Below are 144,179 nucleotides of genomic sequence, written 5' to 3' on the forward strand. Positions count from 1 at the left end.
TGCAGATGATATTATCCTTGCCTGCTAATTTAATTGGGTCCTAGACTAGTAACCTATCTCTGTATTTATTCATTTGTTTGCAGGCAAAACAATACATGGACCCACATACATTTATGTATTTACTTATTAATTTATCTGTGTAATTAATTTATTTCCTCTTGTTTTTCTGGAGAAACACTTTATATTGATAATGACAGAATACTCTGAACATTGGAAGAAAGGATTAGCCAGTAAGGCTGCTATAACATCAGTAAATATTAACTATAAACGATCAAATATAAATATATTGGCCAGGCGTGGTTGCTCATGACTGTAATCGCAGCACTTTGGGGAGGCCGAGGCAGGCTGATCACTTGAGGCCAGGAGTTTGAGACCAGCCTGGCCAGCATGGGGAAACTCCATCTCTACTAAAAAATACAAAAATTAGCTAGGTGTGGTGGTGCACATCTGTAATCCTAGCTACTCGAGAGGCTGAGGCATGAGAATTACTTGAATCCGGAAGGTGGAGGTGGCAGTTAGCCAAGATTGCACCACTGCACTCCAGCCTATGCAACAGAGTGATACTCTGTCTTGAAGAGAAAAGGAAAGAAAGGAAGAGGAGATGAGAGGAGAGGAGAGGAGAGGAGAGGAGAGGAGAGAAAAGAACAAGAACAAATATATATATATACCTTCTCAAAATTCAAATTTTACAGAAGCATGCAATTTAAAAAATGATGTAAGAATATTTTAAGCAGAAGTAATATATTTAAAAAATAATATTAATTGAACTATAATATTAGAAAGTTTGGTATATAAACAAACAAGTTTTGGAACACTTTTAGTATTGAATTTAGTGAAGTAAAAAAATGAATGGAATGCTAGCAGGATCAATTCAGTGCTTAATAAGTATTTTTCTATTAATAAAAAAATGGTACCTCAGAAGTAAAAAAGAGTGTATAACATTGACAAATTTGAGTCTACGAAAATTGAAATTGTCTACATGGCAAAAGATACCATAAAACATTAAAATATACAAAATCATTTGTGAGACAATATTTGCAAGTCATATGTACAGTAAATGTAATCAACCCTAAAAACCAAAAGCTCTTGTAAGTTAAGAAGACAATACAAGGAAAAACTATTCAGTACAAGATTGAACAAAAGACAAAGCAAGCCACTGACAAAAGCAGAAATGCAAATAGAAAATAAATGTACAAAAAAGTATTAATCTGAAAGAACTACATATTGAAAGATCAATGATATTTCATTTCCACCTATTAGATAGTTAAAACTTAGAAGACTGAAAACATTCAGTTATTTAGAGGGTGAAAGAATGGATATTTTCATGCATTGTTCTTAGAAGTTAAATTGCCACAGTTTTTGGAATATAATCCAACAATATCTACTAAAATTAAGAGTATTTGTTCCCTTTGACATCACAGTATATTTTGGGAAATCTATCTTAAGGACATAAACCATAAATATGTGAGAGTATATATGAAGCGATATGTGAATCAGCATTGTATTCTATGACAAAACTTGCAAACAAACTAAAATATTTATTGAGAAATGTTAAAGAAATTATAGTATAGTTACTATTCAATCTAAGGAATATCATGCATCTGGTAATCATATCGATATGCACAAGATATTAGTAAGAGGAAAATAAAAGCAAGACAAAGACTAATTTGTATAGCCAAAAAAACCACTCTAATTCTCAGGAATTTATTTTTCTTTCTGTTTGTATTAATACAGGAAAAAGTTAGAAAAAACATGTGCCTAGCTATAAATATTGGGTATTTTAAAGGGAAGAAAGGAAGGCTAGGAGAAGATAAGATTTGTTATTTTTTTCCTTACCATACTTATGTGATTCTATGTTAAAATTAGCATGTATTGCTTTTGTAATTTGAAAGTAAGTTCTAATAGAGCATAAAAAATAAACACAACAAATGTGAAAGCAAAAATTTCCTACTAATAAAAGATTTTGTAACGGTAGTTTTCTCTTATATAGATAAGATTATTCAAATTGTCAGCTATATTTGTTCATTAATTATAGTTGACATTCATTATTATGTAATATAATTCAAATTATTTTTCTAAAAAACAAGCACTTTTATTTTTATCATGCGTCAAAAAGAATTATCATTTTATTTCTGGCTTTCAAAGGCTTGCAAATATATCAGACTAATCTTAATCCTGTTCCTTAGAATCTTCAGTAAAAACATCATTTTATTAACCTTTCCATGAAAATTTATTAGAATCCTCTCAAATCACTCCATCTGATTTGGTTGTACAACTTTTATTTTTATTGTACCACTCTTTTATGTTTAAAAATAAAATATTAGTGTCTAAACTTATACTGTAAGTACTATGAGAATAACTGGGCAGAGAGAAATCAAGAAATATTGAGTGAATAATTAGGATAACTAACTAAAAGGATACAGATCAGTTTTCTTCTTAAATGTATGATAGATGACTAGAGGTATAAAATAAATAATTGTTCCAAAGAATGGAGGATGTGGTAAAGGTAAAATAACGTTAAACAAGTTGCATGTTCTGTGGATACAATATCACTTCTCTCGTACTGTTTCAGAAGCTGAATTTGTTGATTTACTTTTGGGATGTGTGGCACGAAATTTCTGAGAAGTTAATTCCCAAATTCAATTACTTTTTCTCAATTCCAATTTATTTAATACTGTTGGCAAACTTGGATGATTTTATATTCCCATGTCTGGTGTGTTAGTTATCTGTGGTTCCTGTAACAAATTCTCACACTTGGTAGCTTAACACAACATAATTTGATCATTTTACAGTTGTAGAGGTCAGAAGTCCGAAACAGTCCCACTGGACTAAAGTCAAAGTGTTGGCAGGGCTATATTCTTTTCTGGAGGCTCTAGGAGAGAATGCATTTTCTTTCCTTTTCCAGATTCTAAAGGCTGCCCATGCTCCTTGGCTCTTGGCTTCCTTCCATCTTCAAAGCCAGCAATGGCCATTCAAGTCTGTTTCACATTGTATCATTCCGACACTGAGTTTTGCCTTCATTTTCCACATTTAAGGACTCTTGTGGTTAATTGGGCCTATTTAGGTAATCCAGGAAAATCTCCATATTTTAAAGTCAGCTAATTATCTAACTGGCAACCCTAATTCCATGTGTACACCTGATTCCCCTATGCCAAGTAATCTAACATACTCACAGGTTCTAAGGATTAAGCTGCAGAAACTGTTTGGGGTCATTACTCCATCTACCACATTGTTTTGTTGCATAACAATGAAATAGATTAGGAAGAATCAGAAATAATAAATCTTTTAAGAAAAATTTTATATATTACTGTTTTTAATTTCACCTTCAAGGAAGAAAAATGTGTAGGTATACTTTGAGATAGAGTATTTTAAAATTTTTTCTTTGAAATTTGGATATCCCAAAATTCACGTAGTCCCAAACTCTGGAATTGTTCATTTTACTAATTATTCCTGAATTACTGCACCTTCTAAAATAATTTGTATTTTAAAAATAGATCAATTTCTTTTACTGTTTATACTTTAAAAGTAGATATGTTCTTCATTTAAATGAAAGAATTATTTAATTCCAAATTAATAATTACTTTTGCTGAAGTACATTTTGCTGGCAAAAAAAATTGTTACAGACTCATGTCTCTGAGACCAGTGTATCGTTTATCTTCTCATCTGATCACTGGTTACTTTTGCAGCAAGATTATTGAGTTAGCTAAGGCATGGCTCCTTAGGCAACAACAGAAGCATGATTTAGAGGTCATCATTTCTAAAAACGACTGTGTATGTGCAAAGAAGGAAATGTCAAGCCCCCCAAATTTCTCTCTTGCAAGAAATAAATAGATAAAAACCTTCATTCCATTCTATTTATTTAATTTAGTAATGAAAATATTGTGCTTATATACCACTTACACTCTCCAGAGTTCTTAGAAATCTTGTTTATGCTAACTTTGGGGACGAAAGAAGAACAATGGGAAGTGTACACTAGACTAGTCGATATTAAATGCATTATTGCTATTCTTAAATTAATGCATCTTTGTTTCACTTTCCTAATTTGCAAAATAGAGAGAGAACGACATTTGCTTCAAGTTACTTTCTAGCTCCAAACTTTAATAATTTAAAAACCTCTTTTCTTGAAGACTGAATTCTACTTAGCATCAAGAAATTGACAGTTATAGTTATCTAGATAGTTCTTCTCACTATTAACTATATCATATTTAATAATTATCAATGAGAGTAACCATCATTTTCTCAAAAATGAGTTTTACAAGGTATTCTTTGCTAACTAAGAAAATTGTAAGTACACAGGATACCACTTAACACCTGTCTCGAGGGATGATCTTCTTGCAATTTCATGGAAAGCAACAAGATTTTGCACTAGAGCTTTTCTTTGCACTGGCATTTTTCAAATGTGGAGTCGTGGGGGAGGAATCTCTGCTCCATCAGTTTTCTTGGCACATCAAGAAAAGTGTGTCTCTCTCACCGTTTGTTACTTCCTGGGCCTTTGGACCACAGAGCTCCACGTCCACTGACATACATGTTGTTTTCCCCCAATATTTCAAATGCTATCCTTTCTGTAGGTCTTAGAAATTCATTTTGCTTTCTTTCCTCTATAAAATTGCCATGACTCACTGTGTACCTAGAGAATCCTTCCTTCACAACTCTGTCTAATAGGTGGAATGCAATCATTCTTCAGAGTAATCATTTATTTATTCACTCATTTACTTTCCTGTTCAACTTACAACTTACCTCTTTAAATTCTTTTGAGTGACTTGCTCTCTCACTATGCTCTAGTTAAACTGACTTCTGTTCGGTATTTCAGACATGCCAAGATTTTTTTCACCTTGAAATGATCGCATGCACTGTCCCATCAGTCTGGACTGCTCTTCTCTTCTGCCATCCACTGTTCAAGGCTGGCTCCTTCTCATCTTAAATGCTGCATTCTCAGAGGGGGCTTCTCTAAGCATCTTATGCAGACCAGTTTGTCTCTTTGCCTGCCACAAGTTAGGTTTTCTGTATATTTTTAACTTTCTGCTAGAATCCTCTCAGTTCATGAGCAGAAGACCTATCAAGTTGGTATCGAATACTTAAGCACTCATTCAAGGAAACAGGGTCAGTCTGTCTGATTTACTCCCAAGCCTCTGAAGTCATCACATGAACAATGTTCCAAGAAGTCATCATCTGTTCCCTTAAAGCCCTGGCAGGGATCTTTGTGATTGTACATAGTTTAGTCTTTTCTCTTTCTCTCTTCAGTGACTTTGACCTCTCTATCCTTCTTTTCCAAAATTAACTTCATTAGCTTTAGGAGAATGGTAGATGTCTTAATCAGCTTGTGCTTCCATAACAAAATACTACAGACAGGGTAGCTTAAACAACACATTTATTTCTCATAGTTCTGTAGGCTAGAGAGTCCAAGATCAAGGTGCTGGCAGATTTGGTCCTTGTATAGGGCCTTCTTCCTCGCTTGCAGATGGCTACCTTCTTACTATGTCCTCATGCAATTAAAACAGGAAACTTTGGTGTCTCTTTCTCTTCTTATGAGGATACTAATATCACAGGGCTCCATCCTCATGACCTCATCTAATTCTGATTACCTCCCAAAGGCCTCATCTTCTTATGCCATTACATTGGGCATTAAGACTTCAACATATGAATTTTGGGGAGACACAAACTATATTAGTCCATTTTGTGCTGCTAGAGCAGAATACCACAGACTGGGTAATTTATAATGAGCAGAAATGTATTGCCTCACAGTTCCAAAGGTTGAGAAGTCCCAGATCAAGGGGCTGGCATCTGGAAAAGGCCTTCTTGCTGCATCATCTCATGGTAGATGGTGAGAATGTAAGAAAGGATGAGAGAGAACGAGAGCTAGAAAGAGAGAGAGAGAAGGGGACTGAACTCCCCTTTTTATAACATATCCACTCTTGCAATAACAACATTAATTCATTCATGAGGACACCAGCCTTATGGCCCAATTATCTCTCAGTAGGCCTCACCTCATTGTTGCATTGGGGATTAAGTTTCCAATACACTTTTGGAAGATATATTCAAGCCATAGCATGGACATTTAGTTTATAATGGTAGGCTTCCTTTGTTTTTCCTGCAGCTTGTGCCTGCCTTCAAAGATGTTACCTATGGCCACAACAACAACTTTTGTCAATTGAACCTGGTTACCATTTCTGCTATCTTCAATCACTTTTTGGACATTGTTTTAGAGCAAAGTTTATAACCATGACATATATGTGGAGAATTTATTTTCCTTTCCTGCTGATACATCTTTAAACATTTTATTCCTACAGCTCTTTCATGATATTTCTTATATCTTTTCACGTAGAGGCATTTTTGGCACATCGCAGTCCCTAGGACAGAGAGGAAAAGATGCTTTCTTTTTCATATCAGCTATCAGTCTTCTAAGCATTTCAACGACCTCTTCTAATCAAGGCTGAAAAGTGTCTCCCTGGAACAGGTCCAGAATTCCCTGTATTTTTGTGCCTTCTGAGTTTCCCCAAGTAGCTGGATAGCATACATTGTTCTACCCATTCTATTAGATGAGCCTGCTTCTTTTACGGCATGCCCAAACACTTTAGGGAGGGATGTCAAAATGTAAGACTTCGGCCACTTTTATACATTTTTTTCTACTTATTTCTATAGGTAGAGGCTCAATTTTTTTAAAGAAAAATCAGTATCTGAGTTTGTGTTTAAATGTCACTTTCTAGACATCCCTCTTTCACAAGAGCTCCCTGGAAACTGCAGAGGAATCACCATCTTCAGCAAGCTTTATCAAGAATGCATTCATGAGATTCCCACTTTAAACATCCAGCCAAGCACTTTTATGTCTGTCACAGGGGCTTTAAAGGAGAGGCTGAAGGGTTCTCATTTTCAGCACCATCTCGGCTGTCGGTATTTCCCAAACCTGCACTGATGTCTGAGAATCCACATCAAAACTATTGCATCTGTCCTCAAAGAATGTCACAACTATTATTCTAAAATGTTCATTGCATCTATTTCTAGGGATGGTAATGATGACTCTGTACAACTAAGATAGGATTCATAACAATGCAGAGTTGAACTCAATTATCAAGCTCTGGATATTTAATTGTCTTATTGAGAAAATCTGAAATTGGAGGGGCATAAAAACATGAAACTGTTTTACTTTTTTTCTCCTTGTCACCTTTAATGAGAGTTATGGGAGACTTAAAACTTTCGTGTCACTTTTGTATTGAAAAAAGTCCAGTCTGGCCTAGATTAGTTTAGAATTTCAGTTTCATTTTTTATCTAAAACTAACACTCCTTTTTTTTTATTATTATACTTTAGGTTTTAGGGTACATGTGCACAATGTGCAGGTTTGTTGCATATGTATCCATGTGCCATGTTGTTTTGCTGCACCCATTAACTCGTCATTTAGCATTAGGTATATCTCCTAATGCTGTCCCTCCCCCCTCCCCTCACCCCACAACAGTCCCCAGAGTGTGATGTTCCCCTTCCTGTGTCCATGAGTTCTCATTGTTCAATTCCCACCCATGAGTGAGAACATGCGGTGTTTGGTATTTTGTCCTTGCAATAGTTTACTGAGAATGATGTTTTCCAGTCTCATCCATGTCCCTACAAAGGACATGAACTCATCATTTTCTATGGCTGCATAGTATTCCATGGTGTATATATGCCACATTTTCTTAATCCAGTCTATCGTTGTTGGACATTTGGGTTGGTTCCAACTCTTTGCTATTGTGAATAGTGCCGCAATAAACATACGTGTGCATGTGTCTTTATAGCAGCATGATTTATAATCCTTTGGGTATATACCCAGTAATGGGATGGCTGGGTCAAATGGTATTTCTAGTTCTAGATCCCTGAGGAATCGCCACACTGACTTCCACAATGGTTGAACTAGTTTACAGTCCCACCAACAGTGTAAAAGTGTTCCTATTTCTCCACATCCTCTCCAGCACCTGTTGTTTCCTGACTTTTTAATGATGGCCATTCTAACTGGTGTGAGATAGTATCTCACTGTGGTTTTGATTTGCATTTCTCTGATGGCCAGTGATGATGAGCATTTTTTCATGTGTTTTTTGGCTGCATAAATGTCTTCTTTTGAGAAGTGTCTGTTCATGTCCTTCACCCACTTTTTGATGGGGTTGTTCATTTTTTTCTTGTAAATTTGTTTGCGTTCATTGTAGATTCTGGATATTAGCCCTTTGTCAGATGAGTAGGTTGTAAAAATTTTCTCCCATTTTGTAGGTTGCCTGTTCACTCTGATGGTAGTTTCTTTTGCTGTGCAGAAGCTCTTTAGTTTGATGAGATCCCATTTGTCAATTTTGGCTTTTGTTGCCATTGCTTTTGGTGTTTTAGACATGAAGTCCTTGCCCATGCCTATGTCCTGAATGGTATTGCCTAGGTTTTCTTGTAGGAGTTTAATGGTTTTAGGTCTAACATGTAAGTCTTTAATCCATCTTGAATTAATTTTTGTATAAGGTGTAAGGAAGGGATCCAGTTTCAGCTTTCTACATATGGCTAGCCAGTTTTCCCAGCACCATTTATTAAATAGGGAATCCTTTCCCCATTTCTTGTTTTTGTCAGGTTTGTCAAAGATCAGATAGTTGTAGGTATGCGGCATTATTTCTGAGGGCTCTGTTCTGTTCCATTGATCTATGTCTCTGTTGTGGTACCAGTACCATGCTGTTTTGGTTACTGTAGCCTTGTAGTAGAGTTTGAAGTCAGGTAGCGTGATGCCTCTGGCTTTGTTCTTTTGGCTTAGGATTGACTTGGTGATGCGGGCTCTTTTTTGGTTCCATATGAACTTTAAAGTAGTTTTTTCCAATTCTGTGAAGAAAGTCATTGGTAGCTTGATGGGGATGGCATTGAATCTATAAATTACCTTGGGCAGTATGGCCATTTGCACGATACTGATTCTTCCAACCCATGAGCATGGAATGTTCTTCCATTTGTTTGTATCCTCTTTTATTTCACTGAGCAGTGGTTTGTAGTTCTCCTTGAAGAGGTCCTTCACATCCCTTGTAAGTTGGATTCCTAGGTATTTCATTCTCTTGAAGCAATTGTGAATGGGAGTTCACTCATGATTTGGCTCTCTGTTTGTCTGTGATTGGTGTACAAGAATGCTTGTGATCTTTGTACATTGATTTTGTATCCTGAGACTTTGCTGAAGTTGCTAATCAGCTTAAGGAGGTTTTGGGCTGAGACGATGGGGTTTTCTAGATATACAGTCATGTCATCTGCAAACAGGGACAATTTGACTTCCTGTTTTCCTAATTGAATACCCTTTATTTCCTTCTCCTGCCTGATTGCCCTGGCCAGAACTTCCAGCAGTATGTTGAATAGGAGCGGTGAGAGAGGGCATCCCTGTCTTGTGCCAGTTTTCAAAGGGAATGCTTCCAGTTTTTGCCCATTCAGTATGATATTGGCTGTGGGTTTGTCATAGATAGCTCTTATTATTTCGAGATATGTCCCATCGATACCTAATTTCTTGAGAGTTTGTAGCATGAAGGGTTGTTGAATTTTGTCAAAGGCCTTTTCTGCATCTATTGAGATAATCAGGTGGTTTTTGCCTTTGGTTCTGTTTATATGCTGGATTACATTTATAGATTTGCGTATGTTGAACCAGCCTTGCATCCCAGGGATGAAGCCCACTTGATCATGGTGGATAAGCTTTTTGATGTGCTGCTGGATTCGGTTTGCCAGTATTTTATTGAGGATTTTTGCATGAATGTTCATCAAGGGTATTGGTCTGAAATTCTCTTTTTTTGGTTATGTCTCTGCCAGGCTTTGGTATCAGGACGATGCTGGCCTCATAAAATGTGTTAGGGAGGATTCCCTCTTTTTCTATCAATTGGAATAGTTTCAGAAGGAATGGTACCAGTTCCTCCTTGTAGCTCTGGTAGAATTCGGCTGTGAATCCATCAGGTCCTGGACTCTTTTTGGTTGGTAAGCTATTGATTATTGCCACAATTTCAGAGCCTGTTATTGGTCTATTCAGAGATTCAACTTCTTCCTGGTTTAGTCTTGGGAGGGTGTATTTGCCGAGGAATGTATCCATTTCTTCTAGATTTTCTAGTTTATTTGCACAGAGGTGTTTGTAGTATTCTCTGATGGTAGATTGTATTTCTGTGGGATCGGTGGTGATATCCCCTTTTTCATTTTTTATTGCATCTATTTGATTCTTCTCTCTTTTCTTCTTTATTAGTCTTGCTAGCGGTCTATCAATTTTGTTGATCTTTTCAAAAAACCAGCTCCTGGATTCATTAATTTTTTTGAAGGGTTTTTTGTGTCTCTATTTCCTTCAGTTCTGCTCTGATTTTAGTTATTTCTAGCCTTCTGCTAGCTTTTGAATGTGTTTGCTCTTGCTTTTCTAGTTCTTTTAATTGTGATGTTAGGGTGTCAATTTTGGATCTTTCCTGCTTTCTCTTGTGGGCATATAGTGCTATAAATTTCCCTCTACACACTGCTTTGAATGTGTCCCAGAGATTCTGATATGTTGTGTCTTTGTTCTCGTTGGTTTCAAAGAACATCTTTATTTCTGCCTTCATTTCATTATGTACCCAATAGTCATTCAGGAGCAGGTTGATGAGTTTCCATGTAGTTGAGCAGTTTTGAGTGAGTTTCTTAATCCTGAGTTCTAGTTTGATTGCACTGTGGTCTGAGAGACAGTTTGTTATAATTTCTGTTCTTTTACATTTGCTGAGGAGAGCTTTACTTCCAACTATGTGGTCCGTTTTGGAATAGGTGTGGTGTGGTGCTGAAAAAAATGTAATGTATATTCTGTTGATTTGGGGTGGAGAGTTCTGTAGATGTCTATTAGGTCCACTTTGTGCAGAGCTGAGTTCAATTCCTGGATATCCTTGTTAACTTTCTGTCTCGTTGATCTGTCTAATGTTGACAGTGGGGTGTTAAAATCTCCCATTATTATTGTGTGGGAGTTTAAGTCCCTTTGTAGGTCACTCAGGAGTTGCTTTATGAATTTGGCTGCTCCTGTGTTGGGTGCATATATATTTAGGATAGTTAGCTCTTCTTGTTGAATTGATTCCTTTACCATTATGTAATGGCCATCTTTGTCTCTTTTGATCTTTGTTGGTTTAAAGTCTATTTTATCAGAGACTAGGTTTGCAACCCCTGCCTTTTTTTGTTTTCCATTTGCTTGATAGATCTTCCTCCATCCCTTTATTTTGAGTCTATGTGTGTCTCTGCACGTGAGATGGGTTTCCTGAATACAGCACACTGATGGGTCTTGACTCCTTATCCAGTTTGCCAGCCTGTGTCTTTTAATTGGAGCATTTAGCCCATTTACATTTAAAGTTAATATTGTTATGTGTGAATCTGATCCTGTCATTATGATGTTAGCTGGTTATTTTGCTCGTTAGTTGATGCAGTTTCTTCCTAGCCTCGATGATCTTTACAATTTGGCATGTTTTTGCAGTGGCTGCTACCGGTTGTTCCTTTCCATATTTAGTTCTTCCTTCAGGAGCTCTTTTAGGGCAGGCCTGGTGCTGACAAAATTACTCAGCATTTGCTTGTCTGTAAAGTGTTTTATGTCTCCTTCACTTATGAAGCTTAGTTTGGCTGGATATGAAATTCTGGGTTGAAAATTCTTTTCTTTAAGAGTGTTGAATATCTGCCCCCACTCTCTCCTGGCTTGTAGAGTTTCTGCCAAGAGATCAGCTGTTAGTCTGATGGGCTTCCCTTTGTGGGTAACCCGACCTTTCTCTCTGGTTGCCCTTAACATTTTTTCCTTCATTTCAACTTTGGTGAATCTGACAATTATGTGTCTTGGAGTTGCTCTTCTCGAGGAGTATCTTTGTGGCGTTCTCTGTATTTCCTGAATCTGAATGTTGGCCTGCCTTGCTAGATTGGGGAAGTTCTCCTGGATAATATCTTGCAGAGTGTTTTCCAACTTGGTTCCATTCTCCCCATCATTTTCAGGTACACCAATCAGACGTAAGTTTGGTCTTTTCACATAGTCCCAAATTTCTTGGAGGCTTTGTTGGTTTCTTTTTATTCTTTTTTCTCTAAACTTCCATTCTCGCTTCATTTCATTCATTTCATCTTCCATCAGTGATACCCTCTCTTCCAGTTGATCGCATCGGCTACCGAGGCTTCTGCAATCTTCGCGTAGTTCTCGAAACTTGGCTTTCAGCTCCATCAGCTCCTTGAAGCCCTTCTCTCCATTGGTTATTCTAGTTATCCATTCTTCTAATTTTTTTTCAAAGTTTTTAACTTCTTTGCTATTGTTTTGAATTTCCTCCTGTAGCTTGGAGTAGTTTGATTGTCTGAAGCCTTCTTCTCTCAACTCATCAAAGTCATTCTCCGTCCAGCTTTGTTCCATTGCTGGTGAGGAACTGTGTTCCTTTGGAGGAGGAGAGGTGCTCTGCTTTTTAGAGTTTCCAGTTTTTCTGCTCTGTTTTTTCCCCATCTTTGTGGTTTTATCTACTTTTGGTCTTTGATGATGGTGATGTACAGATGGGTTTTTGGTGTGGATGTCCTTTCTGTTTGTTAGTTTTCCTTTTACCAGAGAGGACCCTCAGCTGCAGGTCTGTTGGAGTTTGCTGGAGGTCCACTCCAGACCCTGTTTGGCTGGGTGTCAGCAGCAGTGGCTGCAGAACAGCAGATTTTTGTGAGACCACAAATTCAGCTGTCTGATAGTTCCTCTGGAAGTTTTGTCTCAGAGGAGTACCCAGCCGAGTGAGGTGTCAGTCTGTCCCTACTGGGGTATGCCTCCCAGTTAGGCTGCTCGGGGGTCAGGGACCCACTTTAGGAGGCAGTCTGTCCGTTCTCAGATCTCCAGCTGCGTGCTGGGAGAACCACTACTCTCTTCAAAGCTGTCAGTCAGACAGAGACATTTAAGCCTGCAGAGATTCCTGCTGAATTCTTGTTTGTCTGTGCCCTGCCCCCAGAGGTGGAGCCTACAGAGGCAGGCAGGCCTCCTTGAGCTGTGGTGGGCTCCACCCAGTTCGAGCTTCCTGGCTGCTTTGTTTACCTAAGCGAGCTTGGGCAATGGTGGGCGCCCCTCCCCCAGCCTTGCAGCCGCCTTGCAGTTTGTTCTCAGACTGCTGTGCTAGCAATCAGCGAGACTCCGTGGGCATAGGACCCTCCGAGCCAGGTGCGGGACACAATCTCCTGGTGTGCCGTTTTCCAAGCCTGTTGGAAAAGCGCAGTATTAGGGTGGGACTGACCCGATTTTCCAGATGCCGTCTGTTACCCCTTTCTTTGACTAGGAAAGGGAACTCCCTGACCCCTTGCGCTTTCCGAGTGAGGCAATGCCTCGCCCTGCTTCGGCTTGTGCACAGTGCGCTGCACCGATTGTCCTGCACCCACTGTTTGGCACTCCCTAGTGAGATGAACCCAGTACCTCAAACGGAAATGCAGAAATCACCCGTCTTCTGTGTCACTCAGGCTGGGAGCTGTAGATCGCAGCTGTTCCTATTCGGCCATCTTGGCTCCACAGACTTTTTTTTTAAGATGGGGTCTTGCTCTGCCACCTAGGCCACAGTGCAGTGGTGCAATCATGGCTCACTGCAGCCTCAACCTCCTGGGCTCAAGCAATCTTCCTGCTTCAGCCTCCCAAGTAGCTGGAACTACAGGCATTTGCCACCATAAACAGCTAATTTGGTTTTTTGTAGAGATGGTGTCTTGCTATATTCCCCATGCTGGTCTCAAACTCCTGGTCTTAAGCAATTTTCCCACCTCAGCCTCCCAAAGTGCTGGGACTACAGGCATGAGCCACCATGCCTAGCATCTTGTCTAAAACTCTTATCCTTCCCTCACTGATCAGCCTTGAATTCTGTGTGGAGGTAAAGATGTTCCTAGATTTATCAAAATAACAAAACAAAAACAAAAATAAAAGTTGCCCAGTTACATTTGAATTTCAGATAAACACCTTTTTTTTTTAGTATAAGTATACTCCAAATAGTGCTTGTAGCATACTTTAAATTTTTTTGTTTGTGTATCTGAAATTCAAATTTAATGGGTAGTCTTGTATTTCCTTTGGTAACCTATTCTATTATTATAGCCTCTGGATCCTCTGGGGTCTTTGGTGCATGATGGTGAAAAGAAATGAGTATCTTTTGTGTAACTGAGCACAAGATTATAAGCAATTCCTTCTTCATTGTTTCTCAGGGTTCTGCTGTGTTGCCCTGAGTCACCGATTTGCTACAAATATTTGAGCCCCAGGCTTCTGTTGGCCTGGAAACTTAAATACTTGATGAATCAGAGGAAACTTCAGGATAACTGGGACCAGGATTTCTGGGACAGTCTCTTTTCTTACGTGAAAACCTTCAGAGATGTTCTTTAAAATAATATTGGCCAATATTGTTAAGAAAACTACACATTTGCATGTTAATATTAATTTTATTTTTAATCATGTGATGAATAATTAAATCCTGAAATCACTTTTGGACTACTGACAATTTTATTATGAAAACACTTGAATGAGCTGATGATGCTTGTAATTTTAAATGAAGCCAGCACCTGAAGGCCTCAGATAAAATTTGTATTTCTTCACTCTGTCAAATGATGGGTAGTATACCAAAGTCACAAAGACATTTTTCTGAGTCCAGAAATAAAATATTCTTCATCATATTGATTTCTGGTGCTGCTTATTTTGCACTTTTAAACTTGTACTTTAAACAGTTATCACATGTGCAGATATATACAGAGGTATGCTATATATATAAAATGCGTTTAAAGTATTCCTATTTTTTGAGGCATTTTAACAAACACAAACAAAGACAAAGACAATATCATCTCTCTACGAACAGTGAATGGGCTTTCCCTGTAACTGGACATACTGGTGTTCAGATATTTAAAATAGGGATTAATGTTAGATTGTTAATACTTCAACTGGGATTTGAAATACAGATGCATATGAGATGGATTCTTTATGACCTACCTACCAGGTTGAGCTCAGATGGTTTGTTATTGTTGTTGTTGCCATGGGAAGGGTACAAAAGACAATGGTAGGATGAAATCAGGGAGATAAATTGATATACAGATGAAGCTTAGGCCATGTAATAATAACTAAGTACCTATGATATAGAGTTGTTTCAACTAAATAAGTTTGAATATATTAAAACACTTTTGAGAATGTTAAGTATTATAGCCAAACATAATTATTTCATGTTTTACAATTCTGTTTCTCTCTATTTGAATATAAATATTGACCTAATAATCTGTGCATGGCAGGAATTCTTATTTTAAAAATTTGCAAAGATTTAAGGGGACTTTCTGAAAAGTTCTTGGAAGCCTTATGGTTCTAATTATGCCCACTGAATAGAGTGCAATTTTCTAAAAATTTTCTTTGGAGCAATGCAGATTTTAGTGAATAATATGATTTAGTGAAAAGTTTGAAGACTTTTTTATTGAGAAACAATATTACAAAGGTAAATAAAGACATATTCCTGGGCACCCTTAAATAAATATAGTGGAATAAAGTGCAAGATAAAAATCTACTTAAACACGTAATTAGCTTGGCTATTCTTTCTTCTCCCTATTCTTTCCTTCCTAATTGTTATAATACTGACAATGTTATTTTTTCATAAATTTCTATTAAAGCTTTTTTTTCCCATATCATAGAGATAATGGTCACAGATGTTAGTAGTTCCTGATTCCTTATCTCTCCAAACTTTACCTTGATATTGTGAATAAATTTCACAGAATTAATTTCAGAATAAAAAGGGAAAAACCATAATTTCTGGTCATGTTTATGCCTGTTTGTGGTTTATAACCCCCTAAGTGGTCAAACTTTGTGTTCAGTTTACAGATTTTGAATACAAATAAAAAATTACACATACTGTATGATTTTTAGTTCTGTGACTTATAATTGATACACATTCAAGTGTTGGTGGATATATATATAAGTATATAATAATTAAATATATATGTGTGTGTATATGTAAATTTTAAAAACATAGAACCATAAGACTAGATTTCTATTTTACTCATGATGTCATATCTCAGTGGTAACAGTAAGATGTAGTTTATAGACAAGGTATTTTATATATTAGATTATTGGAATTGTGAAGAAATAATCCCTTTGTTGAAAAAAATTGAGGTCTCACATCTGTGAATACTTTGTAAACCACAAAAAACATAACATCCAAAGTTGGTCTGACAGCTGAAGATCAAGGGCACATATCAAACTAAAAAACAGACACAACATCTGATTTTTCATTCTAGCAAGACATAGCTCATATTACAGTTTATGTCTTTTCTAATTGATTCAGCAGGCCTGACATTGAACTGCACATAATATAACCAGTTTGATGAGGTGCAACCTATCCTAAGGTTACCAGGTAACTTAAAAAAATTACACATATGTTCCTAAGTCTAGGGCTTCAAAATTGGACACAGTTAGTTGCAAATATATTTGAAAATAAAGTTTTCAATTGCTGTGCAATTTTAAGAATTACTCTGCTGAAAAGGATGAATAGACAGCATACCAGAGACAGAATCAAAATATGTTCATATTAGGAAATACTGTATTATCATAGTACAGAAATGATTTTTGCATTTCATTAATGAAACAAAAACTTGTTTACTTTAAAATAGGGAAGTGAACTAGATGATTGTGTCATTTCCTTTCTAGCTTTAAAAGTCTGTAAGTAAATAACAAAGGTCAATATCACAAAAAAATAAAACAGTAAAGCCAAATGGAGATTTTCTTCTTATACTCTACTACTTGAATCTTTGCTCTGCCTTTTCCTTTCAAATGATGTTTTCCTTTCAAATGATGTTTTCCTTAATATATCCTAACATGAATAATCAAGCTTTTGTGAAGCAAAGAACTGAGTGATGAGATAAATAAGGACAAATCCAGAAAGGTAGCTGATGTATTTATAGTCAAACCATCTTTGTTCATTTTACTTTGAAAATGGATTTATTTGTATGTTGCTAGCAAATTTCTTAGCAAGGCAACCTCTGAATCTACTTTAAAGTTGTTGGAAGAGAGGAGCAAAAAATAATCTGATTCCCATTCTCTCTGATATTTTCCTTTCCGTTACAAAAAGCCATTTGAAAAAAAAAGTTTAGAAGCTGTTACTTTTGACAGCCACTGCAGAAAGTAGCTACCATTTCTGTACCTCACACAGCTGTCAGGCATGAGAACCCAGGAGCATCTACTTGAAAAATCCCTGGTGTTATCTAAAATGAATTATTTCTAATAAGTCATTATTTGCCTCTGGCATCCTGGTCTTCAGTGTTGAATGTCTCTCCTGTCTGAATATGTTTTCTACAACTATTGATAATCAGAGCTGATGTGGACAGAGATCACTATAAAGAAATATACTCTTCAGAAAAACTGTGCCAATGTTCATACTTGGAAAATGGGTGTGATTTACTAAGATGATATATTTGTGTTTGCTTTTTGATATGTCTCCTAGTTCTCTTTGCATTTATAAGCTGAGAGTAGAAAAACAGAGGTTCAGAAGCAAAGGAGAGAGGGAGAAGCTGGCAAGAATATTTACGTCCTAATAATGTAACAAACTACCCTAAAATACCACCATCCTTACCTCTCCCTCTCTGAAAACATATTTAATTTTTATAATTACTTTAGTGAATTATTTTTTAAAAGCATGCAGTTGAAAATTTATGTGCAATATTTGTATTTTATCAGTTTTTCTCTGAAAGCTTTCTTGAGAAATTATTTTCCTATAATGATCAAGACAATATTCATTACAGAAGCATTCTAAGTAGAATAAATTATAAAACTGCTTAGAGTAGCACAGTTTATAATATAATTCCATCAGCAGTGTAGCACTATAGTATGGATTTTCAATAGTGAAGTATGAATGCCATAGATATTTAATACAGAATATGATGACTAAATGAATTATTTTTCTGAATAATTTCTAATCAAAATAATTGTATGAAATATTTAGAAATTTTTGGTAGAATTTAGAAACAAGTCAGGATTGTGTCAATCCATCCATTTTGCAGATGAGAAAATTGAGACCTAGATAAGATAAATCATTTGTTTATTGTCCCATTAATACCTGGTACAGAATAGACATGCAGGACCATTCTTAATTTATCAGACTCATTCCCAAGTGTAAGAATGCTTTTAGAATACAAGACTGTCATATGTAATTTATCAGACTCACTCCCAAGCCTAAGAATGCTTTTAGAATACAAGACTGTCATATTAATATGTATCATGTGTAAATCTCATATCAGAAAAATTTTACATGACTTCATACTGAAAAACCTGTGTAACATTTCATAGTCACTCTGATGTAACATAAGTAAAATATCTTATGATTCTTTTTTTTTTTTTTTTTTGAGACGGAGTCTCGCTCTGTCACCCAGGCTGGAGTGCAGTGGCGCAATCTCGGCTCACTGCAAGCTCCGCCTCCCGGGTTCACGCCATTCTCCTGCCTCAGCCTCTCCGAGTAGCTGGGACTACAGGCGCCCGCCACCACTCCTGGCTAATTTTTTGTGTTTTTAGTAGAGACGGGGTTTCACCGTGATCTTGATCTCCTGACCTCGTGATCCGCCCGCCTCGGCCTCCCAAAGTGCTGGGATTACAAGCGTGAGCCACCGCGCCCGGCCTTATGATTCTAATAAAGGTTTTGATTCATGGCACAATACTTTCTAAATACCAAGGTGATTTATTATTTGAACATTGTGGGTTCTTTGTGTAATTGTATACTCCAGTTCTTAGACATACAGCATACAATTTATTAATGGATAGAAGGTTTTGCTTTGGAACTTCAGACCTGTTAAATGGAGGAAAAGCAGTAGTTTGAATCTTTGGAATATACATCACAATAGTGCAATATTTAGTATATTAAAAATTTGAATTTCATAATCAAATTTTTCTTATAGTTTTGTTTGATCGTTGATGATGTATTATCATTCTTTGGGACATGTTAGCAAAGATGCAGTCTTCTTCATGTAGACGTCCTTAGAAGGTTACAATTTATAATACATTGGAACTTTGTATGGAACAACAACAGAGACTTCAGATAAAGTTGCTACTTCCTAAAAATACAGAATCCACAAGAGAGAATAACAGATGTGTTCCTAAGCATACTTCTCTATACAAAGAAAAGAAATGAAGAATATTAAGAGGTCAGGGTATACACAGTTAAGTTAGAAGTTGAAAAGAGATGGAGTCAACCTGAAAAAGCTTCAGAAAATAGGTATACCTGAAACAAACATTTAGACATAAGATACAATATGCTTTCCTGGAAATTGGTCCAGAAGTAAGAAATAGCCCTGGGATTTAAAGGTCACTCTGAAGCAAGGAAAGCATATTGCTAGAGAGAGTATAAAGCAGAGGCTAGTGAGACATGAGATTGACGGTGTAGAACTGTATAGGAAGAGAATTAGACATTAAAGAGACGTGTATGCACATGATTTCTAACTGTATACAGTCCACACTGTATGAAACACAGAATTGTGGGCAAGAGCATGACCCTGGAAGCTCAGCTCTGTATTTAAAACTTCTCTCTAATTGTAAAATGTGGAAAATAATTCTACTTGCCAAATGTTTAGCACTTATTAAATTCATATTTTTTGCCAGGAACAAAGCACTTTACATATATAAATTCATTAGACATCAGGATAACCCATTGGAGTAAGTTTTAATGCTTTTGTTATGAGGATTAAATGGAGAAATAAATGCCAAGAACTTAAGTGAACTTCAAAAGTTAGCAATTAAGATGATCATAATGAAATGCTCTTCAAATGAAAATAAAAGTTTAATCACGATCTAGTTATACCATTGTTGGTAGTGATATCACCAATGTCAAGAGAGTAAATGAACCATTACAGCTGAAGCTATTTGTGAATTCAAGCTTCATTTTAGTATCTGGAGATCAGAATAAATCATCTTGTAAGTGTTCTGATGCTTCACATTTGTAGATCAACTATTTTTATTTGTTCATTGTCTTTCAGGAAGTGCCTATTTTCACTGCACATAGATATGCCTTGAAAATGGATTTTTAATAAACACATATTTGGTTTTGGCTGCCTGTTTCTGTTTAAAATAAATGTAATATAACAAAATCCATTGAGTGCAGCAAAATTTCAGATTCCAGTTGAATTTAGTTAAATTTCCATCCCTTGTCTACATCAGTTTTGAGTGTTTTTCTCACGTGCCAAGGGTTACCCAAAATTGCAGCCTTCTTAACAGAGCTTTGTAGAAATAGTTGGGCCCAAGTTTCTTCAACATGTTGGAGCAGGCACTGCTTCTAAGAGACTAGAAGCTAATGACTTTAGCCAAAGCTGAAACTTGCCTTCATGTCTCCCTCCCTGATCTGTGACATAGACCAATTAGAGTTAAATAAGGTTGCTATATTGACGCCTATAACATGCAAAACTGGTGCCTGTATCAATTGCAATGAAAGAAAAGAGCAAAAGACTGATGCCTCCTGATTATTCACCCTGGGTAATGAGGAAACAGAACTGTATTTTTTTTTAGATTTTGTGGGTTTTGATTTAAATATAGTGTAACCTTAAAAGTTTTAGCTTTTCCTAGTTTTCAAGTATTTTATTTGTATATTTTAATTTAGTCATTTAAAATAATTTTTAATCACTAAAGCAATATGAAGTACGTGATGAAGTCATATGTCAACTAGATACATGATCACGATTCTTAAGAACCTACGGTTGGGCAAACATTAAGGATATATTTTCAATGTATTTTTTTAAAAGAATAGAATGACATAAGTCCTCAACTATAAAATATTCTTGAATATCATTAGGAATTATTTATGCAATACATTCACCTCAACATGGTGGTATTTTGTCTGTTACAATTAGGTTGCAATTTTTAGACATAATTGTTAAAGATAATATGCTAAACTGAAGAGCATATTGCAAAAGTGGAGAGTTGAGCTCTGATGCTTTTCAGATAGGCTAAAAAATAAAAAGGGAATAAATTTTGAAAAATACCTGTGAGAGTAAAATGATGATTGCAATAAAAATGCAGGAATAAAATATAGACTGTGTTCCTATAAACTGGTAAACCTCTTTGGCTGAGCTCCAGGTAATGTCCTTTCTGTGTGAGCATTTGTTGTTCAGGAAGATGCAATATGCACATTGAGATGTCAGGAAAACGATCCCCTCTAGAATCTGTTGACAGCAATTCAACTCTAACTCCGAGAGCATATGTGTGATCTGATATTACTCATCCAGAAGACTTTCTTTTTTCATACTCAGGATGTTTTCTCCATTTTTATTTTTAATTTATTTCTTACTACAGATAATTTGTATTGACTCATTTTTTCCCTCCATTCTCCTTTTGTTTTCAGTGTTTATTTCTTTTGAGCATGGCTCTCTGCTTTATTACTTAATCAACTTTATAAATCAGATTCTTCTCTGGTCTGACTTAAATCTCATGTGAATATCCTGATTATTATTATACCATCCTTTATCAGCAGAAGTGATGACTGCCTTCTACAACAACACAGAGGATGTTTTTTTGCAAAGGTACATCTGGAATTCACACATACTTAAGAAACATAAAAAGAAACCATTTCTCTTTATTGGAATTTGTATGGAGTAGAAATACATTGATATATATTTCAACTACTAATTTTTCTCTGGGGATGCCAGAAAATAATGCGGTTTTGGGTTTCAAGACTTTAAAAATGGTGTCAGATTTTCCACAGTTGAAGAGGCAATATAACAGAATGCTGAGAACATAGGCTTCGGAGAGAGACATCTTTAAGTCCAAGTCACTTCTCGTGGGACTTACCATCTTCAGATTTCCTTAAACTCCTTGAGACTCTGTTCCCTCATCTGTAAAATAGGGATTGTAGTATATACGTCACAGGATTACCATGCACATTAAGTGGAATCATGTGTGATTAGCAAAGTAAAACATCAACAGTGGAAGATGACTATTATAAAGAGGGTGGAAATTTTATCAAATGGCAATAAGGAGTTTGGAGCTGTTCCCATCGTATCATATATTCCAGTCATACTTGCCCTCGCCACATGAAATGTGAGGGGTAAAGTAAATGAGCCAGGGATGTGTAAAAATTATTAGACAGGAAGCCCCGTCAACAACCTGGTCCTGACAATGGAGAACAGTAGAGGGGAGTATGCTATTCAAAGGATGGTAGAAGGGGTTTACAGTGAATGAGGGGCCCTGGTCTGGCTCTCCCTCATTTGAAAGAAAATGAAAGCATCAGTTTAAACAAAGGCACCAGAATATCTTATATCTCCGTGGCATTGTTCTAGGCAAGGGGGATGCAGTAATGAACAAAGGAGACAACATTTTCTGATTTCTCAGAGTTTATAAATGTGTGGCAAACACAGGCAATAGATAAGAAAAACAGGTAATTTATAACATATGATAGAAAAGGAATAAGTGCTCTGAAGAAAAATCAACCAGAAAGTAATTGAGAATGTTGTGAGGAGCAAAGGGCTATTTTATCCTGGATGGGCAGGGAAGGCGTCAGTGTTCATGACTTGAAAGAGATAGGAAGCCAGCAGATTTCTGGGACTAAAATGTTCCAAACAGGAAGAAAAGCAAGGATAAATGCATTTAGGCAGGAAGAAAGATGGCATTCCCTCAAGAACAGCACAAAAGGCACTATGGGAAGTGGACTGAGGAGTGGGGGTGGAGCAGCTGCTGTCAAAGAACTGAAGGACCTTGCAGGCCATTGTAAGGACTTCTGCTTTCCCTTAGCCTGAGTTGGTAAGCCAGAGGAGAGACCTGATAAGACTTACTTTAGAGCAACATTCACTCTGGCTTCTCTGTTGCAAGTTCTCAGTGATCTGTAAAGGAGATTAGGAAGATAGTTTGTTTAAAATCTTAACATGTGAAATGGTAAAATAAATGGTAAGAATAGTAACACATATTTATTCAAACTTTTACTATATACCAAATATAGATCTATCTTGTATAGATTTAATATTATATAATCTCATTAAATTCCTCCAATAATATGATATATAGTACATATATTATCCTTATCTTATGGGTAGGAAAAACAGTTTACAGAGTTAAGCAACTTTTCTAAGATCACAGAGCTAGTGAGTTGAATTGAGAAGATCTGGTTCTAGAGTTCAGACTCTAATATGTCTTCCCCTACAGGACATTAAATGAGATCTAACTGTTTTATACCTATGTGTGTATATAAATTTTTTAAAATTCAGTTCTTTCCACTATGCAGTTTAATTATTAGTGTTTAATCAAATACATTGCCTTTTGTATTAATGACCATGAGTGAATGAAAATATCTCCACAGATCCACATACTGTATTTTGTAGCAGGGACTGAAGGTCACCAGTTTTCTGTAAATCATATCAAATATTACTTAAATTAGCAAATGGATTATCAGCTATGGTAGAGTATTTAAAACACTAATTCATAAATGTAGGCTCTGTATATTTTGACAGTGTTTAGTTGGTATAGATGAATGGTAAATATGCTTTTTAAATGTGCACTAGATTCCTTTTTTCATTTTGATTCATGATTTGGAATCTTGATTAAGTCTCTCCAGGAAAACAGCAGATTTTAAAGCAGATTAGAGTGAATAGATATTTGCTTTAAATGTAAGCCCTCTTTGAAATGTCTTCCGCTCGGGTTCCACTGATATGGTTAAAGTTCAAAGTGCAGTGATTGTTTTCAAAGCTAAACATTCTTCAAGAGCCCTAAAAAACTAGTTTAAAATGTTAGTGGACATATGCACATAGTAACAAACCATAGCTTTAAGTAAGTAGAAGACACATCTCACTTCGCATTTCATATAGAGAGGCTCAGCTTATTATAGACTCAATAATACCACCCTAAAGATGTCCATATCCTAATCCCGGAAACCTGTGAGCATGTTACCTTGTATTGCAAAAACAACTTTACAGATGTGGTCAAATTAAGAATATTGAGATGGAGAAATTATCCTGGATTATCTGGGTGGGCTCAATGTAATCATAAGCATCCTTTTAAGAGAGAGGCAGAAGACCAGAGAGGGAGAGAGAAATAGAAGATCTATGCTGCTGCCTTTTTTTTTTTTTTTTTTTTTTGAGGCAGAGTCTCGCTCTCTCTCCCAGGCTGGAGCGCAGTGGCGCGATCTCGGCTCACTGCAAGCTCTGCCTCCCGGGTTCACGCCATTCTCCTGCCTCAGCCTCCCGAGTAGCTGGGACTACAAGCGCCCGCCACCATGCCCAATTATTTTGTATTTTTAGTAGAGATGGGGTTTCACCATGTTAGCCAAGATGGTTTCGATCTTCTGACCTCGTGATCTGCCCGCCTCGGCCTCCCAAAGTGTTGGGATTACAGGCGTGAGCCACTGTGCCCGGCCTAGGAGATCTATGCTTCTGTTGTCTCTTTTTGCAAAAATAGTCAAAGCTATTTTACTCAACTTTTCCAGTTAGGCACTGGGCTGAGTAATTTATGTTCTTTACGTTATGTATTTCTCAGAGCCTTATGAAGATGTGTTAGCTCCATGTAACAGATAAGAAGACCTGGGCTGAGTGAGTGTGTGTGAGTGACTTGAGGTGGTAAAGGAGAATGTTTACGGGACCCTGGCTCCTGAGGGTGATGAAGGGTCCAGGTCTCACAAAAGAGATGCAGTCATGGTAGAGCTCTAGTCCCAGAAGAGAGAATGTGTGGAGAAATTGAGACAGAAACTTATTAACATGGACTAGGCTAGCATATGGTGGGCTTGGAACAGTAGTAACAGGCTGGGCATGTGGGTGAGCAGGGGTATCTGAGGACCTGACCACTGGGAAACTGTAAGAAGGCTTTCTAATCACAGCTGCTCACTGAATGAGGCTGATCATTCACTACCTGCTCTCATCATCACCCTGGGGTAGTGCTTGAGAGAAATAAACCCTCCAATGACAGTGAATCTAGAAATAGGGGGAGGAGTCAAGAAGATGCCACAAGGCTACAAACAAAAGGATAAGTTGTTAGTTTTTACCAAAGATCCCCAACTTATTAGAAAGGCTACTGATTAGTTACGTAATTATTCTAAAAATACATGGAATAAAAGGCTACTCTCTCAGAGGAAGCAAGGTATACTTTGAAGCCTTCCATGCCAAAACAAACAATTAAACCAAAACAAACAAAAAACCTTCCTACGTATACCTCTAATTGATTTTAATTAGAAAATAATCTCTTTGAGGTAAAGGCTTATAGCAACCATTCACACTTTGCATGAAGTTCACCAACAAAAATTTCTTTTTCTTTTTTGTTATAAGTAAAGAAAAATAAGTTATCAGTGAAGAAGGAATTATTTTGTGTCATGGGGCACTTTAGTGAAAATTGGATACAATTAGGGAAGTGGAATAGAGTAAGATATAACAAAAATATTCAGCTAAAAAGGGAGGGGGGAAGGATGATCAAAGGATACTAACAACAAATTTTTCCTAATTTTCCATTTTAAGTGTGCCACTGAAAATTTTCTCTTTGGAAGACTTTGTATGACACAGATTGCCTGTACGTTATCTTTTAAAACAGGAAAAATGTTTTGGTTCTGTCAAATCCGTAAAAGAGTTGGCTCCAATTTCTTTCTCTCTCATATTTGAAAATGTGTCATAGAAACATGAGTTATTGTAATTGGATGTTTTTCTCATGGCACTCTATCTTAGTCCATTTGGGCTGCTATAACAAAATGTCATAGACTGAGTAACTTATAAACAGCAGAAATTTATTTTTCACAGTTCTGGAGGCTGAGAAGTCCAAGATCAAGGTGCAGGCATTTTTGTGTCTGGTGAGAGTGCATTTCCTCATTCATAGATGGCACCTTCTTGCTGTGTCCTCACATGGTGGAAAGGGCAAGGCAGCTCCCTGGGGCCTCTTTTATAAGAACACAAATCTCACTGAGCCCTCATGATTTATTCACCTCTCTAAGGCCCAACCTCTTAATACCATCACATAGTGATTAGTCTTTCAACATATGGATTTTAGGAGGACATATACTTCAGACCATAGCATACTCTCGATTAAAATGACCATAAAACACTCAGCCATGCACATCTATTTTTTAATGGCTCCTTTCTATTGCTCCCTCCCTACCTATGTATCTTATTTTCTCCCTTCCTTCCTTCTCTGCCTCCTTACCTTCTGATCTGATTAGGCTTTGTGTCCCCACCCAAATCTTATCTTGAGTTGTAATCCCTAGGTGTTGAGGGAGAGACCTGGTGGGGGGAGATCAGATCATGGGGCAGTTTCCCCCTTGCTGTTCTGATGGTTTTATGAGTGTTTGCCAGTTCCTTTCTTGTTCGCTTCTTCTTCTCCTGCCACGCTGGGAAGAGGTACCTTCTGCCATGACTGTAAGTCTCCTGAGGCCTCCAAAGTCATGTGGAAGTGTGAGTCAATTAAATCTCTTTTCTTTATAAATTACCCCCTCTCGGGCAGTTCTTTATAGCAGTGTGAAAACGGGCTAATACACCTTCCTTCTTCCTTTTACTTAACTAGAGGACATTACCTTAAGTGAAGCAACTCAGAAACAGGAAGTCAAGTACTGCATGTTCTTACATATAAGTGGGGGCTAAATAATGTGTACACATGGACATAGAGTGTGGAATAATAGACATTGGAGACTTGGAAGGGCAGGGAAGGGAGAGGGGGTGAGAGATAAGAAATTACTCTAGGGATACATTGTACACTATTCGGGTGACAGTCAAGACTAAAAGCCCAGACTTCACCACTATATAATATATCCATGTAACAAAACTGTACCTGTATCCCTTACATTTATACCAGTTTTAAAAATGGAAAACAATGTTGTCTCAGTTTGCTAGGAAAAGATATGTGATACTAATAGGTACAAGATGAACCCTTATTCCATTGTTGAATATGAAGACTTCAAACAAAAACTGGTCCAATTTACTCTTATTCTTACCAAGAAATATAAGTCACAAAAATGTGGTCAAATAACTAGCTGTGATAAATGCACTGAATGTTGCAGCTGGGCATTCAACTGAAATGGCTGCACTCTGACTTGACACTAGTAGAAGGAAAAGGCCTCATTACCAAATTCAGAACTTGCTTTTAACATCCAGGTTTGAAAAATTAAGTTATTGCCTGTTGTGCTGTATTTGAGGGTGTAATCACCAAGCGTTGCATAACTACCTGCTGTACTTCAAAACTGTACCCATGTGCTCTCCTGAGTCAGCTTTACTTATCATCTTCCCCCTCCTTCTCAGCCTTCTCATGAACAACTGTCAAGTCTTTTTTTCTTTTCATTTCTTTTTCAAAAACAATGTTAGTTCCATATTCATTGACACTTTCCTACCACATGATATATGTTGTTGGCTAGCTCCAGCCTGGCTTTCCTTTTTGGTTCTTTCACAAGCTGTTGTGCATTTAATCATTGTAGGGCTGGATAGGACAGACGGCTAAGTTTCAGTTTGTTCATTTATTTGGCAGAATGATCAGTTCAAAGTTTTAGAAAAAGACAGAACAAATGCACCATATTGATGCATTTTGTCATTTGAGTGGCTGCTTTAGAGGTTCTCATCTTCACCAATCACATTCATTTTTCCTATTTCTGTCAACTCAGCCCCACTCCCCTCACCCTGACTCCCCACACAGACATGCACAATCGATTTGACTTTCAGGGGTCATAATTAGGCTTGCAGTTTTGAGGTTTCTGCTAATGGATTTTACCACTTAGCCAAAGTCTTAACATTCTTTTTCCTTCATCCTCACATTGCATTACACCATATATTTATATTTTTACTACAATTCTGGAAACTGATGGATACACACACATACATGCACATGCAAACTGAATAAAAGTTGCATTGTGCTATTTGCTGGAGAGAATTCCATTATGATGGTTTCAACAAAGCACTGTTACTGGAAGTCACTAGTCAGGACTTTAAAACCATTTATTCCATTTATTCTAGCATATTTTACCTTTCAATATTATTCCTTGTAGACTTTGTTCTGTTTGCTTGCCCTTTTTTTTTATGTTTACTTTTCTTTTACAACTCTGCTTTCAAATTGTAAGAAAGAAGAAAAAAATAACCTGTTAATTTAAGAACTGAGAAGGAATTCCTCTTAGGTGAAATGAATATGTTTCTTGAGACCAGCACCATGGTAAACCATCCATTTGGTTGAACAATGAATGATTCTCAGAATAGGAATAGGCTGGGTAAGAAGTGAGGCCAAGCGAAACATATTTCTATGAATGGTCACGTGAGAAGCATTCTGAGCTTCTCTAGGCAGCCTGAGAACAAGAAAGAAGATGAAAGTAGGTGGGGAACAACAGATCTAGAAACTCAGGCAATGGTTGACATTCTATATTAAAGAAGGGTGAAGCCTCCAATGTCAGAAATGGCTAAGAGGCTTTAAAATCGATACAACTAATTCTTAATTCCAAGTTGTTCCCTATGTTACTATAATATGGAAACACCCCTTCTCCAATTTGCTTTGCACCAAAACTTCACACTAGTCTGCTAGTCATAGACAAATATACAACTCCGAGTGGTTGCTATTCGGGGGTGTGAAATGATTGGGGGTGGTGTACAGTGGGTGAAGAGGTGAGGAAAATCAAAGGCATAAGCAAGAAGCAAAGGCAGGGTAGTGATATAAACTTCAGCAAAAGTAACATTTCAGCGCCAATGGTGGCTGGCAGAAATTTAAGTGCCACCGCTTCTCACTCTAAATCTGTAGCAAATATGAGAAGTGAGATTTGTCAGCTTTATTTAAAATGTCTTCAAGGCTTTGGAGTGCTTATTGCATCCAGGAGCTGATTTTTGCATTACAATATAAACTGCATTTAGAAAAGAGCTCTGAGTATATCCCATGATAGCAGTTTTAAATTGTGCATTTATGTGTATTGTTAGACAAAGGAGATAAGAAGAAACAGGAGGAGGGAGATAAAGAAGAGAAGAGGAAGAAGAAGGAAAAAGGAAGACAGGAAAAAGATGTGCCAAAGTTGTTTTCATGTGGAGAGCATGAACTTTCTGCTACTGCCCCTCTCTCCTCCTCCCTTCCTTCTAATCCTCTCTTCTTTTATTTTCTTTTTCCCTTCCAATATGGTTTGGATTTATGTCCCCATCCAAATCTCATGTTGAATTGGAGGAGGGGCCTGGTGAGAGTTGATTGGATTGTGGGGATGGATTTTCCCCATGCTGTTCTCACGAGAGTGAGTGAATTCTCATGAGACTTGATGGTTTAAAGGAGTGTGGCACATTCCTTCTTTGCACTCTGTCTCTTCTGCCACCATGTGAAGAAGGTTTGTGCTTCCCCTTCCCCTTCTGCCATGATGATAAGTTTCCTGAGGTCTCCCTGTCATGCTTCCTGTTAAGATTGCAGAACTGTAAGTCAATGAAGCCTCTTTTCTGCATCAATTACCCAGTCTCAGGTAGTTCTATGTAGCAGTGTGAAAACAGACGAATACACCTTCTTTTATTCCTCCCTTTTTTTCTGCCCTCCTGCTTTCATTGTCTTCCTGGCAATGAAAGAGAACAGATTGCAGTAGAAATGGTATGTAACAATTTTGAAGAAAGGCAGCTTTTAATCAGCAACACCTGTATTCTCTTTGGTTTTACTAACATCATGCGGGAAACTAATTGTGAATTAGTACTCATATGAGTCTCTGAATATTCAGTGGGATGAAGTATATTTACCTAAATATGGAGGGCAAGTATAGGTTTCTTAGTGAAGAACTCGTCAGACGTGGGAGAAAAGTGGGTAAGAATGAGGAAAGGGCTTAATAAAGTTTTTGGAAATACAGCATTGGTTTTCAGAGAAAAGCTGTATGGGGCAACTGGGGCAAAATAATAAGCAATTGGTGGAAACTGGTAGTATTCTTGTCCTTTCTCAAGGATACTAACCCTGCCTTTCAGACCATTTCCCTGTTATTTAGACTCCTATTCGTCTTCTTGTTGGCTCTTATTACAATTGAAATCAATTTATTAGTTGTGTCTTCTCTACTACATTGTAAATTTTATGATGGCAGGGACTGTAAATTGCTTATACAGTGATAGGCACTTACACACTCTTATTAGTATTATTATTAACCTCTATATATCCTCACCTAGTATAATGCCTGGAACATGGTAAATAGTCATTAAATGTTTACCTAAAGAAGGAATAAAATGACAGATGCAGAGGGGAGACACTTAAGCTGAAGAGGTCAATGAACTGACCCAGCATGTCCAAAGTGAACATTCTCACCTAAGGGCTAATTGTCAATCAGGTATATATGACTTTGTATATCATTTACATGCCTCCTAAGGATGTTCAAGTATAAGGAGAATTTGCTTAGTAAAATTAATTCAAATATTTATTAACATAAACAGATTTTAAAAACAATCTAATTTTAGCAAAATTATTTTACATTTTTTAAAACTTTAAAATGTATTTAGAGTTCTTTGTGACAACTCGTGGTGAGTTAGTCATTTTAATAGACATTATTTTAGTGAATTCTGGCCCTGAATTTCGTATTGAGATTTTCATATAACTCATAATTGAATTTAACTAGATTTGAACTAATTGCTTATTACTTGTTTTATTTAAGAGATTAAAATGTATGGATTTGTTTATGTTATGGACTAAGATTCCTGCCCCCACCCCCCAAACTTCAGTAATGTTTTTGTCTTTTTGTAACTATTTCCTGTGGCAAATTCCTTTAATAATCACTTTTCCCACTGCAAAGTGTGAAGTACAAGGTCTCTAACAAATTATTCAAGTGAATGTTGACATAAATTACACTGTAGATAGGCTGTCATTAATGACGACGGGTGTGTCCTTTTCAGAGATTATGATTTCCTGCTTCTTAAAAGAACAAGGAGTGGAAATCCAAGTGGAGACTTGCTTGTGGTTACATTCTGATGACTCAGTATCATGATTGAAATCAAGGACCACATTTTTTTGATAGGTTGAATTTTTGAAAAGGAAACAGCACCATAGTTATGGTATTTCAGATGTTCATATGACCTAAATTTATACATGTATTTAAAATTTTCTTACATTGGTTCTATATATTTTCTCTGGAGTTTACACATTTCTATAAAGGAAACATACTACAAAAAATTAAAGATTTTAATGACCTTATTTAAGGTGTTTTGAAATTGCTTATTTATGAATGATTTTAGTTTGTCTAGGTTTAGTATAACCTCAACAATCTGTTACAAAACAGCACTTTCAGCATTCTCTGATAATTGATAAAAATTTATATTACAGAAGGCTGAGTACTCTTCCCAAAATCTCTTTCCTTTCTCATGTTGGAATTTAGGCTTAGTTGAGTGAAATAATTACAGGCAAGACTGGACACATCAAACCATTCCAAGGATTCCAATGATTCTGTTGTGCTGTGGAATGAGTGGTGTTCTCTGGCATTTAAGGTAGTTTGAGATGGCAGACTATTTTGTTGCATAATTCAATAGAAATTAATTCGATTCAATTTTATTGATGAAATAATTAAAACCTACAGAAAAAAAGAAAGTAACAAACACACGATGCACGATTTAGGTTTAACAGAATCTATTTTGCCATGTTCCTTGAGTTCACAGCTTATTTTTACTTTAAAGAAATAATACATTCAGGATCTCAGCAAAGCTTTATCCCTGGAACCCTCCCTTCTCTTGCCTGATAGGCAAACTACTCGCTATTCAGGAATTGGTAATAACCTAATGTTCTTTTATTAAGTATTGAATGAATTCATAAACAATATGCAAAATTGTATTGTGTACTTTTAAACTTTACTTAAATAGTATCATACCCTATGTATCTGACTGCAATTTGCTTTTCTCACTTAACTTGGTTTTAAGTTGTTAATGCACTTTACCAGTAAGAATACACCACAGTTTGTTCATTTCTCTGTGATGTTTCTGCATTTTTGCTGTGATAAAAAATACTGCAATGAAGGATCCTTATACTTGTCTCCATTGAGCACTTGTAAAGAAATTTACTTAACGTAGATATATGGAAGTGTAATTCCTAAGTCATAGGGCAAGTGCGACTTTAACTTTTCTAGATATTTCTAAATTGCTCCCTAAAGTCATTGCATAAATTTACATTTGAAGGTCAATATTTAGGTTTCCTTTCCCCATATCTTCACCAACATGTGGATGCTAATCATCCTAAATATTTGCCAACTGGAGAGAGGTGAAACCTTAACTTTTATTTCCTTGTGTAAAGTAGCTGGTTAAGATTTGTTACTATGAGACCAGAAGATACAATTACTTCTTTTTCTTTTCCGTAAGACCTCTGGCATGAGGAATGACGTTCATTATATTCCTAGGTTTATGACACAACATTATTAGTCCAGGCATGGCCATATTTTTGCTTATCTGTTTGTTTATAAATAATGCCGTGGACACCCATGACCTCTTAAACCCCTCTCCCTTTGCATTCCTCAGCCCTAAAGTTTAGTTTGCCTTTTAGGAATTTGTGTGTGTGTGTGTGTGTGTGTGCGTGTGTGTGTGTGTGTGTGGTTTGCATTTGCTTGTTGCTAAACTTTATAAAGAGAGTATCATATTGAATTGCTTTGGGGGTTTTATTATGTTAAGATTTTCCCACGTTTTTGCAGGCAGTTGTAGTTTCTTCTTTTCCATGCTCCATTGTGTGAATAAAACACAATTCATTTAACATTCTCCAGTTAAAGGCAATTAGGGTTGTTTGTAATTTTTTGCTTTTTGATTGTTCTTGTCAAAATCTCTTGGTGCACATGGATAAAGTTTTCTCTTAGTTAAATTGCTATGAGTAGAATTGGTGGGTTTGGGGTATACAGATTTCTCCTATACTGATCTTTGAAAGGTTTTGTAAGATTGCCTGTAAACTCACCCAGATCTTGTGTTAATTCTGTGTAAGATTTTAGCAACACTTCAATTTCTTTACTAATGATAGTGCCATTTAGGTGTTCTATGTTCTCACAAGTTAGTTTTCTTAGGTTAACTTTTAACAAAAATATGTTCATTTCACCTAGGTTTTCAATCTAATTTGAACAAAATTATTGATAATATTTGTTTGTTCTCTTTATAATTTCAGTTGTATCATTAGTACTGTCTCCTTTGTCATTCATAATATTATATTTGCATTTTCTGTCTCTATCTTTTTATTCATCAGTATTACCAGAAGTTTACTTTTTTTCCTACTCTTAAAATAGCTAGAATTTGTTGAATTTTTCTATTTTATCTTCGTCTATTTTGTTATCTTAATTATCTCCTTTACTTAACTTCCTTTGGACCTATTGCTTGCTTTTAATTTTTTATGTTGGACAGTTACTCTTTAATTTTTAGTCTTTCTTCTTTTCTAATGTGAGCAGTTAAGGCTGTAAATCCCCCTCTCAATGTGGCCTAAGGTATTCCTCACACATTTAGATATACTATTATTATTATTATTCACCTCTAAGAATTGTAATATTTCTTACCGTTAATTTTTCTTTTAGACCAATGAGTTTTAATGCAGATTTTAATTTTCCTGTTTCTAACTTCTAACTTAATTGTGTTGCAGTCAAAGTACATGAATTGTATAATAGGTCTTATCTGAAATATTTTGAGATTTCTCAAATGTCATAGGATGTAGGCAACTGTGGTAACTCTTCCATATGTGTTTGAGAGGAATGTGTTTTTTCTACTAGTGTTTTCTTTGATGAGACTATATTAGCCTGGGAAAGTGGAAGGAAACAGATGAGGAGCTATGTTAATATCTAGGTATAATGCCATATAACTTGTAATTGAATTTGTGGATTGTACAATTTTGAGACTGATGAGGTAAACCTGACTCAGATGAGATACTGATACATGCCAGATTTGCTTACATGTAGATTGCTTTCAGATCTAGAAAGAGAAGGTCATGGTAACAGAAAGCCTGGGCCACCTCACTCAGCTTTCTTGTATGTTATGGTCTGCAAGTGGTGAAAGGAAAACACCATCTGTGCTGAAGAATGTAGCTAAGATCTCTGTGGTATACCTTGACTGCATTTGCTTTCTTCTCTCTGTGCTTTAGGTAAATAAACACTACTTGATTTTCACAAGCAGTGCCAGTCAATGTTTATTATTGACAAATGTCAACAAAGCGATTGTGTACCTGACACATAATTTTTTCAATGCTGCTTCACCAGCCGGAATTCTCCACAGCTGGTGGTGCCTCTGCCCAGGCTTCGCTGGGGCCACTGGGCCCTGGCATCTGGATGACAGGGAGACAGTGGCACCCCGAAACTCAGAGATGCCAGCAACCGTGGAGTCCCAAAGGGTGTTACAGCTTTTGCTCAGGGAGTCCTGAGGTCTGAGCCCCAAGGAAGTGTTACAGCTCTCTTTCGTTCCTGCTGCCTGAGCTTGGTGAAGGGGGGTTTGCCACACATCTCATTTGGTCCCACTGCCTGCAGCTTAATGAACGGGGGTGTGTGGTGCCCAGCGGTTTTTTCACTCCTGTAGCTTGACGAGCAGGAGTGTGTGTAAACAGCACCTTTTGCACCTGTTGTTCCACAGTTTCCGGGTTCTTGTCTTCATGACCAAGAGGAATGAGGTATGGTGGACATCAGAGGGCGAGCAAGGCAGAGAAGAATTTTATCGAGTGACAGAAAAGCTCTCAACAACAAGAGGGGACCCAAAGTGGGTAGCCCTAGGATGAGTCCAGGATTTTCATGGGCTCATAATGGGGAAGTGCATGCTGATTGGTCCATGGGCAGGCCTAGAAAAAGCAACATTCAATTGGCTAAAAGGCATGGAGGAAGTTTTCACTCCATTTGTGGGCTCCACCCAGAACTGGCAGCTCAGGTTCATCAGGCTTCAGGCTGTCTTTGGTTTGAAGGTTAGGCTTCATCTGGGAACCTTCCCTGTCTGCCTAGGGATGCATCTGTATCCTGTTGCTATCAAACCTAAGGTCACTTTTTCATGTGTTCTGCCATTTAAGCTTTCTCTTATTTGAATAATCTGATTAAATCCTTTGTCCTTTCTATCTTGAATTGTTTGCTTTTCCTATACATTTCCACACACACAAACATATTCTGGACTTTACAACTTTCTCTTAGATGCAAAACAAATATGGTCTCTTGGATATGGACTATTTCTATGTAGTAATTTTAATGTACAGAAAATTTTTAATTTAACGTCATACACTTACAGATACTTTCCTTTATAGTTTCACTTTCTTTTTTCATTTTCACAATTCTTTAAATATTCTATTCAGAGAATACTATGTGCCAGGTACTAGATCTAGGGGTACAGCAGCAAACACAATAGTCAAAGTGCCTATTCCCTTCTAAGCACCGATAATAATTGATATAAAGAAAAGTAAAACAGGGTAATGATACAGCAAATAGTAAGCATTAAGTGTGGAGTTTCGTGTTTTATATGGGATGGCCAAAAACAAGCCCTTTTGAGTAGAGCAGAGAACTTTTTAGGTGAGGGAGGGAGCAACCCATGTAGCTATTTGTCTTGTTTAAAATTTTTTCACTGCTCTGATGACATAACATTTACTCCTATACATTCTTGTAAAATATTTTAAAAATTAGCTTTTCATATTCAGGTCTTTAATCTGTTTAAAATATTTTTGTGTATACTTTGAGTTAAGAATCTAATCTGAACTTTTTCTATGCAGAAAGCCAACTATTTTAACACCATGGATTATGTAGGCCACTCTGTCTCCACTGTTTTGTAATGCTGCCTGTTGTACACCTTTGGCTTCATATATAATGAGCCTTTTAAAGTAAGCTTTCTATTCTGTTCTGTTGGTCTACTTATTTGTTTCTGTACCAGGATCACTAGTTTAATTACCGTGTTTTTGCAATAAGTCTTGATTTCCAGTTGACTCTTTCCTCCTCTTACTAGTTTTTATTTTATAATTTATGCTGATTATTCTTGGCCTTTCATCTTAAAATAGATATATTTGAGTATGAACTTATCTAGTTTTATAAAAATTTTTAAAAATATTTTATTTTCACATGTCAATTCATTTAATGAGGATTGCCATCTTCAAGCTATTGAGTTTTGTCATCCAGGAAAGGGCATATATCCCTATGAATTTAAGTCTGCTGATAAATCCTTCAGTGGAGATTTTAATATTTTATAAAGTTTTTATTTATTTCTAGGTAATCTACATTTTTCAGCTTTTAATACTTTTTAAAGGATATTTTATATATTTTTTGCTTTTGGAAATATAAGTTTTTTTGGTGTAATGATCTGATATTCAGCAACCTTACGGGGCATCCTCATTATTTTAAATATGTTTGTTGGTAGAGTCTCTTCTCTTCGACTTTCTATTTAGACAATAATACTATCTGTGAATAACAAAAACTCTTTATGTACTTTTTGTTACAATACTTAGCCATTTTATTTATTTTCTTTCTTGTCTGTTTTTGTTGGTTAAAATTCCTTTTTTTGTTTTGTTTTGTTTTGTTTTTTGTTTTTTTTGAGACAGAGTCTTGCTCTATCACCCAGGCTGGAGTGCAGTGGCGAGATCTTGGCTCACTGCAACCTCCACCTCCCGTGTTCAAGCAATTCTCCTGCCTCAGCCTCCTGAGTAGCTGGGATTACAGGAGTCTGCCACCATGCCCTGCTAATTTTTGTATTTTTAGTAGAGACAGGGTTTTACCATGTTGGCCAAGCTGCTCTTTAACTCCTGACCTCAGATGATTAGCCCACTTCAGCCTCTCAAAGTGCAGTGATTACAGGCGTGAGCCACCATGCCTGGCCAATTTCTAATAAAATATTTAATAGCATGAGTGAATATACATATTATTATATATGCATATATATCTTATTATTATATATGCATTATATATGCATATATATCTTATTATTACATATGCATTATATATGCATATATATCTTATTATTATATATGCATTATATATGCATATATATCTTATTATATATGCATTATATATCTTATTATATCTTATATATGCATATATAAAAATAATATAATATACGTAAAATATATTAAATTTATCATTTTACCATCTTTTAGTTATACAATTACACAATTAAAGGATTCTAAAAAATTGTGAATTCCATATTATGTACATTCCAGTATACGAATTGTAAATTCTATACCTATACAAATAAATTGCATATAAATAATACACAAAGGACTATGCTTATTTTCTATTGTTTAATTATCTTTCTAGTCTAAGATATCATATTAGATTATTATGAATTTTTAAATACATTATTAAATATGATTTGCTAATATTTTAAGTATTTTTGTTAACACTTTAGCATGCATTTACCTACATTTTAGGGAAGGCTGGACTTTCTTTTTCCATGTTTTTACTGTCTTTTTCTATTATTTGATATCAAAATTATAATAGCTTAAGAAAAAAGAATTACGAGTTTTTCTACTTTTACTACTTTGGCAATAGTTTGCAACAGTTAGGAATTATGTGTCCTTTAAATGTTTGTGGATGTTTCCTATAAAATACCTGTCTACTTTTTGTTGATTATTTTGTTAAACGTAGCTTTTTAACTGTTGATTAATTTCTAACTATTTAAAAATATATTCCAATTTTCTATTTATTTTTGAGTCATTTTGGTAGTATTGGTTTTTCTAGAAAATTGTCCATTTAATCTGGCTTTTAAAATAAATTGTTCTGAATTTGGGACCTTTATTAAGGTTTTTAAACCTGTATTTTGTTACTAGTTATTACCTGTATTTTTTTCTTAAGATTTACTTATGACTGTGTCTCTTTATCTTGAGGCATCTTGCCAAAAGCATGCTTAAATTTATTAGCTTTTCAGAAAAACAGTTGTCGCATTTGTTATTTCTCATCATTATGTTTAAATCTATTTCTGTTATCATGTTATCTACCTTTTCTCTACATTCTTGGCACTTGCCTCATTGTTTGTTACATTTTTGTGGTTATTAAAATCGGTATTCATTCACAAAGGTTAGATATCAGCGTTAAAGAGAGTATAAACTAAAAAGATTTCTCTTACTTTTACCCCCGACTGCTCAATTTCTATGCAGAGATTTTACGTAATTATCTTTACGCACACACACACACACACACAATTATTGCCCTTCTTTTGTTACTTAATATCAGATATGTTATATTTTAGAAATTTACCTATACCACTACATTACGAGATTAAAACAAATTTTTAAAGCTGGTTAGTATTTCATTGTATATTTGATAATTATTTAACTATTTCCTTTTGATGGATATTGATGTTTTTTCCAAACTTTTGCTATCATAAACTCTGATGCAACGGTAGTAGTTTGCTGCATCTGACTTATCTTTACATATATTTTTACTGAATCATTTGGCAACAAATTACATACACTATGACACCTTACCCATATATATTTCACATGCATCTCTGAAAGATAATGACATTCTCCTGTGCAGTCACAATTTGATTGTCACATCTAAGAAAATTAATAATTCCATATATAAATTAAAATACAATTCTTATTCATATTTTTTCAATTTTCCAAAATATATTGTATATATGTAAAAATCCGGGGTTCAATTAAGTTTGACAAACTGCATTAGGTTGTTGTATCCCTTTAGTTATTTTGAATCTAGAACACTCTCTCTCCCTTTTTATTTTTTATTACACTAAGTTTTTGAAAATTCCAGGCCAGGCCGGGCACAGAGGCTCATGCCTGTAAGCCCAGCACTTTGGGAGGCCAAGGCAGGCAGATCACCTGAGGTCAGGAGTTCGAGACCACCCTGAACAACATGGCAAAACTCCATCTCTACTAAAAATACAAAAATGAGTTGGGCATTGTGCCGGGCTCCTGTGATCCTAGCTACTCGAGAGGCGGAGGTTGAAGTGAGCAGAGATCATGCCAGCCTGGGTGACAGTGAGACTCTGTCTCAAACAGAAAGAAGGAAACAAGAAAGAAAGAGAGAGAGAGAGAGAGGAAAATTCCAGGCCAATTGTGGCACAGATTTTATCATATTCTGGATTTTTTGGATTGTTTTGTTTTCTCATCACTGGATTCCGGGTAAGCATTTTTGGCAAGAATTTTATGTAAAGTATATTGCATTATCAATATTGGTTATGTTAACTGGCATTATTGGTGATGTTTGCTTTGGTCATTTAATTAAGGCAGTGACAACCAGATCTCCCCTTTACAAAGGTACACTTTCCTTTGAAATGTATAGGTGATCTTTGGAAGAATAATCCAAAAGTATGTGAATATTTTCTATTTTAATAAGATTTCACTCAGAGGTTTCCACACTCATTATGATGCTTATCTGAATCAATTATTGAATAGAAATGCAAAATCATTGATTTTCTAATTCTTTCATTCCTTTTACATTTATTAGCTGTGATTCTTTAAAGAACATCCTTTTTCTTTTTTCCCTTCTCTCTTCTAATAAAACTATACTCATCATTTAAAAAAATGTATAATAATTCGTTGCAGTCATTATCTTTCTTAGTGCTCAAATTATTCCAAGTTTGGTTAGAATATGCTGCTTCAAGAAAGCTTCTCCTTTTGACCGACTCTTATTTGTTAATGAGAACATTCTTGATTTTTGAAATTGCATTTCAGTATGATTAAGATTGAGCATCTTTGCATATGTATAAAAGCCATATGTATTTTTTTCTGTGAAGAATTTATTAATATCCTTTGCCATTTTCAGTTAGGTTGCTCATCTTTTTGTTATCAATTTGTATGAATTTTGTTAAATTTAAAAGGACTAGCACTTTGGCTGTGGTTTTAAATATATCACATTTTTGTGACATTATGATTTTATGTTTCAACTTTATGATTTTTTCTTTTTGCCAGAAAGATTTCAACAATTTATCTTGTTAAAATGATCTTTTTTTTCCGTGGCTTCTGGAGTTTGTGTCAGTTAGATAAACCTTTTGCACTCTAGATTCTAAAGGAATTCTACCGTGTTTTATTGTAGGACTTTCTACCATGTTTTATTATAGGACTTTTGTGACTTTATTTTTACATTTATACCTTTGATCTATTATGATTTTATTTCTGTTGTATGGTATGAACAATTAATTCAACTTTATGTTTTTCTAACAGTTTATCTAGGTTTCCCCACTTCATTTATTAAAAAATAATTTTAGCTTTTGTTTTAGATTCAGGGGGCACATGTGCATATTTGCTACATGGGTAAATTATGGGTATATTGTGATGCTGGTGTTTGGGGTATTAATGATCCTGTCACCCAGGTAGTAATTGTCACGGATAGTAGCCAATGGTTACTTTTTCAGTCCCCACCTCCTCCATCCCTCTCCATTAAAGTAGTCCCCAGTACCTGTTGTTCCCATTTTTGTCTATGTGTACTCAGTGTTTAGCTTCCATTTATAAGTGAGAACATGTGGTATTTACTTTTCTGTTTCTGCATTAATTTGCTTAAGATAATGGCCTCCAGCTGCATCCATGTTTCTACCAAGGTCATGATTTTGTTCTTTTTTATACGGCTGCGTAGTAGTCCATGGTGTATAACCAAGCCTCACATCATTTTTAAATAGTTCATCTTTTTCCCTCTGGTTTGAGATGATACTTTTATCATTTGATAAAATTCCAAATTTATTTGGGCCAATTTCTGGTCTTTAGATTCTGTTTTTAATGTACCTGCACCACCAGGTTTTAATTATTGAAACATTGTAGTATATTTTGATGACCTTGTATTTTCTCAATCTTTGTTTTTTAGTCACGAAAAGTTAATATTTTCATATAATTGTAGAATTATTTTTCCTAGTTAAAAATGTTCTTGGCATTTTTATTTGTATTATGTTCCATTTATAAATTAACTTAAAAAATTGACAACTTATGTTATTAGTATTCCTATCGAAAAGCATGACATATCTTTCTATCTGGTCAAGCTGTTTTTAAAAAATATACAATTTACAGGCCAGGCACGGTGGCTCACGCCTGTAATCCCAGCACTTTGGGAGGCTGAGGCGGGCGGATCACGAGGTCAGGAGATCCAGACCATCCTGGCTAACATGGTGAAACCCCGTCTCTACTAAAAATGCAAAAAATTAGCTGGGCGTGGTGGCGGGCGTCTGTAGTCCCAGCTACTCAGGAGCCTGAGGCAGGAGAATGGCGTGAACCTGGGAGGCGGAGCTTGCAGTGAGCCGAGATTGCACCACTGCACTCCAGCCTGGGCGACAGAGCAAGACTCCTTCTCAAAAAAAAAAGAAAGAAAAGCATGACATATCTTTCTATCTGGTCAAGCTGTTTTTTAAAAATATACAATTTACAAATGTCTTGTTAATTTTATTCTTAGCTCTTAAATTCTTTGTTGCTATTGTAAATGGTATGATGCCTTTCATTATTTCATGTAACTTGTTTGTATATACAAAGTGTACTGATTTGGAAATTTATTTATTTGTAACCATTACCTTAAAATAGTTTAAATCATTGTAGGAGAGATTTTTGTTGTTGTTGATGAATGTTTTATTTTTTCCAGGTAATTAATCATAAAATAATGAGTTTTTGTGTTCTTTTTTTCGTTGTTTATGCCTTTTCTTGTCAGTTAATGCATAGAAAATGATAAATGATAGAGGTGACAATATATTTCTTTGTCTTATCTCTAAGATTAAGAAGAGTACTGTAATATTCCCAAGTACTAGAGGTTGCACAAAGCAGTTCATCCCTATTCAACTGTACCCTATCCCAGTTCATCCCAGGTGAAAGTCTTAGTAACTGCAATACAGCAGCCTGACTGGAGCTATCCATACTTGGGCTCGTTACTACCATTTGGCAGGTGAGTGAGTAAACCACAGATTTTTTTGAGTCTGCACTCTAGACTACGTTCAATATCAACTGTCTTAATTCAAGTTCTTTAGAAAAATACCACAAAATAAGGAAATGCTTCTATGAATACTGTGGAGGGAGTGCAGGAAGCAGAACACGGAGGGGAAAGACAAAGAAAGGTAAAATTTCAGGTAAACGCCTAGCCTGATCCTGCAGATTGGGAAAACAACTCTGGAGGGCAAAATATACTTTAGAGATTGTCTCAACTAAAGGCAAGTATGTTGGACTGTCATATTCTCAAATCAAGGAGTGATCGGTTAACATCCCTTAACATTCCATAAGGGATGCAAACACCCAGGCATCCCTACTCTCTGCCCACATGGGAAAAGTGGCTCTGTTAATCTAAGCGCCGTCCTCTGAGGAGAGTCACAGGTATGCCTTTTTAAGCAAAAACAGAAGCTAAGGAACAAATACCCAGAAATAAGAAAAGTGGTATGAGAAAATCTCTATAGAACATCAACTATCACCTACAATTGATAATATTTTTTCCTATTGATTTAATATTGAGAGAAGTGTGTTGAATTTTAAACATTCGCTTATCAAATTTTCTTTGTTATTTTATTGTATCTGCTTCACATATTTTGTGCTGTGTTCTTAGATGCATAAAGATATTTTATCTGTACAATGACTCTTCATAATAGTTTTTGCTTTACGGATTTTTTAGCTCCTATCTTGTAGGAATAGCAAGCACTGAATATGCAAGGAGAGTTGCTGTAAGAGAGAACATCAAAGTGGAAATAAATAGTCAATTCCTGTATCTTCTCTTAAGCCAGAGTCAGCGAACTTTTTCTGTAAAGAGGCAAATTATAAACATTTCTTATTTGGCAGGCCATTTAGTCTCTTTTGCAGTTACTCAACTCTACTGTTGTAATATGAAAGCAGCCATAGAAAATATATAAATGAGTGGGCATGGCTATGTTCCAATAAAACTTTATTTATAAAACTTCCTGTCATTAGCCCATTGCACTGACCTTGTAATGCCTTATTTGCAGTTAAGATATTGCTAAACAAAGAGTTGGCAAACTACACAGGAGCTAAGAAAAATGTTTATATTTTTAAAGGGCTGTAATACACACACACACACACACACACACACACACACACACATACACATACACGCAGATACACAGAACATGGACAGAGACAATGGGTAGCCTTAAAGCCTAAAATATTAACTAGTTGGCCTTTTACAGGAAGTAGGCCAATGTCTGCACTAAACTCACAAAAATGAGTCTGGCAGTTTTTCCTCCTGTTTTCACTTTCTGAAATAATTTCTTTAAGGAGTTTATTTATTTCATAAAAATTTGGTAGGCCTTACCTGTAACACAAGTAGAAGCTAGTTTTGTTTGGTTTTGTTTTTTTGAGCCAGGGATATCCTTGATTAGCACCATAAATAGTTGCCCTTCCATTCAGTTTTTCTGTTTTTTCTAATGACATAATAGAATTGATTTATTTTCCAGAAATGTATCCATTTTATTCTGAGTTTCATATTATTTTCCATATAGTAGATCACTGTACTCCTTTATTATTTAAAAATTCTCTTTAGCTCTCTAAGATATTTTCTCTTTTTTTAAATTCACATTTAATATATTTCCTAATTTTTTATTGCTTACATTTGCCAAACCTGTATCTAAATTATTATTCTTTCTAAATAATTAGATTTTCCAGTTGGGAATGTTTTCTATTCCCCTTTTGTTCTTAATTTTTTTATTTCTGTAATTATCTTTTTTTCTTCTTTGACTATATTCTTTTTACTTAAATTTTTCTGTTGAATATTGAGCTCATTTCCTCTTTTATTTTCTGATGAATGTATCTCGAAGCTTTAAGTTTTCTTTAATCTACTCTAACAAATTTGAACATATGGTTTTCATTGTTATTCAGTTTTAAGTATTTTGTGAATTTTTTCTCAGGGCCTATTTTCTAATTTAAAGACAAGTTGGTAGTATGATTTTTTTTTTTTTTTTTTTTTTTTTTGAGACAGAGTCCCCCTGTGTCACAATCTCAGCTCACTATAACCTCTGCTTCCCAGGCTCAAGCTATTCTCCTGCCTCAGCCTCATGGTGGGATTATAGGCATGAGCCACTGCACCCAGCTGGTAGTATGATTTTTAATTTCCAGACATATAAGATTTATTTTATTAGTTTTATAACTATTAATTTCTAATTTTGTTGCATGTTTATAGTAAGAGTGTGTAGTTTACACTATGTTGATTCTTTGGAACTTACTGGGGTTTCATTTTTGTCTTCAATACGGATAGTTTTGTTAATGTTTCATATATGCTTGAAAATAATCTTTATTTTGTATTTGGTGGATGGGAAATTCTCTATAAAGTAACTGTATTAAGTTGATTAATTATGCTCTCCAAATTTTCTACAGTTTTGCTTATTTGTCTGCTTGAGCAATCTGTTTCTGAAAGAATATCACAAATTTTCAACTATTGTGCTTTTTTTTAATAATTGAGTTATGACATAAATACAGAAAGGTATAACAATATAAATGTAGGCCAGGCACAGTGGCTCATGCCTGTAATCCCAGCACTTTGGGAGGCCATGGCGGGTGGATCAGTTGATGTCAGGAGTTCAAAACCAGCCTGACCAACATGACAAAATCTCATCTCTACTAAAAATACAAAAATTAGCTGGGCATGGTGGCGCATGCCTGTAATCCCAGCTACCCGGGAGTCTGAGGCAGGAGAATCGCTTGAACCCGGCAGGCAGAGGTTGCAGTGAACCGAGATTATACCACTGCACTCCAGCCTGGGCAACAGAGTGAGTGAGACTCTGTTTCAAAACAAAAATAATAAAATAAAATAAATGTAAAGTTCAGTGAATTTCAGAAAGTTAAAATATTCAGGTAATTACTACCCAGGTTATAAAATAGTACAATACCAGGACTCTAGAACTGTTTTTGTTCCCCCTTGCAATCACTAGAAATGCTTATCTCCAAAGATAACCAGAGAGTTCTCAGACTATAGAATCATTTCACCTGTTTTTAAACTTCATATAAATTGAACCATGCAGTATTTGGTTTTTTCTTCTGTCTTCTAACATTATGTGAGAGTCACCCATAATGTTTTTTTATATCACTACTGTTCGTCCTTTTTTTTTATGGCATTGCAGTATTTCACTGAATAAATACCATGATACATATATCCGTTGTACTGTTAATGGACATTTGGGTTATTTTCAAATGAATAAAGGTACTAGGAATGTTCTCATCCATGCTTTTTGGCATATAGATGCCCTGCATTTTTGCTGGGCATATTCTCAGGAGTGGGGTTTTCTTGTTCAAAGGGTATGTGTCTGTTTAACTTTAAAAGATACCACCAAACAGCTTTCCATAATGGATGCACCAATTTGTGTCCCCCTACCAGCAGTGTAAGAATGCTGGTTGCTCCATGCTGTCAGTACTCCTGGTATTGCCAGTCTGTCTCATGTGAGCCACTCTCAGTGGGAATGGATGGCTTATTGTGGTTTCGGTTTTAGTTGCCCCAATAACTAATACTGTTGAGCAGTTTTTCACAAATGAATTGACTATTTTATTGAGCGTCTGTTCAAATTTCTTGGCCATTTTTTTATTGGGTTGTCTGTCATTTTCCTATTGATTTATACAAACTTATTGTTTATTCTGGAAATGAGACCTTTGCAAATTGCAAATATTTGGTCTCATTTTAAGATTCACTTTTATAATCAAATAATATATTTCGATAAACTCAAAATCTTAATTTTAATGTATTACACTGTATTTTTCTCTTTTTTATATTAGGGCTTTATGTGTCCCTTTTAAGAAATCCCTGCTTACACAAAGTTTAGAAATATATTCTGCATTTTCCTCTAGATCAGCACTGTCCATTAGAATTATAATGTAAGCTACAACTTGGAACCACAGATATGATTTTAATTTTTAGTAGCCATAATAAAAAAATAAAATAGGTAAAACTAAATATGAATCATACAAATTATTAATAACTTTTTTGTTATTTTTCTTTAAGACTTCAAGTTCTAGTCAGATTTCAAGGGCTGATAACCACATGTGACTAATTACTATCATATCGGGTGACCCATTTCTAGAAGCGTTCATGATGCGCCATTCAAATTTAGCTCCATGATCCACATGCAATTGACTTTTGTGTGTATTATTAGGTAGTATACCTAGCAAGGAGACTAGGTAGCTTACAGAAGCAAATGAAGATCTTCAGGATCCTGAGCCAATCTGGGTCCCTTAGGAACTAAGATAGGGCATGATAGTACTAGGACTTTCTGAATATCTCTAATTTCTGCATACTCTCTCTTATTCCATGAGGATATTTGCAACACGTCAGGGAACATGGCCACCAGTTGTTCTCAGGTCACATCTTTACAATCTCCAACAACAGATGAAAAAAGCTAATTCTAATTCTGTTTAGAAATATCCCAACTCAGCTAATATTCCAATACTCTGCAGCCAGAGCAATGGATTATTTTTGGCCAGGCCTAGATTATATGCCTGTATTTATAACCATGGGACAGAAATTGTTACTAGAAAATGGTAGCTACCACTATACATTATTTCTATTTCTATTATGAGATGCTGTGAGGAAGCTAGGACTATTTCTTGTGCACAATAAGCAGTAAATAAGTATTTGCGAATAACACTAGGATAGTCTCATAATTTGACAGCTATGCTTAAAATAAGGCCTAATACAGGACGAAAAATATGTATTCATTTGCTTTGGACACATTTTTATGATACACAAATATTTGAGGACCATCCAAACTCTTAGTTTACAAGCTTAGAACTAGCAATTTTAAGAGTTCAAGGCAATTCAATATTTTCTTCATAAACTGCATTTTCTACAGATTTTGGGGTGCTTAGAAGAGGTACACTGGTGCCCTTAGTGGCAATGTGCAGCTTTGCAGACATTCTGAGTGGTGGCCTCTATCTTACATGAAAGTACAATCCTTTTGGTTTTCAGTCTAACATCAGCCATTTTTCTTCGCAATTTAAAAAAAATACTGTGAGGAGGAAAATGTTATTTAATATTGAAAGAATAATCGTCCTTTATAATTCATTCACTTTCCTATCTGACTGGGGTCTTTGGCTCAACTTATGAGTTCAGTTATTTATAACAAAATTTAAAATTAAAGTGTGACACTGTGTTAATTAGAGAAAGTTGCTGTTCCCTGAGATTCCTAGCGTCCTACTTTTACCTCATATTTCTTCAGAGCTAATATGTTTCTCTTATTGGGAAACAAAAGCTGCTCCCCCTTAGGTACATTAATCAGGAAAATTGTGTGAGTGAAAGGAGATGTAGGAGGAGGAAGAGAATTGGAAAGAAAAGAATCTCTATTTAGCTTCCTTCTTTGGGAATTTTAGCAAGATTGCATGAGGAAAATGATCCATTTTTGTTTTTTGAAAGACATAACAACTGAGAAAAAGTATTTATTTTGGCTTTATAAAAACTTTAACTTGGTGTAGCCGAAACCAATTATATAGAATTTAGATAGATAATTTAAAAAGGAGAAAATGTAGCCTCAATTATTTGGATGGCAAAGCATTGAGGTGGTGTCATTTTCCCGGGTGCCAACATAACAGAAAGTGGTTCTGACCTTTTCCATGCTACTTTCCTAATGGCGATTTCTCATTTCTTTCTTTGATCATCCTCACCATACTTGACTCCCTTCTTTCCCTGCCAACCTCTCGCACACAGGCCTTTTGTTTGTGGTTTTTGTTCAGAGATTCAGAAGCTTATTTAATGGTGCATATAAAGGTAGCTTCAGGGTAATGATAACATTCAGTTCTTCTCACTGAATCCAAAACCACATGTAACTATAGCCAAAAATGATATCTAGGATTTCTTTTCTTTTCATATTTGTTTTTTCTTGACACTTGGTTGAGAAAGTTAGAAGGGTTTAAAAATGTTTTGCCTTTTTGACCATTGCAAAGTAAATATTTTAATTTAGCTTACATTTTTAATGCATTTTAAATTTATAATCATAATATAACAATAGTTTATATAGTGTGGAAAAAAGTCATACATAATATCATTACTTTCTATAACTACTATTCTGTTTTCCTTTACAGGCTTTTGCTATATGCATATTTTTATGTAATTGTAATTGTGTAATTTTGAACTTAGAAATTTTTTTTGGTAATTCAAAGGAACAACATGACAATGAAGAATATGTAGCTTTTACATAGTTCAAAAAAATCACCTAGTGCTAATGAGAATAGGAAAATGACTATTTTCTGGAGTCATGGTGAATTTTATATTTGTCACACTCAGATGGTGATTTAAAATGCTGGTTTATTATGAGTAGTAAGAAATAATTTTATCTTTTAATGTTGAGGAAGGCTTATAGTTGTATGTATGTGACAGCAATATAAAGTGTAGAATCTTTTTAACTTTGTAAATATTGGATTTGACTGTATTGCCTTATAAAAAACTCAAAATAAAAAAATAAAAATAAGCATTACACAAATTATGAAATTCAAACTGTGTTGTTATAAACAATGCAGCTTTAGGATACATTCCACTCACAAAACAGTCGCGTGTAAAATGTTTTTATACATGCATTAAAGAAAAAGAAACTCCTTAAAATGAAGTAACTATTTCCTGTTTCATTTTGTTTGAACAGCTTTTGTTGCTCACTACGAGTTGCTTTAAATCTCTGGAAGGTCTGTTCCGAATTTACTACTTCTGGATTGGCTAAAATCTCTTTAAAGTGTGTGCTTTGTTCTCTAAAAAGCTTAGGTCAGTTGAGCAACAAGCTCCTCCTGTTTTTTTTTTTTTTTAAAAAAAGAGCTGAGTAATGCTGGAGCCTTCTCATGTGGCTGATGCAAACCTGGAGAATTTGCATCATCATTTAGCTGTAGTAAGTTGGTGTGACAGGCAGGCGCTTAAATACAAGCCCACGAGGAAGCTGAGCTGGTTTGTAATGATAGGGCGGCAGCAGCAGCAGCAGCAGCAGTGGTGGAACAAGGAGGTGGAGAATTGAGAGCACGATGCATACACAGGTGTTTCTGAGTAGTAATTAGATCGCTGTGAAGGAAAAAGCACACCTTTGAGTTTTCACCTGTGAACACGATAGCGCTGAGAGACAGTCTGAAAGCAAAGAGGAAGACATCGATCAGTAACACCAAGAGACACCAAAGTTGAAAGTTTTGTTTTCTTTCCCTCAGTTTTATTTTTCCCCCGTGTGTCCCTACTATGGTCAGAAAGCCTGTTGTGTCCACCATCTCCAAAGGAGGTTACCTGCAGGGAAATGTTAACGGGAGGCTGCCTTCTCTGGGCAACAAGGAGCCACCTGGGCAGGAGAAAGTGCAGCTGAAGAGGAAAGTCACTTTACTGAGGGGAGTCTCCATTATCATTGGCACCATCATTGGAGCAGGAATCTTCATCTCTCCTAAGGGCGTGCTCCAGAACACAGGCAGCGTGGGCATGTCTCTGACCATCTGGACGGTGTGTGGGGTCCTGTCACTGTTTGGTGAGTGCGACTTTTTCTCTGGGGGGGCGTGGCTGTGGGGCTAGAAAGCTTGCTTTCTGGGAAAGCAAATGGTAGTTTTTGAGGAGTGAATGGATGGCAAAGGCCACACCAAATTTTGAAAATTTTTGTTCAGGTACGTGAACTACCCAGACGCAGCATCCACTGTTGGTGTGATCTGGAACACCCTCAAATTGCTTCCTACAGGCTGTACTTTCTTTTCCTGACTAAGACAGGCTATTTTCTGACTTTTCTCTGCGGTGATGAGAGCAAAGGCTAACTTTCATGACCCAGTAAAAAACATGCACACTTTCTGTGCCGGGCGGTTGTACACTTAGCTTGGGCATTCTGGCAGCTGGCATGATGAATGAGACACCTGTGAAGTGGAACCTGGCATGGCCTATTTAGACATAGAACAGAGTGTTCAACAGAAGTCTTACTGACTTTTTATTAGCCAAACAAATGGGTGGCAGTCTTTATAAAAATATTTTTTAAGTTCATGTCCTTGTCACCTCTTAATATCCTTTCAAAAGTCCTTGACATGGGAGAGCTGTATGATGGCACATAACTCAATCCCTATCATAATGGGGTATATTGCAATGGCCTGAGAATATTTCAAATTACTTTTCAACCTTTCATCTCTTCTCAATACCCATACACTTTTGCAATGTAAGTTTTAAAACTTCGGTTGGGTGTTAGTTTTCTGTGCTTGCCCAGATCTGTTTTTTTCATTGTATTTCACTTGTTCTCCAGGGACACAGATGATTCGTCCACCTGTTCACTAAATTAATCTGAAGGGAACTGGCAGAAGTATAATTATGAATTTTTCTTCAAAATTTATGTCTCTTCTATTGATTTGACAATTAATAGTAAACAGGTAAATAAATGTCCCCTTATGAAGTAGGCAAATTACTAGAGAGCTACATGAGTTTGTTGTAAAGATGATAAAAACTGGTGAACTGTCAAACATTAAATTTGATTTATGCTATGAGGATTTATTTACTCTTCTTGGGAAAGATTCTGTTCTTTAAAGTTGCTCTTTGTCTTAACTCTAGGACTAACACTAACTAACAAGTACTAACGCTAACTCTAGGACTAATTAACAAGTACTAACTCCTGTTCCCATGTGTACCAATCCATTCATTCTTTCTACTCAGGCCTTGTGATGTTTTAAATCATTGATTTGAGACTCATCTAGAGAACTCAAATTCCTTTTTTTTTTTTTTTTTTTTTTTTTTTTTTGAGACAGAGTCTCGCTCTGTTGCCCAGGCTGGAGTGCAGTGGTGTGATCTCGGCTCACTGCAACCTCCGCCTCCCGGGTTCAAGCAATTCTCCTGTCTAAGCCTTCCGACTAGCTGGGACTACAGGTGTGTGCCACCACGTTTGGCTTATTTTTTGTATTTTTAGTAGAGATGGGGTTTCACCGTGTTAGCCAGGATGGTCTCGATCTCCTGACCTCGTGATCCACCCACCTCCGTCTCCCAAAGTGCTGGGATTACAGGCATGAGCCACCGCGCCCGGTCCTCAAATTCCATTTTTAGGAAGAAGTTATTTTAAATAAAACTTGTTAAAACAAGGTCATAGTATAGAAAGATTTATAGAGGAATTATTTGGGGTTTTTAGAGTTTGTGGTATTATTTATAACTAACGTGCTTTATTAAATATTCAGTAACAATTGTGTATCATTATTTCCCAGTATTACTTCCCATCTTTATAAAATAATTTGGAGTAATATCATTATGAAAAACTCTAATAGTACCCTTAGCCACTATTAATATTAAAATATCTCTGGTATATGCACTTATAGATAAAGAGAAACCTAATTGTTGATCATCTTAAATGATTTTGTGCACCCTCAGCCTTTAAATCTTCCTACAGCACTTTATATATTCAGAATAAATCAATATCTAATCAGAAAAACCACAACCAGTTTACTGGACTTTGCATACTTATGTGCATGCAGCTTCTACTATGTGATTCAATTTTTGCACCTAATAAAAGATTATTCAAATGTAATAAAATAGATCAGTATGAGTATTGCACCAGTTAAAGTGATGTTGACTTGCACTATGAAAATATGCTTATGCATAAGTATTACATATCATCTTAAGCAAAAGCTCAAAAAAAAATAAAAAGAGAGAAACAGCTAAGGAGACTAGCTAACATTACACTTGAGTTGGTATTCTTTGATTAGTAATTGCAAGGAGTGTGCTCTTGTATTAATCTACTTATCTTTATTTGCATTGCATTTGTCACTTGAGTTACCAGAAGCTTTTGGACAGGAGTGCCTCTCTTACAGTAAGCAAAGCAAAATGTGAAGAAAAAATAATCCTTCTTTTTGAAAAGAACCTAGAACTCTGGGACCAACTGTAAAGAATCTGTACATTTGGTTTAATGCATATATATATACTTTTTTTTTAATTGAAGGGTCAATACATAAATTTTTACATCTTGTTTTGAAGTTTTTTCATCTGGGCAAAATGGTTATGAAGCTTGAGACCTTTAAATGAAAATGATTCCCCCAGAACTCAGTTTAAACTTAGGGCAACCATCCTGGAGTTTCAGCAAAGCATACAGAGGTCTAGGTATTGATTCTCTGACAATAAATTCCGAGGTACTTAAGACTCTTTCCAATAACAGTTTATATTGGATCCTTTTCTGGACAGCCTACCAACATGGCGAATGTTTCCCCATGGAGAGTGAGTTGCAACTAGTTAAAATTAGTTATAGGTAGATGAAATACATCAGTGTTCCCCAAATATTAGTCTGCAGACTAGTTACTTTAGAATTATTTGTGCAAATTTTAAAATGATAGAGATTCTTGAATTTCTCTTGTGGACAATCTATACTCTCTTGATTAGAGTCTGTTTTTCATTTGCGTGTTTTCGAATTAAAAATTATTCCCAGACTGAGCACGGTGGCTCATGCCAATAATCTCAGCACTTTGGGAGGCTGAGGCAGACAGACCCCTTGAGCCCAGGAGTTCTAGACCAGCCTGGGCAACATGGTGAAACTCTATCTCTACAAAAAGTACGCAAAAATTTAGCTGGGCATGGTGGTGTGTACCTGTGGTCCCAGCTACTTGGGAGGCTGACGTGGAAGGATCACTTGAGCTCAGGAGGCGGACGCTGCAGTGAGGCGAGATTGTGCCACTGCACTCCAGCCTAGGTGCCAGAGCGATACCCTATCTCAAAAATTAAAAAAAAATAAAAATTATTCCTAGGTGACTTTGATGTCATGATAAGTTTAGAAATCAGATATCAAATATGTGACACTAAGATTTCACTGAATATCCAAATTATATTTATATTGGACAGTTCTGTCTAAATTATTACTAATCAGTAATACTTTTCTACACTTTTATTCTCAGAAGCAGATTGGAAAAAAATTGTGTTCTTACATTTGAGCACTTGGCAGTACAGATAGAACTTTTCACATACTGACAGGATGTTAATTACTCAAATTAATAAGTATAGCTATATTTCATGTGGTGCTTGCCATGTGTCAGGCCATGTACTGTCCTAGGTACCCACTGCCACATTTATACACACAACTCCTTTATAAGGTAGAAACTGAGATCTCCGTTTCACAGAGAGTGAAACTGAGGTTTTGGGGAGTTGCATATTTGTCCAATTTTATGTGAATTGTATTGTTAAATGTTAAAAATTTAGCTTATAGTTAATTTGATCTAAAGTACACAAATATAAATTATAGCACCTCATTTTAAAAAGTATATTCTGGGCCGGGCGCAGTGGCTTACGCCTGTAATCCCAACACTTTGGGTGGCCAAGGCGAGCAGATCACCTGAGGTCGGGAGTTCGAGACCAGCCCGACCAACATGGAGAAACCCTGTCTCTACTAAACATACAAAAAATTAGCTGGGCGTGCTGGCAGGCACCTGTAATCCCAACTACTTGGGAGGCTGAGGCAGGAGAATCGCTTGAACCCTGGAGGCAGAGGTTGCAGTGAGCAGAGATCGTGCCACTGCACTCCAGCCTGGGGGACAGAGTGAGACTCCGTCTCAAAAAATATATATATATATATATCCTGGCTGGGCGCAGTGGCTCACATCTGTAATCCCAGCACTTTGGGAGGCCGAGGTGGATGGATCTTCTAAGGTCAGGAGTTCAAGACCAGCTTGGCCAACATGGTGAAACCCCGTCTCTACTAAAAATACGAAAATTAGCCAGGCATGGTGGCAGCCACCTGTAATCCTAGCTATTCAGGACCCTGAGGCAGGAGAATTGCTTGAACCTAGGAGGCAGAGGTTGCAATGAGCTGACAGCGCCATTGCACTCCAGCCTGGGTGACCAGAAACTCCGTCTCAAAAAAAAAAAAAAAAAAAAACACCCTGAGTGTACACTTCAAAAAACATCCAAGATAGCCTTTTATAGAAACAGACTGAGTCAGAATTCATTTTATTGACAAAATATATCCTACAAATTAAATGAAATCTTGGCTGAGTGCGGTGGCTCACACCTGTAATCCCAGCACTTTGAGAGGCCGAGGCGGGCAGATCACGAGGTCAAGAGATTGAGACCATCCTGGCTAACACCGTGAAACCCCATCTCTACTAAATATACAAAAAAAATTAGCCAGGCGTGGTGGCGGGCACCTGTAGTCCCAGCTACTCGGGAGGCTGAGGCAGGACAATGGTGTGAACCCGGGAGGCGGAGCTTACAGTGAGCCGAGATTGCGCCACTGCACTCCAGCTTGGGCGACAGAGTGAGACTCTGTCTCAAAAAAAAAAAAAAAGAAATCTTGCAAGGCATAGAGTCCATAGTTTTCTAAAGAGTGGATACAGCTTGTTCATTTTGATTTTCCACAGAAACATAATTTATTAAAAGTGTTCTCAAAAAATAACTCAAAAAACTTAAAAGCTAACTCAAACATTTGGACTAATGCCTTGTCTTGGTGTGAGGTTGTTTTCTTCTAAAAATAGGTCAATATTATTGATATCTCTCTCCTCTTTTTCCCCTATTTCCAGGCTTTCAGCTCAAAATTCTGGAACACATGATATTGTTGTAGACATGTATCTTTGTCATTTCAAGTAAAATTACAGTGTTCAAATAGAATAAACTAAATCTCAACTGTGAGGATGTTAGAAAAGGAACTTGGCGGGTCTTAGCCATTAGATGATAGTTATTTGTCTTGAATAAGGATGCCATTCAGACCAAAGGAGGTAGTTACATCTCAGGCAACATATAAACATTATTGTATCTATTCTAATGCTGGGTGTCTTGAAAATGTATTAAATTGGTACCATTTTGTGACAAATATTTCACAGGAGCCTTGTCTTATGCTGAATTGGGAACAAGTATAAAGAAATCTGGAGGTCATTACACATATATTTTGGAAGTCTTTGGTCCATTACCAGCTTTTGTACGAGTCTGGGTGGAACTCCTCGTAATACGGTAAGAGCATAGTAGAAAGAATTAAGAAAAAATAAACCAATTCATTCTTATGAATCACCTTGATTATTTTTAACTGGTTAGACATATGCATGTCATGTGACTACATGATAAAAATGTCTACCTCAGGATATAAAGCCTGTGATAAAATACCTTTCTGAATTAAGACATTTTTAATGCAATTTTGTCACTGACAAGCAGTTCACCAGCAATGCCAAACTTTTAAAAGTATCTACCTTTCTTTAACTCTCAGCTATTCTCTTTGACACTTCTAGGAGAAAGATGCTTACTTGAAAGAATATGAACATGAAAATTCACCTGGATACCTTTTGACCAACTAGGCAAAATTAAATATTGAAGTTTTCTCTTATTGTAGATTATATCATTAAGGCATTTAACTTTACTTAGTCAACGTGACGAAGACACTTCTGTGCCTAACAACTTAGTTGGTCACCAAGTCTTATACTTCATAAAAAACAGAGTTTGCATGACAGAGTCAAATGACTCATTTCCTTATATTAAACAAATCAGGAACTACAGTTCCAAAAGTCTTTTTTGATTTTATTGTTGTAACAGTGTGTTTACATTCCTGCTTGTCTTGGTTTAAAATCACACTGAATAGTGCTAAGTCACTCTGAATAGCAAATTTCCTACAACTTTGTGGGAAGCTTATGATGTCATACGAGCATTTCAGAGTATCACAGTTCCTTAAGGCTAACTACTTCGATAAAATGTGAAGTGCACATTCTGATTACAGAATTTAATGGATATTACTAGGGAAACTTGCTCGTATCAAACTTACCAAACATATGTGATTGAGAGCTCATGTGAGCTTTTGTGGCTAAGTGCCAAATACAGTGCTAGTAAGTATTGACAACACTAATCATGAGTTTTACAGTGTTAGAAGTCTTTTTTTTTTTAAAACAAAAAAAAAAGATCTTCAAAGTAGTATATGCTTCATGAAGTCTTTTTCATTTTAAACAACTCTGCATTATTTAAAATTGTTATAATGAAATAATAATTTTTTCCCTTCCTGAAATTCCTGTATCGGGAATGTACTTTCTGTTCCTTTTGGTTGTCTCAATCTTATCTGCTCTTCAAGGGTCATCTTAAATCCTTTCTTTCCCACAATTAATTTCCTGTTTATTCTAATTTATGTTATTTCTTTCATCTCTAAGTTCTTCTGAAAATGCTTTCTCTACTTCACATTTGGCATTGAACATGATACCTTCTATTCTTCCTTAATATTTTAGGCGTCTATATTTTGTTTCCCTTTTAAAACTGCCAACATTTCAAGCATATAAAGATAAGATCTTTTTGTAACCCATATACTACTTAGGTCAGTGCCCTTTTTCTGGCAGATATTAAATTATTTTTGAATAAGTAATTGAAAGTTTAAAGTTACAATATATTGTGTACAACATACTCAGCATTCAAATGCATGTACTACTTATTTAGACTGCTGGCCTGTCAGGCTGGTGGGCTTTGGAGCTTAATACAGTTGGACTTGACTCCGTCTTCAGCCATGTATTAGTTGTGTAACTTTGGCTCATTGCTTGGCATTATGATGAACATGATCATTTCATATAAATATAGCTTATATCTTACAGTAGCACAGATAAAATATTCATATATTAATTTATTTATTCCACAAACTGCTACTGAATGGTAAATGGCAATAAAAAGAGATCTAAAATCAAATCAGCCACAATTTCTGCTCCCAGGTAGCTGATAATCAAATGTTACTTTAATTTAAAAAAAAAAAACAAACTACATTTCTCTGTGTGTGTGTGTGTCTGTTGACAGAGGAAAGTACTTTTGTATTCCAGAAGCTTTTAAAATATGTTCATATATCTCTTTGTCATAACATACTCATATTGCTGAGTTGGCCTTTTAAATAGGCAGAATAACAAATGACATGAGGAGGGACAAAATATCTAAGTATGTAAACATTTCTCTTCTTTTACTAATACCCATAGTTCCTAAGTACTTCCCATTAAAATTATACCTTTAGATTAAGTTAGTATTGCCAGAAATAATCTGTAACACACAGATTTCAAGGAGAGAAATATTATCTATCTGTACACAGCAGGGGTCATTAAACCAAATTTGCATGTTCACTATATATTCAATATATATTGGGTTTCCAGTATATGATAGACACTGTACTAAACACTGGAGATAAAATTGTGATTAAGATAGATATGATTTTGTACCCTTAGAGCTCAGAGTCAAGTGGGAGGAAATCATTATCAATCGAGAAATCACATAGGTAAATATAAAATTGCTACTGTGATAAGCACTGTAGAAGACAGGCCAAGGGCTTCAGTATGAATATACTCCAAGAGATCTGGCCCAGTCAGAGGTTGGAGAAGCTTTGCCTGGGAAAGGAAAATTGAACCAAGATCTGAAGTATAAAACATAGTCAATGAGTTGCAGAGGCTGCAGGCAGAGAAGATTCATATCCTTCTAGTGGGAGGAAGCTAACTGAAGAAGTAGGGAGAGCTTAGACCAGATGGAGCCTTGAATGCAATGTGAAGGCTTTTTGCATATCCTGAACATATTTTGAAAACACTAAAATGACATGATCAGATTTTAAATTATACATCAAAAATTGTATAAATGATGGAGAATAGGATAAACAGTTTTGTTTGGGGAAGATGGGAGGGTGTCTAGGAAAAGAAGAAAATGAAAAACCTTATGCCGCTCTCCAGTATCAGCCGGCCAAAGTTGGGAACATGTAATGGTGGTTGGTTTTCTGATAATCTATGGATCAGGCATGAATGTTGGGTAACCACGAGAAGAAAGAGAAGCTAAAAAGGAAGTTTGGCATAAGAAATTAGGTAATTGCCATCGGGCACGGTGGCTCATGCCTGTAATCCCAGCACTTTGGGAGGCCGAGGCAGGTGGATCATCAGGTCAGGAGTTCGAGACCAGCCTGACCAATATGATGAGACCCCGTCTCTACTAAAAGTACAAAAAATTAGTCAGGCATGGTGGCATGCGCCTGTAATCCCAGCTACTCAGGAGGCTGAGGCAGGAGAATCGCTTGAACACGGGAGGCGGAGGTTGCAGTGAGCTGAGATCGTGCCACTACACTCCAGCCTGGGGGACAGAGTGAGACTCCATTTCAAAAAAAAAAAAGAAATTAGATAATTACACAGACTTGCATGTTTATGGAAAAAAATATGCATTCATATATACATACATCTAAAATGAAAAGGTCAGTGTAATTTTCTCATAAAAATATTTGAAGAATTAAAATAGAAAGATGTATTACCTATATTTCTAAATACCTGAATTTATTTCATATTCTTGTCTCATTTATATTTTCTTAATTGTATAAGATTATAATAAATCTATTATTTTTAAATTTATATTTTATATCTGAATGTTACTATAGGATTAAGAATAATCACTTGACTTTGAGTTTTTGTCTGTACAGAAAAAATAAGAGTAAAACAAAGTCAAGTATTTAGGCATGTATTTGAAGGGAACACTTAATACTAATTTTTTAGGTTGAGTGTTGTGTTCATTCTTTTGACTATGCCCTGACACATTAGATCTGTACGGCATTAACTAATTCATAATATGGCTGAAGTTGACTTACTGACTTTTTGAGAAAGAAGATGGCTTCCTGTAAGCCTAGCTCTGTCAAGATCTCATGTAATAAACCAGATTTTTAAGGAAAAGTCAAATATGGGAGAGCAGGGGAAAAGTTGATAGTACTTGCCCTTGTTCCCAAGAATAGGTGAAGTTTAAAATCTAGCCACCAATGTTATAGGAAGTATTTCATTTGGAATGTCTATGGCAATCTAATCAAGTACGGAATTCTGAAAACTATAGACTTTCGTATTTAACATGTTCCATATGCTAAATACACTCAAGGTAGAAAAAATTAATGAAAATGCAATTTTTTCCCCTGTGGTTAACCTAAATATATACTTTTTTTTTTTTTTTTTTAGCCCTGCAGCTACTGCTGTGATATCCCTGGCATTTGGACGCTACATTCTGGAACCATTTTTTATTCAATGTGAAATCCCTGAACTTGCAATCAAGCTCATTACAGCTGTGGGCATAAGTGAGTATTATAGCTATACATGTAAAAAAGGAAAAACAACACAAAAATGATTGAAGACAAAGTGTCTTTAGACTTTTTGCATTGCGGGATTGCCTCTCACATCATGTTCTTTTTGCTTACAGTTCCAAATTTCTACTGGAAGGATTTGGAGTGGAATCCAATATTGTATTCCATGCCAGTTTTGTATTTGGTCAATAGAAATGATGGCTAATCTTTTTAAATAGTAAAAATCACCTTGCTAGTAAAATATTAAGTCTATTATACATGAACAAGACTTCTAAAGAGGAAATCCCAATTATTTTAGAGATTATCTGAATTGGAAATTAGCTATATATTGAATTATATCTCATGTGTAATCATGGAGTTACCTTTATGTAGTGGGTGTGTAAGTTGTGTTTATACATTTTATAGTGTTAGCAGCTGTCACTCCCAGTGTTATAATGTTAGCTGCCTGTTGTTGGTCATGAAAAGAGTTTTCTTTCAAGATTGATTATTAGTAGTATTTTCCAACTAGGTTTCTTTATGGTCTCCAAATTGAGAAGTTGTTCATCTTTTATCAATGGGCACAAATATTCATTGATTAAAAAAAGAAACAGAAGCATATGTACAAAATTACATGAGTGATATGAAGCCATCTATGACTCTAATTTCCCAAAAGATGCCAGGTACCAAACCCTTAAATATGGGAAAGGATAACTTAATTCTAGGTGCCATTTGAATCACTGTCTTAAGAATCAATATGATCATATTTAACCGAGTTTTAGCTACTCATAAAGAGAAAGCTACACAGGAATAACTGAACTACATAATCATGGAAGAATTTTTAGTTTGTATGGCTAAGGTGTTTCAATGGGACAATGCCTGGGGTATTGCCTGTAATTTACTTATTGCCTGTAATTCATTTATTTATTTTTAATTAAAACTTAAAAAATAGATTTAGGGGGTACAATGCAGTTGTGTTACGTGGATATATTGTGTAGTGGTGGAGTCTGGGCTTTTAGTGTAACCATCACCCAAATAGTGTACATCGTAGATATTAGGTAATTTTCATCCCTCATCCTCCTCCTACCCTCTCATCTCTCTGAGTCTCCAATGCCTATTATTTCACACTCTATGTCTATGTGTATACATTATTTAGCTCCCACTTATAAGGAGAACCTATGGTATTTGACTTTCTTTTTCTTTAATTCCACTTAAAATAGTGACTTCCAGTTCCATCCGTGTTACTTGCAGCAAAGACATTATTTTATTCAATTTATTAAGAACACAATAAAAAATGGTAGTTATTTATACTTTTGGAAAAACATCATTTGAAGTTCCATGAGACTAGAGACCTATTTATTGCTGTATTTCCAGCCCCTCACTTAGCTCCTAGCATGTTGTTGGTGCTCAGAAAGTATTTGTTGACTTGATTTTCTGAGAAGTCTAAGAATGTTTTCTCCAGCAGAAAAGTCTATAGTCTGTTTACCTGTTAAACTTGGAGGATTAGATATCTTCAATATGTTTCCAGGCAGTGGGAAAATGATAAAAATGAAATAGAGTTTGCTTCATATTATGTTCAGATCTAGCAGTCTTAAGTTTTTGTGGGTTGAACCATTTTAGCATAGTGGTTACAGTTTAGGCTTTGGAGGCAAACAACCTGGAATTGAAACTTGGTGTTACAAGTCTTAGTTTTGTGATCTTGTGCTAATTTTTAAACCTATTTAAGCCCCAGTTTTATTTATTAGGAAAATGCCTATGGAAAGATTATTAATATCTTGAATGGCTGAAGGAAGATGAAATTAAGCCAGATTTTTTGTTTAGGTCATATTCTTTTTCATTATTTTTTCTTTTTTTTTTTTAGCTTTTATTTTGAGTTCAGGGGTACATGTGCAGTTTGTTACATAGGTAAACTCGTGTCATTGGGGGTTTGGTGTACAGATTGTCTCATCACCCAGGTACTAAACCTAGTACACAAGCTATGTTTTTCTGATTCTCTCTCTCCTTCCAAACACCCTCAAGTAGGCCCAGTGTCTGTTCCCCTTTGTGTTAATGAGTTGTCATCATTTAGCTCCCACTTATACGTGAAAACGTACAGTATTTGGTTTTCTGTTCCTGTGTTAGTTTGCTAAAGATAATGGCCTCTAGCTCCATCCATGTTCCCGAAAAAGACATGATCAAAGTCAGATTTTTAAGACCTTTAACAGAGTGCCTTGCCTATAGAAAGTTCTTGATAAGTCCGCTGTTCCACTAAAGGACTGGACTAACAGCCATTGTTATATTCACCATTTTCTTGTCCCTTGAATGACTGAGGCAGAATCACATCACAATTATTATATTTAAAAAAGAGAAGAGCAGGGGTGGCATTTTTGAGAGCTCTGTAAATTGACAATAATAGTTATTAACTAAAAGCCATAACCAGAAGACTAAGTAGATTGCATGTGAACATTTATAAATCCACAAATTTTACTCACTTTGGAGTTAAAATTATATGAATAATAATGCTATATTTATGTTTTTATAAGTCTAGATAACTCTCTTCTTGTTTATCCCAATTCAATTAAACATTTTAAAGGGAAAATTTGTATCTCTGAGGATTAAATGAAAACTGCTCAAACTAAACTTTAAAACAGTTCTAGGAAAGGATAACCATGTTGGGATTTACAAAACCTCTGTAGTAGACATTGGTGACGGAATAGTTAACAAGGAGCCTGAGTAAATCTTAGATGAACCCAGACATTTCCTTCTATTTTTGCCATGAGTTATTACATTCATTTTTAAATTTTGATGTTCCTTTTGCAAGCTTGAAATTCTGAGAAAGAAATGTGTTCCCATAATCAGCAACAGTTTAAAAGCAAACTGGATATCCTTATGACTCAGTGGTAGGTAATGTAAATCAGTGCCCTAACTGGGAAAGTCAAACTGTCTTTAAGAAAAATGTAGCTTTAATGGAGCAACAGCGGGTGGAGATGGAGATAGAGAAGGAGAAATTTATCTAGGGGCAAATCTCTCTCATCCTGCTTCCTTCAAAGTGAGTCTAGGTGATTTTCTACCTGTTAGGGGTGGAAGGTTACCAAGATGTAGAAAATAGAGTTTAATTGCATGAATTGCTTCCCTGTGATCCCTGGGAAAGGAAACAGTTGTAGTCATTTGAAATCTCTAGTTAAGCATAGAAAAAGGGCAAACCTGAAGGGTTTTACTACATCACAGAAAAAAAGAATTTCAAATTTTGTGAAATGTTAGCCAACCATTTGAGAGATGATAATGGGATAAGGGTGGGGGGTTAAGTAAATACTAATTCACCCCCATTTTTTTAAGTACTGTATTTAATTTCTCTCAAATTCAATGAAGATAAAAAAGTTTTTGCTTATACAAATTTCATCTATTCCAGTAAACATGTCAGGTGCATGGAAGTTTAGATGGAAAAATCTTATAGATTCACATTTGGCTGCTCTCTTATAGCCCAATATTGTAATTACTTACTTTCTTTCTTTCTTTCTTCCTTTTTGAGACGGAGTCTTGCTCTGTCGCCCAGGCTGGAGTGCAGTGGTGTGATCTTGGCTCACTGCAAGCTCTGCCTTCTGGGTTCACTCCATTCTCCTGCTTCAGCCTCCTGAGTAGCTGAGACTACAGGCACCCACCACCACACCCGGCTAATTTTTTGTATTTTTAGTAGAGACGGAGTTTCACAATGTTAGCCAGGATGGTCTCGATCTCCTGACCTCGTGATCCACCCGCCTCAGCCTCTCAAAGTGCTAGGATTACAGGCATGAGCCACCACACCCGGCCTGTAATTACTTTCTTCACCTTCTGTAGAAGTTCATGAATTTTCACTGCTTTTATAGATTCAATAAGCATTGAAGTATGCTCAGTATTTAAAATATTTATCTGTTCTGTATTCCTGAAATTGGACTCTATATAATTATACACTTGAATGTCAGAATATTATAATACAAATATTCTCCTTAAGATATTAGATCTAGTCCCAGATCCATCCCTAACACCATCAATTGTTGGATATCAATTTCCTTGCTAGTTTATTTTATCTATATAAAATAAAGATGAGCTAAGAGCCCCATCCTAATTCTCAAACTTTTGAAAGTAATTGGGAGGAACAAGCAAAGTAACATTTGTGATTGTATTGTGAAAAAAATTAGCCAGTTCTACAAACGTATTACTTTATATTCTTTTTGAAATCTATATTTTCCTGGCACCATTAAATTACATAAAAGAAAATCTAGGACTATTTCTGTGTTAACACTTCAAACACAGCATATGAAGTGGCTGTGTTTAAATCTTTGAAATCTGGCTATACCTACTTCTTTTCTACCATAAGTAACTTACCAACACAACCAATTCTTATATACATAGTATTAAAATATACAAGTACTGCAGAACAACTATCATATACTTTAGGAGGATAACATGTAAAATGTGGAAACAAAGGGTCCTGAAATCCCAGCTAACATACATACGAACTTTTGCAGAGACAAAGAGCCATCGTGAGTTTAAAAGAACTAGGTACACTAAGGGGATCATGTATGTCTTTTGAACTACTTCCTCATTGTTACCTGGGAACTAATGGTAAAAGTGTGGGCTCCAGAGTTAGATTACCTGGGCTCCAGACCCATCTTCACTGTTACTACCTATGCAAACATAGGCAAGTTAAACAATACCTCGAGTCTCAGCTGCTCATCTGAAAAATAAAGCCAATAAAATGACTATGTCATAGAGATATGAGGATTAAATAACATTATTCATGTAAAGTCTTTGTACAATGTCTGCCATAAAATAAGTTTGTATTTATCTATCACTTAACATTTTTATTCCCAACAGTGAGATCCTAGATATAAACTGTCACTCTGCTTTTTAAAGTGTTTGTTGCTACCTGTCTTCTCTAAAATTAATGCATCCGGGAGACGAATGCTAATAAAAAGATAAAAGGAATCCAGGCAGCCATTGCAAAACAGCAGTGAAACAACCCACTTTATCTCAACGTGTAACATACATACACAGTATCCATATATTTTATCAGTTAAGCACAAAGTACTCAGAATTCAGAAGCCAAGAAGAACCTGAACCTGGGAGAAAACCCAATATGTCTAGACTCTGTAATCTCACTCTTCAAAACCCAAAGACAGACTTGAATTACATAGTGCAGAAAGAAATACTTGCCAGTCCTTAAATCACAGCTTCAGTCCTTAACATTCCCCTAAACATCCTTTTCAAATATAGCTTCCTTCAAATATGTATTTCTTATCTCCAGGATTTATAGATATAGCTTCCATTGCCACATTTCAGTTCTTAGGAAACTGCATCATAAGTAAATAAAAACTATATATCGCTGTATTTTTATTTTGGTAAAATTTAAGGCGAGCATACAAAAAATGCCCAAACTGATATAATTATTTCCTCATGTGTGAAATTAGCAAATTGTTATTCAAAGGAATTAAAACTCGGAACAGAGGGCTGGCCCAGATTTCTTTCATTATTGCAATGTGGGTAGGTAGTATTTTTTTAAAGTATGTATTATTTGTTTCAGAAACTCAGAAAGCTCTTGCATTTAGTGAATCCCAAGTCCCTTTTCAATATTGTTGGATAAGCAACATACATAGACACAAATTTCACTGTGAAGACACATTATGAAACAGCAGTTATAGCCACTGGAGAAGCTTCACTGTGCCTGTCACTGGCTGCCTTGTTACTTGTTAAGCTGTGCCTTCAGGGTAATTCAGGTGCATCTCAGCTGGAATTTGGTGTACCAAATAGTGAGTACAATGTCTGGATGCTCAGATAAAGCAGGGTTTTGAGAACCCTTTGAAAAAAATTCATCTTTTTTTTTCTTAAAAAGTTGTATTGAGGTGTAATTGACACAATAAACCACACATGCTTTAAATGTACAGTTTGATAAAGTGAGATGTATGTATTCACTTGTGAAACTACCACCACAATCAAGTACTCAGCAATGGGATTGCTAGATCATATGATAGATTTATTTTTAGTTTTTTGAGTCCCTTCCATACTGTTTTCTATAGTGACTATACTAATTTACATTCCCACCAGCAGTGTACTAGCATCTTAATGAGAATTTTTGTTAAGCTATCTGAGAGGAAAGCAGGGTGAGATGATCAATTCATAATAACTGTTTAATTTTGTCTTCCATTTGCCTAAGAAAACTTTACAAAGTATTTTTTAAAATCCCAAATACTCAGGTTTTTTTAATATTTCAGTAGGCATTAGGTATTTATACTCTTTATGAAAGTAACAAAACCTCTTTCTTATTTTCAAACATATAGCTAGTTAGTTGTTCCAAAAATAAGAATGCCTCTCTCTCTCTCCTGCCTTCCTCCCTGCCTGCCTCTTTTCCTTTTTATCCTTCTCCTTTCCTCTCCTTTCCTTTTCTCTCTTTCTCTCTATGTAACAGTTCTTTTCTACTGTGGAAAGAACTTTCATAAATACAGAGTGCTTTGGGTTGTAGGAGCCCTATTTGAAAGAAAACACTGCCCTTTTGTTGCTGGTGGCCACATGAGACAATTTTTTCACTTTACACCAACGTTGAACCTCCTTAATTAAAACAATAATCATTATTGTGTAATGACTCATCACACAGTCATTTGCATAAAAAGGAAAGGAATCACTGGATGATGGAGCGGGGAGCAGAGTTACACTAACTTATTTTCCATATATAAGTGCCTTATATTGGGGAGAGATAAATAATTTTATTTTTGTGATTCCTCTGATAAAATAATGCACTTTGTCATTGACAACAGACCTGTCTATCCCTTCATGTTTTCAGCTTCCAACACAGATGAAATATCCCCCCTTAGATGCCCCTGTAGCTTATTCAGGGGTTTGGCCTTTTTGATCATTCTCATAATTACTCCTTTGAAATATTTCTTCGTTAGTAACACCATATTTCACTTTGTATGAGATCGTCTGATCCCTTATTTTTCCCATCTTGGAATTTTTTCCAAAAACAAAACGTATTTTGTTTCTTCGTTTACTTTTTAAACTTTTTTCATCTTTATTGCGGTATATATGACAAATAAAATTGTAATTTTAGGGTGTACAATGTAATGATTTTATTTATATATATATATATAGTGAAATGATTGTCACAATCAAGTGAGTTAACACCTCTGTCACGTCATTTAGTTACCCCTCTTTTTTTTGTTTTGTGGTGAGAACATTTATTTCAAGTATACAATTCAGTATTTGAAACTATAGTCACCAAAATGCTATATGTTCATTATAAAATTTATTAAACTGTTCCTAAAAATAAATTTTAAAAACTGAAAATTATTTAGTGTTCTATTACCTATAAACACCTGCTGTTGATGTTTTGGTAAATATGTTTCCAGATCTTTCTATTTCGCCTTCCTTCCTTCCTTCCTTCCTTCTTTCCATCCTTCCTTCCTTCTGTCCTTCCTTCCTTTCCTCCTACCTTCTTTCCTTCTTTCCATCCATTCCTCTAACTTGCTGTATTGATCAGTAATATATCATGAATACCCTTTCTTGTAATAAATATTTAACTGCCTCATAATTTTAAGTGGCTGCATATAAACTATTAAAATGATATACCTTAATTAGCCTTCCTTTAGGAGGTTTAGGCTATTTCCATTTTTTTGCCTTTAAAGATTGTATGTTGCTAACATTTGCACTGATTGTTAAATTCTGAAGTGAGCTAGTAACTACATCAGGCAATGAAAACTGTGAGGTGGACTCATTACTACATATAAGGAAAACTTCCAATTGCAATTTGAATAATAAGAATTCTGTAGGAGTTTTGTCTCATTCTTTGAGAAATATCTTTACATTTTAAATATCTGTTTAGGGAGAATATACCTTTATAATTATAAAGGTTATATTTAAGAACTGTAAATGTCAGGAATAAAGTAGTGTTTTGGGTTGTTCTAAGCATAAGCTTGTGGAAAGAGTATAAAGTTGAAATCCACTTTCTAGAATAACCTCAGTCATCCCAGTAGAGTAGGGGAGAAAGGTCTTAGAGCATCACCATTTCCCTTGTGCCTTAGATTTTCTAACTGAGGATCCAGTTCATTCATTCAACAAAAATGTATTAAGCTACCTGGGCCAGGCATGGAGCTGGATACTAGCAATACAGCAATGAATAACCCGTGCTCTGTCCTTGAGGTTTTCATGGTCCACAAGGGGTCGAAGGTGGATAGTTATTGCTGCTTGGGAAATTGTAGGCAGCATCAGTAAGAATGAAAAATTCTGCTGGCTTTGAACCCAATTTGCATCCTAGCCTGGTTAGTCTTTTGCACTCATCACTTAGAATATTGTGCTCAAGCCCTAAAGCATATCTTGAAAAACTATACTTGTACGGTAGGTTGAAAGTTGCCCCTTGACATGCTAATTAGAAAGAAGACAACCAAAAGAAAAGTGCTGCCTGAGGCTAGTCCTGAGAGTGAAAAATAAGATCTGAGCCAACTTCTACACTTCTTGCTCCTTCTTGAGTGTGACCCACATTGGCAGGCATACCATCATGGAGACAGAAAAGAGTTGTCACATCAAGCTAGAGAGTCAAATTCAGCCATCTGGTTGGATGCTGGGTTTGGTTAGAAGACGTTTTTATATGATTGTCAGAGTACTACAATATATGTCCACTCTTACATACAAAGAACAAGAGAAGAATTCTTATTGTCCAGAGGTTTTATCCATGTTTCTCAAAGTTTAATGTGCATAAAAACCAGCTGGAGAACCTGTTGAAATGTAGACTTGTATTCGTTAGGCCTGGGGCAGGGCCTGAGATTCTGCATTTCTAAAACACTTCTAGGTAATGTCAACACTGCTGCCTCATAGATTGCCCTAGTAACAAGGACCTAAAATGTCTTTGTGCCAGTGAGAATTCACCTTTTGTAACTTCATCTATTTGTTTGCAGCTGTAGTGATGGTCCTAAATAGCATGAGTGTCAGCTGGAGCGCCCGGATCCAGATTTTCCTAACCTTTTGCAAGCTCACAGCAATTCTGATAATTATAGTCCCTGGAGTTATGCAGCTAATTAAAGGTATGGACTCAAAAGTAAATGCTTTTTAAAATACTTGTCTGCTTTTGGTCTTTTTTAACACTAACTTTTGCTTGTACTAATAGAATCCTTAATTAGTCTCTGCCTGTGGAACTTAAACTCTATATTGTCATCTAATTGATTTGAAAGGCTGCTACATTGTGAGTTCGTTTTTACAGTTGAATGGCAGAAAGAGGATTAAGATTGGGCCATGCAACAAAATAAGGCATCAGTGAATTTTCTAGGTTTAATGGTTTGGAGTGAAAACTCGAAGTGGAAAAAAAAATCTGCCATTTAGTTTTAGTTAAAGATAAATATGTCTTTTTTTTACTTTAAAATTGTCCAATAATAGTAATAAAAATTAAAGAGAAAAAGGTATCTGGAAAATAATAAAAGATGATCAATAATTCTTTGACTTTCTGGTTATTATTCCTTTTAAATTGAGAGTGGCATCCTCAAACAAGGAGTCAATATGGGAACGGCATTCCTAAACACCAAAATTATATCACAATAAAATAGTTGTAAAAACTTAATTTTTATTGTTACATTATTTTTAATATAAAATTTGCATTTCTGCGATTACTTGCTTTTTAGAGTTTAACACTTAATTTAAAAAAGAAATAGAGAGGTGACATTTAGAGTTTTAGTTGTTTTAGGAAAAAAGACACATGCAGTTGCTTGGATTCAGTGGAAATTGTTGGAGGACAGAGATTCACATGTGGCATTTAATTAGCAACAGGAATATAGCAGGAAATAAGAAAGTGAGAAGAAATTGTAAAGGAATGACATAACTTGTGCATGTTAAGTATTTAATGTTTACATTGATATTGTCTGTTCCAAGAAAGGGAATTTATGGAGAAATTTAATGACGTTGCAGAAGAATTACACAAGGCAAAAGGAAATGCCAACGTTTGGTAAAATCATCACTGTTGGTAGAAGCATTAAATAATGACAAACACTGAAAGATCAGCCACTCTGGAGCTGGGAAAGGGAGCTGCTGTTGCCCATTTAATAAGCCTAGTGGGAGATCTTAGAGCCCTGCTGGCGGAAATGCTTTTATGAAATCCAGCAACTGCAGCCAACGCAGAATAAACACAATGAAGATTTTGACCGTTAGAGCTTGCACTGAAGAGAAGACAGGAGCTTGCTCTTCTAATACACCTTGGCCTCCAAAGAGCTAGCCTGCTCATTTCTTTCTTGTTCGTTAGGAATGTAGGCACAGTAATCTGTTTTGTTAGTGCTTTATTTTTCTGAGCTAACTCTTCAGTCTTTTGTAAGGAGTTTCTTCGGTATTTGAAAAGTGCAGAATCTCTGGGTCATTGGCTGTTCTTTAATACTAGTTTAGATTCCAAAAGATTATATGCTATCCCTTGAAACTAAGATTTATTTTCTTTTTCTTTTTGGTGTAATGTAAGATACTATAGGTAGCATTATAGACTTTATTCAATTTTTACCAGGTATTTATATATGTATATGAGGAAGGGTTTGGTTGCCCAAATGTTGCTGTATTGCAAATTCCCTGAGAGCAGAGGTCATGATATATCTTGAGGTTTTTTTGGTGGCTACAATACAGAGATACTTTAATCAATAATCATGATATCAATGTTTAATATGACAGGCTTATTCAGAGATCTCACGCAACAGAGAAATTCCCTGAGAATATTACCACATTTAATGTAAATTTAACATTTTAGAGACCATTGTTAGCATGTATGTTTGCTCGATTACTATAAAATTGTGATTTTCTTCATCTGTAACATGATCACACATTTTTCACATTAATCTGAAACTCTAGTAGGAGACTTTGTTAATACAGATTGTGCTTTTATTTCTATTCTAATCATATCCTGAAAGTAGTCGTATGTTATGTATTCACTTATGAGAGTTTGTTGAACTTTCCTTTGAATATTGACTTTAATCTTCATGAGACCTCTGTTATATAGCCAAAATATTCCTGAATTCTAGAAACAAAATGCCTCTCTTTTGTAATATTCTCAAAATGGCACTTTTGAAGATCTGTGCTTGTGACCCAGTCTTTATAGAATTTGGTTTTTCTTATTGATTATTTGGTGCTTCACTCTAAGAAATATTATGCCTTTATGCCAAAGAGACCACAGATTATGATAAAAGAATATTCAACAGATGCTTTTATCTGAATTTCACTGTTTATATTTTTCTCCTGGAAGGACACAACGATGTTTTAGTAAAATGGGCATTTCTGAATTTATCGTGTCATTTAAAAAGTGAGCTATGTTTGGGAATCATTTGAGGGAAAAATTGTTTAGTATGTAATTCAACATTCTCCATTTTTGGTCTTCATACTCACACATATTATATTTATATATATATATGTTATGCCTGGGCAATGAATGGAGGAAAAACTGAGATTTGACATGGAAGAGAGAGTGTCTCATATACAACATCCACCCCCTGTCCTCCTTCTGTTAATTTACATGAAGTTTTATTTTAAAACAAAGTCTCACTTCCCATTTGGGTAACCTTATTTCTATTTTCTTTGGGTAATAGAAACATTTTTTTCTGCTTAAGCTTGAATATTGACTGACTAAAGTAAATCTGAATTTCTAACTTTTAAAACTATTCAAAAGATATAAAAGAAAAAGTTCCATTGTGATTCACAAAATAGAGAAAAAGGTGATGAATGAAAGTGTTCAATTCACATGCTGCTGCAAAATTTGTTGAAACCTATTTATTTTAGAGTTCATTATAATATCTTTTCAATATTTCTAGGAAAAAAACATGTCATTCTCTAGGACAGGGTCACAGGGTGAGTGGACTTTCTCTGTAAAGGACAAGAGAGTAAATATTTTCAATTTTTCAAGCTGTATGGTCTCAACTCTGCTATTATAGGCTGAAATCAGCCATAGGCAATACTTCATGAATGGGTAATACTTCATGTATGGGCATTTTTAACTTATAGATAAAGAAAACTTTATCTATAAGAAAGGCTTGCGGCCGGACACAGTGGCTCACACCTGTAATCCTAACACTTTGGGAGGCCGAGGCGGGCGGATCACAAGATCAGGAGTTCGAGACCAGCCTGGCCAACATGGTGAAACCCTATCTCTACTAAAAATACAAAAATTAGTTGGGCATGGTGGGGCGCTCCTGTAATCCCAGCTACCCAGGAGGCTGAGGCTGGAGAATCACTTGAACCTGGGAGGCGGAGGTTGCAGTGAGCCGAGATCGTGCCACTGCACTCCAGCCTGGGCCACAGAGTGAGACTCCATCTCAAAAAAAAAAAAAAAAAAAAAAAAAGAAAGGCTTGCAGTTTGGGTTGGCACACATGGTCCTCAGGATTTTCCAACTTCTCTTCTAGGAGGTAGGCATCTAATGAACAACATGGGATAAACAGAAAGCAGAAAGGTAAATTGTGTAGGAAAGGGGTCCTGGGATTTATTTCCATCTCCTCATTAAGCGTAGAACCTTGGATAACTCTCCATATTTTTTTGCCAAGCAAAACATTATCTTTTAAGAATTCTATTGTATTCATAAAGATTATAATTTACAGAAAACCCTTTAGTCTTCTTTAATGGTCACAATAGAGGCATACTCAAACAGAAGATTATTTTTCAATGCCATTTGCATCTTTGTTATAAATTTATTAAAAGAGAAATGTGAAATAGTGTTAATGATCAATGTACTTTTGGGACCCCTTCTGTAGAATGGGTACAGTATTGTTAAAGGTGGCAATCAACAGAGAGTAAGAAATCTAGACTTAAAACAGTATGGTTCTCTGCACCCCCATGTTTCTGGTTAAGAGTGAATAAGAACCAATTCTTTGAAAAATCCTAAAATCAGTCTGTTCTAATTACAGGTCAAACACAGAACTTTAAAGACGCCTTTTCAGGAAGAGATTCAAGTATTACGCGGTTGCCGCTGGCTTTTTATTATGGAATGTATGCATATGCTGGCTGGTAAGTTGATAGCTCCAGATCTGGTGGTTTGTGTAGTTCATTAATCCCATTATGCACTCAGATTAAGTGCCAAGCAAGGTGCCAGGCAAATGTGAATAGCCATAATCCAGTGTGATAGGCTTTACTTGAAATGAGAAATAAGGTATTATCCCCTCCACCAGGCCAATTACTTTACACATGACAACCAAACATAACAGGTTTCCAGTCAAGGTGACTGCTATATTTAGTCTGATGTTATAAAAAACAAACAAATGCTGGGTCTTAAGATCCAATAAAAATTACTTATAAGTATGTACCAGTAAGGACATAATAGTGCCATAAGGTACTAAAGAATAATACTTCGCTTGTCAAAAGCCCTTTCAGCTAAAGCTCCAAGGGTGTTTACAAATAGTGATTAATTGATTTTTTTTCCAGCTTCTCGTGAGAGAAGTAACTCAGATGTAGAAATAAGTATGACATTCCCAGAAGGTAAATGGTAATCTAAAGGCAGAGAAAGAGAAACCAAGATAATGCAGTCAACTCTGCTAGACAGTCTGTTACATTTAAAAGGACCTTACATGTTCCTTAAAATTTCCCCAACATCTGAAAATTTAAAAAAGTAAAGATGATTAAAATCATGATGCCACAGATATATTTCCTTTGATGTATGTCCACCTGTGATACCTACCTTTCTAGTTAAGGCATTAAAACTTTGTATTTGTACCTTGTTTGTTCAGATACTTGAAAAACAGTAATCGTGTAATCATGGATAAGAGTGGGACTTTCTCTTCAGTAAATTTTATTGACCTTGTAAGATTTAGTTGAGATGATGGTTGCAAGAAAGCCTACAAGGTATTATCTAATTATCAAAATCATTGTAGTAAGATTAAATTTCATTGTTTTGGGGTAAATCATGGCAATATTTATTTTTTAATTATCTATAAATCTCATTGTTATACAGCTTTAGCTGTGAGAATGATCTATGAGCCTGGAAGTAATATTAGGAAACTGCACTAGCTCAAAAATTATATGAATGCATTTCCAACACAAATATAATTCCTTTTGTTTCTTTAGTTTTTAAGATCTTACCTTCTAGCCAATGCATGAAATATGGATATATTTCAAAATGAATGGAGCGTTTACCCTATTAATCTCATTGAATTATGAAAATATGGTATTAGAGGATAATTACGGAGTATGGGAATTTAAAATCTTAACATGGCCTTTGAGGCAAAATATGCTTGAAGATTGTTAGAAGATTATGGCTCTAAGGAAATCAGTGTAAAATATTTGTATATTCCCAGAATATTTTTATAGCCATTATATGTAAGCATTAGTTTTGAATCACTCAGTATTTTTGAAGTCTTTTTGCTTTTGTCCGAAGCACAATGTGGTGCTAGACATCAAAAGAACTGAGTGTGATCACAGGGTTAAAGCAGAATCAACTGTTCTATGGCTATTCAGCCTGGATCAGAGCTCTGTGCCCTGGGGCTGAAGCCAAGCTACTGTGAGGGTCACCGGGAGACACCAGAGCAAAGCGGGGAGGTAGAGAAAGCTTTCAGCTACAGCCAAGTGTTGGGAGCCGGGCAATACGCAATCATGAGTGTGGAATGTGAAGATAGTCACAAGGGAGATTTGATTAATTCTGTTGAATGAAATTTCTTTTGCCTGCGAGTACCATAGTCTGTTCCCATGCAATCTTAAAATATTCTTTTACCCTCCTCACTTTTCTAATAGCCAGAACTAAAAATTCAGGTCACTTGCTTTATGTAGAGCAAAATTTCTCCGCTTATGTAGGCTTTTGAGGGCTGATGACTTTCTCCATGGATGAAGACCCTTTTCATTTTGAATTATTGTATTAATATTTAACTTTATTGATGCTGACCCCAAAATGTTACTCTGATTACAAGGTAAAAGGGGTTTACATTAACCTCTTTTAATACGTTTACCCATATAATCCTCATGTCTACTCCCTATTTGAAAGACCAAAAACCATTGATTTCTTTATATCCTTGAGGGTTCAATCACAGTATTGGAAAATAAGTCCAGGATTTAAAATGGAATATTATCTGATACAAGTGGCTTATGTAGGGGACAGATAAGTAACTGTTTCTATAACAGGTTGTTGTGCTACCTGAATGCTGCTTTGTGAAGACGCAGAAATAATCTGGCTGTTAATCTATGGTCATCAGTCTTAGAAAAAGGAAGCTGTGTTTAGAAAAAATACAGTCTTTTGGTGTGGGGTTATAGAGGAAAAGTTATTATCTGGATGTAAATGAAACAAGATGGAGGCAAAGAATTCCAAAGAGAGGGGCATTTATTCACTTGCCAAATGTGATCTTGCCTTTCTGACCTTTCTCTCGCTTTCAAGATAAAATTACAAGACTGGTTTGTAGAATTATCAGTGGGGGAAGTGTAGATGATTCTCTGCTCCCTGTGCTGCTGCTATGACAATGTTTGATGCCCCCCTAATAAAAGGGCATTGAAAATGAGTAAGTCAGAAGCAAAATAGCTATTGTCATCAGAGTTTACCGCCCAGCCTGTTAGCCTGTAAGTAAAAGCAGCAAGACCATTGTTGTCCTGGAGACCTTGCTCTGCTAGCAAGGAAAAAGATACCACCAAGCCCGGGGTGGGGATATGAATAGAGGAGGTTTTTGTCTCTGAGGAATGCAGAACCTTTCTAGAATGATAAAGCTACTTCACAGAAACTTGAGTAGGGGAAAAGAAATCATTAACCCAGTCAGGTCACACAGTTGGGTCAGAACAGTGTTAATAACATTGCCAGTGTCTGCATTCAGAGAAATACATCTGCCAGTCCCCCTTGTGGCCCTGGGGAACTCAGTCCCATATCCTAATCCAAAGCTAAACATTGCTTGGTAGGGTTTTCTTTTTTTTTTTTCAATTGTGTGATAGAAAATCGTTTTCAGTGTCTTTTTCTCTTCCTTTTAAATCCTATCCTCAATGGATTTAGTCTTTCTAAAGCACTTGCTGGGATTATTTTGTACTATTGTGTCAAATCTAATCTAAAGAATAAGCTTCTTTTGAAAATAATTCACATAGTTGGGTATTGGAATGCATTGCTAGCATTGCAGTACCTTTTATGCACAATCATGGAAAAGCTGGAACAATAGATCTTATGAGCATTCTCTAGAGTCCTTGAAGTGTTGTAAACCAAAGAGAATATCATGGACTCATTCCTGGAGACTAGAAAGTAAAGGTGGATTTCCCACAGGATGTGTGAATGTTTGGACTAAAACAAGAAGCTTTCTCCTTCCCACCCACCATCCTGCTCCAAAGCCCCTTCCTTTTCTCTACTCCCTGGAGCTATGGCAAATATTTGAAATTGTGTTCTATTTTTCATAAATATTTTCTTTCTTGCTTTACCATTGTGGGAAAAGACTACTTTCTAAAACAACTGTTAGGAAGGAACTGGCTATTTTTGACATGAGAAGCCTAAAAATATTTCTTGGGGTGTGTGATTTTTCATTGGTGGTGGTGTTTGTTTTTTGCTGCGCATGTGTTTCTTTTTTCTTTGCCTACTTCCCATTGCCTCAGGCTTATAGCAAACACATCAAACCCCTCTTGGAGTGCATATTCCAGATATAAGTACTGATTGTTGCTTGCTTTCATGGTGTAACTACAATCTCTATTTATAGAAACTTATTTTCTAGTCATTAGAAAAATCTTTGGCTGCTGACTTTTTAGATCACCGTTACTGCTACTGTTCTGTCAGCTCCTCAATTGTTTCTACTTAAAACAGTCCTTAAAATTGTAGACACTTTAACCTTGAACATCAACTGACTACTTGTGAATTTAGATGGTTTTATAAAGATGGAGCAAGACAGGTTTCTTCATCTTTGTTTTAGCTGGTGAGATACTTAAAGTATATTAAGAGCTGATGGACTTATATTCCAGCCACTTGATTTTAGATTTCAGAGAATTTGTACCTATGAATCTGTGCTCCTGCATACCTATGTAAAAGGTTACTTTTAATAATAATAAGATAACAAGATTATATTGAATATATGATTTTTTTTATTTCACAAAAATTTTCTAAGCATATGAAAGGAAAAGGTAGAAAAGTCTTTGCCTTCGTATGTTTGGCTCTTTCTATAGTAATCCCTCTGTCACACTTGTACTGCAGAATACTAAACAGGTGCTCATTTTCCTGTGCCTAACCCCTCTGCCACACTTTTGTGCTTGTATACTATTCTCAGTCTGGAATGACCTCACACCACCTCACCAGGGTAAGGTAAAGCAATTCTTAAAGGTTCAGGTTGGGTGATGCCTCCTCTAGAAAACCTCCTTTGACCTACCAGGTTGGGCTAGACCTGCCCTCTGGCTCCCACGTGCTTGCTCAAGTATTGGACCTGCACTGTATCACACTATTCTGTGGGACATTCTATGAACTATGGGTTCCTTGAGACTATGGGCTTACCACTTGCATGTCTCTGACACATGATAAAAGCTCCACAAATATGGCTTAATAGAAAAATGATTTATGGGAATATTTAGTTGTTAGATATTTTCATCTTACTATAAGTAGTGTTATAGTTTTCATAATTCTGGGTTCAATGTTAAATATTTAAAATTTGAGACATTGGGTAATGGTAAATTATATTAATAGTTTATAATTTATTTATCTATTTTTAGGTTTTACCTCAACTTTGTTACTGAAGAAGTAGAAAACCCTGAAAAGTAAGTAGCCAGATGTACCCTGAAATTTTTATAAAGAATAAAATTTAAGATTACATAGTTTAAAAAGCAGACTTGAAGAAGGAATTCAGTGTGGGCTAGTCAACCTTAACATCATCATCATCATCATCACTGTAATTCTCTTAGACAGATAAGATTTATTTGACTTTATCATAAATTATATACATAATTATATTTATAATTATATACAAATAGCTTAATTGTGTAGTCTACATTCAATACTAAGTTGTCTTTTAACCTGAAAATAGGAAATAATAAAGTTATATTTTAGGTAGATGATCCTATATAAACACATACATATAACTTAATACCCACAGAATAGCTTGAACTAAAAAAGTTGATTATTTCTAACAATTCATGTAATCTTTTTTCATAACTATTGAATTAAAGTGAGTAATGTAATTAATGGATGATTAGTTACAAAAGCCTAGAAATACCTGCAGAATGTTATAGGAACTTATAAATTTGGGGAGCTGGATAAGTTTTACTCTTTCTTTCTAGGTAACAACTTGGTAAGTAGATGATTTGATGGTGATTTATGTAATATTTTCAAAATGAACTAACTTAGAGAAAAATGAATTATTCTTATAATTTTTTCATAAACATTGGATTTTCTACAGGAAAAAATAATTCATGGGCAAAAGAGGGAAAATTTAGAAACTATAGTATAGTATAAAGTGTAGACTAAATTATAAAGTTATTTAATTCATTTTACTTTATTGAACATCTGCGATGTTCCAATCATTGTGCTGGGAACAGCTTTCATGATGCATAAGACTTGTCTTGAAGTATTTTATTGACTAGTCAATGAGTCAAATGTGTAAACAAATAAATGTAACAGTGTGATTGGTACCAAAAGAGATGATTTATCCAGTTTGGCAAAAAGGAAAGAAGGAAATACTTAAGTGTATCTAGGGAGATGTTATTTATAATAGTGTCTCAAATGATGAGTAGGTGCTCCTTAAGTAAATATAAATGAGAGAGAAGAGGGGTATGGGGGGGAGAGAGAGAGAGAGAGGGAGAGAAGAGAAACACACACCGATTTCTAGGAAAAAGAACAAGTACAAAGGTGCATCAGTATGAAATAGCCTGGACATCAAAGAATATGCCTAAGGGTTGACAATTCACACTAAGATAGACTAAGAAATTCTGGCACCTGGCATCTTGGGAAATGGTAAACTGATTAGATCTGGCCAAGTATCAGGAATGTCAGAGTTTAGAACACACAAGTCAGCAATTGGTATCTGATTCAACTGCTATGCAAATCAATATGTAATTTAAACATGTGAAAGGCTATTTTATTAAGAAATATGACCAATTTATGCCATTATATTCATATTTATAACTGGAATTGTAGGTCGAGAGCACATATTTACCAAGAGCTAGTTCTTTCTAAGCATTACTTGGAAATGACAAGCTACCTTATGACTGTAAACCCATTGATTACAGAGATAAATAGGTTGGCCTGCCTTTTTAGTTTTTGAGAATAACTTGTATGTAAGCAGCAGCATAGAGAAAAGACAGTTCTTACTGGATATAATATAAAATATATATTGAATTTCTATTATGGGAAATAAATTACTATGGTTCATAACTATGTCTGTTAAGTCTAAAGACATTTTAAAGACATCAATTATTAGAATTTAACATAAGAGAATATTTTTATAAGCAAAAGACAAATTGTAGAGTTGCATACAAGACCTATAACATAACATTTATTATATGATATGTCAGTGGTGTAGATATAATTCATATTATCTTTAATATTATTTAACAGTTTAAGCGTGATTTTTGTTTGATACATATACAATAATACTACTGTGTATATTAAGCATATCTTTAAGCTACTTATGCAATTATTACCTCAACCCAATTTTCTGATGTATTCCACTAAACTGTGTTCCATTTAAGGATTGTCTCCATCTCTTCTTTAATTGAAGGGCCTTAGTTGCACACCACTGATAATGTCCATCATTTAGTGCACACAGATACTAAGGAACGGTGATGGTGATGTATTGATTCAGTGTTTGTTTTTTTTTCTGTTGCAAAGAAATTCCCTTATCTCAAAAATGGAAATAATAATAGCACATACTTCACTGGGTTGTATTGATGAATTAATATGCATAAAGTGCTTAGATTAGTGACTGTCACTTTTTAATTTCTACATAATTGTTTGGTTGTCATTACTACTATTATTGTTATATACTTTATTAGAGCAAGGTAAATGTTATTCACAAAATAGTGTTTTCTAGAATTCAATATTCCAAGCAATTATTTTTCTTCAGAGCTTTTGAAAGAAATGTAAAAATTTCCCATTTTGAAGCTTACTCTCTAAACTTCTACTGTCAAACCTCATATGCATTTTTATCTCTATTATGCATTCTTGATCCATAAAATATCTTTATGTGATATCTGTGCTATCTTGATGCATGCATGCGATGTGTAATGATCAAATCAGGATAATTGGGTATTCATCACCTCAAACGTATCAGTTTTTTGTGTTGAGAATATTCCAAATTTTCTCTTTTAGCTAATTTAAAATATACTGTGTTTTTGATAACTACAGTCACTTTACTATGCCACTGAACATTAGAACATATTTTATCTAACTGGATTTTTGTTTTCAATAACCAATTTATCTTCCTTACTTTCTCCTTATACTTTATAACTTAGGTAACCACCATTTTACTCTCTACCTCCATAGCGTCAACTTTTTTTTAGCTCACACATGAGTGAAAAAATACAATATTTGTGTTTCTGTGCATGGCTTACTTCGCTTAATATAATGTCCTGCAGGTTAATCTATGTTGCTTCAAATAACTGAGGATTTCATTCTTTTATTGGTTGAATAGTATTCTAGTGTGTGTGTGTGTATATGTGTGTGTATATATATGTGGTATATTATATATATATATAAAAATGTGGTGTATATATACCATATGCGTATATACATATAAATGTGGTGCATATATATATATATATATATATATATATATATATATGACATTTTCTGTATCCATTTATCCATGGATGGACTCTTAGATTGATTCCATATTTTGGCTATTTTGAATAGTGCTGCAATAAACATGAGAATGCAGATATCTCTTCAGTATACCGATTTCCTTTCTTCTGGATATATACCCAGCAGCAGGATTGCTGGATCGTATGGAAGTTCTATTTTCAGTGGTTTGAGATCCTCCATATTGTCTGTACTAATTTACTTTCCCACCAACAGTGAATTTTAGATTCAGGGGGTACATGTGTAGCCCTTAAATTTAAAATAAAGGTTTTTTTTATTTGTTATATGGATATATTGCATGATGCTGAGGTTTGGGGTATGAATTATCCTGTTACTATTGGGTATGGGGCATAGTACCCAGTAGGCAGTTTTTCAGATTTTGCCCCCCCCTTGCCCTCCTTGCTCTAGTAGTCCCCAATATTTATTGTTCCCATCTATGTGTTCATGAGTACCCAATGTTTACCTCCCAATTATAAGTGAGAACATGCAGTATTTGGTTTTCTGTTTCTCTGTTAATTTGCATAGGATAATGGCCACCAGCTGCATCCATGTTGCTGTGAAGGACATGATATCATTCTTTTTTATGGCTGCATAGTACATGTATATGTACCACATTTTCTTTATCCAACCCACTTTTGATGGGCACTTAAGTTGATTCCATGTCTTTGCTATTGTGAATAGTGCTGCAATAAACTTATGAGTGCATGTGTCTTTTTCATAGAATTACTTATTTTCCTTTGGATATATACCCAATAATGGAATTGCTGAGTCAAAAAGTAGTTCTGCTATAAGTTCTTTGAAAAATCTCCCAACTTCTTTCCACAGAGGCTGAATTAATTTACATTCCCACCAACAGTGTATAAGCATTCCCTTTTCTCCACAGCCTTGCCAGCATCTGTTATTTTTTGACTTTCTAATAATAGCCCTTCTGACTGATGTGAGATGCTATTTCATTGTAGTTTTGGTTTGCATTTTTCTGATGATTAGTGATGTTGAACGTTTTTTCATATGTTTGCTGGCCATTTGTATGTCTTTTGAGAAGTGTCTCTTCATGTCTTTCATCCACTTTTTAATAGGATTACTTGGTTTTTGCTTGTTGAATTGTTTAAGTTCTTTATAGATTTTGGATATTAAACTTTTGTCAGATGCATAGCTTGTGAGTAATTTCTTTAATTTTGTAGGTTGTCTGTTTACTCTGTTGATAGTTTCTTTTCCTGTGCAGAAGCTCTTTAGTTTAATTAGGTCCCACTTCTCAATTTTTGTTTTTGTTGCAATTGCTTCTGAGAACTTAGTCATAAATTCTTTCCCAAGGCCAATGTCCACAGTGGTACTTCCTAGGTTTTCTTCTTGGGTTTTTAGAGTTTGAGGTCTTACATTGAAATATTTAATTCATCTTGAGTTAAGTTTTGTATATGATCAAAGATAGGGGTTCAGTTTCATCCTTCTGCATAAGGCTGGCTGGTTATCAAAGTATACCATTTATTGAATAGGGAATCCTTTCCCTGTTGCTTATTGTTGTTGACTTTGTTGAAGATCAGATGGTTGTACATGTGCGACTTTATTTCTGGGTTCTTTAACCTGTTCCATTAGTCTATTTGTCTGTTTTTGTACCTGTATCATTCTGTTTGGGTTACTGTAACCCTATAGTATGGTTTGAAGTCAAGTAATGTCATGCCTCTGGCTTTGTTCTTTTTGTTTGGGGTTGCTTTGCCTATTTAGGCTCTTTTTTGGTTTCATATGAGTTTTAGAATAGTTTTATCTAATTATGTGAACAATGATGTTGGTAGTTTGATAGGAATAGCATTGAGCCTGTATATTGCTTTGGGCAGTACTGCCATTTTAATGAGATTGAGTCTTTTAATCCACAAGCATGAAATATTTTTTCATTTGTTTGTCTCATCTACATTTTCTTTCAACAATGTTTAATAGTTCTCCTTGCAAAGATCTTTCACTTCCTTGGTTAGATGTATTTCTAGGTATTTTTTGTTGTTGTTTGTGTGGCTGTTGTAAATGGGATTGCATTCTTGATTTGGCCCTCAGCTTGAATGTTATCGGTGTATAGATATGCTACTGATTTTTGTACATTGATTTTTGTATCTTGAAACTTTACTGAAGTTGCTTTAAACCCAGAGAATGCTTCCAGAAACATTTATGGGTGAATATCAAGCACAGATGGTAAAATTACGTGGACTTAGCCCAGATGTGTAATTTGCATTATTTTTTAGGTAGATACAGTTCCAAAATACCTTTAGTTACAAGGGAGAATAATTATGATTCCATCTCCTTTGTGATGTGCCAAGATAAATGTGTTTCCCAATCAGTCATGGATGCATGTGTCCAGGTGTGCTGCAACATGCAACTTCCTGGCAGCTGGTGAAATGAATCATCTGCTGAAGATACAACACCTTTTACAGTCTTCCTCCACCTAGACAATAAAATTTTCCTAAATTTGTGACCTAATAGATGATAATTAATTTAGATTAGTGAAAATACCAATGTGTATTAAAATATATAGAATGCAGAGTAAGTTTCCATGATCTCAATTGACTACACTTTAGGTGTAATTTCATTTTGGGAAATCTTTCAAATGACCTACCATTACTCCACGAGATAACTTTTTTTTTTTTTCAATTATACTTTAGGTTTTAGGGTACATGTGCACAATGTGCAGGTTTGTTACATATGTATCCATGTGCCATGTTGATTTCCTGCACCCATTAACTCGTCATTTAGCATTAGGTATATGTCCTAATGCTGTCCCTCCCCCCTCCCCCCACCCCACAACCGTCCCTGGAGTGTGATGTTCCCCTTCCTGTGTCCATGGGTTCTCATTGTTCAATTCCCACCTATGAGTGAGAACATGCGGTGTTTGGTTTTTTGTCCTTGCGATAGTTTACTGAGAATGATGTTTTCCAGTTTCATTCATGTCCCTACAAAGGACACGAACTCATCATTTTTTATGGCTGCATAGTATTCCATGGTGTATATGTGCCACATTTTCTTAATCCAGTCTATCGTTGTTGGACATTTGGGTTGGTTCCAACTCTTTGCTATTGTGAAGAGTGCCGCAATAAACATACGTGTGCATGTGTCTTTATAGCAGCATGATTTACAGTCCTTTGGGTATATACCCAGTAATGGGATGGCTGGGTCAAATGGTATTTCTAGTTCTAGATCCCTGAGGAATCGCCACACTGACTTCCACAATGGTTGAACTAGTTTACAGTCCCACCAACAGTGTAAAAGTGTTCCTATTTCTCCACATCCTCTCCAGCACCTGTTGTTTCCTGTTTTTTTAATGATGGCCATTCTAACTGGTGTGAGATGGTATCTCACTGTGGTTTTGATTTGCGTTTCTCTGATGGCCAGTGATGATGAGCATTTCTTCATGTGTTTTTTGGCTGCATACATGTCTTCTTTTGAGAAGTGTCTGTTCATGTCCTTTGCCCACCTTTTGATGGGGTTGTTTGTTTTTTTCTTGTAAATTTGTTTGAGCTGCTATTATAAGTATGTGGTATAGGACAGTTCCTTAAGTGTTGTATCAAATGAGAGACAAAGGTGGGCAAAATTCCTGTTTGTGTGATTACATTTATAATGTTAAGAAATTTTCCCATGATCTTTCTTACAATGTTTTCTTCTCCAAGAATAGCTTTGAATTTATGGAAGTAGCAATCTTTCAAATACAACAATTGCTATTGAACTTTTATAATAACATAAGAATATTGCATTTACCAATTATCTATAACATGATGGCTGACTCCACAAATTAATATATTACAGTATGGATTGTATTTTGAGGGACGTGAATGTCCAAAGTTTGGACCATGAAGTTAAAAGCCTTTCCCCCGCAAAATGGCATATATAGTAATAATAGTTGCTACTGTGTACATTCGTTTTAAAAAATCATAGTGTTTGTGCAAGTGTAATGAATTTTGCCTTATGACGTGACTTTTGCGGTGACTATGCAATCTGTCATTGTTCAAAAAGTTACACAGTGCAAAGAACATATCATTGAGATGTATAATGTTTGTAATCCTGCTCTTAGATTGATAAATCATGTCTTGTGTTGATGAAAGCCAAGAAATGAATTGCTTTTCTTTGACCTTGGGGGTCTGAGATTAGCCAGTTTGTCTATTAGCCTTGTTCCAGTGTTCTTCTCACTTCATTTATTCCTTCTGTTTTGAAGAGCTGGAAACAGTAGACTTAGAGGAAGTCAGTAAACCTTGATGTCATCAGTCATTTTTGAAAAACAGATTATCAACACGCTCTGAATAATCAACTTTAATAGAAGGTTTAAATAATCAGAGTTTCATGTTTAATTAATACTTTGCCTACTTCCAATTTATATTAATTGATGCCTCAAAGTCATCACACCTTGTACCAATGAAAACTTCGAAGAAGTGAAACTTGCTTTGGGAAAAATGCCCAAAGACCTTTAAGGCAGTGTGATCAACCAGATTGGTCTACAAATGGTCCACAATCATGTTATTTGCATTCAGTTCAGATGCTGCAGTCTTAAATTCTTAGTGTATCTGTAATAATTCCTTATTGACTGTGTAATTCTTTACAATACTGTTTTATAAGGCCTATTGCTTGTAGGGCAGTTTTATAACTGTTACCTGAGTAAAAAACATAAGAAAACAAAATATGCAAAATATCTTGCCCAAATGTGTTGTAGCAAAGTTACATGACTGAAGACTAAAGGTTAATTGAAGCCTTTTATCTTGCATTTTGACAACTTAGGAATGCAGCTTGCTTTCTTTCTCTTTTTATTTTTTGAGACAGAGTCTCACTCTGCTGCCCAGGCTGGAGTGCAGTGACGTGATCTTGGCTCACTGCAACCTCCGCCTCCCAGGTTCAAGCGATTCTCATGCCTCAGCCTCCCAAGTAGCTGGAATTATAGGCATGTGCCACTATGCCCAGCTAATTTTTGTATTTTTAGTAGAAATGGGGTTTCACCATGTTGATCAGGCTGTTCTTGAACTCCTGACCTCAAGTGATCCACCTGCCTCAGCCATCCAAAGTGCAGGGATTACAGGCGTGAGCCAGCACACTCAGCCAAGAATGCATCTTTCCATGAGAGACAAATATTCCTCTTCATATGCATTTAGTTTTCTAACTTAATAGTTGCTAGAAAATAACATATAATATCATAACTGTGTATGTGCAGATTACAGCAATATTGTATTTTGTAATCTTTTTATTACAAGTCAATGTTATCTACATTCTTAGACAACATTAAATATTATTTTAAAGAATTTTCCAAAGTTCCTATTACAAATACTCAAGTTGTATGTTTTTAAGATATGTGTTAATTTATTTACAAGTTTATAAAGATATTCCCTGTGGCAAAATCAGGCATCTCTTTACTAATGACAATACAACATCATTAGAATTATCTTAAAATGTGACACTGCTTTTCTTCAATTGTTGAAATAATTGATACCTAAATTAGAATCCTTCTGGGGTTTTTTGTTGCTTTTCTTTAGAAAATATACATAAAGCTTGGTGAATCCATTTTTAAATATGTTTCACAGTTGAAATAGAATTGTGCTAGTTGAGCCACTGAGGCAGACAAAAGATCAGTATTTGGCCAGATGTCACAGAGAAGAGATGATTCTATGTTCAAAGAACAAGGTCACCAAATTGCTCTTCCTTGCTTTTGTTCACTCTAAAAATTTCTCACTAATAGGACATGTGGTTGATGTAGCTTGGGATCAAAATTCTTGCATTTCTCAGCATCACATATGCATAAAAAATACATTTTGCCCAAAGACAGTTTGTTCATATAAGGCTGAAGTGTCAAATAAGTGGTGCAGAAATTATAGGATTATATTATAATATTTTATCGTGGGGTAATCAAAGAAGACAGATATTAATCCTTCAAGTGCTTTGTGGAAGCCATTTAGCTTTTCTTTCTTTACTTAATTGTAAGGATTCCAATTCCACTATGAGGCAAAATTTGAAGGTCAATGCTTTACTTTCTTTCATAATAGTTGTTTGAAAGTTCTAATTTTAATCTAATTGAGTTTTATATTTTGAGGCTAGAACAATAAACTCTTGTTTTAGGAGCAACAACAGTGGATGGTTTAATTTTATCCTATGTTTTTGTTCCCTTACCTGAGAGAGAGGGAGGGAGGGAGAGAGAGAGAGAGAGAAAGAGAGAGAGAGAGAATACAAGTGGTATGATGAGTAGAATGATAGAATCACAGAATTTCAAAATTACATGGGACCTTGAAGACCATCTAATCCTTTTTAACCAGATGCAGAGATCTTCTCTGTAATACCTTTACACAGCAATAATTCATGTATGATAAATTGAGAAACTATTAATATAACTTCCTTGAACTGGGCTATCAGCCTTTTTTACTTCCTTATGCTGATTAGCAACCTGCTAATTGCTATGACTATTTCAAGCCTAGATAAATTTTTGGTTAGCTGGCATAAATGATGGGTCAAATATTTTGACTGCAATAGATACAACCAAAATGAGAGTTAAATAAAATACATCAGAGATTCCAGAGTTAGAATCCTGTTATCTGAAAAGAAATACCTTCTATAATCAGAAGCATTAAGTCAGCCATTATATTGTCTCCAGTTTTTGAGTCCACACTTACATAGCCCCCCTCATCCATATTCTTATTTATGCACATAGGTTACCTTTGTTCTTTTCTTTACGTCTGGGTTTGAAAGTTAGGTGACTGTGACCAAAATGAGGTTCACAAGTAAAACTCACAGTCTGTGTCATACTTGGTGAAAAACTTCTTAGACAACTAAAATCTAGTCCAAGGCTTGCTGCTGTCTGGGCATTCATGCAGATGCAATGTTGTTTAAGATTCTCACCGAAATAGAATAATGTCACATGTAGTTCACTAAGGGTAGAGACAAGATGCATTTAGGTTATTATATTTACACACACCATGCACTGAAATCATTTTGATAACTTTATTCTAGTCACATTCAAACACTGACTTAGATTATTGATCTCAGGAAAATGAGCAACTTTTGAATTTGGATAGGCACAAGCTAAAACTGTATTACCAATGTAAACATCTAAAATGAACCAAATGAAGTTGAGACTTTCCAGTGAAAAACATATTTTCTTTACTTCTATGAACTATAAAAACATCTACTTGCTGAGTCTTTGAAAATAGCACTGGTTCAGGAAATCAAAATTCTAATCCTGTCTCTTTTTAACTAGCTGTTTGACCTTGGACAGACCTCTAAATTGCTTCCGAATCTTTGTTTACCAGTTTTAAATGGAAGATGATAATCCCTATATTATAGTTCTCATGGGGTTGTGAGGATAAAATATGTGAAATTCAAAAATGTTAATGAGCTCTACAAGTAATATACAAACACCATCTGTAACCAAAACCTATATTCTTCAAAGATTAGAATATTTTATAATCTTTGAAAAATTAGAGGATTAGCATAATTGTTTTATGAACGGGGAGTGCCTTTTCACATACATGACCTATTAATCAGCTTGAAAAGTTGTTCTGCATCATCAGCAAAGTGCCCAATTATTAGTAGTTAAAAGGTTCAGAAGATGATGAGAATCACTATTTATTTTATAGTCTACTAACCTCCCTCAGGTGACAATATGCTCACACATCGTAATCAGAATGACTTCCTGGCAGATTTTTTTTTTCTTGTTAACCAAATATTTGCATGCTCACACCCCTATTGTCATTGTCACTGTTGGCTGGTTGTGCTGATATAATGGATGGACTGTTTGTGTTTCTACTGAAGTCACCTATTTTTAGGTCTACTATCTTACCAAGAAACTCCTTTACGAAATCTGACAAACAAGATCTTGATCTGAGTGGCTGGCATCATGTATTTTAATATTTTGTTTTTACTTTTTCTAGAAAAGGAGCTATTCTGTTGATACAAAACAGAAGAATACAAATACAAGTTCATTCCCAGATAATTTTTATGAATTTTTGCTTAATTTAAAAATATAAGCCCATTATTAAAAACACAAACAGTATCTGCTTTCTGACAAGTAGATTGATTGCAGTGTAAAAGTAGCACCTCAGATTACTTTTAATAACATGATGTATATTATCTTCATTCTGCGGTGTAGAAAGCTGAAGTTCAGAGTAGTGAAGTCACTTCTCATGTCCATATAGTTAGCCAATGAGAAGACCAGAATTGCAATCCACGTTTGCCTGGTTCTAGGAATATTCATACTCTTTCTAACACAACAGCTGGTTTTTGGGAAATAAAACAAAGCTGATCCATGAGGGTACAAGGTGGTTAAATGACTAAGGAAGTAATTTTGCTACGGAAGAGAAAGTTGGGGGAAGAGTAGAACCTAGAAGAGTAGAACAGAGAAGTGAAGATGTCTCAGGCAGCGGGTGAGCATATATCAGCCATAGAAGAATTCTTGGTTTTAGGGAATAGTATGTAGACTGTTTTGACTAAAGGAAAGGATTGTGAAGAGGAGTCAAAATCAAGATAGTAGTTATGATGTGGATAAGGGGATACAGCAACTCTTAGCCTCTACTATAAGAATTTTGCATCTTATCCAGTAGCCAGTGGTGGGATGGAGTGTGGGAAAACTGTTGCAAGTTTTGAATGTATGGGAAGCAGTGCTTGGAGACAATTAACTTTATGACAATTTTAGTGGATTTTCCTCTTGTGACACATATGCAGTTTTTAAAAAGTTATAGTCCATGAATATATGTTTTAGTTTTATTTCGCATGTTTATTTTTAATAAAAGCAAGTAACTCTGTTAATTGCCTCATACACCTGCATCATTGCTAAAGTCAGACAATATGATAAATAATGTGGCAGAAATTACGGCAAACAGCACCATAATCTCCACACTGTCCAAGTCCAAAGATATGGATTAAACTGCTTAGAGAAAAAGGATGTATCAGCATAGTGTTTACATACTATGCAAAAATATAGAGCTATCTTTTTTTAATGAAAAAGATACTATCATTTATTTTCCCTGACAATGGAAGAACAAATGGGATTTAATTAAACGGGAATATAGTTCATTTTAAAATTAAATTTATATTTCAAAAGCATTGAAATGAGAATTTGGTTAGGCATTGGAATTCTCAAAATAGAGATAAAAAGGATTATTGTTTAGCCACAATTTATGGGATTCAGGTTGAAAAAATGACACACTATTGCCTAAATGTGTTTCTAGTTCTAAAATATTATCGTTATCTTTTTAGATTACTGAATATATGGGAACAAATGTAGGGAAGCACACCTTACACCACAGGCCTATTTTACTGGGGTGGGGAGAGAAGAAGGTGTCACGTACTTGTAAAGTAAAGGAAATCCTTAGTTAGATTTTCCTTTTTCTTATAAGTATGGTAAGGTCAAATAGAAATCTTAGATCAGAGTTTCTAAATATTTTAAATAAGGTGTATTAAGGATTTGATTTTACTCATTTCGTATTCTAAGTGAAGGGCAGGTATAAGGAAGAGAGTAAAATAGCAATGCCAGTGCAAGATATGAGTCAGCCTGGGGACAACTGGCACTTCCAGACACAGTGAGCATCACACTGGTGTTGTGTTGTGAAGGTGGCTCTGCACTTGGAGTCAGGTGGCTACAGTTTTAGCTCTTTTGTAAATATTTGATTTTATGTCCTTAGCTACATCTTTTGTCCTCTCTGAGCCTCTGGGTTATTGGCTGCAAAAAAGAAATGGTAGAGTAGCAAATTCTGAGTCTCCCTTCAACTCTAGCATGTTCTATGATTCTTGTCGATGACACACGAGTACCTAGTTTGACAAGGAGTGTACATCACTATGGGGGCATGGCTGAAGGGTGGAAATGTAAACAGAATATCTGTCTTAGGGACACTTAAGAAAAAGTGTCAAGAACATGAATCAAGAGAAAGGGATGCTATGGCCATTTTCCAGATCCCATGATGGTTAGGACATTAGGCAGGACCAAAGTTTCCTCAGTTGTCTCAGAAAATGTTAAGAAGTTTGAATGGGTAAATGGAGGAAATGAGTCCAAATTGGCACCCCTTCAAAATGGAAACTTAGTTATTAGATCTGAAGATCTAGGATTATATGCAACCTATAGAATTGAATTCTACTTAAGGGATCACCTTAAGTAGAGTGTCTCGTGATACATGGAGTGTACCAGGAAAAATATAGATTTTAAAAATGCTTGTTAAGGGCACCATTAATGTGGTATAATGATGAATCCCTAATCCTATTTACTACTTTTACTATATATGCCCACAGAAGATATAAAATGGTCTGTAGCCTCTGTGGTCCAGAAGGTTTATATTAGTCTTTTATTATGTGATTCATTATTTTTCTCAAGAGCATAAACATATGGGATTGCCCATAAGTATCCATAGATGCAATTACATGAGAGGAATCTTTTCTGATGGGTCTGCTACATTTCAATATTAGACATTCCCCGTAATTTAGTTAGGATTGCATTTATATATTTCTAATATGCTGCGTACATAAAGAAAGAGAGGGAGCAATCCTTGTCATGACTTTCAAAAGTCTGCATTAATTCATTCCTTTTCCCAACTAAGTGGGTATTCTAATGCTTACCTTAAGATCTTTGTGAGAATTAGATATAATTTATGGCTGTGTCTGACAATGCTTTGCTCGTAGTAGATACTTATTTAATGGTAGATGGTTTGCTTTTTATTGGTATTAAACATCATGTCATTAGTTCATTTGTCACCCATAGGGACTATCAGATCAGGATTTGTGGGCATGGGGAAGTTGTTTCTTTTCTTCTGTACTGCTTGACTGTTGGCTTTGACAAAACCCATTCTCACAAGGGAAAAGACACCCTTACTTGAAACACCCAGCCGTGGGAAATGACAATTATCTCAGTCTCAGAGTTGGAGCATTTCTAATCTCCAATGCTGGAGGTTGTTTTTCAAGAACATATAGTATTTTTATAATTGGTTTTCTAAAGAGACAGGCTCATAGTTTTTTAAGTCACATGGTTTTCCTGGCTATTTAGTGCTGTACCATATTATCTTTCTTTCCCTTTCTTATGTGCTTTCTCTTAAAATTATAGAAGTGGAAGAAATACATCTTTCTGTGACAAAAGCTTAAACAATAACCCGTACTGATACATATTATTGAGAATGCAGTGATCAAATACAAAGGCCACTGTTTTATATATCAAGCTGTACAATACTATATGAAAAATAGTTTATGATATCAAGTTGATGGCATTGCACTAAAATAGGCCATAATATGTAAAAACTAGAGCTTATAATACATAGCCATATAACACAAAATGAGATATTAAAGAATAGAGTGTATGATTTTATGAGCAAAGTCATTTCTAGGTCCTGGGAAACTGCCCCTGGCACAATGCTTTTCTTGGTATCCCAAGTCCCACCTCTTCCGAAGAATCTCTTCTATTGGCTTTTCATGATGCTATTTCTTCTTCCTCCCTGATATTCTATGGTCATGGCCATTCTCTAAGAGATAGATAGCAAAGGATTTATTATAGTAATATCTCTAAATTTCAAAATTGTTTCAATTATCATATTACTTGTGTGTACAAATAGTTCTCTACTTGGTTACCTTCTTCTATTCACACATTGACTTGGCTTAGTGTATTGGACTCATTGTCATAATTAAAACCACAATTAATTTGACCTTGAGAAAATAAATTAGCCGGGCGCGGTGGCTCACGCTTGTAATCCCAGCACTTTGGGAGGCTGAGGCGGGCGGATCATGAGGTCAGGAGATCGAGACCACGGTGAAACCCCGTCTCTACTAAAAATACAAAAAATTAGCCGGGCATGGTGGCGGGCGCCTGTAGTCCCAGCTACTCGGAGAGGCTGAGGCAGGAGAATGGCGTGAACCTGGGAGGTGGAGCTTGCAGTGAGCCGAGATTGCGCCACTGCACTCCAGCCTGGGCGACAGAGCAAGACTCCGTCTCAAAAAAAAAAAAAAAAAAAAAAGAGAAAATAAATTATCAAAGCCTGTGATGTTAGAGTTAGAAGGGGAGGAATCATCAAAATTCACAACCCTTTTATTGTGAAGCTAATGAAATAGAAGCCACAGAGATGGATTAATTTGTCTATATTTATAAGTTAAAATCCTGATCCTTTTCTAGTACTCTTTCCAAACGTTTGGTGTTGTTGAATAGAAATCTAAGAAAGATGGTTATGGCAAGATTTTAGCCTTGAAATTAGCTGGGGGAAATATAATCATTAGAAGTGACCTCTATGTCATTTGAGAATAGAACAAAACTGCTTTTAAAAATGTGTAAGAGCATTAAAATTTGCCTGCGTTTGACTTTCTAAAGCTGTTAGTCAAATAGATAATGAAAGAGGGTGCTAGGCTAGTTGAAGTAAGTTAATCCATTTCAGGTCATTTACTGAAGGTCATTTGGTTAGAAGATTAAAATAGAAAGTTTACGATTGGGAAATGCTGAAATGTTAGAATATTATAAGGAAATAGCTGCTTTTTATTGTCGTTAACATCTTTACAGATACACTGGCTCTTAAAATAGGTTAAATATCATTTTTGGAGGCAATATTTAATTTTTCTGTTATTGATATTGTCAAACAAACTCTCACTTTCTATATTCTGGCCTGAGGCAAGTAAAAGAGAAATTAAAATAGAAAACAAGATTAACTTTGTTTTCAGCCAGAAAATGACAAAAAGAAATGAGGGAGATAGACAGCAAGTGGAGGTCATGATTTTAAGGTACTATTCTCTAGCTGCTGTGGGTCTTGTGCAAAAAGGTTAAATGTGTTTTAAATGTATGTAAGTGTTTAGCTATTTAATCCTCATAGTGCAGTGTCCTCTTGCCAAGGAGAAGTGATCAAGTGGCAAATGTTGGGGGAAAGCCACTGGAAATTGAACTCAATGATGTCTTTCTCTGAGCTGCGGAATTGTTTGTCTTTATGCCAAGTCACAACGTGGACTCTGAACTGCAGCAAGGGAGAAAGCTTCAGTTTGAATACATAGGTGCTTTTCAAACCATTGAGTTTATGATGCAAGTCTGTGACTAGGCAGAGCAGGTATTTCCTGTTCTCTAAAAGATAGTGCTAGTTCTGCTCTATTGTTGCCATTTCTATAGCAATACCTGGGTGGAATTCCCTCCCTGCTTAACCCTGCCTCCTCCACTCCCTGCCTCTGATGTATGCGCACTTAGAAACACAGGATATCCTCAACTCGTCAAAGTCATTCTCCGTCCAGCTTTGGTGATTCATCAGAATTCTTTGTAAATTATGGGTATTGATTCTTTATCTATTATATTATTTGTAAAAAGTTTGTCCCAGTTTTTCACATCACTCAATTTTCTTCATGATCCCAGCTTACAAAACTTGCGGTTTTGTTTCTATAATTTGTAGTTAGATATAATAATCATTTTTTATTTCTGTATTGCTATTATGATCCGCAAATTTTTACGTCCCTAGATCATTTTCATCTCACCCGTATTTTCTGTTTGTTTTTCCTGGTTTCTTATTTACAGCCCACTTTTTGCCTTATCTGGAATGGATTTTTTTTTTAAACCTGATATAATATAGGCTCTTGACTTTCCCCCAATTTTCTCAATATCCCAGTATTAGCAAAGAGTCATATTACTCCTTAGTTTATGATACTTACATTATAAATCTTGATACTTGTCATTATATTATATTAATATATTTTTATGTTATATACTAAGTTGTATTTCAAGGCAATCTATTCCTCTTGCCTTTATATAGATATATCAACCAATTACTATATAATTTTATTAAAAGTTTCTAATACTCTTTTTTAATCTGAAGGGAAAAGTAGCCTCAATTATTATTATTTTTCTCTGAATAAGTCGACATTGAGTATAACTTATATTTGCATAGAGGTAGATTTTACTCTTAGCTGTTCACGTGAATGAAGAGAATCTGTATAGTGCTTTTAAATTTAATGCTCATGGTGTTTCAAATTATCTTGGTAGTGTTATCTCTCATAATTAAATCTGCTCTATATAAAGATATAGTCCATGTATATGGCTGAGTCTTTTATAGTCCAAAAATTTATTTTTCTATGTACTATGGTTTATTAACTTGACTTATTTTTCTTCTTTCAGATTTAAAAAATGTTAACTAATTAAAGTAACTTCCCAAGTACCTACCAATGACATTAATCTTCCTCTTTTTGTCTTTTGTTCTTTTTACCCCCTAAATCCTATTAATACAGCAACTTTTTAATATGATTTTCTACTTTTCAGAATACTTCTTAACAACATAGCAAATGCCAAAATATTAATGGAAGTATTAATGAAAACATGCAAAAAATATTTCTTTATGATTCTGATAATTATTGAAATTGCCTTAGATTAAACATGAATAAATTTAATTATTATATATGTATTCAAATAGTTGGATATATAATCCTGAGAAAGAAACCTTCACTACATATGTTATAAAAATGGTAATGAACACATTATCTAAGAAGTCTACACTAGAAATAATAAGATACTTTTTCATTCTTGACATCTTTCTTCTTTTTGAACCAAGTATCTGTAGAAAAATATTTGAATCAAATTTTAATGAAATTCTCATTAGAGATTTGCTACTTTTCTTACAAAATGGCAATATTGCCAGGCACGGTGGCTCACGCCTGTATTCCTAGCACTTTGGGAGGCCAAGGTGGGCGGATCACCAGAGGTCAAGAGTTTGAGACCAGCCTGGCCAACATGGTGAAACCCTGTCTCTACTAAAAATACAAAAATTAGCTGAGTGTGGTGGCAGTTGCCTGTAATCCCAGCTACTCGGGAGGCTGAGGCAGAAGAATCGCTTGAACCCAGGAGGTGACTGTTGCAGTGAGCCGAGATTGTGCCATTGCACACCCGCCCGGGTGACAAGAGTGAGGCTCTGTCTAAAAAACAATAATAAAATAAAATAATAAAAATTAAATTAAATTTAATTTATAAAAGGCAATATCAATGTTAGCCTATTTCATAACAAGTCTTTTTTTCCCCATGGTGCTTCATCCTCACTTGGTATATTCTAAATATGCATACACAAAACACAATTGTGTTGCTCTTTCAACTTCAGTAGTCACGGAGGGAGCTCAGTATTTTGACAAGGAATGTGAGCTGGCCGTTGTATATTTAGAAGTGAGTCTTCCTTGTGTTCCTTTCCCTTCCGAGTGTTGACATTATTTCAGTCTGTGGCTATTTTTCATTGGCTGGTTTCTCTAGATTAGTGAGGCCTGATCCTTTCCATGGCACTCACACCCTGTTTGTTTGTACCCAACTCCCCACTGGTGGCTGCTGGCTGATCACACCGTGCTGTTTTCGTGTTTTATGGAGAAATGTTCACGTGTGGCTGCTGTGTTTGATATTAAATCTGAGATGAACTTCAGGAGATTTCCTGCCTTTTATTACAAATAATTTTGGCTAGGGGCAGTGTTATCCTGCTCATAAATCAGGTATTCTCAGAGACTTAATAATTTAGAATTCACATGAGGATTTGGTGGAATAAACATTTCCTTTCTCTGTTAAGCTGCCTCTTAACTTTCTTCCTATCTTCCCCTTTCTCTTCACTGCTTCCATTTTTTTAAGTCTTCTTTAAGTCTTTGCCAAAAATAAAAATAATAAAAAATAAATAAAACAACAATAAAAGAGGCCAAAGAAGCCAGAAACCCTTTCTGCATGTGGTTACAAGCCACATAAAAAGCAGAGTTATCCTTGAGGATGACAAACAGTCCTGACAGCCCCTCTCAAAATGTTTGCACTAGAGATTTAGAGGAAACACTTCAAGGGCCCTTAATAATGCTCATTGAATAGTCTTAATATTTTTATGGAATTGGTGAGTATGAATACATAAATAAAGATATTTGAAGAGACTATAAGGAGTCAGAAGATGTTTTAGTTTATATTCATATTAAAAACAGTAGGTAATGGAGAGTCCCGGGGTGGGAGACCTACTTAGAAGAAGGAGGTAAGGTTTCTCTAAGGAGGGAGACTTTGATCTGAGAAAAATGGGGCAACCATGTGAAGATCAAGGGGGAGTAGCACACCAGGGAGAAGGTCCTCCATGTCTTGTCCTGTTTGAATTTTAGATTCCATGAGAGGATGAATTTTTGTGTGTAGCTGATGTCCTTTATCCCTTTGCTTATTATAATGTCTAGCATATAGAAGATATTTAACAAACATTGATTAAATGAATGAACTCGACATAAAGAATGTTAATAAATGCAATGGGAAATCTCCTCCTGAAATTCAGATGGTTTTAAAAACATTTCCTGCAATAAGGTTTTGATAAAAGCTAAGGTTGTAAGATACAGTAACTTATGAAGACATTACGTGAGATAATACAGTCAATGTGTGTGACCTTCTAGAGGTCTGACCTGATCCCACAGACAGCCTTTTTAGAATGCAGAAGAGTGAACAGATCACTTATCCTTTAAATGATCTTTTGTAATGATCATTATTTTTCAGCCAGGCTGACACTTTGAAGTTATAATGATGGAAGGTACTTTGATGTGCTGTACTGCTGCTTGAGGACAGAATCACATCTTCAGAAGACAGGAGAAGAGATTGTAAAGTTGGCATCCTATTCTCTCCTGTGAATGACAGAGCGAAACAAATGCAGAAACTTCCTTAGGATGCTCTGTTACATGAGCAAGTGGGCTTAACTGAGTTTTCAAAGAATTCTATTAAACAATCTTTAGGGATTAGCTTTATGTGCTAAGATTATTAAATAATGAACTTTCAAGAAAACGAACTTTAGATTTCATTAATTCAACACCCTTGTCAACTCATGGGGAAGTGTAAGTCCAGAGAGATTTGGTGATCCGTGTTTCTGCTAGTGATGGAGACATGACTAGACCCAGACTTTTCCATAATTCTGTGAAATCAAGTGAATACAAATATCAGAGACAGAACTCCAGAGAAAAGGTGTCACCAAAAGACAATTTACATTTGGGATGATATATAAAGACATTTTTCTTGGTTGTAGAAATTTAGAGTATAAGGCTGAGGGAAATGATGGAAGCAAAGAGAAATTAGGAGATGGACAATTGTATGAACCACTTTTGTTTCCCTTGGGCAGAGAGTCCCTGAAGCCATTAGATAGTGGCACTTGACTTGAGAAAAATGTTCCTAAAGAGAGGGACATGAATCTTTGTAGTCTAAGAAAAGGCATTAGTAAATATAAAATGAATGCACAAAAGCTTATTTTTCAAAAGTTTTAACTTTTGAGCTGAAAGATAAAAGATCACAACATTTCCATTTCTGCGGGGAATATGAATCTTTACAAATGGACAGCCTGAGGAGAGGAGAGGGAGGGCTTACAGGAGGTTCTGCCATTCTGACAGCCTTTGTGACCTTTTCAGGAAGCTGTCAACTGTTCCAACCAGGAGTCTTCATCATCACTTTCTTGACAGTGACATATTATCTCTCTGAACTGGCAGGGTGCTTAGCCCATCAACTCTGTTTTTTTCTCTTTCCCACCTTCCTCTCTGCTCCATTCAGCTGCTATGTCATGTCCTCTGTGGCCTTGGCATGTGGATTTACCACTTTAACTAAAGCCAGGCCATTTCTATAGGCTTCCCTATCAACTTTATACTTTTCCTACTAACATTAGCTTCATTTGCTAAAATTATTTTTCCCTTAATTACCCTAAGAGTATGAATAGAGATTTATTGCAGTGAAAAATTATTTTCAATTTTAGGATCAAATATGTACATACATACCTATATAATTATTCATATTTAGGCATTTTATAAAACCAATTCATCTGTATTTTATTTATTTATTTAAGATGAAGTCTTACTCTTTTTGCCCAGGCTGGCGTGCAGTGGCATAATCTTGGCTCACTGCAACCTCCGCCTCCCAGGTTCAAGCGATTCTCCTGCCTCAGCTTCCCAAGTAGCTGGGATTACAGGTTCCTGCCACCATGCCTGGCTAATTTTTCTATTTTTAGTAGAGATGGGGTTTCACCGTGTTGGCCAAGCTAGTCACGAACTCCTGACCTCAGGTGATCCACCCGCCTCGGCCTCCCAAAGTGCTGGGTGTGAGCCACCTTGCCAGGCCCAATTCCTATATATTTTAAACTATAGGAAGCCAGTGTTGGGTCCACAAAGTGATGTAAAGACATGACTTGGAGCATCTAGAACAGTGATTTTAAAACCTACCTCAACTACTGGAACACCTCTTTCTTTGATAGAATGTCAATACATAAAACTAGTAAGAGAGGACTCATCTGGTTGAAATGAGTGAGAACAGGATAGTCTATAAACCCATTGCTTATCTTATATTGTAATTCCCAGAGCACCCTACTTGAAAGCCAGTTGTTTAGTTGACCACCAGATATCAAAGTGAAATGATCAATATTAGTTGCACTTGCCTTTGTTGGTCAGAAATGTTGGAGGCAATTTTGGGTGGTAGAAGCAGTAGTTCGTTTGGTGGGATTGAATGTCTCCATGTTTACTTGTTTCATTTCTTATTGTGCAGCAGAAATGTGATGGGACCTGGTTTGTGTGTGTATAGTGTAAGTGTTGTCAGTTCCTTCTAAGACATGTGTTTACCGTCTAAGGGAATTTTGAACCTCATTCCCATTTACCATGCCAAAGTATATATATCTATTTTATGTTGCTTTGTTTTTAGCATAAGAGTATATTTACTTAACGTTGCTTGTCTTATTATGAGTCCTTGCGCAAAACAAGGGGCAATTGTACTTTGTTGGATGGGTGGCAATTTTCAGAAGTGCAAGAGATTTTTAAATTTCAAAATAGCGAACAATGGGGTCTATCTTTCCTCTGTTTTGGGGAAGTAAGAATAATAATTCTTCTCTCTCCTAGCTTTTAAAGATGAAAATCAGTTTGTATTTGATATTGTAATTTAGGACATCATTTTAATAATTTTATATCATATACTTGTCTCTTATAAAACATAATATACTATAAAATAAAATTTAATGAGGACCCATTTTAAGTCTTGTATAGACTAATTAACTAAAAGCTACAAAAAAGTCTTGATATAATGAGGTCCTTCATTCTTTTATTAGTTAGAATAATGCTAGCTGTTACAACAGACAACCCACAAAATTTCAATGGCTTTAAACAATCAAAAGTTTATTTTTAAAAATTATATAACACTCCATTGTTGGTGTCCCCGGCCACCAGTAGGCTTTCACATGTTTATTCTGTGACCCATATTCCTTTCATCATGTGGCTTTGTCATGCTATAGGTCCTTTGCAACTAGCTCACTCAGGAAAAGAATGTCACAAGGTGACACACTTAACCACCTTGTTCTTAATGACACATCTACTCACATTCTGTTTGCAAGAATGAGTCACCTTCCCCTCCTAGATAAAAGAGGGGCTGGGAAATGTGGTGTCTGTCTTGGTAGCTGCTTCTCATAAATAACTGATACTTTGGAAAGAGAAAACAGACTTTTGGTGAGTAGTTGGTTGTCTGAGCTGTAAATCTGAATCTCAGAAACACTATTATAAAAATCGTTTACCAAAATGTTGCATTATCTTAGTGTTGTGCAGACCAAATCCTGAGGAAAATAATAAATTTTTTTAAAAAATTAAAAACAACCTAAGAGATACAAGAATTGAACATCAGTGTAAAATTTAATGTATTACTATTAAAATGTTTTGTCTTCTTAGTTTTTTAATTGCTAGTATTTTATTTAAAACCAATTTTGTTTTTGTACACTAGAACTTCCCTACAAATATGTTTGTGTTTATCCATGATAAATATGGATAACTGTAATATATCTGGAAGACACACCCTAAATCTTTAGAAAATGAGAAAAAATGACATGCAGACAATGCAAATTTTTTGTGGGTATGAAATGCAAGCAAATGAAAATTTACCCTCAAGCTACATTTTGCTGAATAATTTTATTTAGTCATGAATTTATTCTAATAGTAGAATAAAAATAATGAATAGATAAAACTGCTTACATTTATGTTTCTGATTGCTTATTATTCTGTACTTCTGAGTTGCGAGTTTTCATTTTAGTTCATTTTTCTGTGTGGTGGTGGCTAAGAGTGACCCTTCTGGCCATTTTTCTATGTGGCTTTGCTGCACTTTTCTCCTTCCTTTATGCATCTCTGCACATTTTTCCATGAGCTTCCTTTAGCCCTGCAGTCTTTTAATCTTTGTCTGTTCGTTTCTTACATCTCCCTACAGGTCTCTCTGTCTTCTCTTCTTTTATGGAGTTCTTCATCTGTGGACAATGGAGAATGGTGAGATTTAGATTAGACATCAGTGGTATTGAAATTTAAAATGTCTCAGTGAAAACACCCATAGCCTTGCCGTGGTTCAGTAAGAAGCAGAGGGCAGGTGTTTGATGCTGGAAATCAGTAAGATCACTGTGCACATTTATGTAACAATATGCTCGGCCCATCACTTTGTTCAGCCTTGGCCCAGAATCATCATTAAGCATGAACATGAACCATAGACCTTTAAAAAATGTTCATAAATAGGCTTATTGAATGTTTTCTTCCTCTTGCTATATTTTTTTCAGTGACCACCTATGCCTTCCCTGCAACTATGTGCTATGTCTCTTCAAATACATTTCATTTATAATGTTTTTAATAGCCAAATTCCCACTCAGTAGAAAACTAGAGTTACCGCCATAGCACTAAATGACAATGAGGCAAAATCACTGAAAACACACAAAGAAATGTGTGTTCTTCTACAGATGCTCTCAGTCATCTGTAGTCCAATTTTTTTCATGTCTGGAAAACTATTTGTTTTCTTGAACGCTTACTTGTACTTCAATCCCTGCTAGAAATGTCAGAAATCAGAGAGGCAGATAGGACAGTTCCATGTCATGGGGTCTCTGGAGAGTTTAGTGTGAGCAAGGGTCAGGAAAAGTATGTCAAAATGTATGGAAGATAACTCATGTGAATGAAAAATACGGATAGCTTTTCTTTGAAATGTACTCATTTACTTTTTTTTGTCTGCAACACATGACTGAAGTTTGAAGGGTAGAATAAAATTAACAGCTGTGGTAATAAGAAAGAGTACTTCTGCAAAAAAGTAAACTGGTGGGTTGAAAAGAGAGAAGTGAGAGATATTGGCATCATTTCTGGGTCAGACCTACAGAAAAGCTTTCAAGGTCTTTATAGGGTCACGGTAAAGAAAATGTGAAACAAGTATGATTCAAAAATAAATGCTTTGAATCAAAAGGTACTTAATATAATTATAAGTACTTTACGTTGAGGTAAATTACAGCTCCATTTCAATTGTACATAAAGAAATAGTCCCCAGTTTCCCTTTATGTTTTAAATCTTACATTTTAAGGCGTTTGCCATTTTTTGCTCTTCTTAATTTTTTCTCTTTCCCTCCTTTCTTTTTTTTTTAATGCCAAGTACATTTGTTAAATATTTAGAATTTTTAAATAGAAATGTGAAGCATCAACCATTTCTCTCCAGAACACACAAATGTAGGTTTTGACAGAACTGCCTATCCTCATCCCAACACCACAGCACAAAGACAAGTTTAGATGCCCCAGGATCCATGAGTTCTGTAGTCACCATTCTGTGTGTCCAACAGAGGGGAGTGTATATGATCTATTTGGACTTGCACAAATCTCAGAAGACTGTATTCATGTTATAAAATAATCTTGAAATATCCTAAACTCAGGCGATTAGAGAATTACTCATGTAATTCAGACCACTCATGTAGGCTGAATGTCAGAAATCCTTCTAACCTTCAGGTCTCCTTGACTTCTCTGGAGAATCAAGCTAGGTTTACTCATTTCATTTTCATAGCAAGGATCACTTTTAGTGAAAATGATGCACTGGAAACAATAGTCATTTCTGATGCTCCATGATACAGTTGCAAAGCATGCTTTAAAAAAATGCACCTTATTCTGCATTATTTACAAGTTTATTTGTGGTGTGAATGTTTTTTCTACTATTTCTACTATTAAATGTGAAGAAAAATGTACTTGGTTTAAAATGTGTCACACCATGACAATTAGTCTTCTAATATTTGCCTCATTTATATAAAATATAATACATGTTTGTCAGCATGTAAAGGTCCTGGGGGCCTTGTACCTAGAGTTAAAGCAGGCACAAAGCAGCCATGACATTGTGACAAGATATACCATGCATGTGGAACTTAGGGCCAGAAGATGTGGGTTCTGGTTCCAGCCCTCCCACTTACTACTTTTGTGATCTTGGTTATGTCACTCAACCTCTCTGAGCCTTGGTTTTCTTGTTTAAAAATTGCGGGTATTACTTCCTGTTTCCATGGGTTGTTGTAAATTTTGTTTGCACATGCTCCTTCTCATTCCACAAGTGATTTAAAATGACATGCACATATTTAAAGATAAAATAAGATGCATTTGCCAGTGCTTTGTAGATTATACAAACATAAGTCGCCTGCCATCATTATAGGGCCATTTTCATTTCTGGGGAAGCCTATCACCCAGAACAAAAATGCTTCTAAGCACATGTTTTGGAGACTTCCATTTAACAATTTCAAATAAAGCAAGTATGTGTGACATAGACTGGTTATAAATGCCAATTTAAAATAAGCCTATAAGAAAAGAAGACTATCCAAGATCTTTTTGACTGAAGACCATTTACAACTAATAAAAATAGCAGACTTTCCCATACTTAATGCCTGTTAATTGAAAAGAGCATATATGACAAAAAGCTGTTAGGATTAAGTAACTCTTGTAAATGGTATTTCGTTAGTCATAACAAACATGTACTAACATTTGAGAAAGACCAGAACTTAATTTTGTTAAGAGTGAGTCATTTTTACTCAGCTTAAAAATAATGCTTTTGTTGCATTTAGGATTGGTGGATACCTCACAAGAACACAGAGGCTTTGAAATATCCGTGGCCTACTGGTTCCTTCCTCTAATTCCCTTCATTATCAAGTGCCATTTGCCTTAATCTTGGGTTACTAGCAATGCTATCTGCTCTCTGCATCTAAAGCCTCCAGAAAGATTGCTCTGGCATGGCCTAACAGCTTTTATCAGCTCACCCAGTGGCTCTTACACTTTGATACTTGAAACCTAGAGTTAACTGTGTAGGGCCAAGCTCTTCTGAAGGAGTCAAATGCTCTCTTCTGTCAATAATGGCTGTTTATGCCAAAACAGCCAAGAGAGCCTCCCCAGCCCCTTCCCTCTGTCAAAGTGAAATGGAACCTAAGAATGGAAGCTAGTGGCTATTTTGCCATACCCCAACCAACTTGCCATTGCTTAATTCCATCTAATTATCAGCTGGGCATCGTAGCTCATGCCTGTAATCCCATCACTTTGGTAGGTGGAGGCAGGAGGATCACTAGAGGTTAGGAGTTGGAGAACAGCCTGGCCAACACGGTGAAACCCTGTCTCTAATAAAGATTACAAAAATTAGCTGGGTATAGTGATGGGTGCCTGTAATCCCAGCTACAGGGAGGCTGAGGCAGGAGAGTTGCTTGAACTCGGGAGGCAGCAGTTGCAGTGAGCCGAGATTGTGCCCCTGCACTCAAGTCTGGGCGACAGAGTGAGGCTCTGTCTTTAAAAAAAAGAAAATTTTTTTAAAAATGAATAATTATAGAGAAATTACTGGATATGCTGTGCATTGCAGCAAGATTAGACTCTTTCTCTTGTTTATATTTTAAACTGTTGTTTTTCTCACTAATATCTGTAGAGTATATTTGGCTGATAGTAAGATTGTTAGTCTGTTTCTGCTTATCTGAGGCATGCTTACCTTCCCTCCTTCTCTATAAAAAAAGTTTTTTTAGGGAAATTTATTGTGAGCTTCTGCTTTCTTTTAAACAATATATAATTTTAAAATTCTATTTCCCAAACAGTGAAACTATTTGAAAACATTCACTTGACATTACAATTCATGTTACACAGAAAAGTGATAAAAATCATGAAATCAGTTTGTCCCCTTCTTTATAATAAACTGTAGTGTCAAAGAATACATGAGAAATACTAGTTTGATAAAAGCTCTAATAAACTTTATATTAAACTATGATTTTCCTTTTAAGTAATAGAGTTGAGGGACCCACCTGCTTGAAAGTGAATACACTTTGGTGGTCCAAATGCCCGAATTTCAAGGTAGGGTGTGTATGCACCTGAATTCTGGGGCTTCCACTTACCAATTGTGTATCCTTAAACAGTTATTTAAGCTCTTGAAGACTTTATTTTCTCATATATAAAATGTGCTGATGTTCCTAACTCACAGAATTTTCTAAGGACAAAAGGAGACACATATGTAAAGTGCCTAATAAAATGTTGGGCACATAGCAGCCCAGTGATAGCAGCTGCTCCTGTTGTTTTTGTTATTAACAAACAGAATGAAGGGAAACCAAACTAGAAGGTTAGATTTTCTAGGATCCCTACTGCTTAGATCAATTTAGGAAACGGCCCTCAGAGAGACTGTAATGTCTAGGCAGGAAATAGGCAGGGGGCTGACCTGGAGGAGCTGGACTGGGAAGATAAATTCTATGCTGGGAGAGCCACAATCCCAAATTTCAGACTTATTTCTTTCTGCTATTTTGCAGCATCATGTGATGTGACAGTACTCTCTGTTTTGGACAGGTTACTTCACTGCAATTAATAATGTCACTTCATTTTTTATTAATGGAAACTTTATATACCTTAATCATATGCTTGCAAGGAACAGAGTCTTTTTCTCTTCTTTTCATCTCTTCCCCTCTCCTTCTAGAAAGAATTTCCTCCCCATATGAGGATGTTATAAAAGCTGAAAGGATTCAAGGTCAAAATAATACACTGAGTGGTTGAAAAGCTATGTATACACCTTCATGTTCTCCTTGTTACACTTTTGCATTTACAATAGCCCTTTTTACAAAGAAACAATTCATCTTTAATTTGCTTTATGCCATTCATCCTTTTATATTTGATTGGCTCAGTGATTTTCTTTACTTAAATTTAGCATTTATCAATCACAACCAGCAATGCATGTTATAGGGTTAACAGAAAATTCCACGGGACCCTCTTCACACTGGGGAAGGGGACCATCTGCTACTTTCATATTAGGATGTCAGGATTTAGAGGTCAATGTGTTTCCTCATCAAGGCTGAAGGCTTTGGGAATCAGGGGAAGTGTCAGGCTCCAAGCAGCATAATGAATGACAGTTGCTGACTGGCTAGGCTCGCATGTTTTCAACAGGGGTATCGCTGTTCAGTATAATGTGCTGGGACTTAGTGTGCTAAACACACCCAGCTTGGGTAGTGAGGCAGGCTGTGCCTTTTCCCCCCGATTCTGAACTGCATTTTCATCTTGGAAGAAATTATATTGAGGTCTTCATTAGTGGCACCCAGCGGGGTGAAGGCTCCATGAGGGCTGATAAGCACTATGGCTGAAAAATGATCAGCCTTTGTGCAGGCAGTTGAAGGTTTAAGTTGCCTGAACTGGAGAGAGTCTGAAGAGGCGATTATGTTAAGCAAGTAATGTGTATTGGTAACATGGAATCAAATTATTAGGGTCAGTAACTTCCTGGCTTTCCCAGTGCATTAAATGAAGACATAATATTGCATTCGTGTTGGGTACTTCTTGATGCCACATAGTGTCAGCACTGTCCGGTCGTCTGTACTTCACAGCATGTCACCTCTAATTTCATGGGATTATCTGCGCTGTTGCATTATTAGATACTCACTATCTTGAGCTTCCTTTGAACTCACAGCAGGGCAGTGCAAAGTCATTACTGTGAACACTTCTGTGCTTTCTTGTGTTATATACAAAATTATGGCCACATTTAGAAAGGTAGCTATATCCCACTATCATACTTCCAAAAGTGTGCGTTTATTTGGTGGGAATGAAAGCTATTGATGGAAAAAACATTGGATGTGAAAAATGTTTTTAAGGACTAGTGTTAGAAAGGTGTCAAGGCAGTGAATTAGTATTAGAAATGTTTATAGGACAGTGGTTCTCAAAGTGTGGCCTGATCAGCAGCCTCAGAATCACCTAGGAACATAGAACTACTGAACTGGAAACTGTGGGGTGGAGCTCAGCAGTCTGTGTTTTAACAAGCCCTGCAGGTGATTCTGATGCATCTCAAGTTTGAGAAACACTGCTGCAGCATTTACGGAGTACATGAATGACATAAATCCATATGTTGTGGGGTATAGCAATAGACAAGACAGACGAAGTATCTGCCCCTATGGACCTTATTAAGTTACAAAGGAATATGTGGTTATTTGCCCTGATGAAATGTTTATACATACCCAACAGAGCCTATAATTATTGTAGATACCATTATATTCTTCATTTGAATTAGCCTGTTATTTTTTTCAGTATCAGAGAATGACTAACAAAAGATAATGAATAAGTGATTCCTTTGTGCATTTCAGAACCATTCCCCTTGCAATATGTATATCCATGGCCATTGTCACCATTGGCTATGTGCTGACAAATGTGGCCTACTTTACGACCATTAATGCTGAGGAGCTGTTGCTTTCAAATGCAGTGGCAGTGGTAAGTCCAAGTTGGGAAAATGCCAATTGGAATTTAGGTTAATGAGTTGATGCAATTTTATAGTAGTTCCCTCTAGCAGAAAGTGTTTTGAAATTCGGTAATCTTTTCTTGACCTGAATAATAATGAATATTTAAAAAATTTAGAGCATACCTTAGCATATTCCATTTAACTGATATATCTAAATTCCTATATGATTTCCCATTATTTCTAATTTCTTATAAAACAGTTTCACACCCACATGCTTGAAAATCTGTCCAAGCTTATTCTCCCAGCACGTCTTTAAAGATAGGTGGACAGTTATTGAATCTAAATAAATGCATTTTTTGTATGCAAATTACAATTTATTCTGTACACTTTCCTGTTTGTAAACTTTTCATATGCAAACTCAAAATCCTTTCCCCAAGTGTCACTTAAGAATTTTGATGTGGACCATATAAATTGGTTTTCCTAGTATATCCTTTTGAATACTAGTCCTGGGATATTAATACATTTAGGAAATACTGGGTTATTCAAAGTTAAACAGATGTTGTTATAACACTTCTCAGAATATTAAAGATACCAACGTGCATTTTAACTCCCTAAGAAGTGGATACACATAATTTTATAGCATTTTCCAAAATTTATTTGACACCAGGACCATCTTTATCCCCAAAGATCATGTTATAAGACTGTTATTCTGTGACACATAATTTTATTTTGCATAAAACTTAGCTAGTAAGAGACCATTCACTCTTGACCTCATAACAATGAATGGTGAAAAGTTAAGTTCCCATACTTGATGTCAGTTCCTTTTAAAATAGTTAGTATTACCTCATAGCAGCAGCATCTACAGGGAATAAATTATCTCATTTCATTTGAAACTGTGTATGAGTTCACTATATTGAAAAAGACTGACCACTGCTCTAAGTCCCACCAGACAATCAAATATACAAAGCTTATTGAAGTCAGGTCAGTCATCTCATCTTTTCAGACAAAGGGCAGCACTTATTCTTTGGGCATAATGTGGCCCACTAATTACATAGCACCAGCTGCATCAAGGACAACTAATGAATCCAACATTTTCTTTTTTTGGAAAATACATCCTTCACGGAAATTTGCAATATTGCACATATCATGTCATAAAAGAACATTTTAAAAGTTGTGTTTATCTTTTAAGTTTCTGTGGCTTATTGGACTTATATTTGTGTTCTAGCCTTTTTACAGGAAACCACAAAAGAAACTGACAGACACATGAGGGGGAGGGAGGGACTTTATAAACAGAGGTTTAGCTAGTGTGATTTTCTGGGAAAAAGATTTTCAGAGCTACTCATATATATGCTATAAATTATGAAGTCATCAATTATTGTATTTACCTCCTAAGAATGGGATTGGCATATGAAACACATATCTGTAATACTTCTCAGTGTATTTCCATATAAAATATGGTTTTCCAGGCTAAAGAGAAAGTATTATACAGAAAGATTTCTATCTCCAGAAGTAGAACTTCTGATTTGAGCTTTTATCACTTGTCAGAGTCAGAGACAATACACATAATAGTTGATAAAGATTCGATAAATGGATCATTGCTTTTTGAAAGTAGAGAGAAGGTGCTTGTTTCGACCTTTGACTATAGTTTTGCAACAAGCAATACCATGATCCTTGCTTTTGATTATTGTCTACAGAGTTAGTCTGATCCCAACCAAAGAGAGAAATTATAAAACATACAAGTATCACCAGGCTAATAGAAAGTCATAGAGCAAGTTTGGCCTAGATTGTTTCATTTTATTCCACTTTCTGGCAAGGCATTAATTTGCTTCGTTCTTTCTTTCACTAGACCTTTTCTGAGCGGCTACTGGGAAATTTCTCATTAGCAGTTCCGATCTTTGTTGCCCTCTCCTGCTTTGGCTCCATGAATGGTGGTGTGTTTGCTGTCTCCAGGTGAGTGAGTTCATGTATTTCCAGAAACACATTTCTGTTTTTGAGATTGGATCTGATAAGGATAACTTTAAAAAGAAAAGAAACAGTGCCTCCAAACCTGTTGTTTTTAAAGGGACATGCAAGATTGAAATGTTGGTCCAAGTATCAACAGCACGTTTTATTCTGTCCATTAGAGGGCACTGCTTGCCTATTAATAGCTTATTTGGAAGACCGACATGTGGCTTTTTTAAAAATAGTATTTCCACAGAGTCTAACAATGGCATTCTATTTCTGGTGATATAATTTTCTGTTTCTCTGAAGACGCCACGAAAAAAGTAAAGTAAGAGACATCAGAAATCACCACCCCTACCATCAGTATTTCCTTTGTTTAGTTTGATGCAATAGTCTTTTTGTTTTAATATAAGATTAAAACCCAATCAGATAAATGTGAGTGCTACATATATGCGTGTGTACCTGTGGATGTGCATGTGCGTGTGTTTGTTGAATTGGATTGACAACACACATATAATACTAGGAATCTAGAACTAGATTTCCCATCAGCTATTTATATGTAGAGAGAGCTATACCGAGTCAGACATTGCTATTCTTTCTCTTCAAAGAATAATATAGTGTTGGCAGATTTTGTAAAATTCAAATTTAGATTTCCTATGATATTTCTCCACCTTATTTGAAAAGTGAACTTAGGCAATCACCTAAGAAATGCCTGATCATTTGGTATGAAAAAGATGCACATTTTCTCTGGGATTTCTGGATTTTCCCTTTGAAATGATCAATCATACAGTCAACTCCACCCACATTTCTCTCCCATCAGGTTATTCTATGTTGCGTCTCGAGAGGGTCACCTTCCAGAAATCCTCTCCATGATTCATGTCCGCAAGCACACTCCTCTGCCAGCTGTTATTGTTTTGGTAATGCATATTAACAAGTATATCTAGATATAACCTTGAATAATAGGTTAGCAAAAAGGAATTCCAACCAGACATTAGATAGTACTTTACTTTCTCATTCATTTCTCTAATGTATGTCATGGTGGAGTTTGGGAGGCAGGATATCTTCCATCTCTTCCCTTTACTCCATGTTTCTGATGCCTATTTTTTTGATGCTTTGGGGCAAAAATCGCATCACCTCTCTTTCATCTTTGCAGAAATGTGTAAGGTCTAAGGAAAATGATTAGCTTGGCTCCTCTCATCAACATAGCACCTCACAGAAAAGAATGGAGTATTAAGTCCCAACTACTTAAGGAAAGTAGAGCAAAAAGCTACAGTCCAAAAAGTACCCAGATGTATCATCTAGGCACCTTATAATGAAATGCACACAAAATTGAAAGAATTGATAAAATCCTAGACAGTGCCATGATTCATTTGAGACATTTGAGAGCAAGTGTCTTTTATCCTGCAGGATAAAAATAAAAGCACCACGAGGTAAATTTGAGTTGTAAAATTCTTTCTGCAGAGCAAAGTGTTGTGAAATGTGAGCTACAGAAGACTGTATGAGGTGTAAAAGTCCTCAAATACCCATTGGCAATGTTATATTCATTTTTACTGATTATTTTGTAACATTTCTCTCAACTGGAATCTGTTGTCAGGAGCACCACAGAATGCACTGAACATTTTTTTCATGCATTTAATTTGTTTCAGAACGTTTCCTTGAAATTTCTTTTTAAAGTATGTGTACTCTCTGTGCAGAATCTGGACGTTAACGTCACTTGTGGGAACAGAATGTATTATTCCGTGAAGAGGGCTTTCATTTTAAGCCTCTGCTATCAGTCATGCTGTCCTTGGCATGTGCAGCTGCAGAGACTTGCTAAGCTGATCTCTGCGCTTCATTCTTCTCCATGGTCTTGAGGGTCACGCATGGCAAGCACACCAGGAGAGTAAATGTGGAGGAAAAAAGGTCAATGTTTTGCAATCAAGAGCCAACAGAATCACCTATGAGTGTCTGTGTTTCCTGGGTGTGGATAGCCAAGAGCTCATCAGAGAGCATTTGCAGAGCTTTCTGTAAATCTTCCAGTTGGGTCTCTTTTACTGTTTATTTTTGGTTATTTACTAATCATCTCAATCTTTGAGTCTTTCAATTTTGAGTCATTGAGTACCCTTTCTTTTACTCTTTGAAAACATACTATCTTCCCTCAAATGCAACAGGAACTAAAAACAAAACACAACATTCATATAGAATTCCACTTGAATAAAGTATAATGGCCATATCACTCTCATACTGTTCCTGGTGTGTAAATGGATTATGACAGCAGAATATAGAAAAGAGATTAGTCAAATCCAGGTTTTAACTATGATGATAATTTATGAGTATAAATAATTATTTGAAAAAGGTCATAATGGGTAGTGAGGTTTTTGTTGTTAATCGTCTCTATTTTCACTGAATTCACCAAGCTTGCTTCCCTTTCCCCCCTCAGCACCCTTTGACAATGATAATGCTCTTCTCTGGAGACCTCGACAGTCTTTTGAATTTCCTCAGTTTTGCCAGGTGGCTTTTTATTGGGCTGGCAGTTGCTGGGCTGATTTATCTTCGATACAAATGCCCAGATATGCATCGTCCTTTCAAGGTAACCTCAGCAATCTTGATGGGTTTACATAAATCTTTCTCCTAATACCTAGTCCTCCCTTTTCATAACTTGCTGATGGGGAGGTTGGGCTGGGGGCAGCATCTGTGGAACAAAAATGTTTAACTCTTGCAGGTAGTGCTTTCCTGTTGGATTTATTTTAAGTTGGAAAAAAAAATAGTTCATCCAATTTTTTATGTGATGGGCTTGAACTTTGTATGTCACATTTTTGAAAAATGACGGTATGAATGAATGTTCGGTATGTTGATTTTTCATGAATGTGTTCAATGACCTGATACACTCAAAGTATGGGCTACTTCTGTCTGTCTTTATGCTGGAGTTGTGGACAGCCATGGTGAGAAGGAGTAAGGGAGATACTTTGTTAATGCCAATTCCAAAAAGGAATTTGCCTTTACAAAATAGGCATTTTAAGTACTTAAATGTTGCGACTTGTTACACTGCTCTTTCTCTATATTATACACTCCAAAAGGAATAGAAATGTAAAATATATAGGGAAAGAGAAGATCTACGAATTTACCACTTAATACCCATTTACCGTAAGTAAGCATCTCCGTTTTGGAGGACTGGAGAAGAAGCTTGTCTTCTTCTTCAGACTTGACTCATGGATTGATTTGACCTCACTATTTATTTGTTTTTAAGAAATGGCATAGATAAGGTTGTCAGTCATGTTGTCAGGATTTGTTTCTAGTAATATTCGTTGCCTAATGCTGGTGGCATCTTTATTAGCGGTTGAATAGGAGTTGGCTTGTTTTATTCCCGTCAGTTACTATTGTGGATCACAACAGAAAAATCAATATGCACTGAAAGACTTTAACATGTTACAAGCAGCCGGTGCTCTTGACTCCACATTAAAGTGGGTTCTAATCATAATTATCAAAGAGCCAGTCTTTTAAAATCAAAACCATAAATCATCATGGCATTTAACTAGTAAAATAATTCCAACAGAACATCCCTAATAAAATATCCTTTTATGTCCTTAGAGTTTGTTCTATCAAAGATTTAAAAACAATTTAAATTAAGCTGAATTACATTTAAGGGAGTACGCTTAATACATTATCTGTGCACCATGAAAGAGATTTTGCTACTAAGGCACGTTGGTGCCTGTCACCTGGTCGCATTACTACAGCATATCACTAAAGTATATGTCATGACTGACACCCTCATCTCAAACCCAGCTTCTGTTGCTTGAACATGTTTGAAGTGACTTTTTTTGTGTTCTGTGTTCCAGGTGCCACTGTTCATCCCAGCTTTGTTTTCCTTCACATGCCTCTTCATGGTTGCCCTTTCCCTCTATTCGGACCCATTTAGTACAGGAATTGGCTTCGTCATCACTCTGACTGGAGTCCCTGCATATTATCTCTTTATTATATGGGACAAGAAACCCAGGTGGTTTAGAATAATGTCAGGTAAGAATTTTAAATACTTTCAGGACATTGTGCAATACCATGTAGAAAACCCATAAAGGTGTACATACATAATATACTGAACATTTAAAAATGTAAGTGGCACAATTGATGATTTGAGAACATTGTGGCATTTTAATTGGAACTGCTTTTTGGCAGGAAGGACATTTAGGGTACAGCCGTTGAATCCTTTCGGATATTAGTTTGGGCTGCTGTAATCACTTCTTAGGAGAAACAGCTTTGTTTTAGATGAAATTTTATCAGTAGTTCTCTAAACGACCTAATTGCTCTTTGAATCCCTTACTAACCTAATTATTTTCCTTCTGGTTTGAATGCAGTTTAGTGATTCTATATCATAAAATGTAACTTGATGAGTGACATGAGATTTGTTGGGAAGTTAGGCAGTGGCCTGCAAATGCCTTAAACATTATGACTGTACGCTACCTTAAAAGGAAGGGTGACTCATGAAGGATTATAATAACAAGAACAATGGAGAGAACAATAGCAGCTTCCACATATGTGTGCACATGTATGACTTCATTTCATTTTTTTAAATTTTACTTTCAGTTCTGGAATAAATGTGCAGAACGTGCAGGTTTGTTACATAGGTATACATGTGCTATGGTGGGAGTGTAAATTAGTTCAACCATTGTGGAAAACAGTGTGGCAATTCTTCAAGAATCTAGAACCAGAAATATCATTTGACCCAGTAATCCCATTACTGGGTATATATCCAAAGGTTTATAAATCATTCTACTATAAAGGCACATGCACACGTATGTTTATTGCAGCACTATTTACAATAGCAAAAACTTAGAACCAACCCAAATGCCCGTCAGTGATAGACTGGATAAGGAAAATGTGGCACATATATACGATAGAATACTACGCAACCATAAAAAAGAATGAGTTAATATCCTTTGCAGGGACATAGATGAAGCTGGAAGCCATTATTCTCAGCAAACTAACACAGGAACAGAAAAGCAAACAGCACATGTCCTCACTCATAAGTGGGAGTAGAACAATGAGGACACATGGACACAGAGAGAGGAACAAGACTTTATTTAATTCATATAATATCCTACTGAGGTAGGAAAATTATTATCCCCAGTTAATAGGCTTTGAATTATAGCATGAGAGAATTCAGGTCACTTGTTCCAAGTCATACAGATATAAAGTAGAATAGCTGAAAGTCAAACTCAGGCAGTTTTATATTTTAGGAGAATCACCCTGGGGGTTGTGAGGATGGATTAAGATAGGTTGGGGCTGAAGACAGAATATTGACTTTGGTGGTTACGGCAGCAATCCTGATGAGAATTGAGGGGGGTTCTGAAGACAGGCAGTATCAGCAGGGTCTGAGAGAAAGTGAAACATACTAAAAGAAAAATCAGCAAGACTTGGTGACCAGTTAAATTGGGGGAGGAGAAAACATAGTAGATCACTAGGTAGGAAGGGTGCCTATGAATAGCCTGTGTTGAAAGCGTGTCTCTCTGTCTGTCAGAGGCTCTCCTGAGTCCTTTCCCCTACGTGATCAGCTCAAGCAATCCTCAACAAGGTTGATGTGTGAGGTGCTATTATTCCCAAGTCCAGATGAGAAAAACAGGGCTCAGGAAAATGGAGAATTTATTTTTGAGTGTATGTATTTTAAACCATAGAACTAGGAATTGAACCCACATCTGCTGGACTTCTAAGTTCATGCTCTTTTTAGAGTGGATCCCTTGTGGAAGGGGGAGAGAGACAGACAGAGAGATAGGTAGGTAACAAATATAGCCAGAAGGGCAGATCTATTCTCGCTGGTGAATGTGATGAGTTTAGAACATAGCTTTCATACTTTTTCTTTGTTTTAATTTATTTACTTTACCATAATTAATTTTTTAAATTCCAGTTAAAAGTTTAGGGAGATTTCTGGTTAAATTATTAATAAATAATGCCAGTGTTACTAAAAAACAACCAACCAAAAACCTTGATATGCATATTGAATCTCTAGTGTGCTGTGCAGACTCATTGAGAAGTCAGTCCTTTAAAGCAGAGTTTTGTTAATACCTTTTATTAGCATTCAATTGAATTTTGCATCTTTAGATCTTATACTACTATTTGTATCTGGATTTTGTTTCCCCAAAGAAATGTAACTATACAAATGAGGTGCTTTATGGCTGACACAGGCACACTGATTGCCTTAACAGAGTATTTAATCTCTATTTCTTCTCAGATCACACTAGCTTTCTGTGGAATATTTTTAAGTTTTCTGTGTTCTAGACACTAAATATAGAGCCTGTTCTGAGGGAAAAGGGATCTTATTAAATATCATTTACCATTAGAGTTGCTTTATTTATTGCTAACATTTAGGATAGATTAGCACTCATCACCGTGAAATCTATGTCTGTCTCCCATACTGACCGAGACAGTTAAAACCCCTGAGCAGCACAGAAAATTGAGAATTGAGGAAGAAAGAGCTGGTGGTCCTAGAGTTAGACTAGAAGAGAGGGAGCATGATGAAAGAGCAAAGCCATTGTTCCATCCCACTTTAGTAGGCATTTTGTTCCTCCTGTTTGGAGTCAGCCAACTCTAATAGTTCTTTCCTCTTGCTAAGAAACACGTGTGTACTTTGTATTATTTCTTTGTTAGTTCATCCCAACAAGCAGTTTTCATGCTTGATCCTTCATTGATGTCTTTTGGTGTTCATGTAATTTTAAAGTTTTTTGCTATTTTTCTATCTCTAATGATGTTTTGAACATTTCCAAGGCCTCCAAATTTAGTGTTAGCCATTTGTGAAACTAGCAGCAATGGAGTAGTCCCATAATGGTTATTTGGTTCTCAAAAATGCCATTAAGTCTTACCAGGGAGCATGGCAATTCTGCTTTTAAACTGCGATCATTGTAACTCTTTATCTTTATAGCTGCCTTGAAAGTGAGTAGCAAAAAGCAACAGTCCTCCGTAATTTTGTTTGATTTTTCTCTGAGGCAGCATTCTTGTAGTAAAATAAAGAAAATTCATAATATTTATTGCTGCAATAGGAAGTATTTCCTTAGCCTTTGGCCAAAACAAAACACTCACACACAGACACACAAACAACAGAATCCTGAAGCAGCGCCCTGACCCTTCTCCCAACTACTCTATGATCTTTTTGTTAGAGAGAAACTCAGTGTGAACTTAGAGACCAAGAGCCTTTGCTTGGAGCAGTTTGTTCAATGATTTAATGTCATGTCCTTTCATTAGGTAAAATTCCATAACCTTTATATTATCATTTATTTTTACCCTGATAATGCATGAGTAGATTAGCCCTGTGAAAATGATAGTCTATCAAAATACGTTTTACCTAGGCTGTTTCCATGAAAAACGAAAGCACTCAGAAAATGGTGAAAGGCTGCTGAGAACTGACAGCCAGGGAATGTTCAGAATCGTTCAGAATCCAAGGAGCTGAGATTTTCAGAGATTCGATAAATCTCTCCAGCCACAGGATGCCAGTATTGAACCACTTTTTGTTTGATAGCATTTCTAGGGAGAAAAGAAAACATGCTCTTAAGGGAATGGTGAGATACACGGAAAGCTTTTTTCTGCCATCTGTGACAGAGTGGTTTATTCTTCTGGTGGGTTAGTTATATTATTTATTTACTTATAGAAACACAAGCTTCTCACGCGAGGAAAAAGGGGCAGATACCCCAATGACATACGCAAATACACAAAGATAGCAAGACCTGGCAAACCTGGGCCAGGACTCAAACAGCAGCCATTTTACTTGGCTGTCCCTATTTATCAACCAAACCTTGTCACGGGGTTGAGTGGGGTGACTGGAAGTGGGTCCCTCCTGCTCAGGGAGGGAGATAGAGGACAGCCTTATTTAAACAAACAAAATCTTTGATTATAAAAAAATCAGACTGGGAAACACCAGCAGAATGACTAATGCATCTTTGTGGACAGTGAGTTTGCAACTCCAGAGTCCTAAAAGCATATGCTGCATACAGTGGGTCAAGATAACTTCATTTATGTTAAATCACTGACAGCTGAATAATGCATTTAAAAGACTGTTCACAAAGACTGCAGTGCAATAGGTAAGTTAATTAAGCTTGCCTACATTTCTTAGGGGTCCAAACTATCTTCATTGTAAGAATAAAATGAGATCATGCTTGTGAAAATATTTGTAGCCTTAAAAAAATACTATTATTCTTATGAAGACTTCCAGAAAAAAAAATGGCCTTGTGCTACATCACAAACGTGGCAATTTTTGCTGTAGTTCCCATATTGGTACCAGGTATGGTTGGGTTAAATCAAATTTTGCAGGGTCAGTTGTTGTTTCAAATTATTTCAAGAATAACTACTGAATATGAAAGCTAAAGCTAAAAATACTACAACTGTTATTTGTTCCTGTACCTTACAGTTACTGAAAACACCAAATGCAGACTCATTAACATACGTTTATTTAAAGAAAGAGTACCGAGGGTTGATTATCCTTAAAGCCAAAAGACTGTTTTTGAACATGGATGTAGACAGGACAGTTGAATGACACATGCTCTGCAGCTTTCCCAGGCAAGCAGGAAGCTTCCTTAAAGACATACTTGCCTCTCTGGAGCACCGCTGTCTGGTCCACTGCTGTAAGATAATCTAGAAGGAAAAGTTGGTGGGACTCCAACAGGTACTCATGATCAAAATCAATTACTCTGCAGAAGGCTTCATTACGATGAAAGTCATTCAAATCCTGAGATTCCAAGAGAGATCACATAAGAAAGACATAGTGGATATTGTCAACAGGGCTGATTAAACACAAAGGAAGAGGAAAGATAGATAGCAGAAAGTGTGCAAAACCAGAAGAGAGATTCTATGGCCATGTGCCACTGAATAATGGACCGAAACCAAGCTTTTAGGAAGGAGAATGACACATTAGGGAAGCAGCAGGATCTAAGGTGCTCCTCATTTGTCTGAATGGAGGCGATGTTATGACATGGGGAAGCAAGATGTCTAAGACAGCAGACATCTGGGGGTCCCTGAATATAGAGAAACATTTTTGGAAAAGGCTTTCATGTTGGGTGTGGAGGGCAGTCATGGAGATTAGTTCAGGAGGCTGTGGGCAGGATCTCTTTAGGGAGGCAGGGCTGTAGATGATGTCTCTTTAACATCACTGCTTTTCATTTGGCAATTGCAGATGCCTGAGATCTCTTGTTTTTCTGTTTGTTTGGTTTAAACTACTGTCACATATCCCTAACCCCTTCTCTGTCTAAGCTACATTTTCTTTACTATTTATTAATATTTCCTTTTCCCACAAATGCCTATTTTTATAGAATAATTTTGTCATTTCCCTTTTCTGAAAATATGGGCTTTAATTGCTCTTGAGTGCTCCCTTATGCGGCACTTACATCTCAATGTAAAGGGTGGGCTGTGTAAAATAGTTTATTTAAGAAACATTCACATAGAGTTTATAATTTACCGAGACTGTGCTGGGCCCTTTACAATTAATGTAGACTGTAAAATTAGTGGGCTGAGGACAATATCTTTGACAAACACAGAAAGAAAAGGATGAAAAAATACCTTTTTTTTCGAGATGGAGTTTCATTCTTCTTGCCCAGGCTGGAGTGTAATGGCGCAATCTCGGCTTACCACAACCTCTGCCTCCAGGGTTCAAGTGATTCTCCTGCCTCAGCCTCCTGAGTAGCTGGGAGTACAGGCATGCGCCATCACACCCAGCTAATTTTGTATTTTTAGTAGAGACGGGGTTTCTCCATGTTAGTGGGGCTGGTCTCGAACTCCCAACCAGGTGATCCACCTGCCTCAGCCTCCCAAAGTGCTGAGATTACAGGCATGAGCCACTGCGCCCGGCCTGAAAAAAATACCTTTTAAAAGGTCATTAAATATGGCTTGAAAGGAGCTATTACAGATAACAAACCATGAATGAGGAGAACGATTCTGTGTCCAGATGAAAGACTATCTGGGTCTGAAACCATCAACAGGTCAGGCTCTAAACAGCTCCAGGACTAGCAGGACATTGAAAAGATTCTGTAGGAATTCATTACAAAGATAAGAAGCAAACTGGCTGGGCATAGTGGCTCACACCTGTAATCCCAGCACTTTGGGAGGTCGAGGTGGGCAAATCACTTGAGGTCAGGAGTTCGAGACCACCCAGACCAACATGATGAAACCCCGTCGCTACTAAAAATACAGAATTAGCCGGGTGTGGTAGCACATGCCTGTAATCCCAGCTACTTGGGAGGCTGAGGCAGGAGACGCGCTTGAATCTGGGAGGTAGAGGTTTCAGTGAGCTGAGATCACGCCATTGCGCTCAAACCTGGGCAACAAGAGTGAAACTCCGTCTCAAAAAAAAAAGAAAAAAAAAAAAAAGAGGCAAACAAGAACTAATGTCCTCAGAAACCAAGGTCACAGAGTTCTAGAAATGCTGAGATAAAATGACCTTAGAAATCATCTAGCTCAATGGTTCTGAAGGAAAAAAGGTAGACCTTCTGAACACTGGAGCCAGCCTTTCTCGGGATGCCCTCAGTTCCTACATTTTTGTGTCTATATCAATCAGAATTACAGACTGCTAGGCCCCATCTTCAGTTTCTAATTTAGTAGGTCTAGGATTGAGCTTGAAAAGATGCATTTCTAATATGGTAGTTGATGCTAATTTTGTTGGTCCAGGGACCGCACTTTGAGAATCACTGATTTAGTCTCTCATTCTACTGATTGATTAGGCAAATTAGGCCCTAGGAGATAAGACAATATTCTCAATACCATGTTACAAGTTAGAGAATGAAAATTATATTCTGATTCTCCTCCCAATTCTTCTGAGGAACTGATTGTAATCTCATAGGTGCAAAAAGAATAAACCAATTTTAAACTGAATATGAAGCGTATTTTTAAACATTTATTTATATATTGGTCCTACTGTTTCAAAATATTTTCCCCCTTCTGGTCCATGAATGAAAATCCTTACTTGAATGCAAAATATTAATGTATTCTTGCTGAGAAGCCATCATGGGAAGTTACAGAAGTGACAAATAAATAAATTAATTGAGCATGATAGAATTCTAATGAAGTAAGTAATTCTTGAAAGTGCTCTATGAAGTAGACAGTTGTGTGTTTTTGGTATTCAACCCAAAATAATTCATATTTTGCTGTTTTTATGCATTTCTGATTTCCATGCATTTTAAATTTATTTTTATTTCTTTGTAGAGAGAATAACCAGAACATTACAAATAATACTGGAAGTTGTACCAGAAGAAGATAAGTTATGAACTAATGGACTTGAGATCTTGGCAATCTGCCCAAGGGGAGACACAAAATAGGGAGTTTTACTTCATTTTCTGAAAGTCCAGAGAATTACAACTTTGGTGATAAACAAAAGGAGTCAGTTATTTTTATTCATATATTTTAGCATATTCAAACTAATTTCTAAGAAATTTAGTTATAACTCTCTGTAGTTTATAGCAAGTGAATATGCAGTTATTCTATGAGTCACACAATTCGTGAGTCTCTGATACCTACCTATTGGGGTTAGGAGAAAAGACTAGACAATAACTATGTGGTCATTCTTTACCACATATGTTAGCCCGTCAAAGAACCTTCAAACTGAAGACTGAGATTTTTCTGTATATATGGGTTTTGTAAAGATGATGGTTTTACACACTATAGATGACTATACTGTGAAAAGTGTTTTCAGTTCTGAAAAAAAAAGCATACATCATGATTATGGCCGAGAGGAGGGAAAGAAATTTATTTTACATTGACATTGCATTGCTTCCCCTTAGATACCAATTTAGATAACACTCATGCTTTAATGGATTATACCCAGAGCATTTTGAACAAAGGTCAGTGGGGATTGTTGAATACATTAAAGAAGAGTTTCTAGGGGCTACTGTTTATGGGACACATCCAGGAGTTATGTTTGTTTGAGTAAAAATCCTTGAGAATTATTTATTATGTCAGATGTTTTTTTCATTCATTTTCAGGAAGTTTTAGTTATCTGTCATTTTGTTTTTCACATCAGTTTGATCAGGAAAGTGTAAGTGTGTAACACATCTTAGAGCAAGAGTCAGTTTGGTATTAAATCCTCATTAGAACAACCACCTGTTTCACTAATAACTTACCCTGATGAGTATATCTAAACATATGCATTTTAAACCTTCAAATTACATTATCAACATGAGAGAAATCACCAACAAAGAAAATGTACAAAATAGTCCTATATCTGTAATCATATCTACATGCAATGTTAGTAATTCTGAAGTTTTTTAAATTTATGGCTATTTTTACACGATGATGAATTTTGACAGTTTGTGCATTTTCTTTATACATTTTATATTCTGTTAAAAATATCTCTTCAGATGAAACTGTCCAGATTAATTAGGAAAAGGCATATATTAACATAAAAATTGAAAAAGAAATGTCACTGCTAAATAAGATTTACAACTGATGTTTCTAGAAAATTTCCACTTCTATATCTAGGCTTTGTCAGTAATTATCATTCAACTTGCAAAAGAGATAACTGATTGATAAGAAGAAAACTGAAAGAATGAGAATCTGTGGATAAGTGTTTGTGTTCAGAAGATGTTGTTATGCCAGTATTAGAAAATATTGTGGGCCAGGCATGATGGCTTACATCTGTAATCCCAGCACTTTGGGAGGCCAAGGCAGGTGGATCACCTGAGGTTGGGAGTTCTAGACTAGCCTGACCAACATGGAGAAACCTCGTCTCTACTAAAAATACAAAATTAGCTGGGCATGATGGCACATGCTGGTAATCTCAGCTATTCAGGAGGCTGAGGAAGGAGAATTGCTTGAACCCGGGAGGCAGAGGTTGCAGTGAGCCGAAATTGCACCACTGCACTCCAGCCTGGGTGACAACGTGAGACTCCATCTCCAAAAAAAAAAAAAAAAATATATGTGTATGTGTGTGTGTGTGTGTGTATACATATATATGTATACATATACACATATATATGGATATGTATACATATACACATATATATGGATATGTGTATATACACATATATATGGATATGTGTCTATCTCCATATATATGGATATGTGTCTATCTCCATATATATGGATATGTGTCTATATCCATATATATGGATATGTGTATATATACATATATATGTGTATATATACATATATATGTGTATATACATATATATGTGTATATACACATATATATGTATACACACACACACACACATATATATATAGTGGAACTTACAAATTTATGAGAGCAATATAATGATGAAATTTTGAACTGTTATTTATAAACATCTAAGGTAAAATGGTTAGTCATGACCAGAGTATGTTTCATCCTTTAATTTTTGTCCATTTGAAAATAGGGATTTTTGAAAGAATTATACCAATTAAAATTATTAAAGGCAAACAGAAAATTGTCCAAAGTAGAAATGATGACCTATCATTTGGAGCATTTCCAATTCAGTAATTTCAATTTTGCTCTTGAAAACATTTAATATATATCCAAGACTGACATTTCTTTAGCTGAACCTAACATTTGGGTCTCTATGTGAATTTATAATAACTCCTTCCTTCCTTAGCATAGGGTTTTCAAAATTTGATTTATAATTCCTATTTCTGGTAAATATTGTTCATTTATCCAAATCTCTCCCTATCATATGTTGCTGGAGGTAAGAATTTCTTTTATATTCCTATTTTTTTTTCCCCATAGACTAGGCTCATAGAATTTAAACAAGCAAATTTTCCTGAGCTTTTTCTTACTGAATGAAAGAAGACTGGTAAATTCTCATAGAGAGGTTTGCATAGTTGTTGGCTCTTCCTGGGGTTAATGTGCTTATATTCACGTGGCAAATTGGTCTCAGAATTTAATTTATTTATTTTTGATTTGAATTTCTCTTTAAAAGTATCAATTTAAAAGGTAACTAACTAGAATTATTCTTTCTCATTTTCAAGAGTGATTTTTGCATTATTAAATTTCCCTGCCATTGTAATGCCATTTTAAGCAGAAAAAAAGTCAGCCAGTAATTAAGAAAAAAAGTGATGGAGATTAAGTAGTATTTTGGCTTATTTTTAGGACTCATGATGAGAAGACACAGAGTTCCTTTAATCAGGAAATTAATATCCATAATTTTCATTCAAAATTGTAGTATGTAAAGCAGATTCTCATTCAAAAACTCTCCTAAACACTTATTTATATATATGTTTTTATATAAGTAAAATTTTTCTCATATTTTTATATGATATGCACACATACACACACATGCACATACTACTTACTACATGTGCTGTACTTGTACTTTGTACCATGCATATTCAAATGTTTATATACATAAGCTTATTATAACATAAAAAGTAAAAGTAATGAATACTGTTTAAAATAACTAATATAGTATTTTTTAATTTTTGTGGGGATGGATTCTCAAATACTTAATTGTGATTTTAAAAGATCCAGTAAAGACTTCTAAAGCTAAAACACAATTTGATTTTAAAAAGAATGATTCTCCTTACACAATTATAAATATTTGCAGTAAATATTTTCCTCATAATACTGTTTTGACCCCATTTAAAAAGTATTAGATTCCTTTGATCAAATGAAAACTGAACCTTATAAATGGTTAGCTGAAAGTAGACCTTATTCTTGTCCTTCTTTAGAAGAGTAAAGATTTGTCCTAGGGAAGATGGCTGACTTCGGTTCCAAACATGCATATGCATTTAGACTGTAGCTCCTCAGCCCTGTGGACACAAAATTTGGACAGCTTATTAGGTTACATTAGCAATGCATGGCGGTTTCTCCAACACTAAGATATTCACGTTGAAACAGATTTCCTGTTCGTCTTATGTGTCTAGTAAAACTGTTTCCCCAATTACAATTTGACATATCAATAGAGGGTTAACAAGAGTATAATTACATAGCAGAATTCATCATGAACTATAATCAGTCTACAGGAAAATCATTATTTTATCTTGATTAGCAGATGAATATACTGCTAAGAAAGGGAGCAACTCTGACCTTTGTTAAAGTTGATCTTTTGTAATTGAGGTATAAGGTATGTAAAGATAAAAAACTGAAGGCCAGAGAATCAGGAAATGAAAGATAGTATGTGACTGAAGGTAACAATATTTTAATGTTATGCAATATAGTCAGAGAAATATTAAAAATTAGTTGTTTGCTGTGCATAGGTGGATCTCGCAAGAAGCTAAGGAAGCCTAGGCTTCAGTGCCTCTCACTTAGACACGTTCCATTCGAGGTCCTGAACCTAACTTTGCATTAGGAATTCTGTACTGAAGAAGACCAGCAAAGTTGTGTGTACTTCTACCCCCACAAAATCTGCATTGTCCATGTGAGTAAAGTAAAATAATTCCTGTTAGTTTTTTCTATTAGAAATAAGTATGGAGGATATATGTTTAAAAATTTATGAGTTAATTGAAATATCCATATATGACAAGTGGCTTTCTCACAATATATATGATGTGATATATAGAGAGATAGTTTCACTTTCATCATATTTTATATGTTGATTCTGAACTATAGAAAAATAATAAATGGGATTTTAATTATAGCTCTTTTTCTTAGTTTGGAAAGAAATATAGAGATGTGGGATTTGAATGCCCATGAAAGACATTTTATTTTACTTGAATATATTCTTGCGTCACTTTACCCTCCATAATATGTTGTACATTAGTGCTGATCAAGTTTACAGAGTTACATTTTGCTTTCCTAACCATTCAAAGTCAGGAATTAAAATATGGCATTGTATAACTGGGAAGAAGCTCATAGTGGATGTAGAGTAGATAATGGGTCACCTTGATAGCTTCTGTTTACATTACTTGTATATGGGCAAAATAATTATTACCTATATGTGTATTTAAGCTTAATTTTCATATAAACAGTATTTTTAATCTATGTTAAAATAGATAATATCTAAAAGTGTGATCTCTAGGTAGTTGTTAGTTTATTAGTATTGTACTTTAAAAAGATTTTTAAATAGGTCTGGTGCGGTGGCTCATGCCTGTAATCCCAGCACTTTGGGAGGCTGAGGCGGGCGAATCACCTGAGGTCAGGAGTTTGAGATCAGTCTGGCCAACATGATGAAACCCTGTCTCTACTAAAAATATAAAAATTAGCTGGGCGTGGTGGCAGGCGCCTGTAATCCCAACTACTCGGGAGGCTGAGGCAGGAGAATCACTTGAACCTGAGGGGCAGAAATTGCAGTGAGCCGAGATCACATCATTGCACTCCAGCCTGGGGGACAAGAGTGAGACTTCGTCTCAAAAAAAAAAAAAAAAAAAAGATTTTTAAATAATAGCTAAAAGTATGATCTCTAGGTAGTCCTTAGTTTATTAGTACTGTACTTAAAAATGATTTCTTAATAGTCAATTTTGGGAGGTAATTATTTCTTTTCTTGTATTTTCCAATTAGTTGGTGTCTAAAAATAAATGTTTTGTCTAATTTTAGATCAGGTATACATTCACAAAAGCATAAATCATAGTCTCACAGGAAATTCACAAATTTTCCATATGTTGTGAGATAATTGTCCTTTCTACAACCTCATCACAATGAATTTATATAGTTACCTAGATTTTCTTAGTGTGAATCTACCAATTAATTTTCTTGGTAGTTATTTTTTTCCCTCCTCTCTGTTACTATTGGCCTTGAAATACACACAGGATGGTTACAGTGTCCTAATAGCTATTTGTTACATGTGTGTGTTTCAGCATACTTGAATCAAGTGTACATTTATAGTACCAATAACCGCCTTTACAGCTTTACAGTTAACAATTCTCTCACAAAACTGTAGAGCATTAGGCATCTGAGAGCCATACAGAGGGCCACACTTGTTCCAAAGTGAACATATTTTTTTCTCCTCAACATATACACTACTGATTTTTTTTAAAAGTATGACTTTCAAGTGAATTAATGTATTGGTTAGGAGAACTGCTTGTTAAGTCCTTATTACCTCTTGTTGAAGCCTCAAAAGGCCGTGCTGAAAGCCAGAGGGGAAAAAAAGAGTAATGCACAGGTATCTTTTGCAGTGGGGTCTGTATTTTGAGTGCCTTGTGTGACAGGGTATTGTGTACAGCATCCTGTGGGAAAACCTATTAGGCCTTTGCATGTTAAAGCTGTATAATTTGTTGGGTTGTGAGTGGTCTGACTTAAATGTGTATTATAAAATTTAGACATCAAATATTCCTAATTAACTTTATTAGATGCATACTTGGAAGCACAATCACACTGGGAGGCAATGCAATGTGGTTACCTGGTCCTAGGTTTGAACTGTCTGAACTGTCTTATTTCAAAGGATTTCTGAATTAATTTTTCCCTAGAATTTCTCCTTCATTCCAAAGTAGAAACATACTTTGAAGAATGAAACAGATTGTTCCCATGAATGTATGCTTATACTCGACTAGAAATGATCTATGTTAAATGACTGTGTATATGAATTATTTCAAGTACTACCCCAAAGATATTTCTTATTGCTCTGAAAGAAGAAAAGCAATGTAAATCACTATGATTATTGCACAAACCACAAGAATTCTTCAACAATTTTAAGTAATCTGATCCTCTTCTTGGAGAAAATTGTTACCTAATAGTTTTTCCTTATGAATATTATTACTACTGGTATAAATCAAATTTCTACAAATTTCCTACTTAAGTCTTAAGAACTGGGTTCTTCCTTTGATGTTATTCATGTTCAGAAAGGAAATACCACTTTACTGTTTTAGGACAATTCCTAGAATCTATAGTAGTATCAGGACATATTTTGCTTTAAAATATATTTTGGTTATTTTGAATACAGACATTGGCTCCAAATTTTCATCTTTGCACAATCGTAATGAGTTTTCACTAGAACTTCTCAGCATTCAGGAACTTTGCAAATATAAGCATCATACGTGTTAAGACTGTATCATTTAATGCTATGAGATACATTGTTTTCTCCCTATGCCAAACAGGTGAACAAACGTAGTTGTTTTTTACTGATACTAAATGTTGGCTACCTGTGATTTTATAGTATGCACATGTCAGAAAAAGGCAAGACAAATGGCCTCTTGTACTGAATACTTGGGCAAACTTATTGGGTCTTAATTTCCTGACAGGATTTGACTCAATATTTGTAGAGCTTGCGTAGAATGGATTACATGGTAGTGATGCACTGGTAGAAATGGTTTTTAGTTATTGACACAGAATTCATCTCAAGGTGAATCTTTTATGTCTTTTTATCATAAGCATATCTGAATTTACTTTATAAAGATGGTTTTAGAAAGCTTTGTCTAAAAATTTGGCCTAGGAATGGTAACTTCATTTTCAGTTGCCAAGGGGTAGAAAAATAATATGTGTGTTGTTATGTTTATATTAACATATTATTAGGTACTATCTATGAATGTATTTAAATATCTTTCATATTCTGTGACAAGCATTTATAATTTGCAACAGTGGAATCCATTGAGCCCAGTGGGAAAGTCTTGGAACTCAGGTTACCCTTGAGTGATAATGCTGGCAGCCATCTCTTTGATCTGTGCTTAAACTGTAATTTATAGACCAGCTAAATCCCTAACTTGGATCTGGAATGCATTAGTTACGACCTTGTACCATTCCCAGAATTTCAGGGGCATCGTGGGTTTGGTCTAGTGATTGAAAACACAAGAACAGAGAGATCCAGCTGAAAAAGAGTGATCCTCAATATCCTAACCGGTCCTCAACTCAAGCAGAGTTTCTTCACTCTGGCACTGTGATCCTGAAACTTAGTAAAGGGGATTGTGTGTATTTTATACAAATTTAATACAATGTCTTACATTGATTGATAAATTCTTAAAGAGCAAAACTGCATTTTATTTCTGCATCCACATTCCAATCATATTAGGAGAACTAAGATATTTATCTATGAAGATATAAATGGTGCAGAGACACTTTCATCTGTGGATTGCGTTGTTTCTTAGGGTTCCTAGCACTGATGCCTGCACAAGCATGTGATATGTGAAATAAAATGGATTCTTCTCTAGCTAAATGATTTCCCTCTGGGGAGAGTTCTGGTACTGCAATCACAATGCCAGATGGTGTTTATGGGCTATTTGTGTAAGTGGTAAGATGCGATGAAGTAAGTGTGTTTTCATCTTCTGGAAACTCTTGATGCATGTGCTTTTGTATGGAATAAATTTTGGTGCAATATGATGTCATTCAACTTTGCATTGAATTGAATTTTGGTTGTATTTATATGTATTATACCTGTCATGCTTCTAGTTGCTTCAACCATTTTATAACCATTTTTGTACATATTTTACTTGAAAATATTTTAAATGGAAATTTAAATAAACATTTGATAGTTTACATAATAAATATCATGTTTTGCTTTCTTTTTGAGCAGTGTATATTCATTTAAATTGAAGGCCTTAGTTTTAATGATTGAATTTATCTATTACTGATTCCACAAATTTGTTGGAGCATCCCACTTCACACCAGTTTCCTGTGCTAAAAACTGGAAGTGTTGGCAGACCCAGTCTCCTGGAAACACTCCTCTTTCTCATGGTCTACATCCGTCTGTCCTCTGATCTGAAGTATCTAGCTCCTCTTCTATTTCCACCTGTACAAGTTCAAAATCTTTTCATTTCACGCCTTTAACAAGAATTTTGTCTTTTATCTCTTTACACTCTCACCTGTTTCCCCAGAATGTTCTTCCTGAAACTCAAATGAGGTCAAAATTTTCAATGGTTTCACATTTTTATATATATATATATATAATATATATATAAATTATATATATAATATATATATAAAATATATATATATATATTTTGTGGATGGATAAAATTCAAACTCCTCCATATAACACCTAGGGCTTTCCATCACCTGTCACCTTTCTTTCTCCAGCTTTCCACATTCTCGGCAGTCATATTAAATGTGTTTTCAGTGGTTCAACAGCAACAAAATATGATGCCATTATTTCTATTTACACACTGAAGACTCTCACAGGAATTATATTTTCCTCCCCAACTCCCATCTCCTTATTCCACACACAGATAACTTCTACCCAACATTTAAGTTCAAAAGTAACCTCTTCCAGAAGCCTTCCCCCAGTTGCTTTAAGACCTGACACCTGAACTCATTCATCATCTGGAGCACATCTTTTTTGTAGAACTCATTGAATACTGCTGTAATTGATTTACTGGACTCACTTTTCTGCCTGAATTTGCTGATTTTGTCTTTCGCCAACTGAAGCATAGTAGGTGCTCAATTAATGTTTATTAAATGTATAAATTCAGTAAGTGCATGCATGAATAAATGACATTCATTAGGTTGCAAGGTAAGCTTTTTTATGATTAGCATAGAAGCAGGTTTTGTTACTCCTAAATTTAAGCAATCCATTAGATTCTATGGAAATAGATTTTCTGTAAAACCTACAGTGCAGAACAAAAGCAAGCTGACTGGGAAGTTTGAGTCAGTCTCTCTTTTTCTCTACCACCACAGGTAGGTAGGTCCTGATGAGGGAAATACTCAGACGAATAGCCTATTATGAATTATTTAGGTCCCTACATTCTTGATACAGTATCTTTTCCATATATCTTGACAAAAAATATTGGTCTGATATGTAGAGCAGAAAAAAACCTAAATTTTTGATGATCAAATTTTACTTGGAAATAGACATGGGAGATTAAATAGCACTTTTCCCTGGGTAAAATGTTTTGGGAGAACAAGGAAAAAAGAAACCAACAACTTTGGCACCTATTAAATTTATACAGTTTTGAAAATAAATGCAATCCATGAGATATGTAGATATACTTATTTAAAAATTAATAAATATGACATGTGTTGAATTAAAATATATAATGTCTAGTAATTTGCTTTTAAATTGTCATTAGGCTTTTAAACATGCTGGTTCAGGTTCAGATAGACTTTTGTAACTGGAATACATCTAAACATTTTTTCTTAAATTTTTAGGCAATGTCTAATTTATAAGGATTTGAGATGATTACGCATACTGGGACAAGCAGGTTTTGGGTGGGTAAGTGTACTGTTGCTTTTGTGCTCCACATGCCCTAACAATTACATTTGCAGACTCCCTAGAGATCTGACTTTGAAAGTCAAGCCTGTTTTTTTTTGTTTTTTTTTTTTTAATGTCCTTAAGCAAAAGAACACCTGGTCACCAGTGGGCAGTGGCTAAAACTATGATCTAAAAAACATTTGATGTTTGAAAGAATTCAGAAGTAAAAATATAATTAGGATTCAATTCCTTACAAATTTTAGCTTTTAACATTTATTAATCTCTGAAAGGCAAAAAACAGGATTTTGGAGGTGTTAATGCAGGCTAAACACTACAAACATTGAAATAACTCTCCAGCTACGATAAAATAACTTAGTAAGTGTAAATGAAGATAACCCTAAGAGACGTATGGGAAAGTTATTTTCCACTAGTTTTCATTTTTATTGAAAATAAGATAAACTAATTTTACTTTTGTTATGTAATTAACATTGTAACTGTATAACATATCATTATGAGCATATGTTTTGTTTCCTAAAATCTAAGGACACCATAAAAATTTATTTCATGTTCTGAATGCTGCCTTCAGCTTACTTAATGTTCTCTTTTTAATTCTCACATTGCCATGTTCCTTTAATAATTTGTTACTCAGTGATCTACAAAGTTTAGCTCTTCGTTCATTAATTCAGCAAAAATTCACTCAGCACTTCCCCTATGACAAATCAGTATTGCAAGTGCAACGACTAACAGTTTAGGTAGTGCCTCTGCCTCATGAACCTACCATCTAGTTGGGGGGAAAGATGCTTTTTCTTGATCAGTCAAATGTGTAGTCACAAATTAGCATTAGTCTCAGGTGCTGTAAGACAGTACAGCCAGGTGGATGTGATCTGGTCTGGGATGTTGGCAAAGGCTTTCCTGAAGATGTAGTATGAGTTGCTATTGAAGGATGAGTGCACATTAACCAGATAAGAGGAGGCAGGGTGAGGAGTGTTACAGGCAAAGTGAATGATGTGACAATAGCCCTAAGCCAGAATAAAATAAGCAAGGCTTGTTTAAGGAAACAAATGAAAGACCAGCACAACTAGAACATAGGAGCAAAGTACAGAATTCACTCTAGGAGGAGCAAGTGTAGAGCACTTATTAGGCAATATTCTAGATTTCAGTATTTACCAATATAATGGAGATAGCATAGGCAAGTGAAATGTACATATAATATAAACAGTGAACTTTATCAAAATTTCAAATATTTCCTTCTCACATGTACATAGAATTTTTTTAAATAGTAAAAAAAAAAGATTTGGCCAGGCGCGGTGGCTCACGCTTGTAATCCCAGCACTTTGGGAGGCCGAGGCGGGCGGATCACGAGGTCAGGAGATCGAGACCACGGTGAAACCCCGTCTCTACTAAAAATACAAAAAATTAGCCGGGCGTGGTGGCGGGCACCTGTAGTCCCAGCTACTCGGAGAGGCTGAGGCAGGAGAATGGCGTGAACCCAGGAGGCAGAGCTTGCAGTGAGCTGAGATTGCACCACTGCACTCCAGCCTGGGCGACAGAGCGAGACTCCATCTCAAAAAAAAAAAAAAAAAAAGATTTGAGTTTTATTTTTTTAAAAAATCTTATATTTTACCTTTGTAAACTGCAACGGGCTTAAGACACATATTTGGAAAGAGAAAATAATTGGAGGAATTATATAATTAAGAAATGTGGGAAATCTTATTTCTAGGAATTTTACCATCGTCTCTCCTTTGCAAGTTTCCCTCCTCTCTTCCAAGTTAGATTATATCTGATCTACATTGTTAAATACTCACTGATATTATCTCTAATATTTGTGATTTTTAAAAAATACTCTTCTGGTGTTTTGATTTTTAAATCTAATTTTAACTTCTAAAACTTATTTATTTATTTATTGAGACACAGTCTCACTCTATTGGCCAGGCTGGAGTTCAGTGTCACAATCTCGGATCACTGCAACCTCTACCTCCCAGGTTCAACGGATTCTCGTGCCTCAGCTTTCTAAGTAGCTGGGATTACACGTGTGCACCACCATGCCTGGCTAATTTTTGTATTTTTAGCAGAGACAGGGTTTCACCATGTTGGTCAGGCTGGTCTCGAACTTCTGATCCCAAGTGATCCACCTGCCTCAGCCTCCCACAATCCTGGGATTACAGGCATGAGTCACCATGCCCGGCCTAAAATGTATATTTTGCCCACATGAAAACACTAAACAAAATCTAATTAACATGATGTGTTGTTAACAAAGTTATTGTCTCTCAAGTAAAGGCATTTATTTGGTTTTAATGGTTTACTATGAAAATCTTCAATATAATAAAATTATTTAAAGCTTTTTCTGATTCTTTAGAGACCCAGAGAATGATTTTGTTTGTTTTTTTCTACTCTTCATAATTCACAATAAAAGAAAAGTGGCTCTTGTAGCAAAAGAACAGTAATTTTGCTTAAGGGATTAAAAATAGAGAAAATATTATTTTAAATTATTTAAAGAACGTTTCCATGGAAAACAGGGAATCCTATGATATAGTTTTCTCATACTCAAATTTCCCTTACCTGAAATGTTATTGCCAGATGTTTTTCTATGCATTTTTAGTGATATATTGATTTCCTTAAAAGAATAATTTGATATCATCCAGATGTGCCTAATGATAAGAAAAAGCTAATGTAGAATGTCTACAATTATTAGTAAAACACTTTTTCAAATTAAAGCTCTCAGATTTCAGTGAAAGAATATTGAATCAAAGAACTGAAAGGGCAGAAGAAATTGAACAATGGTTCAATTTTGTAATAGATGTTATTTATCATTTTTATTAAACTTTGTATTAGCTATGTGCCTTGTATTGACTAGGATACTCCTCACCTGTGACTATGAATAAGACAGATGACAAGCCTTACTTCCATTTTTGGATTAAGAAAATGAGTCCAAAGTAAGTAAAATGGCTTGCCTAGAGTAACAGAGAAAGAGGTCAGAGTAGATTTTGATTATCAAATGACTCAAGTTTCAAACTGTTGAATCAAGCCATCTCTTAGGTGAAGGCAATTACTTAGTTTTATTTATAAGGCAATCGAATATTAAATATTTTTTATCTACTATATGATTAACAATGAATTTTACGATGTAGGAAATGTACCATGATTCTTCAGCCCTAGGAACTCACACTAATTCAGCTTGGATAAAGATGAATCTATAAAACCACAGGAATACACAATTTAATACAGGGTATGATTAACTGGAAACTGTGTGTTATAATTGTAAATAAGTTAATGGATAAGAGATGCTGGGCTTTGCTTTAGTCCTTAAATATTTGGAGGTGATTGACAGGGGGAGTAGAAGTTGATTTCAGATCATGACATATGTGTGGTTTACAATTTCAGTAAAGACACATAGTAAAAGTGGACCATGCTTTGGGTTTATAAAAGTGTTAAGTCCACGTAGACTAGAGAATAACAAATACGAAGAAGTTGGTTGTATTATATTCACTTATGACAGAGCCTTTAAAACATGAAAAAGAATTTGATCTGAAGACAGAAGTCACTGAAGGTATTTTGGGCAGGAATAATGTGGTCAAAGTGGCAACTGACCAAGGTTATGTTGTCAGCTCTGCTGGAGAGATTATAAGGAAAAAATCTAGAATCAGCAAAATATAGCTAATGAGCTTTTGCAATGAGCAGGCATGAAGAAGTCTAGATTGGGATTAGTGATGAAAGCAGATAAATAAAACATTTGTGAAGAAAAAACCAACAGGACTCTATGCCTAACTTACTAGAATAAGAGGAAGATGAGTCATTGTGACTCTGAGGTTTCAGCTGAATGAGTTGATGATTAGGGAAGTATGTGACTGAAACAGGCATGCTTGGTGATAAACTTCTGATTTCCCTTTATGGAATGACTGGAGATTGGCAGACATTTCCATTTGTGAAGTCCTGAATTTGGGGTGGTGAAAATTCCACTGGGGGCCGGGCACAGTGGCTCATGCCTGTAATCCCAGCACTTTGGGAGGCCAAGACGGGTGGATCACTTGAGTTCAGGAATTCGAGACCAGACTGAACAACATGGTGAAACCCGGTCTCTACTAAAAATACAAAATATTAGCCGCGCATGGTGGTGGGTGGCTGTAATCCCAGCTACTCGGGAGGCTGAGGCAAGAGAATCGCTTGAACCCGGGAGGCAAAGGTTGCAGTGAGCCGAGATCATGCCATTGCACTCCAGCCTGGGCAACAGAGACAGACTCCATCTCAAAAAAAAAAAAAAAAAATTCCATCTGGATATTTCCCCTGATTATTAGATTACAGGGCAAAAGCCCAGGTGAAAGGGCAGGATTCTAGATACACATTGTGAATGTTCTTGAGGAGGCGAATAACACTCTTTTCCACTGGGTCTCTTAATCAATTAAGACATACATCTAAATTATAAGGCAGACAGAAGAACAGAATATCACCATCATGCAGATACAGCTAACACAGGAGAATATGACTCATAGCTATGGACAAGTGGACTTTCTAATATTGAACTCTAGGGTTAAAAAACTGTGCCCATCTAACCGTAGGCAGCCTTGTACCATTGAAGCTTTTTCCCACGGATCCTTGACCCTGTAAAACTTACAGTGTGAATTAATGCCCAGTAGAATTGATGTCCTCTGTGGTCAGGCTGCTTCCCAAGAAGAAAATACATATAATCAGTTGTTGTTGTTTTTTTTCCACCAAACTCACCTATAAGATTAAGACACTACTGTTCTAGAAAGAGGCCAAGAGTATTTCCTTAATGTAGCTCTTAATGAAAACAAATAACAGGCATGCGAAAGAACCATCTCCTCTTCCCCACCTTATCACACCTAGGCATACTCTGACAGAGATGATGCTTTGGGTTTATAAACCATGTCTATTGCACTTTGTAGCCACAACCTAACTCAAGTAGGCTGTCTGGAAAATATTAGTCTCAACATATACTTTTTGATGAAATGAAATTGCCAGTTGAAGATGATGTGAATTGATGGCTTTCCATCAGTGAGAATGTAAAAATGGAAGCACATAGCCCCATGGAATAAGCTTGCATGAGCTGGGTAGGAAATGAAATGAGGCAGGAGAACTAAGAGGGAAAAGAGCAGTGGGCATCTACTAAGAATCTTTGGATCTAAGATGGATGTCTATTTTAGATGATGAAACAATTTATTGTAGTTTCAGAATACCTTCATTGATGTCATCTTTTATTTCTCAAATTTGTTCAAGTTGGATGGATGGCAGACATCCTGAGCTTTGTGTTTCAGATATGTGGTGAGTGAAAAGATGTCAAACAATGATCGCTGTATTATCTTCGGATCCCAGAAGCAGTCAAGGACACAATTTTCAGCCTTACCAAGCTTGTCTTGTTATGGTCTATTAGATTGTATTGTTTGATACTCTTTTAGATGCAAGTAACAGAAACCAATTCAAGTAATTGAAACAAAAGAGGAGTTATGATAAGAATACAGTAATGTCTTGAAAAACCCTTAAGGAATGCCATCTGGCTCAGAAGGGCTGAAAATCTGGAAATGGAAAGCGATATGAAACCAGGCATTATTCTCTCTCCATTTCTTATCTCTATGTCTCTGGGTGACTGTATTATAGCTCTACTCTTCCATGTACTGGCTTTCTCTCTGCAATGCCTTAGGCTATACATCTTCCCCAATTAAGAGAACAACTCAAAGACTCAAATCTTTAGTCACAATAACAGATACTAAGTTCTAACCCCAAATAGAGTCTAAAAATTCTTCTAAGGTCCCTGCACAAGTAGATGGGTGAATGATTTTGAAGAAGTAAAATTCCCAGAGAATATAATGCCTATAACAGGTTTCGTCTACATACACACACACCACATACACAGTTACACAAAGCATGAATAAATCAAGAAAGTGGAAAGAATGTGAAAAGTGAAATGCAGCCAATAACATCTAATGACTATCAAATGCATATTATATGACTTTAGTACATTCTAAGCGCTAACAGTATGCTAACTTGTTCAATCCTCTTGCCACTTTGTGAGGTCTACACTACTATGAAGCAAGGTGGAGTTAAGCAGTTTGTCCAAAGGCACACGGCAAGTGTCTGGCACATTTTAGACACCTTTACATAAAAGCCTCTTAAAATTATCCCTGTTCTTTGATCACCAATTGTTTTATTGTTGATCTATTCATAAATATTGAAATTTTTTTGCTTATCAGACAAAAGCAGAAGAAACTGCTGTCATGGGAGAATTGATGATGAATATTACTTGGTTCTTCAGGCTATCCATTGGCTACAGGGCATACTGGCATTTGCCTCACCTAGCTGTAGGGGGATGTTAAGGGTGATTTACAATTTGGGAAGTTTTCTCACCAAGGGAAAATCCAGCAAATAGTAAAGCAATTCAAGTCATATAATAGGCCTCATTTCCACAATCCTGCCATGAGGGTCATTGCTAGTAAAAATGATTACCAGCTACTACTTACTTCTAATTAACAATTCCCCTTTCCACTTGGTTTCAGAAGTTTCTGTTTTGTCAGGAGAGGAGTGGCATGAGCAGTGGGCAGAACAATAGGGAGATGTGGATGCATTTCCAATTTCAGTTAGAGATTTTATCACTTCCTCAAAAATGGTTTAGATCAAACTGACAAAACATGAAAGTACAGAATTTTTTAACATGTATAGACACATTTAAAATTAAGCTTACTAATATACATATTTATATATATTTACCTAATATATTAGTATATATATTTAATACCTAATAAGCAAATAGAGTTTTTGAATATCCATGGACCATTCACAAAAATTGAATTTCTCCTGGGACTCAGTGAAAACTAATTAAATTCCAAGAATTCAATTATCTGAGAGACTGTGGCAATAATATAGCAAAATCAAATCAACAACAAAAGGATAGCTTAAAATTCTACATATCTGCCATCTTAAAAATACATTGTTGGCTTGGGGCGGTGGCTCATGCCTGTAATCCCAGCACTTTGAAAGACAGAAGCTGGCCACCTGAGGTCAGAAGTTTGAGGCCAGCCTGGCCAACATGGCCAAACCTCATCTCTACTAAAAATACAAAAATTATTGGGAGGCTGAGGCGGGTGGATAACAAGGTCACGAGTTCAAGACCAGTGTGGCCAAGATGGTGACACCCCATCTCTACTAAAAATATGAAAAATTAGCCAGGCATGGTGGCTGATGCCTGTAATCCCAGCTACTCGGGAGGCTGAGGGCAGAGAATTGCTTGAACCTGGGAGGTGGAGGTTGCAGTGAGCCGAGATCGCACCGCTGCACTCCAGCCTGGGTGACAGAGCGAGACTCTGTCTCAAAAAAAAAAAAAAAAAAAAATTAGCCAGGTGTTACATACCCGGCTAGGTAGCACATGCCTGTAATCCCAGCTACTAGGGAGGTTGAGCCAAGAGAATTGCTTGAACCCAGGGGGCAGAGTTCGCACTGAACCCAGTGAGCCGAGATCGCACCACTGACTCCAGCCTGGGCGACAGAGCAAGACACTGCCAAAAAAAAAAAAAAAAAAAGGTTAAAACTTTAGGTTAGGGAAAAACAGTTTCAAAACTTTAGGTTAGGGAAAAACAGTTTCAAAATACTTAGAAGAGGATGATAATGAAAAAACAGCACGCCAGCAGTTTTAGCTTCTAGCTAAAGCAGTTCTTAGAGAGACATTTAGAAGGCAGGTGGAATGGAGCTGTGGCCACGGGAAGGAAAATAACGACAACAGAAACAAAGCAGCAACAAAACCAGGTGAGGGGCTGCACAGGTTCAGCAAGAGGAAGGATCATGAACTGAGGAAATGCTTAATAGTGTTAAAAAAATAATAATTTTGAACAAATTAAATGCAATAATGTATTCCATTAAAATCGGTTTTCAGAAAGGGGAGTTATTAAACAGCAAATTACAATGATACGAAAGGGCTGTGATAGAAATGTATGTACCAATGAAAAATAGTGCGTGTTTTAAAATAGCACAGCTTCTTCATTTATGCATCTGAGGTTTAAACGAGAGAGGAAAAAATGAAGAAAAAGAAGAAGGATGGTTAGTTTTCCATGTTAGCAAGAAAAATCCTTCTCGCCTATAGAGTACTGCAATTCCCTGCTTCACTGTCCAGAGAATTTACTACTATTTTTTAGGTTTGAGAAAAAAACAAGTATAGAACAGACTCTCTCACTTCTGAGCTTTTCTAGCAGAATCTATAACCTAATAATCTGCAGTGTCCAGGCAGTGTAATTTTCAAATAAGATGCTCTCTGCAATTTACCTTTAACTCTTTTTTTTTTTTTTTTTTTTTTTTTTTTTTTTTTTTTTTTTGAGACAGAGTCTCACTCTGTCACCCAGACTTGAGTGGTGTGATCTCAGCTTACTGCAACCTCCGCCTCCCAGGTTCAAGTGATTTTCCTGCCTCAGCCTCCTGAGTAGCTGGGACTACAGGCACATGCCACCACGCCCAGCTAATTTTTGTATTTTTAGTAGAGACGGGGTTTCACCATGTTGGTCAGGCTGATCTCCATCTCTTGACTTCGTGATCCGCCTGCCTCGGCCTCCCAAACTGCTGGGATTACAGGCATGAGCCACTGCGCCCGGCCACTTTTATTACAGGCATGAGCCACTGTGTCTGGCCACCTTTAACCCTTTAGTAAATAGAGCTACAACAAGAAGCCTTGAGATGAGCTTATTAGCTTTTTAGCTATATAATAAAACGAATGTGGCAATGAAAGATCCTTCCAGAGATGTTCATTGAATCTCAATATGAATATAGATTTTAAATCATTGGTTTATCCTGTAAAATTGTTTTCTCTCATTTATCAAACCTGATTCTTATCTGCATTATACAAACACAATGATAATTTGTATTTTTAAACTGGAAATTTACCATTGAAACCCTGATTTGCTTTATACAACATTTCCTGTTATAAATGGATTTTCCAGATTATCAATAACTAAATAAGTTGTGATGTTTATAACATGCATTAACTTTTCTTTTACTGATGACATGTTTTTCTCACTGTTTCTTAACATTATTATAATTTACTGTTAAAGAATGTCCTTCTTTTTCCTAGAAACCGAACTTTTTTATAGATGTACTATATTGTATACTTTAATTCAATAATTTAACTCGTTCAACAAACAAAAAACTACTGTGCCCCAGATTGAGTGTTGTGCATTCAAACATAAAGCAGTTTTTCTCAAGTAATTAGCAGCCTGATGAAAGAGACCCATAAACAGATATAAGACAGTGCTTTAAGGGCCTGATAGCGGCATGAATGGGGCATTGCGGCAGCATGATAGTTAATACCTAATCCTACCTAGGGAGCATAGAGATGAGATTCTAGAGGGATGATTTATAAACAAGGCATTAAAAACTAACCAGGCAAAGGGGTATAGGAGGGTTGGGATTGTGAAAAGCATTCCAGCTGTTGTACATGCTGGGCACAACACGTGCAAATTTAGAATGAAAATATCATACAAAGTGCACAGGGATCTTAAGCAGTGTTTGAGGCAGAGGAGAGAGACATAGGCTGCAGACGTAGGCAAAGACCAGGTCAGATGGCTCCATATAGGACTTGGTGAGGAAGCTGTATATGATTCCTTTGGGTGACAAGCAAGGAATATCTCTACAAAAACCCTGAGTATTTGAACAGAGTAGATTATAGAGAATCAACACATAAGAAGGGCGACAATAAAGAGGTCTGTGGCAATTGTTCTAGGCAAGACATTGAAACTAGCATTGCAAAATTATAACTGAGACAGTGAAAGAGAGTGGACCTAACCTACTCCATCTTGCTTCTAACATCCAAACTGTCCTTGTTCATTCCTGGGTGTAGGTTGAACTAACTTTGGGAGGAACTTAGTTTATAGTTTAAAACAAAGAAAATAACAGGCCTTACCCAAAACCTCCTTCTTGCCTGTGGACTAGACTGCCTTTGTAGGACTAACAAATTAGCCACAAGATTAGAAATTATAGTTTAGAAGTCATGCAGCTAGAGGCTACAAGACTCTGACTCTCCCTAAACTGCTCCTAAAATCAGCGTTTGAGATACTTTGCAGACTCTGCACTTGATGGATAAGGTGGCACCACCTAGATTGATAAACTGGCTCATCTGATCTGTGGCCCCCACTCAGGAACTGACTCAGTGCAAGAGGACAGCTTCAATTCCGTATGATTTCATCTCCTACCCAAACAATCAGCACCCTCGACTCACTGGCCTTCCCCTACCCACCAAATTATTTTTAAAAACTCTGATCCCCTGATGCTCAGAGAAACTAATTTGAGTAATAATAATGAAACTCCAGTCTCCTGTACAGCCAGCTCTGAGTGAATTACTCTTTCAGTATTGCAATTCCACTGTCTTGATAAATCGGTTCTCCATAGGCAGTGGGTAAGGTGAACCCATTGGGTGGTTACAACATAAGCACCAAACCCAGTCTGTGGACATAGAGACTGTAATGAGGGGACATATTGGTTGCCTATAGCTACCAAAATAAATTACCACATACTTAGTGGCTTAAAACAGCATAAACTTATATCTTACAGTTCTGGAAGTCAGAAGTCTGAAATGGATCTATGGGGCTAAAATCAAGGTATCAGCAGAGCTGTGTTTCTTCTTATTACTCTGGGGAAGAGAACTGTTTCTTTGCCTTTTCCAGTTTTCCTGCATTCCTTGGCTTAAGGCCTCTTCCTTGAGTCCCTCTGGCTTCTTTCTCTGTTGTCACATCTCCTTCTCTGTCTGTGATCCTTCTACCTTCCTTTTACAAAGATCCTTGTGATTATATTGGGTTTGGCTCATTGAGATAATCCAGAATAATCTTCTTATCCCAAGAGCTTCAATTTAATTACATCTGCAAAGTGTTTTCTGTCACCTAAGAAAATACTTTCACAGGCTTGAGGGATTAGGATGTTGACATCTTTGGTGGGCCATTATTGTGTCTATCACAGGGAGTAAATGCAAAAAGTACTTGGGAGAATTTATTAATTTATGAAGATGGTGTGGGATGAGTGAGGGAGACAGTAAAATATTCCCAGGTATTTAATTTACTTAATTTTAAGAATAGAGGTGTTCCACAGACACAGGGAGGGGAACGTCACACAATGGGGCCTGTCGGGGGGTAGGGGGCAAAGGGAGGGAGAGCATTAGGACAAATACCTAATGCATGCAGGGCTTAAAACCTAGATGATGGGTTGATAGGTGCAGCAAACCACCATGGCACATGTATACCTATGTAACAAACCTGCATGTTCAGCACATGTATCCCAGAACTTAAAGTAAAATAAAATAAAATAAAAATAAAAAAGTAAACAAGAAAAAAATAGCGGTGTTTATCCACTAAGATGAAGCATATTAGAAAGAAATTCATTCGAGTGTGAAGACTATAATGTTGAGTCATGTAGACAACTATATGTGACAACCACAACATTTAAAACTACGTATGTGGCTTGCATTTTGTGGTTCACATTAGTTTTTTACTAGCCAGTGGTAGTCTAAAAAGTCCTATTGCAAATACCTTTGGCCTATGAAAGTTCAAAGCCTCTTCACGATCTCTTCGAATTCCCAGATAGTCCATTTTCATGGGGCTTCCTCCAAATATCTGCCCTATACACATTGTCTGTGTTTTGCTCTACATTAGCACAATATAAAATTTAGAAGCTTTATCAGTTATTTAAAGAAAAGGATTTGTATGTGTAGAAACATTATTGACAATGTATGAGTCACAGAATCACATCATAAGCCCTGCCTTCTCTTTCACTACACATTTTCTCCCTTAATTCTTTATTCATTCTTCCTTTTCTTCTTTCTTCTGAGAAACAAAGCAAACTATCTCTTTTTCTCCTGCTAAGTAGTTCAGTAAGCGTCTTATTCTGTTTGAGCATGCTTTTGAGATTTGTCTCTCTTCCTGAAATCAGGCAGTTTTCTCCTTAAGATCAGGTCTAGTGAATAAAGTTTTCTTCATCTTTTTACACTTGCAATACAAAGATGAAAGTCACTGGAGAGATTTTTTTGTGTATTCACAGTCTAGAGGGGGATACAGGGAAGGTAAATAAAAATGAAGATAGATATGCAAAGCACCACCATATAGCAATGTATAGAGGCTATGGGACCACAGAGTACAAAAATGCATATCATTAATTATGTGAATTGATGAACGTAATTAGTAGCTGAATCTTTTTTTTTTTTTTTTTTTTTTTTTTTTGAGACAGAGTCTCACTCTGTCACCCAGGCTGGAGTGCAGTGACGCAATCTCGGCTCACTGCAACCTCTGCCTCCCGGGTTCAAGCGAGTCTCCTGCCTCAGCCTCCTGAATAGCTGGGATTACAGGTGCATGCCATCAAACTCAGCTAATTTCTAATATTTTTTGTAGAGATGGGGTTTCACCATTTTGGTCAGGCTGTTCCCGAACTCCTGACCTCAAGCGATCTGCTCGCCTTGGCCTCCCAAAGTGCTGAGATTACAGGCGTGAGCCACCGTGCCCAGCCTAGTAGCTGCATCTTCTTGGCTACATTCACAGTATGCTCCAGCCAAGTGACCAGGTGACATTCATCACTCTACATCAAATTTTCTACTCAAAATTTAAATGTAATTTTATCACAAAACCACTTATTTAAATAAAATTCTATGGAAAAGTGGAAACTGATCAATAAAAGCACCCTTACTCTGATTTTGGTGAGAGATGTGGAGCCACATCTATTCACCTATTCACTCCTCTCTGCTGTTACAAAACGTAGTAACCCCCAGTGGGACTTTGGGGAGCATAGTGTAAAAAGCATTGTTCTGTTTTCCTTTCCCTGAGACACTCTACTCTCCCAATTTTTCATTTCTGATAAGTCCTCTTCAGTGAATGCAGAAGGCTTCTCAACTTCCAAATATCTCTAAAATGCTGGTTTCCTGTTGCTCTCCTCACTCTCAATCTTCCTTGTGTGTTTTTATCCAACATGGTTTCAACTCTGCTCCCTAAAGGCTACGTTCATCCAAATTTAAACTGCCAACAGCATTCTCATGCGGGCTTCAGGTTCCAATAGCAACATACCTGCTAGATATATCCTGTTGGCTTGAGCTTCCACAAGCACCTCAACTTCTACATGTCACATTTAAAAAGTAAAGTAGGCCGGGTGCAGTGGCTCACACCTGTAATCCCAGCACTTTGGGAGGCTGAGGCAGGCGGATCACCTGAGGTCAGGAGTTTGAGAGCTCCTGGCCAACATGGTGATATTCCCTCTCTACCAAAAATACAAAAAAAAAACAAACAAAAAAATGAGCCAGGAGTGGTGGTGGTGGGCCTATAATCCCAGCTACTAGGGAGGCTGAGGCTGGAGAATCACTTGAACCCAGCAGGCAGAGGTTGCAGTGAGCAGAGATCGTGCCATTGCACTCTAGCCTTGGTAACAAGAGTGAAACTTGGTCTCAAAAAAAAAAAAAAAAAAAAGTAAAAATAAATAGGTAAAATTATTTTGATAGTGTATTTTATTTAACACAATATATCGAAAATACTGTTTTCTTAGTAATCAATATAGAAATTATTAACAAAATATTTTACATTTCTTTTGTTGTACTGGTGTACATTTTATACTTACAGCACATCTCAATTTGGATTAGCCACATTTCGGGTACTTAATAGAAACGTGGCTACTGGCTACCATACTGGACACCTGTGAAGCAGGTTCGCTGTGTACTGGCATCAATCTTAGGGGAGGGCTCTAAACACTTTGTTAATAACATGCACTGGTATCAATCCACATGATTCCAGTGAAACACTCACACAAGTGTAGCAATTTTACTACTCAGAGATGGGCAGCAAGGGACAATAGAAGCCTAAAATCCATGGTGAGCCAGTCTCCTAAGGCTCAGAACACTGCCCAGGGTGGATGGAGCCTCATATGCCTGGGCCCTACGTCACACCACAGCTGAGGGACCCTGAAAAGCACTCTACGCTGGGTTTTATACCCAGGGGTAACTTGACTAGCTGAGCTAAAGCATTGCAAGCATCCATCCTGTTCTAGGAGGGTGAGAACAGAGTCCAAGCTATTCTAGTCAATTCCTCCTTATTCCAAGATGTTATATTCCCAGCATATTCTATAGCTATTCTAAAGTGAGAAAGGGAGGAAGAGCTGGGTTGCAAGGCCACCAGAGGCCTCATTCTGCAACATCAAAAATTTAGATGCGCATAGTGTAGGTAACCTGCATTCAATATTAATATTTTATTTTTAGTGTTTCTCTGGAATTTATGACCTTAGCACAAACATGGAGTTGCATTTTGAATGACACTTAACCAGGAATACATTCTCACCACAGCTGCCTAACTATTAGATGTATAACTTAGCACAAATGAACACATACTTTCTTGAGTAGGAAAAAAATGGTTAAGCAGCAGTATAATGTATTTTCTTTCTTTGCCTGGAAAATGCCCCCAAGAAAGAACAAAAGCCACCGAGTTGAGTCTTCTTATACACATTCAAATTACAGATCTATTGAGAAACATACTAACTGTATTTAGTTATGGGAAAGTCTTTATTTATGGAATGCTTTGAGCAGATGCACCTGGTCTGTCAATGATTGCTTATGGCAAACTGTCAATTGTTAGGAATGAAATCTATGGATGTGTGGCCAAGACTTTCTAGGAAATTTTATGAAAGCTATTTCAGTACAAAATGGAGATAATGCATGATAAAAGGTATGTCTTCTATGTAAGTAGTATTGTTGCATATGTTATTAGAGATTACCTAAGTTAATCAGGGCCAGGAAGTATTCTGATCTGGTGAGAAGACACCAAGACAGCTAAACTAGGGGATCTGGACTTTGCCTGTGCCATGGATTACTTTAAACTCAAAATTATTAGGAAAGCCTGATACTGGATAAAATCTCTGATTCATGTGAGTTTGGTTTGATAATTCAGTTATTTGTGGTTTTTGTTAAAAGATTGAAATATTTAACATGAAGAAAATGAGGTCTATGAAGATATGCTTGGTGACATGGTTGCAAATAAGCTCTGATTATTAAGCAAGTACTTGAAGGTCTAGTAGAAATTACTTTGTATGAAGTGGTGTTGTCCTAAATAGTAACCACTAGCCACATGTAGCTGTTTAAATTTAAATTAATTAAAATTTTAGAAAGTTAAAAAGTCAGTCCTCAGTTACGCTAGCCACATTTCAAATGCTCAATAGCCACAAACAGTCAATGGCTACTTTATGGACAATATGAATACAGAATGCTTCCGTTATTACAGAAAATTCTGTTGAACAATCCTTTTCTAGCAACTGAAGATATTATTGGGTACCATGAACCAGAAAGAGGACTTAGTTTTGAGTTAGAACATTCCAATGAAATATTACAGAGATGTCTAAAAGTAGGAAATAATTTGGTATAAAAGTAGGAAAAAATTTGCTTTGGTTTTGAGACATGAAAGAGATTGGAGGAGAGGAAAGAGGTATAAGCAGAGACCTGGAGAAATGGGAGAAGGCTATGCATTTTGCCATATAATTCTGTATTTGTGAGTACTACATTTTTAATGGCATTACTGAACTTGAGAATAGGCAGCAGTGTGTGTGTGTGTGTGTGTGTGTGTGTGTGTGTGTGTGTGTACTATTAAAGGAACCAAACTTTCTTTATGAATAGGTCTGGAAGTAGACGGCACCAAGAAAAAGTAAGGCTATACAAGAAGGCTTTGGCTTTTCTACTATTCTAGAATTTATGATTCAAGCCATATACCTAGGTCCCTAAGACAGAGAGGGAAGGAAGATGCACTTAATATTTGAATTATGGTAGTACATGACATGGTGTCTGACATGAAATAG

At 35.9% G+C, this 144,179-nt stretch overlaps 1 protein-coding gene across 2 annotated transcripts; it reads left to right on the forward strand.

Annotated features, from left to right (window-relative positions):
- The first annotated feature begins 41,695 nt into the window (after positions 1 to 41,695).
- Positions 41,696 to 119,374, forward strand: SLC7A11 (solute carrier family 7 member 11). 2 transcript variants are annotated; one of them, XM_030815699.1, is made up of 13 exons: positions 41,696 to 41,710; positions 48,683 to 49,057; positions 54,342 to 54,468; positions 58,431 to 58,546; positions 67,429 to 67,554; positions 71,387 to 71,486; positions 76,119 to 76,163; positions 105,455 to 105,578; positions 107,393 to 107,496; positions 108,308 to 108,404; positions 109,907 to 110,056; positions 111,303 to 111,480; positions 118,636 to 118,801. In XM_030815699.1, the coding sequence occupies exons 2-13, from the start codon at positions 48,781 to 48,783 to the stop codon at positions 118,695 to 118,697; spliced, it is 1,506 nt and encodes a 501-aa protein (XP_030671559.1). In that variant the 5' UTR covers positions 41,696 to 41,710; positions 48,683 to 48,780; the 3' UTR covers positions 118,698 to 118,801. The 2 variants fall into 2 exon arrangements, with proteins under 2 accessions (XP_030671559.1, XP_003264716.2); XM_003264668.3 differs by lacking the exon at positions 41,696 to 41,710 and having other exon boundaries at positions 48,392 to 49,057; positions 118,636 to 119,374.
- The last annotated feature ends 24,805 nt before the right edge of the window (positions 119,375 to 144,179 follow it).

This window comes from Nomascus leucogenys, chromosome 7b (genome assembly GCF_006542625.1).
Source record: "Nomascus leucogenys isolate Asia chromosome 7b, Asia_NLE_v1, whole genome shotgun sequence".
NCBI classification, from domain to species: Eukaryota; Metazoa; Chordata; class Mammalia; order Primates; family Hylobatidae; genus Nomascus; species Nomascus leucogenys.

Bases quoted from the DNA above. Each gene is read 5' to 3' on its own strand.
- SLC7A11 (XM_030815699.1), top strand. From the start codon at position 48,781: ATGGTCAGAAAGCCTGTTGTGTCCACCATCTCCAAAGGAGGTTACCTG. The intron at 54,469-58,430 runs GTAAGAGCATAG...TTTTTTTTTTAG, and splicing joins GTGGAACTCCTCGTAATACG to CCCTGCAGCTACTGCTGTGA. The intron at 110,057-111,302 runs GTAACCTCAGCA...TCTGTGTTCCAG, and splicing joins ATATGCATCGTCCTTTCAAG to GTGCCACTGTTCATCCCAGC.